This window comes from Molossus molossus, unplaced genomic scaffold, assembly GCF_014108415.1.
Source record: "Molossus molossus isolate mMolMol1 unplaced genomic scaffold, mMolMol1.p scaffold_m16_p_5, whole genome shotgun sequence".
NCBI lineage: Eukaryota > Metazoa > Chordata > Mammalia > Chiroptera > Molossidae > Molossus > Molossus molossus.
Window position 1 is genome coordinate 42,123,454 of NW_023425388.1, and position 144,179 is coordinate 42,267,632.

Consider the following 144,179-nt stretch of genomic DNA (forward strand, 5'->3'; position numbering starts at 1 on the left):
TAACTTATCTTTATTGTTGAATACATTACAAATGTTTCTCCTTTTCCCCCTATTGACCTCCTCTTCCCCACTCCCGTGCCTCCTGCCTTTCCCCACACTATTGTCTGAGTCTATTGGTTATGCGTATGTACATATAAGTTTTTTTATTTATTTCATCCCACCGCCACCCCCATTTCCCTTTGAGGTTTGTCAGTCTAACAACCAATTTGTACTTCTTAATCCCTTCATCTTTTTCACCCATTCCCCCAAACCCCTCCTATTTGGCAACGAACAAAATGTTCTCTGTATCTGTGAGTCTGTTTCTATTCTGCTGGTTCATTTTGTTTGTAGATTCAATTGTTGATAGATATGTATTTATTGCCATTTTATTGTTCATATTTTTGATCTTCTTTTTCTTCAAGAAGACCCTTCAACATTTCATATAATACCGGTTTGGTGGTGATGAACTCCTTTAGCTTTTTCTTGTCCGGGAAACTCTTTATATGTCCATCGATTCTAAATGACAGCTTTGCAGGATAGAGTAATCTTGGTTGTAGGTTCTTGCTTTTCATCTTTTTGAATATTTTTTGCCACACCCTTCTGACCTGCAAAGTTTTTTTTGAGAAATCAGCTGATAGTCTTATGGGAACTCCTTTGTAAGTAACTAACTGCTTTTTTCTTGCTGCTTTTAAGATTCTCTCTTTGTCTTGAACCTTTTGCATTTTGATGATGATGTGTCTTGGTGTGGGCCTCGTGGGGTTCATCTTGTTTGGGACTCTCTGTGCTTCCAGGACTTGTATGTTTGTTTCCTTCACCAAGTTAGGGAAGATTTCTGTCATTATTGTTTCAAATAGGTTTTAAATTTTTTGTTCTCTCTCTCTTCTCCTTCTGGCACCCCCATTATGGCACCCCTTACCCTATCCTCATTGTTTTGGATTTTATTTTTTCGTTTTTTGCTGTTCTGATTGGGTGTTTTTTCCTTCCTTATATTCCAAATTGATGGTTTTCTTCTTGGCTTTGCCTACTCTACTATTGAATCTCTGTAAATTATTCTTTATTTCAGTTAGTGCATCCTTCATTTCTGACTGTGTATCTTTCATTTTTGACTGGTCCTTTTTTATGCTCTTGAGGCCCTCACTTAGTTCATTGAGCATCCTTATAAGCAGTGTTTTGAACTCTGCATCTGTTAGATTGCTTATCTCCACTTTATTTAGTTCTTTTCCTGGAGTTTTACTCTTCTTTTATTTGGGACATGTTTCTTTGTCTCCTCATTTTGGCTGCCTCCCTGTATTTGTTTCTATGTATTAGGTAGAGTTGCTATGTCTCCTAGGCTTCCTAGGGTGGCCTATTACAGTGGGTATCCTGTAGTGTCTAGTGGCACAGCTTCCCTGGTCACCCCAGCTGGGCCCTCAAGGGACACCCCTTGTGTGGACTGTCCACCCTTCTGTTATAATTGAATCTTGATTGCTGTTGGCACATCAATGGGAAAGATTTACTCAGGCTGATCAGCTGCAAGGATTGGTTGTGCCTACTGACCACTGACTTCTGACTACTTTGGATGATCAGCTGTGCAGAGCTCACCACACAGAGCAGTCTTACTTCAGCAGGGCCCTGGTACCCACTGACCCCACTCCTTCAGTGTGTGGCTTGTGGAAGTGGTTGGGTGGTGGTGCTTCACTATGGTCTGACGCTGTCCACCAAGTGTCCTGGCTCTGGGGCAAGGTCAGCCTCTGCCTGTGCTCTACCTGGCGCCACCAGGTATAAGCTACAAAGAAGTCTGCAGATGGCTGCTTCTTGTGCTGGGCTTGGAGGTGAACAGGCAAAGCCAAGTTGTGAACCAAGGCTGGTTGCTTCTAGTGCCAGGTCTGGGGCCACTTCATGGAGGTTTGGGGCTCACTGAGACCAGGTGCTGCTTGTTTGAGAAATTTTAGACAAATCTGAAACAGGAGCCAAGACAGGCCATTCCTATGGTAAAGCCACTGGTAACAGCTCGGGTGGCCCTGAAAGTTAGGTGGGGCGTGGCCTCAGGGAATCACCAGGGTGGGGCAAATAGAATAAGCCAGGTTGCTGGAGTCCCAGATATGGTGTCCCTCTGCCAGCCTCATGGAGGAAGGGTTCACAAAAGGAACAACAGCCTCTGTCAGCACATCTGTCCAGGAGAATGCTCCATCTCCAGCCACTGCCCTGAGACCAAACAACTCAGTTCTTCCCAGTATGTCTCTGGTGCCTTTCAAGCTGCCTCCCTGACACTGGAGCCTGGAGGGAGTAAGTCTGTGCATGGGCCCTTTAAGAGGAGCTGTCTGGGACTCCAAGCTTCAGCCTCCTTCAGCCTCAGTTCCAACTTGTTTTTACAACCAAAAGTCATGGGGACTTCTCTTACTGGCACTGAACCCCTTACTGGGAGCCTGGTGTGGAATGGGGACCACACACTGCTCAGGGAGGACACTCCGAGCCAAGGTATCCTCCTGATTTTTATCCGCCACACGTGGGTGTGGGACCAGCACCTCCGCTAGTCCGCCTCCGCCCCTCCTACCAGTCTCGATGTGGCTTCTTATTTAATTTTGTTGTAGGACTTCCATTCAGCTTCATTGCAGGTGGTTTTGAATGAAGGTTGTTCTGTAGTTTAGTTGTAATTTTGATGTGGTTGTGGGAGGAGGCAAGCACAGTGTTTACCTACCGACACCTTTAATCTTTACTACAGAGCTTGTATCTAAAGAAATAATGAATAAAACTCCCTGATGGTTTCATTTCATTCAACATTTCAGAATGGATTCTGTTGGCTTTAAAGCTAACTTTTCATTTATAGAATGTAAGAAATGGGAACAACTTTAAACATCTTCAAATCTAACCCTCTCATTTTACAGAATTAGGCCCAGAAATTTTACCCAGGGTAAAATAAACACTAAGACACAGAAATTTTAGTTTACATATCCAAGGACACACATTATCAGAGAAGGATGATAGTAACCCAGGTCTTATGAAGACAGTTCAGGGTTCTTGCCGCTCCAGCATGCTGCTGTTCATATCATGATAACGAGAAAGAGAACCACCCCTAACATCTGGAGTGGGCCTGGCACTCACGGCCTTGTGATTTGTTGAACATAAACACATTCACAGAACATCAACATCAGACAAGGCTACTTTGTGAGGTCAATGAATTAGGACAAAAACAAAAATATTCCACCATCATGGCTGAACACAGACAGTATAACCATTACCTAAGCCTTAAAAGAGACCAAACAGCTCAATCCTGAATAACATGACTAGCTGCTGCTTTTTTACCAATTGCATCTTTAGCCCCAATTTATTCCTCCTGCCTGATGGATGGTATTTATTAGAGACTCGATCACAGAATTTTCCCCACTTCCTGACAACATCCACTCCAGAACAAAGCCCTGCCTCCTAAACCTGCACAAAGCCGCCTAACACAGTCTAAATCTTATACCTCTTTCTAGCAGCCTCTTACTGAGACACTTTCCGACAGTGTGTTTTCTTCCTTCTCTTCAGAAGCAAGTAAATCACTCAATTACAAGTGTGTTCCCAATGGTCTTTCAGTAAAGGACAGTAAACACAACCATTTATTTTTAAAGAATGATCTATGTTGGAATATATCTTATAGGTACTTCAATTATTGGATTAAAATTGCACATATTAAAACAATGTACTTATATGACATCATCACTGCTAATCTCTGAGTAAGTTTTTCTTACATTTCATTAAACCTAGCAAAGATTACTAACATAAAAACATGCTCTCATCTCTCTAAAGTAATATTTTCCCCCGAGTTTCATATGGACTCTTTTAGTAGAGAAAAATACATTAATTCTTGTCATTCTACTTCCAGACAAGATCAAATAACAGGAACCAAACTTCATGAATGAATTAGTCCCCTCATTTTAAACAACTGAAAGAGAGAGAGAGAGAGAGAGTAAAGAAATAACATACATAAAATAATGGCTCTCAGATTATTGAACATCAGGCAACAAAGGACAATGATCCCTGAAAGATGGACATATTGAAGTGGTCCCTATGATTGTCCCAGATTTCTGTCTGGAGAAAGAGTATTAGCCACAGTGCTGAGAGGGTGAACCAAGCATCTCATAGCCTTCCTGAGTTGAGTAGCCAGAGATGGGAGTTCAGGGAAGCCACTAGGATTTACATGACGAAGTCCCATAGAGAAGACAGCTGTAGGGAGAGTGAACTCCAGAGACCTGCAGAGGGTCCCCTCCAGTGTTCATCTGAGTACTGATTATCACATGTCTGAGAGCCAGCTACCTGAGACCAGAGAAAGAATACCACTAGGCTAGATAATGCCTGTTCCCAACAGAGTAGACACTTCATAACTCATGAGGTATCCCTTAGAGTAATAAAAGGGATACTTTTTCTTAAAGGGCCAGGCTTCGGGACCACATGGTCTTTGGTATATCTACTACTCTTTGCCATTATAGCACAAAAACAGCTAGACAAAATAGATAAATAAATGGTTGCATCTCAATAAATTTTATTTACAAAAACAGGCCCTAGAAGAGTCTGCCTTTAGTATTAGGGGAAAAAAATAAGTCTGGCCTAGATTCTCTGGTGCCACATATAATGCATAGAGTCAAGACCTGAAAGGAACAAAATTAATTTTAATGAGCTAAACTGAATACCAGAAAAAAGCTCAAGAATATTTTTAGGAATAGAGAAATATCTAGCACACAATAAAATTCACAGTGTCATTCACAAAATCTAAAATAAGAAAGCATGCAAAGATATAAGAAAGTATGGCTCATAATGGAAAAAAAAACTTAATTAACTGAAACTCAGAAATTATACAGATGACAAAAAAGATGGGGGTGTGTAATGAACAGAATACCAGTAAGCTGTAGGACAACTGATATAATAGAATATACAATGTAATTAAAGTCCCCGAAGGAGAAGAAAAACAGAAAATAGATCTGCAAATATAATGACTAAAATTTTCCAAGATTTGTTAAAAACTATAAACCTACAGATCAAAGAAATACAATTAAACTCAAATACAGAAAACATGAAGAAAATTACACCAAGGCGTATAAGAATCAGATAGCTTTAAACTGGTTATCAAGAGAATAATTTAAAAGCAGCCAGAAAGGAGAGGGCACATTACACAAAGAACAACATAAGGATGGTACGAGATATCTTCTCACAATGACGCAACTTACAGGACAGCAACATCCTTTAAGTACAAAAAGAATCAACTCTTGCCCCGCAAACAGGAAAAACAACAAACTTCTTAACATGGAATTCTTTGCCCAGCAAAACAAAATATGTTAAAAAACAAGGGCAAAATAGAGGACGTTCAGACATTCAGACCCTGAAAAATCAATCGCCAGCAGACGTACACTATAAAAAATTATAAAGACAGTCCTTTAAGCAGAAGGAAAATAATACCATATGGGAACCTGAATCTGAACAAAAATATGGAGAGTATTAAAAGCAATACTTTCATGGATATATATATAACTATAGTGTTATTTATACATCTTTAAGTATAGTAAACTAAAGTAAAAGCAGAAACAGTGTGTTTGGGGGTTCATCAGATATGGAGAAGCAAAATGTATGGCTATGGTACAAAGGCTGCAAAGGAGATAAATGGAAGTATATTGTTGCAATGTTCTTCTGTTTCACGTGCAATAGTGTGTCTGTTGAATAGCTGGCTACTTTTGAAGGTAGACTTGGGTAGGTTGAAGATGCACACTGTAAACTAGCCATCACTTGTGGTGAGGGTATGGAAAACCTGGATCCCCTAAACAGTGGTGGTGGGAAGGTAAATTGGTGCAGCCTCTCTGGACACAGTTTGGCAGTTTTTAATGTGTAAAAAGCTGAACAGACTGAAAAATCAACAACTCTTCTTGGATCCATAAGAGAAGACAGAGACACAGAGCAAAGTGCTGCCCTCAGCTGGGAGAGACAACAGGGAGGGAGTGGTGGCTTACCCGCAGGAGACTCAGGGGAACCGGCCCGGGAGCCAGGGCCAGAGGAAAACCCGAAGGAAAGGTGATTGACGCATTGCTGGAGGCTCAGTGAGACAAGTGGAGAGAACTAAGATGCTCTCACGATACTGTGACATTTATCTCTGGGACCTGCCCTGGGTTCCCCCAGTAAATCATAAGAGAAAGCTCCCAAGCTCCCGGCAGAGAGAGAAGAAAAGGAACCATTCGGAAATGTGCCGGACACTTCTCAACAAGCCTGCCCTCGGGGAAACTAACCAATCGGAGCCCAAGCTGCTGGGGCTCTTCTCCTCAGAGCCTAAACTGCCTGGGGAAGGGAAAACCAGTCTCTGGGATCTCTAGATGTCCTGAGCTATGTAAGGGGGGAAAAAAGCTGAGAAATACTTTTGAGGTTCACGGCCCAGATGCACAGCTCCCTAAAGGACTGAAACCTCATCAAGGGCAACAAGAACGTGTTCCCTCCCCAAACAACCACTGCCAGGTTACTGGAAGCTATTTACAGACGTTTATTTGACCAAGTGCATCTTATTCAGCTACCAAAAAAAAAAAAATTACAAAATGAAACTAAGGGGGTGGGGTGGGGAGAAAGACAGCACGTATCTAAACCAGAGGTGGCAGGAATGTTGGAATGACCAGATCAGGAATTTAAAACACCTTTCATTAATATGCTAAAGGCTCTAATGAATAAAGTAGGTGGTATGTAAGAATAAATGGGCAATGTCAGCAGAGAGATAGAAATCCTAAAACACAAACAAAACTAAATAACAACAAAAAACTAAAATTGATAGAGATCTAAAAACTAACAAATACTTTTTTTTTAATCCTCACCCGAGGACATTATTCCATTTTTTTGTTCAGATAGAGTGAGGGAGAGAGAGAGAGAGAGAGAGAGACATCGACGTGAAAGGGACACATCAAGTGGCTGCCACCCGCACGACCAACCAGAGCCGAAGACAAGTTGCAACCGAGGCACATGCCCTTAGCGGGATCCGAACCCGGGTTTCCCTGGTCCAAAGGCCGACGCTCCAACCGCTGAGCCAGGGCCATAAATACATTTTTAATGGCCTTATTCGTAGATTGGATACAGCTGAGAAAGGAATCTTTGAGCTTGAGGATATATCAATAGAAATTTCAAAAACTGAAAAGCAATGAGAACAAAAGCTGGAAAAGATAGAACAGAATATCCAAGTACTATGAAAAAAAAGTTAAAAGGTGTAACATACATGTAATGGGAATACCAGAAGAAGAAAGAAAGGAACAGGAAATATTTGAAACATCAGTGACTGAGAATTTCCTCAAATTAAAGTCAGACACCATACTACAGGTCCAGTAAGTTCAGAGGACACCAAACAGTACAATTGCAAGGAAAAAAAAAAGAAAAAAATTTATACTTAGGCATATCATCTTTAAACTACAGAAAATCAAATATTAAAAAAAAAATTCGGAAAGAAAACAGTAAAAAAAAAACCAAAAAACCGTTAACTATAGAGGAACAAAAATAAGACTTGTATTTGAATTTTCCTCACAAACCATGCAAACAAGAGAGTAAGATGAAACAATTATAATGGTTAGAGAAAAATACACAACAACCTAGCCCACTACACCTCGCAAAATAACCATTTAAAAGTGAAGGAGAAATGAGGACTTTCTTAGACAAACAAAAATAGAGGAATTTGTTGCCTGCCTTGCAAAAAATGTTAAAGAAACTTTCTTAGAGACAAGGAAAATGATATAGATAAAAAAGTCAGATTTACATAAAGAAACAATAACCATCAAAGAAATAAGTAAAGATAAAATAAAAACTTTATTTTTCTTATCCTTAATCCATTGAACTTATAACAGTTGTTCAAATAATAATAGCAATAATATATTTGACTATGTATGTATATGTGTATATATGCTTATGTATGCTTATGTGTAAGTAATATAAATAATAACAACAATACAAGAGACAGAAGGGATAAATTGAAATTACTTTATACTTAAAAGTACTTGCACTATCCCAAATGTAACAAATATAGAATATATTGATTCAATGATATCAATAATTATTTTGTAGATCAGTGATCTAAATGCACCAATTAAAAAGCAGATATTAAAGTAGATCAAAAACAAGGGCTAATTAGATATTGTCTGCAGAAAAACCCCCAAAAAACCTCACTCTAAATATAAAGACATATAAATTAAAAATAAAAGAATGAAGAAAAATATCCCATGCTAACACTAATAAAGAGAAATTTTAGATAAGGCAGAATTAAGGCAAAGTGAAGTTATCAGGGATAAAGAAAGACATTACATAATGATAAAGAAGACAATTCTATAAACAACATGATAATCCTTAACATAAGCGCACCTAACAACAAAGTGTCAAACTACATGAGGCAAACAGTGCCAGAACTGGAAGGTTAAATAGATGAAATTACTATTATAGTTGGAGACTTCAACACACCTATCTAAGACCTAAGAAATGGACAGATTCAGCAGGCAGGAAATCAGTGGACACAGCTGAACTCAGTAACACCATCAATCAAATGGTATATTGGACATCTACAAACTACTTTATTTTCCCAAGATAGACCACATTCTGGGTCATAAAACATACCTGAACAAATTTATAAGAATAGAAATTATACAATATCTGCTCTCAGATCACAATAAAATTAAACTAGAAATCAATAACAGAAAGATTACTGAAAAACCCAAAATTAAATGAATATTAAAGCCCGATCAGTGTGGCTCAGTGGTTGAGTGTCGACCCATGCAACAAGAGGTTTCCAGTTCAATTCCTGGTCAAGGCACATGCCCAGGTTGTGGGCCAAATCCCCAGTGGGGGGCGTGCAGGAGGCAGCCAATTGATGTTCTCTCTCATCAATGTTTCTCTCTCTCTCTCCCTCTCCTTTCCTCGCTCTCTAAAAATCAATAAAAAAATTAAAATAAACAATTAATTAAAATGGAGATTAAACAATATGTTTCTAATAATATGTGGTTCAAAGAAAAAAACCTCAAAAGAAATTAAACAATTTTAAACTAAATAAGAATGAAAACACAACTTATCAAAATTTGTGGGATGCAGTGAAAGCAGTACTTAGAGAGAAATTTATAGCATTGAACACAAATATTAGAAATGAAGAAATATCTAAAATAAATAATCTAAGTCTCTACCTAAGGCAACTATAAAAATAAGCAGAAGAAATAAAACAAAAAGAATTAATGCAAAATCAATAACATTCAAAACAGGAAATCAATAGAGAAAAATCAATGAAACTATAAGCTGGTTCTTTGAAAAGGTGAATAAAATTGATAAGCCTCTAGACAAGCTAACTGCAAAAAACAGAGGTCATACAAATTACTAATATTGGAAATAAAAGAGGTCACATCACTAAAGATGTTATGAACATTAAAAAGGATAATAAGAGAATACTATGAACAACTCTATGCCAACAAACTAGATAACATAATTTAAATGGACCAAGTCCTCAAAAGATACAAGTTTCCAAAACTCAGAAAAGAGATAGACATTCTGAATAAGCTTGTGTTTATTAAATAAATTTAATTAAAAATCAATAACTTTCCAAAACAGTAAACACAAAGCCCATATGAGTTCACTGTGAATTCTAAAAACCATTTAAGGAAGTATAGCAATTCTCTACAATATTTTTCACAGACTTGAAGCAAAGGGAATTTTTCCTAACCCATTCTATAAAGCCAGGATTACCCTACTGTCAAAACCATACAAAAACATTATGAGAAAAGAAAGCTCAGACCAATATCTCTAATGAACATAGCAAATATCCTCAACAAAATATTAGCAAATCAAATCCATAAGAAGTATAAAAAGAATAATACACCAAAAACAAGTGGGATTTATCCCAAGTACATGAGGCTGGTTCAACATTCAAAAATCAAGTGAAGTAGTCCATTACATCAACAGGCTAAAAAATAAAAATCACATGATCATATCCAGAGATGGAGAAAAAGTATCTGACAAATTTAAACATCTGTTCATAATAAAAACCCCAAGTAAATTAGAAATTAAAGGGAACTTTTTTTTATCCTCACCCGAGGACATTTTTCCATTTTTTGTTTAGATAGAGTGGGAAGGAGAGAGAGAGAAAAAGAGAGAGAAACATCGACGTGAAAAGGACACATCGAGTGACTGCCACCTGCACGACTAACCAGGGCCGGGGACAAACTGCAACCGAGGTAAGCGCCCTTAGCAGAAACCGAACCCGGGTCTCTCTGAACCACAAGCCAATGCTCTAACCACTGAGCCAAACCAGCCAGGGTTAGGGAACTTCTTTAACTTGATAAAGACTGTCTACCAAAAACAAACAAACAAACAAAAAACACAACTAACATCATACGTAATGTAAAAAACTCAAAGCTTTCCCACCAGAATCAGGAACAAGGCAAGAATTCCCTTCTCAGGACTCTTTTCAACACACAGCATGGGGCAAAAGTAGATTTATAGTTGTGAGTACTAAAATACAGATTTTATTTTTGTAGTATTATTATTTGTTAATTATTGTATTATTGTCCATACAAACCACTGTATACCTACCTTTGCTCCACCCTGTAGTACTGAAGGAACCAGCTAATACAGTACAAAAAGAAAAGGAAATGAAAAAGATGCATATTGAGAAGAAAGATATAAAACTGTCTCTGTTCACAGATCACATAATCATATATGTAAAAAATCTTAAACAGTTGACAAAAGAAAAAAAAAAAAACCTCCTGGAACTAATAAGCATTTATAGTAAGGTTATAAGATGAATGTTAATATACAAAAGTCAGCCTGGCCGGTGTGGCTCAGTGGTTGAGCATTGACCCATGCACCAAGAGGTCACCAGTTAGATTCTTGGTCAGGGCACATGCCCAGGTTGTGGGCCAAATCCCCAGTGGGGGGCATGCAGGAGGCAGCCAACCTATGTTCTCTCTCATTGATGTTTCTCTCTCTCTCCCTCTCCCTTTCTGTCTCTCTAAAATCAATTAAGAATCTATATATGTATATATACACATACACATATATGTGTATGTGTATATATATCTATATACACACACACACATATTTGTATATACATATACAAAAGCCAATTTCTTTTCTACTTACCAACATAAACAAATGGAATTTGAAATTAAAAATGCAATAGCATTTGCATTAGCACAGCCAAAAATGAAATACTTATGTATAAATCTAATTTAATAATCGAACAAAATATGTAAATGATCTATTTGATTAAACACACACACACAAAAAACTCTGAGGATCAAAATCAAAGAACTAAATAAATGGAGAGAGAGTCCATGTTCATGAACTGTAAGACACAATATTGTCAAGACGTCAGTTTTTCGCAATTTGATCTATAGACTCAATGGAATCTCAATTAAAATCTCAGCAAGTTATTTTTATGTGTCTTGCCAAAGTGATTCTAAAATTTATGTGGATAGGCAAAAGACCCAGAATAGCCAACACAATATTGAAATGGTAGGTCACAAATCTGCCGGACTGGCAGTACCAGACTTCAAGACTATAAAGACTTCAAAACAGTATGGACTTGGTGAAAGACTAGACAAATAGGTCAATAGAACAGAACAGAGTCCCATAAACATAATGGACAGATCTTTGATGAAGGAGGAAAGGCAATGCAATGGAGCAGAGATAATCTCGTAAACAAATGGCTATCCACAGACAAAAAAATATATTATTTAGACACAAACCTTACATCCTGCACAAAAAATTATCTCAATTTACATCATAGGCCCCAATATAAAATGCAAAACTTTGAAACTCCTAGAAGATACAGAAGGCAAAACCTAGATGAACTTGAATGGGTAAATCCTTTTTACATATAACACTAGAGACATAATCCAGGGAGGAAAAAACTGATAAGCTGGATGTTACTACATTTTTTTTTTAATTTTACTCTTTAAAAGACAATATTAAGAGAATGATCAAACAAACCACAGACTGGAATAGTTTGGAAAGGATGTATCTGCCAAAGGACTATTATCCAAATTAAACTCTTAAAATTTAACAATAAAAAAACAAACAACTTTCTTACTTCAAAAATTTAAAAGCTGATTTTGAAATTTATATAGAAATGCAAATGATCTAGATTACCAAAACAATTTGAAAAGAAAGGTGAAATATGGTAGGATTTATACTACCTGACTTCAAAGTCTTAAAGTTCTTGTTAGCATTGAAGTGTGATATTGGTGTAAACACTGACATTTTATTAATAGAAATAATAAAATCTAGAAATAAATGTGCACATTCATGGTCAATTGGCTCTAAGTAAAGAAGCCAAGTAAACTAATGAAGAGCTGATAATCAATATAAGATATCTAGCACCATGTGGTCGGTACTGTTTTGTAATGCTCATAATAATTAATGTAGTATTTCGTGGTTATACTCTAGAGCTGCTACCTGTGTTTCAATTGGGATCTACTGCCCACCGGTTACGTGACCTGGATAATTTAACTTCTGCTAGTCTCAGTATTCTCATATGCTATGTAAGTGTAATTGTAATAGCAAATACTTCACACTGTGTGTATAATATTGAATAAGTTACTGCATATAAAGAGTTTAGAAAAATTCAATATTCATAGTAAGCATTGAATATATATTAGCCATTATTAGTAGTATTAGTTGTTTGATAGAAATCCATGCCTGATACATGTTTATATGTTGGCCAAAGGAAAAGAGAACATATTTGTAATAGATTAGGCAAAATACATACACACAAAATATGAGATTCAGTTACACATTAAATGACTTTATAATAGAATTAGTGATTTTTAACAAGCAAATATTTATGAGCATTGACACAATAGCAACACCGTTTTCAAAAATAAATTACGAATTCAAAACATGAAATTCAGTTCAGACTCTTTTTAGCCCTACCTAGGAAGACCTCACTGTACTAATTGAAGTACATCTTGATTTTTTTTTTCTTTTAACTAAGCTATTCACAATTCATCTATAACCCAGAGTAATTGAAACAGAATATTTACATAAATGAAATTGTGCCTCTCAACTTTACAAGCCACCAATTAATTAATGCTAGAGGCAAGATTACTGCTCCTGCTGTTCAGAAGAACTGAACATTATTTATGCCTGTTTAAAAATCATATTATGAACAAGAGGTGAGGTAGACAGATAGCATTGCCTATCAATTATAATAAACATGGAATTAAAACACGTTTGAATTTTGTTAAAGTAAACCATTTTGTTTTTAGTTAAGACATAGCTAGTGGCTTTGATTTGTGTCTAAAATGATATCAAAGATCTTAAATCACAAAATATTTAATTATACTTCTTGAGTTAACATGTAAATTTGGGTTCATTTTTCTCCTTAATTTCTACAGTTTGTACATGATATTATTAATTCACACAGATCTTTACTTCATTTATTATTTCCTTCTTACCTGGTAATAATTTCTTTCCTGTTCTCCTTTTGGTAATTTATTTTCAACCTTTTAAATCCCCCCCCTTTTTTTTGACCCTTTATATAATATGATTTATCCCATTATAATTAAGAAAGGCAAACTCCCTCTTTGAACAAGGACTTCTTGAGCAGGTGGAATATCCGATAGACATCATAATAAAGATTTTAGAATATTTATCTATCCATAATAAAGATTTTGAAATCAATAGGCATTGAATAAAGCTAAATTCTTAATTACATATTAATTTATACTTCTATTAATTAAATATATATTAATATTAATAGAATTAATAAGTCTATATTTGTTGCTTACTCTGCCCGGAACTTTTAGTGGTGCTGGTAAAAGAGCAGTGACCAGACAATCAGAAATCCTTCCTCTCGTGGAGCATCTTTCTCATTGGAGAGACAGACAATTGAAAAATAAAAAGTATAATAAACATTAGAATTTGTTAGTAATAAGTGCTAAAGAGAAAATATAAAGCAGAGAAAAAGACTAAGAATTTTTATGGAAGTATAGCATTAAATTCTCCTATGTTACCTTAAAAACTTATGTACTTTCATTGGATTTTACTTTTTCTAGCCAAAAACAATGGCAATATAATCATTATATTGATTACTTTTGAAAATTAAATAACAATATGTTAAAATAAATCCCAGCCCTAGCCGGTTTGGCTCAGTGGTTAGAGCATCAGCCTGTGGTCCCAAGAGACCCAGGTTCGGTTCCCACTAAGGGCATGTACCTCAGTTGCAGTTTGTCCCCAATCCTGGTTGGTTGTGCGGATGGCAGCCACTCGATGTGTCCCTTTCATGTCAATGTTTCTCTCTCTCTCTTCCTTTAAAAAAAATAAATAAAAAATAAATTCCAAATGGTACTTGCTCAATAAGTTAAATATAATACTATTATTCTATTACCATTGTGGATACTTTATAATTTATTCTAGTTTAGATATAATTAATTTTATATTTATGAAAGATCTGTAACCTCCCTCATAGTGTGATTTCAAAAAATTATTTGAGTTCAGGTACTTACTTAATATTTAATATTATCCAGGTCATCTCATTTGCAGAGATAATCTGCATTTGATAGGTCAATAATAGCCCATCAGCAACAGTCAGGGTCTCTTGGAAAGTTATAATAAAAAATAGTAAGGCACAACATACTTCCCCAGATCTCACCTGTCTGCTGGTACAAGTCAGAAAACGTTAACTATAATTAATGTGATATTATTTGTCCCTAATTACATGCATATCATAATACTCTAATGCCACAAACACTCTCCCCATTTTGAAACAAAAATATCCCCTCAAAGCATTTCACATGAGCCTAACATCAGTTTCTATTGTGTTCTGCCACGAACTGCCCTAATTGGTGGGCTGCTATAGTAATTTGAGTCTCCCACGAGAGTAGCAGTGGGCCACCCCCATGACAATAGGTATCCCTGAGCAAAACTGGTTACACCCGCTTTCTTGTGATTAATATTACTTGAATTTATTTTCCCTAACTTTCACCCTTTACTGTTATCAGTCTTTAGGAGCATTCTACTGAAAAACAACTAGTTGAACTTTTTTAACTCAATGTCTAAATATGCAAATTGATATTTTTATATTTATGTCTACCACCCTACTCTTGCTGCCTATTCAAGATTTTCCTGTTTCATTTTTTTCAGTACTTCATATTTTATTTTGTGTTAATATAAAAATTTCCTCTAATTGGATTTTTAACTTTTTTTTTTTCTTATCCTCGCCTGAGGACACTTTTCCATTTTTGGTCAGGTAGAGTGAGAGAGAGAGAGAGGAAGAGAGAGAGAGAGAGAAACATCAACGTGAAAGGGACACATGGAGTGGCTGCCTCCTGGACGACCCAACCAGGGCCGGGGACAAACTGCAACTGAGGTACATGCCCTTAGCGGGAACGAACCCAGGTTTCTCTGGACCGCAGGCAGACACTCTAACCACTGAGCCAAACTGGCCAGGGATAACTTCTTAAAATAATTTTTACAAATTATTAGATTCCAATAGGTGGTGGAGTGAATGGAAGCTAAACACACCATTGCCGGGACCAAAATGGAATAACAACTAAAATAAAGACAAATCATCAGGAAAAAGCAACAGAAAATCAGCTTTCAAGGACCATATAACCAGGGACACTGAATCAATTCTGGTAATATTGTGGCAGCGTGAGAGTGGGGCTGGGAGCCCATGGACAGCAGGGGTCTTAGCTGTGAGCAGCCACCTCAGGGTTAAAATCACAAGCCCGCTCCATAGCACAGAGGGCTGGGACAGAGCGCTAAAATAGCCACAGCCACTCACCTTGGGCTCCAACAAAGGGAGGGTGGACTGGACTGGAACTGTGTGGGTTCACTCAGGATTTGGAGGGCGCTCACAGCTTTTGATGACTTATGGCCACGAAGAATGGTGGCCATCTTACTCCTTCCCAGGGCTCTGGGGAGAGGCAGCGGCCCCTCCCTCGAAGATTCAACCCCACACAGGTGGGGCATTGAAATGCAAATTGAGGCTCATTAAAAGCCAATATCTACCCCACTCTCAGGGAATCCTCTTATGCTGAACACCTGAGGGAGTTTTTTATTCAAAGGCTGTTCAAGTAACCTCGACTAGTAGCCTCCAGGCAAAATGCTAAAGGATAACTGAACAATTCCTGGGCTTCCAAATCTACCCAGGAAAAGAAGACTTGACAGTGGTGTTTAATGTGGGACATCCCATGATCATCCAAACCCAGTACAGTGAGCCACAAGCAGCAGAACACCAATACCCATAGGGAAAATTTGGCAGGCTCCAAAACCACTGAGAGAGCTAAAATAGTGAAACAAAGAAACAAATCCCAAATAAAAGAACAAGAGACCTCTACCGAAGAAGAGATAAGTGAAATGCAGTTAAACAAGTTATCAGGGATAGAATTCAGAGCCATGACCATGAGGAAGCTCAACAGCATAAGTAAGGACATCAACACCATGAGTAAAGACATAGATACAGTGAAAATCAACCAAATGGAAATAAAAAATCACCAAGAAGAAATGAAGAATGACATATCAGAAATAAAGAACACATTAGAAGGACTAACCAGCAGAGTTGAGGAAGCTGAGGACCAGATCACTGAATTAAAAAACAGGGTAGAAAAAAATCAACCAATCAGAAAATCAACAGGAAAAAACAATTAAAAAAAACAGGAAGACAGCTTAAGAAAACTGTGGAACAACTGCAAACATAATAATATTCGCATCATAGAGTCCCCAAAGAAGAGGAACATGAGCAAGGGTTAGAGAATATATTTGAAGAAATAGTGACAGAAAAATTCCCTAATTTGGTGAAGGAAGAAGGCATTCAAGTATAAGAAGCCCAGAGAGCCCCAAGTAAGAAGACTCCAAACAGGCCCACACCAAAACACATAGTAATTAAATTGCCAAAAATTACAGACAAAGAGAGAATCTTAAAGACAGCAAAAGATAAGAAACAAGTTGCCTACAAAGGAACCCCCATAAGGCTCTCAGCTGACTTCTCACAAGAAATACTACAGACCAGAAGGGAATGGCATGAAGCAATCAAGGTCATGAAAAACAAGTATCTGAATCCAAGACTATTCTATCCAAAAATGCTATCATTCAAAATAGAAGGTCAAATAAAGAGCTTCCCAGACAAAAAAAGACTAAGGGAATACATTAGCACCAAACCAGCACTGCAAGAAATGTTAAAAGGACTGCTGTAAATAGCAGTAGAAATGGGAAGAAAAATAGAACCACACTAAACAAAAATGGCAATAAATAAGTACATATCAATAATCATCTTAAATGTAAATGGATTGAATGCTCCCATAAAAAGACACAGAGTAGCTGATTGGATAAGAAAGCATGACTCATCTATATGTTGTTTACAAGAGACCCACCTCACAACAAAAGACTCACATAGGTTGAAAGTGAAGGGATGGGAAAAAAATCTTCCAAGCAAACGGAAAGGAAAAAAACTGGGGTAGCAATACTCATATCTGATAAAATAGATTTCAAAATGAAGGCCATAACTAGAGACAAAGAAGGCCACTACATAATATTAAAAGGATCTATCCCACAGAAAGATATAACCTTGGTAAATATTTATGCACCCAATATAGGATCACCAAAATATATTAAAAATCTCTGGAGGACTTCAAAGAAGAAATTGACAGAAATGCAATAATAGCAGGGGACGTCAACACCCTGCTAACATCACTGGATAGATCCTCCAGACAAAAAATTAACAAGGAAACAGAGACTCTAAATGAAGCACTAGACCAAATAGATTTAATAGATATCTACAGAGAATTACATCCCAAAACTACAGAATTCACATTCTGCTCAAGTGCACATGGGACATTCTCAAAGATAAACCACATGTTAGGACACAAACTAAGTTTCCACAAGCTCAAGAAGATTGAAATGATATCAAGCATCTTCTCAGATCACAATGGCCTGAAACTAGAAATCAATTGCAACAAGAACATGCAAAGACATTTCAACACATGGAGGCTAAATAGCATGTTATTAAACAATGAATGGGTTACTGGGGAGATCGAGGAAGAAATAAAAATTTCCTGGAAACCAATGAAAATGAACACACAACAACACAAAATCTATGGGATGCAGCGAAAGCAGTTTTGAGAAGGAAGTTCATAGCACTACAGACCTACCTCAAGAAACAAACAAACAAAAAAATCTCTAATAGACTAACTTCACACTTAAAGAACTAGAAAGCAAACAAAAAGAAAACCCCAGAGCAAGTAGAAGGAAGGAAATACTAAAGATCAGAGCAGAAATAAATGACATAGAGTCCAAAAAAACAATTCAAAGGATCAATGAAACAAAGAGCTAGTTCTTTGAAAAGATAAACAAGATTGATGGACCCTTAGCTAGATTCACGAAGAAACAAAGAAAGAGAACCCAAATACACAAAATTAGAAATGAAAGAGGAGAAGTAACAACTGGTATCACAAAAATACAAAGGATCATTAACAAATACTATGAACAATTATATGGCAACAAATTCGACAATCTAAGCAAAACAGACACATTTCTAGAAACACAGTCTCCCAAAACTGGACTGGGAAGAGATAGAAATTTTAAACAGACCAATAACAACTAAGTAAATTGAAGATGTAATCAAGACTCTTCCAGCAAACAAAAGCGCAGGCCCAGATGGCTTCACAGAGGAATTTTACCAAACATTCAAAGAAGAACTAAAACCCATTCTCCTCAAACTATTTCAAAAAATTCAAAAAGAAAGAGGACTTTCAAACTTGTTTTATGAGGCCAGCATAATTCTATTTCCAAAACCAGAAAAAGACACTACAAAGAAAGAAAACTACAGGCCAATATCCCTGATGAACATAGATGCCAAAATCCTTAACAAAATACTAGCAAATCGTATCCAGCAATACATCAAAAAAAATTATTCACTATGGCCAAGTGGGATTCATCCTAGGGATGCAAGGCTGGTACAATATTCGCAAATCAATAAATTTAATACACCACATAAACAAAATGAAAGATAAAAAGTTTATGATCATATCAATAGATGCTGAAAAAGCATTCAACATAATTCAGCACCCATTTCTGTTAAAAATGCTCAGCAATGTGGGAATAGAGGGATCATATCTTGACATAATAAAGGCCATATATGAAAGACCTACAGCCAACATCATACTCAATGGGCAAAAACTAAAAGCATTTCCCTTAAGAACAGGAATAAGACAGGGTTGCCCATTTTTGCCACTCTTATTTAACATAGTACTGGAAGTCTATGAAGCAATCAGACATAAAAAAAGGGGGGGGGTCCAAATTGGAAAGGAGAAAGTGAAACTGTCATTATTCACAGATGACATAATATATGTAGAAAACCCTAAAGACTCCATCAAAAATCTACTAAACCCATTAAATAAATTTGGCAAAGTAGCAGGATACAAAATTAACGTCAAGAAATTGATGGCATTCTTATATACCAATGATGAACTCTCAGAAAGAGAAACTAAAAATACAACCCCATTTACCATTGCAGCAAAAAAATTAAGATACCTAGGAATAAACTGAAACAAAGAAGTAAAGGACCTATTTGCAAAAAAACTACAGAACATTGAGAAAAGAAATACAGGAAGATATAAAAAAGTGGAAGCAAATACTTTGTTCATGGATTGGAAGAATTTACATCATTAAAATGTCATATTACCCAAAGCAATCTATAGATTCAATGCAATCCCCATCAAAATACCAATGACATATTTTACCGAACTAGAACAAATACTTCAAAAGTTCATATGGAACCAAAAAAGACCCCAAATAGCCACAGCAATCTTGAAAAAGGACAAAGTAGGTGGGATCACAATACCAGATATCAGGTTATACTACAAAGCTACTGCAATCAAAACAGCCTGGTACTGGCATAAGAACATGCATATAGACCAGTGGAATAGAACAGAGAGCCTGGAAATTGACCCAAGACATTATGCTCAATTAATATTTGATAAATTTGGCATGAGCATACAATGGAGTAAAGACAGTCTCTTTAATAAATGGTGTTGGGAAAATTGGACAGCTACATGCAAAAAAATGAAACATCAACTTACACCATACACAAGAATAAACTCAAAACAAATAAAAGACTTAAATATGACTCATGAATCTATAAAAATCCTAGAAGAAAATGAAGGCAACAAAATTTCAAACATCATACACAGCAGAATTTTCACTGATACATCACCTAAGGCAACAGAAACAAAGGAAAAAATAAACACATGAGACTACATCAAACTAAAAAGCTTCTGCACAGTGAATAAACAACCATCAAAATGGAAAGGGAACCCACTGTACGGGAGAGCATAATTGCCAATGATACAACAGATAAGGGGTTAATTTCCAAAATATATAGAGTGTTCATATTAGTTAACAAAAGGAAGATAAAGAACCCAATTAAAAAATGGGCAGAGGAACTAAATAGACACCTCTCCAAACAGGACATACAAATGGCTAAAAGACATATGAAGAAATGCTCATCATCACTAATCATCAGAGAAATGCAAATTAAAACAACAATGAGGTATCACCTCACACCTGTCAGAATGGTCGCCATCAACAAATCATCAAACACCAAGTGTTGGCGAGGGTGTGGAGAAAAGGGGACTCTAGTGCACTGCTGGTAGGAATGCAGACTGGTGCAGCCACTATGGTGTTACCTCAAAAAATTAAAAATTGAACTGCCATTTGACTCAGTGATCCCACTTCTAGGAATATACCATAAGAAGCCTGAAACACCAATCAGAAAGAATATATGTACCCCCATGTTCATTGCTGCTCTATTTACAATAGCTAAGATCTGGAAACAACCCAAGTGTCCATCAGTAGACGAATGGATAAAAAAGCAGTGGTACATATACACCATGGAGTACTATGCAGCTGTAAGAAAGAAAGATCTCTTATCCTTTGAGACAACATGGAGGGACCTGGAAACTATTATCCTAAGCGAAACAAGCCAAGCAGAGAAAGACAAATATCACATGATCTCACTTATTTGTGGAATATAATGAACATAACAGTCTGAGGAACAGGGTAGACCCAAAGACGTGGAAGTAGGGTACAGACTGACAACCCTCAGAAGAGGGGTGGGAAGGAAAGAGATAAACCACAGAACTTATATGCATGTATGTATAACCGATGGACATGGACAACAAAGCTGGGAGCAGGGTGGGGGGTATGGGGAGGAGAATGTCAATGGGGAAAAAAAGAGAAACATCTGTAACAAAAATAAATAAGTAAAATAAAATAAAATTTAAAAAAATAAAAATTATGAGAAAAATAATCCTATTTGTATATGTGTTTATTGTTAGCCTTGACATTTTAACAAGCATGTCTAAGTTAAGGATTACATGTAATCAGGTTTTCGATCCTCTTTCTAAACAACCTAAGGATGCTAACATGCTTCAGTGTCTCCCCGCTTACATGCTATTACTATCCTGCTTTTTAATTGTCTCTACAACTTATATGTTATTCAGATGATTATTTTGCCTATATAGTTAACATTTTATTAAATTTGCTCATATTTATGATTTACTCATCATATTTTTCTTTCATTTCATACCTCCCTTTGGGATTTGAGGATACTTTATCAGAAGGTTTACCTTTGCTTAGCCAGATGGAGAAGGAAATTACAGATGTCATTACCTTTAGAGTGTGGGAATAGATTTTCAGACAATGCATGTAGTATAACTTAGATCCAAAGACACACAAACATTTTTAGTTATTGCATTTCCATCCCCAGCGGAGCCAAGACTCAGGAGAACAGTATTACCTGGCTGTGGGCTCTGAGGGTTTGTGCCCGCTCACCCTTTTCTTGGTCCAGCTTCAGGTGGAATGGTTGCTCCACAGGCTGGTTCCTGTATACATCTGACTCGGTCGTCAGTCTCCTGTCCTCTCTTAACTGTGCTCACACTCCTGGAGCGTGCATAGCCTCTGATGTGGTCCCACACTCATTACACAATATTTCGTGTATTTTCTCTGGGATTTTGTACGTTTGTGATCAGAGAATATGACACAATTTAATCTCCACCTTGCAAAATCTGCGACATGTTTAATTGCTTATCCCCTTTCTAAGCTTCACTGGATTTCAGCTGTTGTTTCCGAAGTCCCTTCCCTCAGCTCCAAGGGGCCCTGTTCTCAAGGGGGCATTGCCACAAAGGAATGAGGACAATTTCTCTGCCTTCACGTTTAAACTAATAATAAAACAAGGCAGAAAGATGATTTCCTGGGGTAGTTCTCCCTCTGCCCTTATGATTAAAGATTTTCCACTGGGGAAAGAAACTTAAAATGAAAGAACGTTTGTTACATGGTGGTTGGATATAGGATAAGAGTTATATTCAGCCTTCCCTATTAACTTCAACGGGGAGGGAATGATGATAGGATCCCCTAAGAAAGGTTCGAAACGCACAATGAATTTTATGCATTAGGTACTAAATAAATGCAATTGTTCTCTTCTCTTGTTTCTCTTATGTCTGTGTCCCAATTATTCCTGAGAAATGGTTTGCTTATGAATACATCAGTTTTTAGAGGACAAAATTGAGAGCTTCACATATTTTTCAGTCAATTCACTGACAGGAAGGTACCTGAGTTAATTACAAATTTTTGTTATGGCCCATAACCACCTCTGGTCCACACAGGTTCTTTTCTGTTTTACCTATTTTTCTCTCTCTCTCTCTCTCTCTCTCTCTCTCTCTCTCTCTCAATCCCCCCCCCCTTTCATCTGTGTTCCTTCTGCATTCTCACTCCCATACTCACACTCTCAGCCTAGGCAACATGCTAAAGCGTTTATTGTGTATTGCTTTGATCCATACCTTTCTAAAGCTTGTGTATTATTATTTTGAATGGATGCTTTTTAATTAATTTACATGATGTTTTGTTACATGTGTAAATCTCACTTCCCCTTTTCTTCAGCTGTGTATAATTAACATTCGGGCATGCTGCCATGTGTACATCATTGTCACTTCCAAACACTAAATAGTCCCCATTTGTTTGTTTTTAAACTACCACATTGTGCTTATCTACTTTCTGTAAATAATCACTTATATTACTAGAGCAAATGGTAAAGCAGAAAATGTTCTACTTAAATACCTAGTTATATTCATAAAATAAAATGTATCCTTTAAGGAGGTCTCAAACAATTGTGTTTATTATAAGTTTTCTCTTTAACTGAGTTTAGTTTGAGATACTTTTCAACCACCTCCAACATCTGGTCTTCTATCTTAAATGAAAAGGTGAGTAATTTGTTTCTCATATTGACAAGGAACATTCTCATATTCAGGTGTCTGTGTGTACAAGCACTTAAATCTCTATTCAAAAGGACAAAAGGATCCAGAGAGGCTCTCTCCTGTTGTGAAGGACAAAAACTCAGGAGAGTGTGCTCTGACACACGTGCATTGCTTGGCCAGTCTCTAAAATGTCACTTCGTGGGTAGCCTGCTGGGCTCGGCTCAGAGCCGTGGTGTCAAGACTGCTAATAAAAAAGAATAAAGGTTAATGAAGGCATTGGGCTATTTACTATCTTGAATAAAAATAGTCTAGGTTTTATCTGGATGGTTTATTCAAGGCATAAGGTCTTGCCTTTGATTTTTAATATTATATTATTCTTTCCTGCAGGCTATGAATTTTAATGCTTTTGCTCAGATACATTCTTATCATGTATATTAGATATGCAATTACATTATAAAAATGAATAGAGAGATCATAGATGTTGAAATATGATGGCTGACACACATGAAAAATGAAATAAATCCTTCAGAGAACTCACATTGCAATTCAGTAAATGAGAATCTCGAACATTAAACACATCTTTTGTTGCTCATGAGCAATTTAGTTAAAAAAAAAAAAATCCAAAGATGTAACTGTGGCATTATGACATAGGAAAACTGACCTCTGATAAGGAATACATCATGCTTCAGTTTCAGACTTCAGATTTAGGTTTAAGTACTGCAGTTTCATTAAACAAGGAACACACTCTGCCCTAGAACCAACCTTCTGTCAGATGGCAGAATGTAAAAGACCAGATGTATACCAAGCTCCGGAGCCAGGGCCCCATCTTTAGGATTTCAGGTTATCTGAGTGAGTATACACGTGATTCAACCCTCAACTGTGATTACAGTATACAAAATGGTTTAGCCCTGGCTTTAATCTAGAATAGGACTTGTCCAAGTTAAAAATGTACTGGGTTTGAAACATTCTCTTTGCTGTGATAAAGTCTGTAGCTGTGGATAATCAGCTCTAACATCTTAGATTTATTCTCAAATAAGCACTAAAAATGAGGCCATCTTTAAAATAAATACTAGCCATCCCTATATCCCCTGTTCCACCCTGTCAGAGGAAAGTCTAAACAAATCCTTATGAAAAATTTACCTATTTTCCATTTTTATTACTTTTTCTGCTTGTACTATTCTTCTGGTTTCCTAGGTCAATTAATATTGTAATGAGCCCTGGTCGGTTTGGCTCAGCGATTAGAGGGCCAGCCTGTGGACCAGAGAGTCCCAGGTTCGGTTCCCGCTAAGGGCATGTGCCTCGGTTGCAGTTTGTCCCCGGCTCCGTGGGGTGTGTGGTGGCAGCCAGTCGATGTGTCTCTCTCACATCGAGTTTTTTTCTCTCTCTTCCTCCCTCTCTCCTTCTAGCTCTATCTGAAGATAAATGCAAAAATAAATAAATAAATAAATATTGTGATGAGACTCACAATCTATGGTATCATTTGTTTCTGGCTAAAACAGGAAGTATTTAATTATCTTCTGAAATCATCCAACTCACTAGAATCACTCAGACCACTCAATCAACAATTATTTTTTGGGTGGCTAGTATGTTCCAGTCACTATTCTAAATATTAAAGTCGTAGCCATTTAAATTTTTTTTTCCTTGAGCTTTTGTTTGAAGCTCCTTGAGGAAAATACCAAAGATCATTAGAAAAACTATAAAAAAATACACAGTGTACAAAAAAATCATGTGTTTTATTGGTAAAACCTAATGATCAAAAACATTTTTTTTTTCTTTTAGGTAAGATAAACTCAATTTAAAATATTCGGTGAAGAAAATTGTTTATTAAATTCCTCTTGGAGATGATCAGAAAATATGGAGATCACAAGGCCTGTTAAAATATTCTAATAGTTTTCTGAGTAGAATTGCACTTGCAATGCCCTTGCAGTAGGGAGTGGCCACGCTCTTTCCTGGGGCTAATGAAATGCGAATGGAAGTAACACATGAAGGCTTCGGAGCTTTCTCTGTATTCACTTGTCTCTCTGCAATGTTTGAGGGGGTGGCATCTCCCCCCATGCAGGGTCCAGAGCAAGGTCTACCTGGGCTAAATCTCCCAGCTTACCCACTATAGACATCTGTCCTGAGTGAGATATAAAACTTTGTACTTAATTTTAGCTGAGTGAGCTATAGCGAATATACAGTAAAATTCACTCTTTCAAGTCTCAGTCTCCAAATCCTAATGTGGACGGTGTACTGAAAATAGAATCCCAGCTTTTCCACATCTAGTGTTGTGCCCTTGATCAAACTAATAACATCTCTAAGCTTTCACTGCCGCACTTAAAAAAAAAAACACGTTATTTGAATATTACTGACAGAAGTAGTAGTAGTACTAGTAGTACGAGTAGTAATGAAGGGAGTACCTATCTGACAGGGTTCAATTAAATAAAATGGCATAGTATCTTGTAGATCGTATATGCTCAATAAAAGTTAGGTGCTTTTCTGAAAAAGAATGAGATGAAAAGTTTTTCATTATTGCATTGTTTGGGTTAACAATTTTGATTGACTGAGAGTCTCCTAAGAGAAGAGTCTATTTCTTTCACAAAGAAAAAGTGCATTCCATGACCTGATAGTGCAATGTGTGGTGTTTCAGTATTGAGTTTTAAGAAAGAGTTGGGCAGAGAAAAGGTCAGAGTTGTTTGTCAGATTAGGTATTTACCACCTTCCCATAAAAATAATATCAACCTAGATAACAGCTTTTATCTTAAATTACAATTCAACTTTACAGTTTGTTCTATATTTTATTTCATCCTGTATTTTACACAAACATTTTTCTACTTATTTTGAAAGGTGATGTTCTCACATTTAGAGTTCTTTATTGATGTTTCTAAAACCAATAATCAAAAAAAGTAATTGGCCCACCCATCAGTGGTTGAGTGTCCACCCATGCACCAAGAGGTCACCAGTTTGATTCCTGGTCAGGGCACATGCCCAGGTTGTGGGCCCAATCCCCAGTAAGGGGCATGCAGGATGCTGTCAATCAATGTTCTCTCTCATTGGTGATTTTATCTCTCTCTCCCTCTCCCTTCCTGTCTCTCTAAAAATCAATAAAGAAAAATAATTTTTTCTTTAAGTAAGTAATTGAAATGCTTTTGCTGGTAAAGAATGCAGTGTAATACAGAATTCGGTACTGAATTTCATCAAGTGCCTGAAAATCAGTACCACACGCCCATCACAATGTTAAATTAGTTTCATTATTTGCAGCTAGAAGAGCAATAATTTGCCTGTTTTAACAATAATGTATATGCTGCATTATATCATTTGTTAATATGGGAAAAGTACAACACGTAGTATGTACATTCTTGAATCTTAAAAAAATTAACAAAATACTCTTATTTTTCATACAACAGGTAGAAATGAAAGCCAAAAAGAGAAGTCATCTACGAATTCTATGACAGCTAAGAAGTCATCATAAAACCCTATGACAAAACATGTTCTAATCAGGACCGTTGTGCCTGGTTGACGCATTCATTCATCCAATATTTATGAAGCACCTACATGCTACATTTTATAGGCTCCAGAAATACCATTTGTAGTTTTGTATATTATTTCTGTTCCCATGAAGCTTAAAAAGTTTTTTGGGGCTGGGGGTGTTTGCAAGACTCTCCGAAAAAGAAAATAAGCACAGAAAATTTCAAATATTATAAGTACTCTAAGGACAATTAAAGAAAATTAAAATTGTACACATTTCTGCATGCAAAGTGAGAAGAGGTACCAACCGGCTATTTCACACCACCTTTTCAAGGGTGTTTGTATAGCCAACAACATTAGAAGATCAAGATTATATCTCTCTGTAAGTATTACTGACACCAATCTTGAAGATGTTGAAAATGAGATTGTGAGGTAAGAGGTCATAAAAATATAAATTAATATAAAGATAATGTTCCATAATTTTGTATGCTTATCAAAATATACAACAAAATATTCTCATGATGATGAAGCAACCAGGTCTCTCCTACATTATCAAGTGGGAATATAAAATGATACACCCATGCAACAATAAATGGGACAAATGTCGTGCAACAACATGGATGCATCTCAGGAATATTATGCTGAGCAAAAGAAACCAAATACAAAGTAGGGATATTGTTTCATTTATATGAAGTGCTAGAATATGAAGACTAATCCATACTGTAAAAAATCAGAACATCAGTTGTCTCTGCCACTCTAGAACTCACCATCAAGTTTTCAATTAAGGTGTAAAAGAGGCAAAATGAGAAGCTGAATGCTTTGTCTCACTTTCTGAAAACAACAACAAAATATATTGGGTAGGTGAGAACACCACACTATTTTCTAGTATCAGTGTCTTAGGAGAAACAGTCTTTGAATGAGACATAATGAACAATAAAATTGATATTTTCAACAATATATACCTAAGTGCATAGTTGATATTTATGTGGCCATTTTATATTTTTAAAATGTCTAGTACATAATTTTAAATTATAATTAATGTGTGAAGACCTTCACATGACCACCTCTCCTTTTCTAGAATAATCTTTTATAAAAGCACTAAGTGACCCTGCCAACTCAATTCTCTAAACCTAGCCAGCTTGTTTAGATATGTTGAAATCTTCATTTCTTTTTCTTTTCTTTCTTTTTGTTTTTTTATCCTCACCTGAGGACATTTTTGCATTTCTCTTCAGCTAGACCAGGAGGGAGGGAGGGAGGAAGAGAGAGAGAAACATCGACATGAGAGAGACACATCGAGTGGCTGCCACCCACACGACCTCAACCGGGGCCGGGGACAAACCGCAACCAAGGTACATGCCCTTAGCGGGAACCGAACCCGGGTGTCTCAGGACTGCAGGCCGATGCTCTAACCGCTGAGCCAAACCGGCCAGGGCAAAATCTTCATTTTTTATACCATTACTTTCTTCCATCCACAATATCTATGTTTCCTTTTTCCCCTAATTAATTATTTCTCTTCTATCTTCTCTTACTCACATAGGTTGTCATTAAAAATAACCACTGTGCGAACAACCCAAACAGAGAAAGACAAGTATCATATGATCTCACTTATTTGTGGAATATAAGGAACATAACAGTCTGAGGAATGGGGTAGTCCCAGAGATGTGGAAGTGGGGTACAGACTGACAATCTCAGAAGAGGGGTTGGGTGGCAGAGATAAACCACAGAACTTATATGCATGTGTGCATGAACAATGGACATGGACAACAAAGCTGGGGACAGGGTGGGGAGGGAGCAGGGAGGGTGTCAATGGGTGAAAAAGGAAAAACATCTGTAACCAAAATAAATAAAATTATAAAAATAAATAAATAACCACTGTAGTTCTAAATCATATTGTTATTATCTTTGTTGGAGTCATATATAACTATATAAAACCTCTGTGTATGGCATTTCTGAAGAGTGGCACTACATTCTTTTCTTTGGAAAATAAATTATTTGACTTTTTTCGATAATAACTTTTTCTACTTTAGTCTTCTATTTATATTTTTTATCATAGCAGAAATATATTAGCAGAGGACTCAAATAGAATTACTTCATAATGCCACAACAAATGCTGTATTTTACTATGAGGCATTGATTACACAAGTTAACCAATTCAATATTGCAGAATTACAAAGTAGCCTTTTTCTTTAATGGCTTAAAAACCTAGAAATTCAGAGCTGAAAGGATGTTATGTTTCACCTAGAAAAGCCTCCTCATTTCAAAGAACAAGAATGAGAGGCACAGAAAAACTGACAACTTAAATTCTGTGACTAACAAGAGAAGGGGTTATCTCTAAAATTAGTACATTTGCAACTGAAGTCAAGTCCACTTCTCTAGTAAGGAGAGAAGAATACTGGCAAGAAAATTATCTCTATTTCACTCAAAACACTGATGAGAGCATGATGTGCTTCTCTAAAGCTACGGTTGTCAACCCTGGATACACTTTAGTCATGGGTGCGGACTTCGCCAAATATCAATGCTTAAGCCCAAATTCCCAGGGATTTTCATTAATTGGACTCTGGAGGCACCCACCCGTGTAGTAGTATTACAATGTGCAGTAAGGGTGGACAGATAATGCAATACTCAATTTTTTCCCTAGTCATAAATATTGTCTTAACTTGTTATTAATTTATGCTTCTGAATATTCATTTTTAGGTGGCAATTAGACACTATAATGACCATTTAATTAAAAGCATATAGATTTTTGACAAAGGTGGCAAGAGCATAAAGTGGAGTAAAGACAGGCTCTTCAATAAATGGTGTTGGGAAAATTGGACAGCTACGTGCAAAAAAAATGAAGCTAGGCCACCAACTTACACCATACACAAGAACAAAATCAAAAGGAATAAAAGACTTACATGTGACCCATGAATCCATAAAAATCCTAGAAGACAATGCAGGCAACAAAATTTCAAACATCACATGCAGCAGAATTTTCACTGATACAATGCCTAAGGCAATGGAAACAAAAAAAAAATGAACACATGGGACTACATCAAACTAAAAAGTTTCTGCACAGCAAAAGAAACAACCATCGAAATGGAAAGTGAACCCACTATATGGGTGAGCATAATTGCCAATGATAGATCAGATAAGGGGTTAATTTCCAATATATAGAGAGTGCTCATACAACTCAACAATGGGAAGACAAAGAACCCAATTAAAAAATGAGGAGAAGACCTATAAAGACACTTCTCCAAACAGGACATACAAATGGCCAAGAGACATACGAAAAAAAGAAAATAAGAAAGAAAGATCTCTTATCCTTGGAGACGACTTGGAGGGACCTGGAGAGTATTATCCTAAGTGAAACTAGCCAATCAGAGAAAGACAAATATTACATGATCTCACTTTTTTTGTGAAATGATAATGAACAAAACAAGCTGAGGAACAAAATAGACCTAGAGACATGGAAGTGGGGTACAGACTGACAAACCTCAAAAGAGGTGGACGTGGGGAGAGGGAAGAGATAAACCACAGAACTTATATGCATGTGTACATAAACAAGGACATAGATAGTAATGTCTCGGTTGTCAAACAAAGTTTTGGTTCTTGAACCAATGACCCTTTCATGCTGATACCTGTGCAATCAGTCACTTATCTCTCAGGTAACAAACCAAAGAGAGTCAGTTATGATTCAAGTATGAGTCAGTTTACCACTAAACCTTGAGTTGTTCACATCTCAGGAAATTGTGCTGTGAATATTTTTGTGTATTTTTTCTTTTGTTGATGCTTATTATTATTAAATACATACAGTAAGTCACATGTGTCTTAAGAAGGTTAGTGATAGCAGCAAAATTAAAATGAAAGTTGTGAAAATAATGATAGAGCTTAAAAAAGGAATTCTTGCATAGTATGATAGAGATGTTGGTATGTCTGATCTGCCTACCGAGTATGGCACAGTGAAATCGACGATTAGCATAATTTTAAAGCATAAAGAGACCATCAAGAGTGCTGATGTTGCTAAGGTTGTGAAAGTGCTCACGAAACAACAATCACAGGAATTCAGAAAGGTTAAAACAGGGAATCATTTGGGAGTCTGGAATGATTAATTCAATTTACATTATTTCTAATGGGAAAAATGATTCAGTTTTTTTTAATAAATGGTTCTCAAGCAAATGGTCTTCTAGAACAAATAAAGTTTGAGAACCAAGTTTCCACTGTAATTTTTTATACCCTCTTTTATTAAGCTTATTGCAAAATTAGAACATAACATGAATATTTCTGTTTCAATAGTGATTGGAAATATCATCCTGTATTTAAATTCCAGAAGTAAGTTTTTTATAGTAACAGGCTATTGTTGGTCTAACACTCTGAATTATAACTAAACGATTCAATAACAGCACTAAAGAAGGTTGATTCAAGCTTTTAAAACTTGCATTTCTTGACATATATGTTCTTTATTAACAGAATACATAAATAAATTTAGACTGCTAATAAAAGCCCCACCATGCTCACAAATATGGAACTATTAATGGTATATGCTAACCTTTAAGATAAACACAGGGCAGTTACCTCATTCCAGTTTAAAGAAAGAGACAATCTGTCAGTGGAAAGATGGAGTTCTCAATGTCACAGGGATGACCAGCATTAAAGAAAATGAATTTTTGAATTATTTCCTAGAAAATAACAATTCTAGGAAAATGTTATCTTGACAATAATATCATAATGATTCATTCCTTTGGTGGTGACATTTAAGGATTAGTTTCTAAAAATTCTATAATGGATCAATATCCTTTCTTACTGGCCTACTTGCAACCATGGGAATAGTGGCAATATTGTGACAATGGCCTCTCAAAAGAGCACAAGTAGACTTTGAGACAACAACAACAAAAAATGCATTTATTTGACTGTTCAACTTCTAAATATTGCTCTTTCCAAATGCTTTGCATAGAAATGGACATATGACTTTTCACATTGTTTTCAGCCAAGAGCAAATACTAGCATATAAAAATAAATGCTTGCCCGGACGGTATGGCTCAGTGGTTGAGTGTCGACTCATGCACCAAGAGGTCGCCAGTTCGATTCCCTGTCAGGTCACATGCCTAGCCTGTGGGCCTGATCCCCATCTCATTGATGTTTCTATCTCTCTCACTTTCTCCCTTCTTCTCTCTCTAAAAAATCAGTAAAGAAAAAATATTAATAAATAAATAAATGCTAAAAAGCACCCCGTCTTTTTCTGTCCAAAGAGATTTAATCAAATGTAGGTTCACTGACTGTGACAAATGCACACTCTAATGTGGGCTGTGATAGTGGAGGAGGTTGTGCGTGTGTGGGCACCAGGGATATACCGACGCTGTACTTTCCACTTAATGTTCCCATGATCCTAAAATTGTTCTAAAAAATAAAGTGTATTCATTAAAGAGAGAGTGATTTAATTTAACCATAAAACATGCATAATGACTTCTGGATTTATTATAGTGGTGCCAAGTTGGCCCTTTGGATCTTCTTAGAAACCTTCCAAAATCAAGGACTAACTTTTTCTTACAAACCCATCTTTCTTTAAATATTTATTTGAAACTCAAATTACATAATACATAATAATAGTTTGGCAACTAAAAGCTTCCCTGTATGCAGCTTATTTGCAAACAGAAGAAGAAGTGAGACTGAGCTCACTCAGTGTTCTGTCCAAGAAGTGAGGAGGAAGAAGGCTGCAGACTGCGGTCTGAGCGGCCCTTCACCTGACTATCCAGTGATTCGCAGCCTTCACTGTGCTTCGGAAGTAACTGGGAAAGGTTTGAAAATAACATATGCTAGTGTCCTAAACCAATGATGGTTCAGATGCAATTGTTCTAGGATATGCAGAAGACACTGTTGATGTTTTTTTAACACTTCCTGGGTTACTCTATACATAGCCATTCTGTATGACTTTTCTCCATAAAGGCTAAAAGAAATCACTTGTATTCAGTGTCGTATAATAGAGAATAGTCTTGTGGTCTAAATCATCTTGGTCTTTTTGACACACCAAAGTCCAAAAACATGCTCATGAATGAAGATGAATAATCCAAATATTCTCATTGAATTCTCATTGAATTGATTTATAGAGAGTACAGAGAACAAAAAAAGAAAAAGAAAAGCAAGTGCGAGAAGATGGCCATTCAAAAGTAAATTATTACCAAAAATGATGAAATTTCTGAGTTGCTATAATATGATACAAGTTTTAGAAAATTCAGTGAGGACATTTTACAGAAGCTTAGGGAAGACATGGCAAGGTCATAGAAACAAAGAAATAACAACCACCACCCTTACCTGCACAATTATGCCATCCAAATTCCTTTTCTGATCTCAAATTCCCTTTATATCCAATTTCTTCCCAATTTCAAAATGACTCCTTTTTGGTTTTAGTGTCCTTCTGAGCTTCTTACTACATTTCTAGTGAGTTAACAGTGAGTGTTGTGGTTTACATTTGAGAAACCCATTCTGAGATTTGCTATTCAACAATAGCATTTTGAACATTTTGAGTTTTCTCAAGTGGGAACAATTCCAAATTAATGACCCTTTCTTCCTCAAATTGAAAACAACTTTAAATAATATAGCAATGTTCACACAACACCATAACTACAAAAACTCTCACCAGCTCAACTCAAATCACATAAAAAAATCAATTTTAACTGAAACCAATCTGAATATTTTGAAGAGATTCTACACAAGCACACTAAAATAAATTATCTATTTGAAGAACTGTTCAATTTCCAATTGCTTATAAGGCACAGTGTTGACATTTGTGAGGAAAAATGAATATCTGAAAGACTGATGTTCTCTATTAATCAAAAAACAGATAGACCTAAGAATATGCATGCATAACCCATGAACACAGACAACGGTCTGGGGAAGGCCTGAGGTGAGGCAGGTGTTGGGGAGAGGGGAGCAAAAAGGGATAAAAAGAGAGATGTCTGTAGTACTGTCAACAACCAAAAAAATTAAAAACAAACAAAACCAGACAGACCTGGCCAGGAGAGGCAGAGACAACTAAACATTCTCTTACCTTGACCCTCTTCAAACCAATACCAGAGGAGTCATTTCTAGAAGGAATGAAGAAAATATTCAATCAAGGCAAAATGTTATAGTTACAGTCACTGCCTGGACTTTATTTGTTCTTCTGTTCTTACGTTTGCATGCCTGTTCCTTCTTTGTATTCAATTGCTTAGCTAAAATATAAACATAATCTCAATGTAAATATGACAATTCATACCCATAATACCAGACACTAATACACTTTCAATTCTTGATTCAGTCTTAATCATAATAGTTATTTCAAGGTGCTTAATAGTCTCATGAAGACTTTTATTGATGAAATGCTTTTCTTTATATATAACATGCATGGAATGAGTAAAATAAATTATTTGAATTTGTTCAAAATTATGGATAGTCTTGTAAGTAAAGCCTGACAATGGCAGATTTTTTTCTCTGGGAAGAAGTGATATAAAGCAGTGACATTTTGATAGACACCATCTTAAGTTGATATCATAGTAGCAACCAACATAACACAGATAATCTTTTCTCTTTTCAAAGATTTAATGAAATTTTTTTTATCCTCGCCTGAGGACATTTTTGCATTTACCTTTAGATAGAGTGGGAGGGAGCGAGGGAGGAAGAGAGAGAGAGAAACATCAATGTGAGAGAGACACATCGACTGGTTGCCACCCACACGACCCCAAGTGGGCTGAGGACAAACTTCAACAGAGCGGGGACCCAACTCGGGTCTCTCCGGTCCGTGGGCCGTTGTTCTAACTGCTGAACCAAACTGGCCAGGGCAAAGATTAAATGAATTTAAATAAAGTATTATTGGGAAGAATTTGGTTTTATTTATAATGACCTCTTATTTAAACATGTATGATTCAACCAACTATTGTAAAATACTAGTAATTTTATTACTTGATGCTAGACAGACTATCTTATTAATATTCATTGTTATGAAGACCATATATTTTGATGATTACCTCAATTAATAATACCTGACATTTTTATCATACCTTACAGCATTTAGATGCATCTATGTAAAAAAGTCTAATTCCTTTTAAGATGTTTCCTCTGGAGTTCTCTCATTTGTATCTCCACTGCTACTCTAGTTATCTCTTTACTTACCATTTAGCCATGGGGGGCGGAAAGAGAACACTGTGATTGGCTGGACGATTGCAAAGAATTTTACTTTAAAACATGGGGAAAATCATTCTTTTTAGAAAGTGTGATCCAATCAAAACATATGAAATTCACTTCCAGGTATTTAGTTCCACCTGTTTTCCCCAGGGACTTTATGAACAGAGGCTGCGGAAGCAAAACCCGGTACTTTCATTAAGTGAGACAGAGGATTACAGTTCATTGTGTTTGTTAGGGTTTGACAAACTCCTCTCCTTTCCAACCACAGATGTGTTCAGCTCATGCAATGCCCAAATCCTAACTTTTAAAAAAATGGTAAAAGCAGAAATTCAATTTCAATATTAAAATTCAGCTGTTAATTCTTGCTTACGGAAGTACATTGAATTCGTTTTTGAGGGAGACAATTTTGTTTTATGGAAAACCATCATAGTATTTTCGTTTTGAATGCATTATTCCAGATGTATAAATATGGAGCAAATCAAAAGATAGCTTTTCGGACAAGGAAAAAGTCTTTTTGTATTATACTTTAGGTATATTTTTTTGTAAAAAACAAATACAAACAGCCTTTGCTGCTTCTCTGGGAAGAATGTTTTTGAATTCTATATAAACTTGAAAATGGGAGCACCCCAGATCATTGCATGTTATTGCAGAGACTGTTGTGTTTGCCACAACTGGATTCCCCAGTAACAGATTCTGCGATGGAGGTTAGTGTTTAGGTGTCTTTGGGATCAACACCTGCAGAAGGAACAGGAAAGAGCATTGTGAAGAACAAGAAGTGAAGTTGAACAATAGCCTCGGCTTAAATCACAGTGAGGCCTGAAACTAACATGACCCTTCAGAGTTGCCCCACGTTGGGCTGCTATAGTCAAGCCTCATGCTCTTCAATCACTGGATGTGGGAAGCCCTGGGAAAAGAAGTGATCGTGGGCAAGGTGCCTCTCTTCAGCTAAGTCTAATCCCTGTGGGAGCTGACAGCAGCTGGGGAAATACATTTATCATCAAAGGAACATCTAGGTGACACAACAGAGTTGCCACCACATTTCACGTGTGCATAACATAGATTCACCTCTGCATATGTATCCTGGGGGACCTTCTTCCTAAGGGAACCTTAGCCAAAGATCAGTGAGAAAAAACAGCCCCTGCCACTGCCAACAAATTCTCATTGTTTCTCCTCTCCGCCACCCATTCTAGAGTCCCCTTAATATCACCTAGCACCTCTATTCATGGCTAACCTGGTCACATGATCATGTGGCTATGGGACCCTAGTCCCCAGGGCCTTCTCAAGTTAGGGCTACTGGCACTTGTCCATTTACCATTCAAACTGAGCAAGAGAGTCTCGAAAGGTATCTAAGTGGATTACCCTAACAACAAATATATTTCTTCTTGCTCCCAATTATGTAGCCATAGCATGGACCTCATTTCATTTCCACCAATTGGTTCAATATGGATACACTCACTGTATTAAAAATTCAACCAATATTATCTAAGCACATACGTTTGAATTACACTATTTTAAGTATGGATTCTGCTCCCGTTATTTACTAACTCTAGGAAGTTACTTAAATTCTCATGCCTTAGTATCATCTCTGTAAAGTACCAATAATGCCTACCCTGCAGTCCTGTGGAAGGATTAGAGATAATATAAAATGGCTTGAAAAATACCTTGACACCTAGTAATGCACAAGAAATAGTTACTGTTCTCACAAAAGCTAATGTTTCTATATGGTTTTTTGTTTGCATGCCTGATAGACAAGAAAAATAAAAAAGGTCCAAGTTACAAAGTTAAAAACTACAAACAAATTGGCAATTTATACAAAGAAACACTTAAGCTATGTAATGTCATTTGAACAGTTCAGATAGATCCTTTTGATTATTGCTATTTACCTATTTGCTCTTCTTTTTTCTTTTCTCATTAAACTTTGTTTTAATGGGTCTCAAAATTCTGTGACAGATTTTTAGTCAAGTTGTTTTCATTAAAAAGTACTGATTTTAAAAACTAATAACTTAGGCCCTGGCCGGTTTGGCTCAGCGGTTAGAGCGTCGGCCTGCGGTCTGGAGAGAGCCGGGTTCGGTTCCCGCTAAGGGCACGTACCTCGGTTGCAGTTTGTCCCCGGCCCTGGTTGGTTGTGCGGGTGGCAGCCACTCGATGTGTCCCTTTCACATCGATGTTTCTCTCTCTCTCTGTTCCTCTCTCTCTCCCTCCCACTCTACCTGAACAAAAAATGGAAAAATGTCCTCGGGTGAGGATAAAAAAAAAAAAAAAAAACTAATAACTTAGAAACTGTCACACACACACACACACACACACACACACACACAAAAACAAATGGTCCACAAAACATTCTCCTTTCCTTCTGAAGGTTTTACGGTGCATTATAATCATTAACCAGTCTTTTACTATTAAACTTAAATGGCCAATTGAGACAAACAGTTCTGAGACTGTTCTTCCACCACTGATTAGGAATGGGGTGGCAGGTACTGGGGATAATATTCATTTAGCCTTCTGAGCTCTCTGAGCAGACTTGGTGACTTTGCCAGCTCCAGCTGCCTTCTTGTCCACTGCTTTGATGACACCCACAGCAACTGTCTGTCTCATGTCACGAACAGCAAAGTGGCCCAGAGGGGGATAGTCAGAGAAGCTCTCAACACACATGGGCTTGCCAGGAACCATATCGACGATGGCAGCATCACCAGATTTCAGAAACTTAGGGCCGTTTTCCAGCTTTTTCCCAGAACGACAGTCAATCTTCTCCTTCAGCTCAGCAAATTTATAAGCAATAGGAGCCGTGTGACAGTCCAGCACAGGTGCATAGCCAGCACTGATTTGGCCTGGATGGTTCAGGATAATCACCTGAGCTGTGAAGCCAGCTGCTTCCATTGGTGGGTCGTTTTTGCTGTCACCAGCCACCTTGCCATGACAAACATCTTTGACAGACACGTTCTTGACATTGAAGCCCACATTGTCCCCAGGAAAAGCTTCACTCAGAGCTTCATGGTGCATTTCAACAGACTTTACTTCAGTTGTTACATTGACTGGAGCAAAGGTGACCACCATGCCGGGTTTGAGAACACCAGTCTCCACTCTGCCCACAGGAACAGCACCAATGCCACCAATTTTGTAGACATCCTGGAGGGGCAGATGCAGGGGCTTGTCAACTGAACGAGCTGGTGGTAGGATGCAATCCAGAGCTTCAAGCAGTGTGGTTCCACTGGCATTGGCATCTTTACGGGTGACTTTCCATCCCTTGAACCAAGGCATGTTAGCACTTGGCTCCAGCATGTTGTCACCATTCCAACCAGAAACTGGCACAAATGCTACTGTGTCAGGGTTGTAGCCAATTTTCTTAATATAGGTGCTGACTTCTTTAACAATGTCCTCGTATCTCTTCTGGCGGTAGGGCGGCTCAGTGGGATTCATTTTGTTAACAACAACACTCAGCTGTTTAACACCCAGTGTGTCAGCCAGAAAGGCATGCTCATGGGTCTGCCCATTCTTGGAGATGCCTGCTTCAAATTCACCAACACCAGCAGCAACTATCAGGACAGCACAGTCAGCCTGAGATGTGCCTGTGATCATGTTTTTGATGAAGTCTCTGTGTCCTGGGGCATCAGTGACGGTCACATAATACTTGCTGGTCTCAAATTTCCACAGGGAGATATCAGTGGTGCTACCGTGCTCATGTTCAGCTTTCAGTTTATCCAAGACCCGGGCATACTTGGAGCCCTTCCCCACCTCAGCAGCCTCCTTCTCAAATTTTTCGATAGTTCTTTTGTTGATCCCACCACATTTGTAGATCAGATGGCCAGTAGTGGTAGACTTGCTGGAATCTACATGTCCAATGACAACGATGTTGATATGAATCTTTTTTTTTCCCACTTTGGGTTTGGTTTAGTGGTGGTTTTCATGACACCTGTGTTCTGGCGGCAAAACCATTGCGAAAAAAAACCTATTTGTTCTTCTTGCCAATCCCTGTTTACCTATAGGATAGTTCTCTAAAGATTTGTATTTAGTTATATTGCAAACAGATTGATATATGAAAACACTTAGTGAGTAGCTTAGAAGATGAGTTTCCCCTTTAGACACACCCTAATTACTAATAAGTGGAATTAAGTTCAATGATCACTCATTCAGCTCACTTTTATAAAAAACAATGACATTTTTCTATTTGTTAAATATTATATTAAACAGATATATTGTATACCAGATTATATTAAAAGATATATTAAAGCCTTGTATTTACTTGTATAGTTATTTAGAATAAACACTTAGCTAATAAATGATAGATGAGTAAGTAGGTGTATCTATAAAAAGATCTGTACATACATTTTTCACCATTATCAATAGTACGATAGATTATAGCAACGGTCCCACTTCTTCCCCTCTCTGTGTTGATTCCATTTGTATAGTAACTTTCCCAAGTGGGGCTTCTTTCCCACCGCTGGACGTGACTTGGCCACACAGCTTACTCTGTCAATGGCATTTCAGCCGACATGATGCAAGAAGAAGCTTGTCAAGTGTCCCCCCTTTCTTACGCTTCTGCTGTTGCCAAGAGAAGGACGTGCCCCAGCTGGTGCCTGGTTCAGGAGGAGAGTGAGAGACAGGTAGAACTCGTCAAACCCAGCTATGCCGGTCTAGATCCATTAACCTTCAGTTGCCCTAATGTATGGGAGGGAGCTAAGCTGAAACGCAAAACCACCGAATGGAACCCAGCCTAGATCAGCCGATCAGACCGGCAGCTGACCTGCGTGCTTGGGGAAAATAAGCCGTTCTGTTTCAAGCCACTGAATTTGGGTGGTTTGTTCCATAGCAAATGTTCTTGAAATTTGTTAATTTTCCAGAAGAGTGAAATTTATTTCGGTTTTCCTCAGGTGTGTCATCTGCCCATAAAATATTGATTTAACACTTGACATTAGAAGTTTTAAGCATGATACAAATCTGCACAACAATAAGAATAACTCATTTTCACTCAGGGAAAACTTTGTTAAAATGAGGATGGCATAAATCAAGTTATACAGTAGACGGAAATTTATGTGCTTAGAATTGAAAATTCTATCAGATAAAAGAGAGCATATTGCAGCTCTAAGTGCAGAAGATGCTGGGTGGTTCGGAGAGTACTTCAGCCGTCTGCCTCACTACGGATGCGGCAGTGGTTCGAAAAACGGTCCTTCTCTTCATGTTCCACATGCCTGTTCCATAACTTTATGACTCCCCGAATGCGGTTTCTTGCATCATTTCACAATTTCACATAAATATTATTTTTGTTAAGGAGTAAAAGAGGAAAACAAATCTCAAAAGCTTGAAGGATTTGTGATCTCGTAAGTTTTGATCAGGAAACTTGAACAATCAGTTGATGGAGATATGAAACAGTAATATCCATGAAGGGGGGAATTTCACTCCCATTCTTCCAACGGGTCGATAATCCTAGGGTTGCTCTTGAGGTAGACAATGCGACCGTTCACATAGTCCTTAGGGAGGACAAACAGGACTGTCGTTTCAGGCTGATGCTAGTGGTGTCACATCAAGTGAGCCAGGTGGAGCATTAAGTTCAGTGAAAGTCTTCAGTCCATTACCAAAGAGGCATTGACATTGGGAACAAAATTTTAACCTGGGAGTTAAGCTGAGGTATAAACAGTTACTGTTTCGAGTCAACTTTTGGAAAATTGGAAAAGCAGCCAAGCAAAAGGAGCAAAAAATTGCTGAGGTCCCTGTCCATGGCCATCTGGTATTGCCCTGCAGCATCCAAGAAGCAGAAAGGGAGCGCCTGACCCTTGGCATCTTCTACAGAGAAGATTCGTTGTACACACAACAAACACTGCAGCTGATGTGCGCTGACAAGCAGCACTGGCAAGAGGGCCTGAGTCAAAGCACTATGAATTATTGAGGAAGAAAACAAAGCAGCCAAATTAGTGACTTCTCCAAAAGCTTATGTATTTATTGTAACATAGAGATTTGAAGATGGTGGTAGTGGGAAAAATGTTTAGTAAAGAAAAACCTTAATATTCTCTTCCTTAAACAATTACTCCAGCTTACATGGTTTTGGTTATTAACACAGCACTCACATATGGAGTTGAAAAGATTTATACACACCCCGGAGGAATTGTGTAAGTTGTTCTCTGTTTCTCCAATACAGTTGCAAACCCTGCAGCAGCTCAGTGCACTGCATGTTAATGGGCTTCGGATATTCTTCAGGAAATTATCAAAAAAGGGCTGGCGATGAGCTCTGATTACTGTAATCTGAGAATCTCCAGTGGAAAGCATAACAATATCGACTTTGGGAAGTTAACAAATCTCTCCAGACTGAGGGAAACTTGATAGTCTAACACAGGAAAATAATAACAATATGTTTTGTGATTTATTTTCTCTCTGTTATGCTTTTGGGGGTTAGATATTTCATAGAGGATTTTTTAAAGATGAAAATTGAAAATCAGACAGTTTTTTAAAAATAGACAAGCTTTTACAATGTTATGTGAAAATAGAAATGGTATTAAATAAGTACATAAATTTTGCTAAAATATAACATAGTTTATTATTAAGTATCAAAATTAAATGAGTCATACTGCAAATAGAATAAATGTTAAAACCTGATTTAGTACTATAATTCACATATAAGATTTGAACTCAATTCCACTATGATTGTAACTTTTTACTCTACCTACTATAAGTTATTTTAGCCATATTTTAACACTTTATCTTTGTGTTAAGGTAAACTATATCAGAGAGCTGTGTACTTACAGTTGAAAAACTATAACAGTAAAGGATTTTAGCTGATATCTGTCATCTTACCTGCAACCCAAAGTCTGAAGTCCATTCCTTTTACCACTGAAGTCATAGAATTCCGTTATTTGTCTTGCCCCTGGTGAGACAGGGAAAAGGCCTGACACTTCCCCTAGGGGAAAGCTGTGCTCTGTCCTGAAATTTCTAATCTAGTAGGAGTGATGAGAAAACACAGGGAGAGCTGAGCAGAGCCAGTGGCAAAGGTTCAGCAAAGGTAGCATGCTTCCCACTCAAACCCTTCTCATGCTAGACTCTGTTCTTGGTGCGTGGCACTGCCTGATTCCCACCTCTGCTCTGAACTTGGTTCTTTTCCCAAAAATGTCCGCTACATTCTATGAGATACTCAATGTCCTTACCATTTGCAAGTCTTTTTTCAAAACATCTTCTCAATGAGGTCTAGCGTCACTCCTACCTGCTTCTCCCCAAACACCCTTTCAGCATTAGAGGAGTGGATTGAGAGAGGATGAGAACAGAAATAGATGAGGCACCTTTCTTATACACTACTCTTCTCTGGTCCCATTTCATTGGCCCAGGGGCACACAGCTGGCCAGAAAGAAGAATTTTCCTGGGATTTCTCAAATGTGACTTTGGTAGGAAATGTAGTCCTTCTCTAACGGCGGTGCCATGAGATGCAAGAGTGGCAGTGTCAAATATCACTAGCAGAAGATACATTCTAGAAATATCCCAATCCTTGTTTTAATTGGTTTAATTCCCTAAAGCCTAGCTGAAATCCTCCTATAACCTATAGTTTTTTAAATGACAAATTATCCCTTTTTTTCCATTAAATTAAAGTATAATTTCTATCCCTTTAAACCAGAGCTCCCCCTACACCCCTCAAATATATGTGTGTGTGTGTGTGTGTGTGTGTACACACACACACACACACACACACGACTTTCTTTAAAACCCAGATGGTGGCTCAAGGAGTCCTGTCTATTTGGCCATACCTGTGCATGCTCAGATTTCTGAGGCACTTTGAAAAATGATACTCCCTACACCTCCACTAAAAATTTTTTAAAACTTTGCCCCAGCAAGGGTGTTACGAGAATGTAAAGGTCTTGTTAGTAATTATTTATCACCACCACCCACCCATTCATCTTTATTGTCCCCTTTTTATTTCCTTCCTTAACCTCATCTTCCTCTGATTTGTTTTGTTCTTTGTTCGACAGTCAATTCTTCTCCCTTCCTAAAGCTATCCCTCCACAAGCCAAACTCCTCCCAGTAAATGCCATTCGGTTTTTATTTCATCATCGTTTCCATTAATCCCTGACCCCATCAACAAGAAGAAGTCTCTCTCTCCTTAGACCTCTCCTAGCACTTATCCACTGCTCTTTCTTTGCACTTATCAATTCCAGCCAGTACTATTTTTATGTAAATACTGCCTAGATTAGCCCATGAATATTTTAAGTAAAGCAATGCAAAAATAAATTGAACCTACTGACCACAGTACACGTTGCACCTAATATGTATTCTATTTACATTTGACTAGTAAAATATTCATAGACGATTGTACAAGGAATATAAAATTAAGTTATTTTAGCCATATTTTAACACTTTATCTTTGTGTTAAGGTAAACTATATCAGAGAGCTGTGTACTTATATGCGACACACAGAAATTTTTTTATTTTTTTAGTTTTTTGCTGTGTAGCTTGGAAAGGTATCATGTTGTTCAAATAATACAACGGTACAGCCAGAGGAACTCTCCCAAGTAAGAGAGGGGAGAAAGTGATCAACTTTAAGAGAAGGGAAAAAATGTCTATTTTCTATATATTTCTGTTTTGTTTGTTCCCATTTAAAAAAAAAAAAAATTTTTTTTCTAAAAACTAAGAAACAGCCCTGACCAGTTTGGCTCAGCGGTTAGAGCATCAGCCTGTGGTCCAGAGAGGCCCGGGTTCGGTTCCCACTAAGGGCACGTACCTCGTTTGCAATTTGTCCCTGGCTCTGGTTGGTCATGTGGGTGGCAGCCACTCGATGTATCCCTTTCATGTCGATGTTTCTCTCTCTCTCTCTCTTCCTCTCTCTCCCTCCCACTCTATCTGAACAAAAAATGAAAAAAATTACCTCGGGTGAGGATAAATAAATAAATAAATAAAAACTAAGAAACAGTTCTGGGAAACTCATTTCATTTACTGCAAGAATGTTAGCATATGCTGTCCTTTCATAATGGCCTATATGTGAAGTTTCTCTCTGCTATAAGTTCCCAGAAGATTAAACATCAGTTTTTCTTCTCCTAAGAAATAGATTTTTTTTTCTTTTGGAAACTGAATTACACACTGGCAACTATATATTAGTGTCTTTGATTTTTTTTCACACAGTCTATCAACTACTTTAAAAGATATTCTTCAAGTTCCTACATCTCTACAACAGGGGTATTAATTTCATATTTGAGTAAGGGAAAGATTAAATAGAATTATGTAAATAATGCCAATATGTATCTTTCACAGTAAATCATTCACGGTAAGGGCTTAAAAGTTAGAAGCCTTTGTCATTTTATGTTTCATTGTAAATTAATGAGGATGATGACTTTATACATTAAAATATTGGGCAAAATTGTGTTATGTTGTGTTTTTTTCCCCCAATGTTTTCTTTTTCTTTTTTAAATCCATACCCAAGAATATGTTTTCTTGATTTTTTAGAGAGAGGAGAATTTATTTCAGTCTGGCCAGTGTGGGTTAATGGTTGAGTGTCGATCCATACATCAAAAGGTCACCGGTTCGATTCCCGGTCGATCTCTCTCTCCCTCTCACTTCCTCTCTCTCTAAAATCAATAAATGAAAAAACAACCTAGTTCAGTTATTTTTTTAATATTATAAAAGTTGTGCATAGATTTACTTTCCAAAGGGTACAGAAGGCCAAAAAATGATAACACTCTCAAATATTGTTTTTCAGTCAATTATTGTTAATAGGTTTTGAGTTTGTTTATTTTAATGATTACCATTAGAACAACATTTAACATATTTATAGTCCTAATTTTTAATTATACAATCTAGTCTGTTTCTTGTCCTCTTTCTATTAAATGTTGCATGTGATGTTCTGTTGGAATCTGCCTCAGCTGGTTGGATATACATGAGAAGAAACGGTGGATGACTGTGCGAAGACATGAAGGCAATTGGGTGTGATTGGAAAGTATGGGGAGTGAGGACAGAGCAGCGTGGTTTGTCTTATATAGATTCCTACTGAGAAAATATTATTTTGAGACCTACTCAATGACTTCTCACTTTGTCTATGACTATCTTTGGGTGAGAACAAAGTAATATTTCAAGAAGGTCCAGGTTTGACAAACTTACTTTAAGTTTTTAAAGTTAATGGAGATTGTGGTAGTTGAAGCCATCCTGAAGTTTGATTTTCTTTTTGAGTCTTTACGAATACACTGTAGTCTCCTCTTCATATGTAAGCTCTATGAGGGCATTGTCTGGTTCACAGTCATGCCCTCAGCACCTAGAACAGTGTCCCAATGATTGTCTGTAAAATCAATGTTTTTTTTTTTAGTATTGACTGACATATTTCCTGCCAAGTTGTAATGTGTTCAGCATCTCATGACTTTCATTTGCTATATTACCTGATCCATGACTTTCTCCACCTGTGTTTCCCATCATTGAGATTTCTTCACATCTATCATTTGAACACATTTTCTTACTGCTCTTATATATGTTACTAAATAAGTAAATAAGAAATACATATATAGCCCTTGTAGGTTTACTCAGTGTTGAGAGCATCAACCCACAGACCGGAAAGTCCCAGGTTCATTTCCAGCTAAGGGCACGCACCTCTGTTGTAGTTTGTTCCCAGCCCCGGTGGGGGTTGTGCGAGTGGCAACCAGTCAATGTGTCTCTCTCACATCTATGTTTCTCTCTATCTCTTTCTCCCTTTCTCCCTCCTGCTCTATCTGAAGATAAATGCAAAAATGTCCTTTTTGTTTTAATTTAGAATAAGTAAAGCAATAGGATTTATGCATTCATGTAATTATTAAAGAGAATACTGTACTTATAGCTTTTATTAAATATGCTGGCTTCAATTTTCAGGTAAAAAAGATCTGACAAATTTCTAAACACACAAAGGATCCCCAAACAGCTGATTCTCCAACAGAAAATAGCATCATTTGAGAGAGTAATACAATAAATAGAGTTGCTTGAAGTATTTGGAAAATAGTTGCAATAAAATAATACTTTGTTAGTCAATCTCCATTTAAAATCACTGAGGGGCCCGGCCGGTGTGGCTCAGTGGCTGAGCATTGACCCATGTACAAAGAAGTTGCAAGTTCAATTCCCGGTCAGGGCACATGCCCAGGTCATGGGGCAAATCCCCATTGGGGGCCATGCAAGAGGCAGCCAATTGATGTTCTCTCTCGTTGATGTTTCTGTCTCTCCTTCTCCCTTTCCCCCTCTTTCTAAAATCAATAAAGAAAAAAAAATCACCGAGGGAATTAACTATATATAGAGTTTGGAGATGACTACTTGCTGTTATATTACTAATAATTTCTTAACATATCATGCATATTATCATTCAACATACACATATCTGTGTGTATATATGTATAATCTAAATATTAAGCATCTGTGTATAGAATTTGTATAAAAATCGTAAAAATTTCTTGAGAAAGAATGAATGACAATGGCAGCATAGTAAAATTGTCACAGTGGTTTTACAAACATGTGTCACTGATTTATTGTTAGATTCATTACAGAAGAATGACTCCAGGTAATTTTATAGATTAGAGATTCTTGGATTTTACTGACAAATGTTGTGATAGGATAGATCTAGGGTGAGGCACATTAATATCTTTTTCTTAAATTATTCTTTTGAAATTCCCCAGGTGATTACTTTGAGCACTCTCATTTATGAAGCATAGAGAAGCATTATTGGAGTTGGACAGAACTACCTCAATGGTTAGTCACATTTCAGATTTATTCTCCACCCTGAAGGCTCGGGGAGCTATTTTGTTAGGTGCAAAGTGGTCAGGACCTAAAAGATTGATTCTTGTTGTATAAAAAAAATCAGAAAATCAATATGTTAATTGTCAGTAAGAAGTATGAATATCATTGGTATGTTAATATTTGTCATAGGAAGATATATGAGAAGCCAATAAACATCTGAAAGTTTGGGGTAAATATGAAATTAGGACAACAAAGAGATAAATTGAATTTTAATGTTTACAAGACTGTTAGATACAAGTATCTCACATTTAGGATAGTTTTGCTAATGGGACTGGAAACATTCAAAGTTTGTTTACAAATGTCTCCCTCTCTCAAGGTGGGGATTATTTGGTCATTGGTAACATTTGCTTTATAATTTTCTCTTCATTCTTTGCATCTGTAGATTATGAACCAATCTTCAAGTTGACACAAGATTTTTTCAGATTTTCTAATGTATTCACTTAGGACACATTCAAGCTACAAGGGCTGGGAGTTAGTGTGTTTCTTTCACGAGAACTCAATTATCTAAGCTCTAGTTCATTACATCTTGAGTTTATAATTTAACTTTTAGGAGGAAATATTATGTTTCCAAGTCTTTTATCCAAACTTCAAAATTGCATTCAAATAATGACATAAAGGCCTATAGAAACATAAGGTAGTTCCTATATTCCATCAAGTGTGTGTGTATATGGACAAGAATTCAGAGTAATGTAAGGCAGATACATTTAAGGAAAGAAGGTTCTGCCCTCAGAATCAGTGGAACTAATTAGTCCACGTAGTTAGACATAAATATATGGACTTGTAGAATGAAAAATGAGACCAAGTTTCAAGAGATGAATCGGTTGCCAAACTATTTCTCCATCTCTGAGGGATAAAAACTAATTAAAATGAGATGACAATGAGGAATAATGAAGGATATATGGACCAAAAGGGAAGTGCTAGAGAAAGATGCAGAGATGTCAAAGGGGTGAAAGGCAGGAAACTGTATTGGTAGAAAGGCCATATTTCCCACCAGTTATTACATGTTAGAGGGACCGCCACTGGTTACGAGCTACCTTCAGATGCAAAGGCACAAAGGTAGAAATAGAGTAAAAGCAGTTCTGGTTAAGTTGTTTCTCACTTGTTACAAGAGATCAAACGCAGGATGATTGACAAAATGTCATTCTCACCAGATTTCATTTAGTTCTAGTGATCTGGGGCTTTGCCATAGCAAAATTCTTAGACCAACGTCAAAGGGCATGATCCACTTTAAATTTTAACAAAACATATATTTCACTCATGAGATTTTTACAACCTCAAGTTTGCCAACATACATCTTTGTCTTTTACTTCCAGTGATTCTAAATCTCTATATTCACCATCAGAGGGTAACATAAGTCCATTCATTATGAGTGATGGTTGCTACATGAGGGTTCACCTGCCATTCTCTCACGACCTCCCTGACTAGTATATGAAACACACACACACACAAATGTCTGATTTATGATACATATTAACTAAATGATTACAGCATAAATTTTTCAAATAACTAATTCTCTCCCCTATCCTTATTAAATAAGCTTCAAATAAAATAATTTAATTATTTTATTTTTATGTTTATTTTAATTACCTCCAAGATTCAATTGCCCAAAGTAACAGTATCCAGGAACTCTGAAGAATCTCCCCAACTTCTTGAAATATATCAGACTTTGTGGAAACTTAGCCCAACAGGAACATTTTACTGTCAAATACCAAATCAAAAGAATGGGTGTGAGATATATCAGGATGATCACTTAATAAGTTATATAATGTCTAATCACTGGGTGTATGCCTAAAACTAATATAATATTGTATTCAACTTTAATTGAAAAATAAAAAATGATTAAAAATTTAAAAAATATATAAAACATTAAAAAATAAATCTATCAGGTTTTCATTGACCCCCTTTAATATATTTAAATTTGTAGGTCACTAGGGTTAATATATTTGAGGAAAAAGAGCAACTTTCACCTTCTTGGTAGAAGTATAAATTGTGGACTGAGAAAATGGCGGCGAAGTGAATGGAGGGACCCAGACCGTCTCCCAAGACCAAACTGGATTTACAACGAAAACAAAGGCAAATCGTCAGGAAAGGGCAGCTGAAGGACACCTTGGAGGACCACTTAACCAGAAACACCCACTCAGTCCTGGTAGGCTTGCGAGGACCGGAGAGGGGACCAAGAGCCCAGGGTCCGCAGCGGCCTGGGCAGGGGCCAGGGAACTAGAGGGGAAGTTAACTCTACCGTCTTTCTTCCCACCGAGCACGGCCCTGGGAACTCTGTAGCCGGCTAGGCTAGACTCTCCACTGAAGCCGCACAGACTCCTGGCCCCCAGGGAACTGGGCGGGACCAGGGAACTCGGAGGGACCGGGGATCTAGGCGGAAAGTTAATTCTACTGCCTCCCCTCCCGCTGTGCAAGGCCCTGTAGCCGCTGAAGCCGCACAGACTCCTGGCCCCCAGGGAACTCGGTGGGACCGGGAAACGCGGAGGAAAATTAATTCTACCGCCTCCCTCCCCGCCGTGCACGGCCTGGAAACCCTGTAGCCGCTGAAGCCCACAGACTCGCAGACCCCAGGGAACTCGGTGGGACCGGGGAACGTGGCGGAAAATTAATTCTACCGCCTCCCTCCCCACCGTGTACGGCCCTGGAAACTCTGTAGCCGCTGAAGCCACAGACTCGCAGACCCCAGGGAACTCGGCGGGACCGGGGAACATGGCAGAAAGTTTATTCTACCGCCTCCCTCCCCGCCTTGCAGGGCCCTGGAAACTCTGTAGCCGCTGAAGCCACACAGACTCCTGGCCCCCAGGGAACTGGGCGGGACCAGGGAACTCGGCAGGAAATTATTCCCACCGCCTCCCTTGCCACCCTGCATGGGCCCTCCTAACGCTATAGCCTGCTAAACTCTCCGCTGGAGCCACACAGACTCCTGGAGAACAGGGGACTTGGCGGGATTAAAGTGGGTCCTCCCTGGTGCATCCAAACCCAGGAGAGGGAGCCACAAACAGCAAAACACCAACACCCACTGGGAAAACTTGGCAGACTCCAAAGCCCACTGTGATAACAAAAATGGTGAGAAACAGAAACAAAAGCCAAACGAAAGATCAAGAGACCTCTACAGAAGATGAAATAAATGAGGTGCAGTTAAGCAAGTTAACAGAACTAGAATTTAGAGCCATGATGTTGCGGAAGCTCAACAGCATGTGTAAGGACATGAGCAACATTAGTAAAGACATAGAAAGGTTGAAAATAAACCATCTGGAAATGAAAAACCAACAGGAAGAAATGAAGAATGACATATCAGAAATGAAAAACACACTGGAAGGTCTAAAAAGCAGAGTAGGGGAAGCTGAGTACCGGATCAGTGAATTAGAAGACAGGCTAGAAGAAATCAACCAATCAGAAAACCAAAAGGAAAAAAAGATTAAAAAACAAGAAGAGAGCTTAAGAGAATTGTGGGACAACTGGAAACGTAATAATATTCGTATCATAGGAGTCCCTGAAGAAGAAGAAAGTAAGCGAGGGCTAGAGAATATATTCAAAGAAATAGTGACAGAAAACTTCACTAATTTGGTGAAGGAAGAAGGCATTCAAGTTCAAGAAGCTCAGAGAGCCCTAAGTAAGAAGAACCCAAACAGGCCCACACCAAGACACATAGTAATCAAACTGCCAAAAATTCAAGACAAAGAGAGAATCCTAAAAGCAGCAAGAGATAAGCAACAGGTTACCTACAAAGGAACCCCCATAAGGCTCTCAGCTGACTTCTCACAAGAAACATTACAGGCTCGAAGGGAATGGCATGAAGTAATCAAGGTCATGAAAAACAAGGATCTGAATCCAAGACTACTCTACCCAGCAAGGCTATCGTTCAAAATAGAAGGTCAAATAAAGAGCTTCCCAGACAAAATAAGGCTAAGGGAGTACATTAGCACCAAACCAGCACAGCAAGAAATGTTAAAAGGACTGCTGTAATTACCAGGAGAAATGGGAAGAAAAATAGAACCACACTAAACAAAAATGGCAATAAATAAGTACATATCAATAACCACATTAAATGTAAATGGACTGAATGCTCCCATAAAAAGACACAGAGTAGCTGATTGGATAAGAAAGCAAGACTCATCTATATGCTGTTTACAAGAGACCCACCTCACAGCAAAAGACTCACATAGATTGAAAGTGAAGGGATGGAAAAAAATCTTTCAAGCAAATGGAAAAGAAAAAAAAGCTGGGGTAGCAATACTGATATCTGATAAAATAGACTTCAGATTGAAGGCCATAACTAGAGACAAAGAAGCCCACTACATAATATTGAAAGGATCTATCCAACAGGAAGATATAACCTTGATAAACATATATGCACCCAATATAGGAGCACCAAAATATATTAAAAATCTTCTGGAGGACTTCAAAGGAGAAATCGATAGCAATACAATCATAACGGGACTTCAACACCCCGCTCACATCACTGGATAGATCCTCTAGACAAAAAATTAGCAAGGAAACAGAGACTCTAAATGAAGCACTAGACCAAATGGATTTAATAGATATCTACAGAGAACTACACCCCAAAACTACAGAATTCACATTCTTCTCAAGTGCACATGGAACAGTCTCAAAGATAGACCACATGTTAGGGCACAAACTAAGTCTCTACAAGTTCAAGAAGATTGAAATTATAACAAGCATCTTCTCAGACCACAATGGTATGAAACTAGAAATCAATTGCAAGAAGAACATACAAAGACATTTTAACACATGGAAGCTAAATAGAATGTTATTAAACAATGAATGGGTCACCGAGGAAATCAAGGAAGAAATCAAAAACTTCCTGGAAACCAATGAAAATGAGGACACAACAATACAAAATCTATGGGATGCAGCAAAAGCAGTTCTGAGAGGGAAGTTTATAGCACTACAGGCCTACCTCAAAAAAGAAGAAAAATCTCTAATAGACTACCTAACCTCACAACTTAAAGAACTAGAGAGTAAACAAAAAGAAAACCCCAGAGCAAGTAGAAGAAAAGAAATAGTAAGGATCAGAGCAGAAATAAACGACATAGAGACCAAAAAAACAATCCAGAGGATCAATAAAACAAAGAGCTGGTTTTTCGAAAAGATAAACAAGATTGATGGACCCTTAGCTAGACTCACCAAGAAACAAAGAGAGAGAACCCAAATACATAAAATCAGAAATGAAACAGGAGAGATAACAACTGACCCTACAGAAATACAAAAGATCGTTAACAACTACTATGAAAAATTATACGGCAACAAATTCGAAAATCTAAGCGAAATGGACAAATTTTTAGAAACACATAGCCTCCCAAAATTGGATCAGATAGAGATTGAAAACTTGAACAGACCAATAACAACAGAAGAAATTGAAGATGTAATCAAGACTCTTCCAGCAAACAAAAGCCCAGGCCCAGATGGCTTCACAGGGGAGTTTTACCGAACATTCAAAGAAGAACTAATACCCATTCTCCTCAAACTATTTCAAAAAATTCAAGAAGAAGGAAGACTGCCAAACTCGTTTTATGAAGCCAGCATAACTCTAATTCCAAAACCAGAAAAAGACACAACAAAGAAAGAAAACTACAGGCCAATATCCCTGATGAACATAGATGCCAAAATCCTGAACAAAATACTAACAAATCGAATCCAGCAATACACCAGAAAAATTATCCACCATGACCAGGTGGGATTCATCCCAGGGATGCAAGGCTGGTACAATATTCGCAAATCCATAAATGTGATACACCACATAAATAAATTGAAGAATAAAAACCACATGATCATATCAATAGATGCTGAAAAAGCCTTTGACAAAATCCAGCATCCATTTCTGATAAAAACGCTCAGCAGTGTGGGAATTGAGGGATCATACCTAGACATAATAAAGGCCATATATGAAAGACCTACAGCCAACATCATACTCAATGGGCAAAAACTAAAAGCATTTTAAGAACAGGAACAAGGCAAGGATGCCCACTTTCGCCACTCCTATTTAACATAGTACTGGAAGTCTTAGCCACAGCAATCAGACAGGAAGAAAAAAATAAAAGGGATCCAAATTGGAAAGGAGGAAGTGAAATTGTCATTATTTGCAGATGACATGATACTGTACATAGAAAATCCCAAAGACTCCACCAAAAGCTTACTAGACTTAATAAATGAATTTGGCAAAGTAGCAGGATACAAAATTAACGTCAAGAAATCGATGGCATTCTTATACACCAATGATGAACTCACAGAAAGAGAAACTAGGCAAACAATCCCATTTACCATTGCGGCAAAAAAATTAAGATACCTAGGAATAAACTTAACCAAAGAGATAAAGGATCTATTCGCAGAAAACTACAGGTCTTTGAAAAATGAAATAGAGCAAGATGTAAAAAAGTGGAAGAACATACCCTGTTCATGGATTGGGAGAATTAACATCATTAAAATGTCCATATTACCCAAAGCAATCTATAGATTCAATGCAATCCCCATCAAAATACCAACGGCATACTTCAAAGAATTAGAACAATTACTTCAAAAGTTCATATGGAACCAAAAAAGGCCTCGAATAGCCACAGCAATCTTGAAAAGGAAGAACAAAGTTGGAGGGATCACAATACCAGATTTCAGGTTATACTACAAAGCCACCATAATCAAAACAGCCTGGTACTGGCACAAGAACAGGTATATAGACCAGTGGAACAGAATAGAGAACCCAGAAATGGACCCTAGGCAATACGCTCAATTAATATTTGACAAAGGTGGCAAGAGCATACAGTGGAGTAAGGACAGCCTCTTTAATAAATGGTGCTGGGAAAATTGGACAGCTACTTGCCGAAAAATGAAACTAGACCATCAACTTACACCCTACACCAAAATAAACTCAAAATGGATAAAAGACTTAAATGTAACTCATGAATCCATAAAAATCCTAGAGGAGACTGTGGGCAACAAAATCTCAGACATCATACGCAGCAGAATTTTTACTGACACATCACCTAAGGCAATAGAACAAAGGAGAAAATGAACACATAGGACTACATCAAACTCAAAAGCTTCTGCACAGCGAAAGATACAATCATCAAAACGGAAAGGCTACCCACTGTATGGGAGAGCATAATTGCCAATGATATATCAGATAAGGGGTTAATTTCCAATACATATAGAGTGCTCATACAACTCCACAAAAGGAAGACAAAGAATCCAATTAAAAAATGGGCAGAGGAACTAAATAGACACCTCTCCAAACAGGACATACAAATGGCTAAGAGACATATGAAGAAATGTTCATCATCACTAATCATCAGAGAGATGCAAATCAAAACAACAATGAGGTATCACCTCACACCGGTCAGAATGGCCGCCATCAACAAATCATCAAACAACAAGTGTTGGCGAGGGTGTGGAGAAAAGGGGACTCTAGTACACTGTTGGTGGGAATGCAGACTGGTGCAGCCACTATGGAAAACACTATGGTGTTACCTCAAAAAATTAAAAATTGAACTCCCATTTGACCCAGTGATCCCACTTCTAGGAATATACCCTAAAAAGCCTGAAACACCAATCAGAAAGAATATATGTACCCCCATCTTTGTAGCAGCACTATTTACAATCGCTAAGATCTGGAAACAGCCCAAGTGCCCATCAGCAGACGAATGGATTAAAAAGCTGTGGTACATATACACAATGGAGTACTACGCAGCGGTAAGAAAGAAAGATCTCTTATCCTTTGAGACTACATGGAGGGACCTGGAAAGTATCATCCTAAGTGAAACAAGCCAAGCAGAGAAAGACAAATTTCATATGATCTCACTGATTTCTGGAATATAATGAACATAACAGTTTGAGGACAATCCCCTAAGGAGTGGGGAGCTGAGAGAGGGATGAACAACAGAATTTATATGCATGTAGGCATGAACACTGGACATGGACAATAATCGGGGGAAGGGGCAGGGAGGGAAGGGGGAGGGGGGAGTCACTGGGGGAAAAAAGGAGAATCATTTGTAACAAAAATTAATCAATAAAAAAAAAAAGAAAAAAAAAAAGTATAAATTGTGATATTTTACAACTATAAAAGTAAAAAAATATATAAATTTTGTCTCAGATATTCTGATCCTAGGAATTTAGTATACAAATATATGCTCATTTACATACACATACATACATGCATACATTGGTGTGTGTGTGTGTGAACATATATACATATATATGATATACATATATGTATATTTCTTACTGTGTTGTTCACAATAGAAAAGTAAGTAAAACCAATATCAAACTAGAATGAACACATTTTTGCCCTTCTTAAAATGGTTAAATTACAGTACTTTGAGACAATATTTAATGCAGTTATTTAAAAAGTAAAATAGATCTTGCTTTATAGATTAATAGCTGATAAATGAAAAAAGCAAAAAAAAAAAACATGTATAACAATCATACTTTTACTATAGTACTTATTAATAGAAGCATAGACAATTTCTGAAAAAATACACAAATGTCTCAAGAGTTACCTCTGAAAAGTATGAGTAGAACTATAGATGAGTAAAAGAAAAGGAAACTTTAACATTTTAAACTATTAAAATAAAAACCAATGTCTTTTACATAAAATGTTATTAAATTAATTTTTTAAAAGAAGAAAATATAGGCTAGGGAAAAGAATACTTATAAAGCAACTGAGAAAAAAGATCAGTATTTACCTGAAACCAATGAGCAATTTTACTTTCAAACACACACACACAAAACCTAGAACATAATTCAACTTGGGCTCTAACCGCCAGTCCCTAGGTAATATGGAGAACAGAGCAGTAAAGGGAGAGGCTACGCAATGAGCCAGATCCACAGCGTGCAGTTTTCTATTGCGAGGGTGACCTGAGTTTTTCAACAAGTAAATAGAATGAAAAATAAAATAAAATTTTAAAAAAGTAATAGAGGACTGCAAAGTAAAGGAATTCTGAGAGTATGAGACCCTAGTATAATATATATTTTTTGTTTGGATCCTATATAAACAAGGAACTATAATAAGATATATTTATAAAATGTACTGAGCACATAATATAATGAAAAGAAAAATGGGGGGAACTCTTCTGTAATAATGGGGGGGTTTATGCAAGATTAAAGAAACTAAAGAGATTTAGGACCAAAACGGAATGCAGAAGAATTTATTCGACTTGGTCAAAAAAATGAAAAGCTACAAGGCATTCTTGCATTTTTGGGAAAATTTGAAAATGAAGACTATGTTATTTATTATGGAGTTATTGTTAATTTTCTCTGTTGTGATAATGGTATTATAGTTATAAAAGAGAAATTTATTTTTTCTAGCAATGATTTGTTGTTTTCTTTTTACTTTCAAATTGTTACAAAATATATCCAACATTTTTAGGTGGAGAATTTGAACATGGACTTGATATAAAGATAATATTAAGCAATTATTGTCCATTTTATTAGATGTGATGACATTGCAGATAAACAGCACCCCATATTCACAGAAGACTAGAGTGCTAATAAAATAATAAAAGAGATTGATCCATTATCAGACTTAATAAACTATCAGCAGCTACTGAAAATATAACCAAATAAAATACGGCAAGTTCTCAATTTAGATACAATACAACATGCCAATTTGAAAGTTAAGAAAAGCAGTGATGAGAAGATGTGGCACACTGAAGAAAGGAAAATAGATCATAATGGTACATTCTCTCTGTATATTAAGAAACAAACAAACAAGAAACAAGGGTTACTCTTGTTACATTTCATTCAACTTCCTTAATATAAGAAAACAAGACATAGTTTTCAATGAAACTGACAAATCATCCCCAGTTCTTTCCCTCCTCATTTGTTAAAACTTCGTATCAGTCTAGAAAGATGCTTGGCCTTCTTTCCATGACCAGGTTTCTTATCCATTATTCAAGAATGTCAGGGGATTCATTCAGAACTGCTTGATCTGGCTGAATGGAAGTCCTACAACTAGAAATTTAAAGAAGAAGCTACATTGAGACTGATAAGAGGGACAGAGATGCAGAACGGGCTGGTCCCACGCCCTCACATGGCAAATAAAAATCAGGAGGGATACCTCAGCTGTGGAGCTCCCCCTTAGGAGTGAGGGGTCTTAGCCCCACCAGGCCTCCAGCCCAGCGTTCCAGAGCCAAGAAGAGAAGTCCCCCTAGCTTCTGGCTGTAAAAATCAGTGGGGATTCTGGCTGAGTGAGAGGCAGAGCTGCTGGAGTTCCAAGCAGCTCCTCTTAAAAAGATTCACTCCCTCTGAGCTCTGGCACTGAGGCAGAGCTTGAAAGGATCCAGGGACATACTAGAGAAACTAAATTGTCTGGCATTAGGGCAAGAGCTGGGAGCGCAGCTTTCTGCCAGACAAAAGTGCTGGCAGAGGCCGCTGTTTCTTTTCTGCGACGCCCTCCGCAGAGCCCACAGGCGGGCACCATATCTGAGGCTCCAGCCACCTGGCTCACACTGTTTGCCCCACCATGGAGATTCCCTGTGACCCTGCCTCACCCAACTTTTGGGCCCACCCAAACCATTTTCAGCGGTTTTTTCATACAAGCGGCCTTTCTCGCCTCTTGCTTCAGACTTTCCTACAATACCTCTAACAAGCAGCACCTAGCCTTTGCATACCTCATACCCCTTGTTAAGTGGCCCCGGCCTGGCACTAGCGGGAGCCAGACTTGGTTCACAGCTTGAAGTTTCCTGGGAATCTCCAAGCCCAGTGCAGGAAACCGCTATCTGCAGATCGCTCTGTAGCTCATGCCCGGTGGCGCCTGGCAGGGCACAGGCAGTGGCTGACCTAGCAGCTCCCAGGAAGCTCCAGAACCAGTGAACCTGGTAGACAGCTTCAGACCACTCGAGACTGAAAACCTTACCACCTCTACAAGCAACACACCCAAGGGGCAGACTTGGTGAGCACCAAAGTCGCACAGAAGCAAGTCCTGTTCCATAGGGTCTACTCCTGCACAATAGCTCTCCCACTGTAGTCGCAGCCTGTCCTCTCGACTGATCCGCCTGTGGGGTTAACCCCTCCCAGTGACACCAACAGCAATCAAGCAAGGCTCAACTACAACAAGACAGTGCATACAGTCCACACAGGGGCACATCTGGAGTGCCCAGCTGTTCCATTGTGCCCTATAGGATACCTACTACACACGGCCATGTCCAGGAGATATAACAGCTCTACCCAATACATAGAAACAAATTTAGTGAAACAGCCAAAATGCGGAGACAAAAACAAGGGTCCCAAATGAAAGAACAGGAGAAATCTCCAGAAAAAGAACTAAATGAAATAGAGACAAGCAAACAACCAGATACAGAGTTCAAAACATTGATTATAAGGATGCTCATGGAACTTAGTGAGAACTTCAAGGAGCTTAGTGAGAAATTCAAGAGAACTTTAACATCATGAAAAAGAAATAGAATCATAAAAAAATAATAACCAGTAAGAAATGAATGATACACTAACAAATGAAGGATAATAGTAGAGTAGATGAAGCTGAGAATCAGTGATTTGGAATATAAGGAAGCAAAACAAACAAACACTCAATTAGAAAAGAAAAAAAAAAAGAGAGAGAGAGAAGAATACAAAAAAGACATGAAGATAGTGTAAGGATCCTCTGGCACAACTTCAAGCATATCAATATTCATATCATGGGGTTGCTGGAAAGAGAAGAGAGAGAACAAGAAATTGAAAGCCTATGTGAAAAGAAAAAACAACAGAAAACTTCCCTACCCTGGTGAAGGAAATAGACATACAAGTCCAAGAAGCACAAAGAGTCCCAAATAAGATGAACTCAAAGAGGCCCACACCAAGGGAGCTCCCATAGGACTGTTAGCTGATTTCTCAGCAGAAACTCTGCAGGCAAGAAGAGAGTGGTAAAAAATATTCAAAGTGATGAAAAGCAAGGACCTACAACCAAGATTACTCTACCCAGCAAATCTATTATCTAGAAAAGTAGGACAAGTAAAGAGCTTCCCAGACAAGGAACAGCTAAAGGAGTTCATCACCACCAGTATTACATGAAATGTTAAAAGGTCTTATTTAAGAAGAAGAAGGAAAAAAAAAAGAAATATGAACATCAAAATGACAATACATATTTATCAACAATTATTTCTTTAAAAAAAAACACACAAAATAAATGAACAAGCAGAACAGAAACAGACTTGTAAGTACACAGAACATTTTGACAGTTGCCAGATGGGATGGGAGTTGGGGGGATGGGTAAAAAGTTGAAGGGATGGGGGAGTAAAACTTGGTTGTTACAGAGGAGTCACAGAGCTGTAAACTACAGTATAGATAATATAGTCAATAATATCGTAGTAACTATGTATGGTGCCAGGTGGGTATGAGATTTATCGGGATGATCACTTAGTAAGTTATATAATGTTTCATCACTGGGGTGTACACCTGAAACTAATTTAATATTGTATGTCAATTGCAATTGTAAAAAATAAAAAAAAAATGATTAAGAGTTTCAAGGCATTTAGAATAAGAATCAAATATAAAACTAATTTCAGGAAATTAGTTTTATTTTATTATCATATTAGCTCATTTACAAATATACAAATTATCTTTTTAAATTTCTGCCTATTTAGTAAATTGTGTTTTTAAACTCATTTTATCTAGATTTTCAAGCTTATTGACAAAGAATTTAACAAAGTCTTTCATGATATTTTGCCAATTTCCCTTTTGTGATGGTGATAGTTTACTTAATATTTCTTATATGTATTTGTGTTTTCTCCCACTTACAGACTCATGGATTTAAATCTTTCCATTTGCTCTACACACGGCCAACTTCCCCTCCCCACTTGATCTCTATTCCACTGTACTGGGAATTAGCAAATAACCTAAAAAATTAGTACAGAGAGATATATTCTTTTATCTCATTGTGTTGCCCTTTTATCTGGGATCGTTGATCCTGTCAAGTAGTCATTGTTGCTATGGTAGTTGTTGCTGTTTACTGTTCTATTAAACTTTTATTATTGTTCTTGGCAGGAGGATTATTTTTATTTAAACCACAACATTTGCACTCTTGTTGTTTTTTAATCTATTATCAATAACAACGAGAGCAATTTTTTTTCAAAATGGAAATCAGAGCATATGTTGTCTACTTTTAACTTCCAAAAGGCTTCTCTTTGCACTTATAATAAAATCCCAGTTTCTAAAAGACTTTCGATAAGCTGGAGCCTGATAACCATTCTAATACATTTTTATTCCTCTTTCCCACGCTCATTCATAATTCACTTTTATATACCCAAGCTTATTTATTCTCTAAAGCTTCTATTCTTTCTATTCTCTCTCCTAAAATCGTTTGGTGCAATATCTTTTCAGTGTTAGGTCTTCTCATTTTACAGATCTTGAGTCAGAGGCCCTAGCTGACCACCCTCTAAGTCACTCTCCAATAGGTTGTCATGTTTTACTTTCTTTGTAACATTTATAACATGGAAATTACTTGTATCTGTTGGCCATTTCATTATTTGTCTGTGAGAGCAGGAAACTTGACTACTCTTTTCTTTAATGTATTTTTAGCTCTAGCAAGTATCTGACAAGTAACAGATATTCAAGAAATGTTTGCAAAGTAAATGAATAAATGATATCACTATTTTACATATAAATAAGAGTGACAGGTGTAAACTTTTAAGTCTTTCAAACAGAGCATAGCAAGAAATAAATATTAAGGAATAAATATTTAAATAAAATAAAGTTTAAAGAAAGATAACTTTAGCATAACATGTAGGATCTGATTAGCTCTCTATAATTTGTGTGACTTTGGCCAAGTGTTTTAATCTTTTCTGAGCTCACGTTTTCAGATATGAAATAGAGAAAAAATGTTATAACACCTAAAATTTCCCTTCCAACTTAAAAGTCATGATTTATTTTGTGATTTATCACATTATTCTTTTATAGTGTAATATAGTTCATTTAAAAAATCAGTACATTTTTTTCTTTAGGGATTTTATTGACTATTAATTTTTACAAGAAATGCATTCCCTTTTCATCTCAGTTATCTTTATTTATCACCTTTTTATAGCTGTTATGAATAATGTTTTAGATGAAGATCACAATCAAAATATAAATCCCAATATGCATATGTCACAGAAAAAATATGAGTAATATTAAAATTTCTCAGGTAGCTTCTACTCTGCATATTGAACTTGTATTTTATACGAATAATAAAATATATTTAAATTGATGGCACAGTCCTTTTCTTAGAACAGTTATGAGGTGAAAAGACAAAATCTACAGTAAAAGTTATTAAAAAACCAACACATCTCTAACAACAAAAAGATGAAGTTTGTCTCTCCGTTTCCATATGTCACTAGTATTTTAAATATTAAATCATATTTTTAAATTCATTCATAGTTTTGTTTGATGGCCCATTTTTATAAGCTCTAGAGATGCTACTATAAGTATAAAAATATTTATGAATTAATTTTCATATCTAAATTACAAGTCTTCTGGTACAGCTCACAGTTAAACTGAATGAATCTTTAGCATCTGAGACACCTACAATGTTTTAGAACATAGATTAATGTGAACTATCTTCGTCTCTGGGAAAGTACAATACATCTATCATAGAAATTGGTCTTTTGGATATATTATAAAAAAATAAAATAGTCTCTCCTTTTAGCCATTCAAAAAGTGATAAAATTAAGCTTCTTTCTTTAAATCTTACCACTTGTTTGCATAATATAGATTTTTTACGAGTAATATAATTTAATACATTGAAAATATTACATATATAGTATCATTAAATTCTATTTAAGTGTTATATATTTACAAAAGAATATTAATTTTTTATAAGTCTCAAGTGGTTCAATAACCATTAGAAATTTAGGCAAATTTCAAATACAAATAACTTGTTGATAGTTTAGTAGCAAATCACTATTTTGCAATGATTCTTTCAAACACAGTAGGAACACATTGCCATATTTTATGATCAGCAGAACTTAGTTTTTAAAAATGTATTTTTAGGGTTTTCTATGGTTGCAAAAAGCTTGTTTAAAAACAAGTTAGAATAAATCAGATATAAATCAGAAAATGAAAATCTTTTATATTCCTAATCTGTAGGGGAAAAAAAAACAAAACTCCTTTCAACATTTGGAATATGTCCTTTTAGAACTCCTGTGTATGTTTGGGGGGATTGTTCCCTGCCAGTAAGCAATTCTTTGGCATAAACTGGGCATCCTACAGTTCTCCTCAATTCTGACACCAACTCCCTGAAGATAACTTCAGAGCCCACAGGTTATGGGTTCAGTACTCCAAGGCTGCACCCAACGGCAAGTTCAGGTGCCAACCCCAGGCCCAGATTATGACCTATGCTTCTGACAGAACAGCTGTAGATTGGAGGTTCCAATGACTCCTTCCTTGGATGTGTTTAATTTGGTAGAGTAACTCACAGAACTTAGAGAAACATTTCGCTTATTAGGTCACAGGTTTATTATGAAAGGTTATAATGCAGGAACAGCTAGATAGAGAATTCACTGGGCAAGCTCTGGGGAAAGGGGCACAGAGCCTCCATGCCCTCGGCAGGCACGTCACTCTCACGGAGTCTCCACGTGTTCACCAACCCAAAAACTCTTCAAAATCTGTCCTTTTGGGTTTTATGGAGGTTTCATTACATGGACATGATTGATTGAATCATTGGCCACTGGTGATTGAACTCAAACTCTAGCTTTTTTTTTTTTCTCTCCAGAGGTCAGGGAAATGAGACTGAAGGTTCTAACCCCCTAACCACATGGTTGGGTTTCCTGGCAACCAGCCTCCAACCTTAGTTGAGGTCCAAAAGCCACCTCATTAATGTAACAAATGACAGCTTTGTTGTTTTCATCTTTTAGGAAATCCAAAGGTTTTAGGAGCTTTGCACCAGAGACAATAGATAAAGAACAAATATATACATTTTACTGCAAATCATCACCACTGGTGCATTTTTTTTAAATCTTTTAAAAAATGGGCATATAAAAAAGTGTGTAAGTTTCATCAAGTTCTTTACTTTCAAAAGCCAACTGAAAATTATTTTTTTCAGCTGCAAATTTTAACAAAGGCTTTAAAAATAAAAATAGCCAGGGATATAAAAAATTAACACATAAGCTGACAAAGAGATTGTAAATAGTTAACAACTTGTCTAGCTTTTATGTAGCTTATTTATTGCTAGTGAATTCATACAAATAAAAAAACATGCTCATCCTTTCGAAAGCATCACATTGTACAATTATTGTGACTTTTGCCCAAAACACAAAAATAAAATAGAAGAATTGATAGCACTATAGGATTACTTTTCATAAGTAAAATTGGCCACCTGTGGATATAGGCACAAATGATAATTTACTAATGATCATGGGAAAGGAACTGAAGCACTGAATATTTAAATCACTATAGTTTGTTGATCATAATTTGTATTAGCTTTCATTCTTTGATCCTGGGGTGACTTTTTCCTGTATAATAATGAGATAATATTAATTGTTTCAACTTCCTTTGGAGAACTGAATACATTAGACTAAATGGATTTTTCGCCAACATGGTAATCAATCTTTAAGAATGATCTTAAATGTTCAATATGCAAGAGCTGTTGGTATTGTCAGGAGTGAACATAAAATGTACAGAGAATTATTTTAATAGTTTGATCATCCATACTATATAATTATTATATGCCATTTTTATTGTTTATGTGCACTGAATTTTCTTTGCAAAAATTTTTTTCCACATCTTATTTTATTATACTATAATTTTTGGATATTTTTTAAGCTTGAGTGTCAATCTTTTTAACGTAGAAAAATTATGCATATATGAACACAGTCAAATAATTAACAGTGCATTTCATATTCTTATAAATGTTACTATATTTTGAGAGAAATACAGTGTTGTCATAGCTTAATTTGATAAGTAAAGTGCAGTTGCCTTATAACATCATGTTAGATAATATTGCTTAAGATTCTAAATATGTGACATTAGAAAAGTAACTGGTAGACAGTATAAGTAAATGATTATATAAATATGCATAAATCTTATTAACAACAAAAAATAAATATATGTGAAAATCATTTATACTCTGAACTTAATTCTCCCATCAAAATATACATCATTCCAAGATCCAGAGCTCTGAGTTTTCATGAAGTTCTCAATGACAAAATGATGTCTAAGCCAACAAAAATTGTTTTTTAGAGGGTGGAGTTTGGTATTATTTCAAAAGTTTTTTTTTCCCTTAAGTTACTAAGGACAAGAAATATTTCCACTAACTAATGGGATATAAAAACATCACTCACAATACGTTATCGTAAAAAAAAAAAATACTAGAGTAGAAATTGGGCACAGAACTGGAGTGAATTCACTGAGATAAAATATGTTCTCTTCAGTTCTGTTTTATGCTCTACTAGTAAACTCAAATTATCTGCTGGATTAACAAATAAATGCTGAGTCAATTCTGGTTTTGTTTCTCGTGTTTTATTTTTTGATAGATTTGGGTCAGTCCTGAAGACATTGTCTCATTCTATCTAATTCCACTCAAGAGTAAAAAAATATCATTTAAACAAAAAATTTTCTAAAGATTTTCCTAGTTGCCCAGCCAGTGTGGCTCAGTGGTTGAGAGTTGACTCATGCACCAAGAGGTCGCCAGTTCAATTCCCGGTCAAGGCACATGCCCAGGTTGTGGACCCAATCCCCAGTCGGGGGCATGCAGGAGGTGGCTAATCAATTTACTCTCTCATCGATGTTTCTTTCTGTCTCTCTCTCCTTCGCCCTTCCTTTCCCTTTAAAATCAATAAAGGAAAAAAAAAAAAGATTTTCCTAGTTAGTGTATCTTTTAGAATTGAATGTGGAGGAGTGAGGGTCAGAATTAACTAGAACCACGAAACTAATTGGTGTAACCATATATGTTGCTTTAATGTAAAAGTGCATTAAAGAATAAAATATTGGGGAACTATTTCTACTTCTAGTATAAATCAATCAATATTATAAAGTGGACACTAATAGTATTATAATGTGGAAAGGAAGAGTTATGGAACATGAAAGAAAAACATGCAAACTAGGGCCTTCTACAATGAATATACCACCTCTGTGTTTCTGTTTTCCAAACCTGCATTTTGGTTATCAGCTTGCAGTTAGGAACATCTGTTTTCCTTTTGAAGGGTAAAATTGCTCCTATTGGCTATGTTAACTGTTGTTAATTTTAAGAATAAAGGTTACAATACATTTTGTTAATGAAATATAATTGAACCATAAATTATACTTGCACAAAACACATATAATCAATAGTTTTTCATGACCCAGTAGTTGAATTGCAACACTAAGTCATTCTGAAATAGAACTAGTATATAATAGTTTCATACCAGTATCTATATGACAAAACAAAATTATTAATGCATAAATTTACTGGTACCAACTGCTTTGGGAAACTTAATCTAAAACCATTTTATGAACACCAATTTTTGGGTTGGTAAACTGCACTGATTAACCAGCAATTTGCCACATTTTTTTGATGTTATGATGACTCTCTATTTTATATACTCTTCACTAATTTTCACTGAAATATTATTACCTCAAAAACCATTACTTAGAACATCAGCATTAGAGACAAAGTTGTAACAATATTAAGCTTCTTTCCCACACTTCTAAAGAATAGAGATTAATACAGAGTTATGTATACATATTCAAAAACATTCATATTTGTAACTCTTAATTAGAATTCATAGACATTTAGAGCTAGGAAAAAATTTAGAGATTCACTAATTCAAATATTCCATTTGAAAACAGAGAAAAATAATTTATCAAGAAATTAATTACTTGCCCAAGGATCGAAAGCACAAAAAGCTTAAACAAAGTGTTTTGATGGCTGTCTCACATGTCTTCCTACCTAACTGCATACTTTTTCCTATTTTAAATGCAAATAATATGGTTAAAGAATAGTTAACAACAACACCCACAAAACCATGTTCAAGGGAATTGAGAATGTTTATTCAAATACCATTCTGGCCCTGGCCAGTTTGGCTCAGCGGTTAGAGCATCGGCCTGCGGTCCGGAGAGACCCGGGTTCGGTTCCCGCTAAGGGCACGTACTTCGGTTGCAGTTTGTCCCCGGCCCTGGTTGGTCGTGCGGGTGGCAGCCACTCGATGTGTCCCTTCACATCGATGTTTCTCTCTCTCCCTTCCTCTCTCTCCCTCCCACTCTATCTGTACAAAAAATGGAAAAATATCCTCGGGTGAGGACAAATACCATTCTGGATAAGAAAACTTGTCCAAAGAAGTCAAATGTTTTATCTCTATCTTGCTATTAATATCTCTTTCTCAGTAGGACGACAACTGGGAAATCCAAATTGCTGTATCTAATATAAAGAGAGAGAGCTGCCTGGGTATGAGGGAGATGCCATTGGTTATCATTATCAGGTTTCCTTTTTCTTTATATTAGATTAGCCAATGGCATGCAGTTGGTTGCTTCCTAGAGAAGCTTTACTTGCAGAAAAAGACCTCTATTTGGGGGAAAAGGTAGATTATATAGGGAGAAAAACTGTCCTTATTTATCTCTAAATAAATTGGCGTTTTGGTACAGAACCATAAGAATTATTTTGACAAGGTCTCAGTATTGTTGTAGAGGTGATTTTATCCAATACATTGACTTTGTTCAGAATTTCACTATGCTCCTGTAAATGTAGTGCAGTGAAAACTGGAAAGAGATATTGTGTATAAAAAAAAAACTCTTTCTAGTTAAAAGTAGAGAGAAATGATTTTCTTAAAATACTTTTTTCCTAGTATCTGTTGTTTAATATTAGAGAATATTATTTTTAAGTTGTAATTAGAACAATATGAAAATAAATTTCAATAATGTAATTGTCTGATAAAAATGTGCACTACCTGAAGAATTGAACTTAATTTACACTGAATGATTATCTTTTCGTGGCAGGCAGATGTTGGGGTTATGGCATTAGTCAACTTTGGGTTATTTTCATTCACAGATCAGGATCTGCCTTTTAATAAATTGAGAAGCTAATGTCTAACCCTTTCAGGAGCAGATTGGCTTTCTAATTATCTTAGTATTAGCTCTAAATTATTATTCAATGTAGGTCTGTGTCCTACTGTTAGTGGGTCATGATATCCCTCAGGATTCATAAGTTTTTCTTCTTTTTGTAAATGACCTGTTATCTTCAAATAATTCAAGTTCATTGTCTAATTTTTAATGATAATATTGATATAGTCAGGAAGATATTGATGCATTTGAAAGGGTCTGAAAATGACCTATGACATGGAGTAGCTGATTCCTCCTCTGTAAGATTTATTCTCCCTACTCTCTGAAAAAATAATATGAGTGATTTCATATCATAACACATTACATTGTTTTCTAAAATGTCTCTTTCACTGTGAAATATACACTATTTTTACTGGATGAATTTTTATTTCTTAAAATAATAAAACAACATGAAATTTTCTTACTAACAATGCACTAAATTATAGAGGGTGACTCAGTGAAATATGCTTTTGTGTCACCTCTGAGAGGGACTAGATTGATTTTCAGGATTACCTACCCTCTTCAGTTTAGTCATCTTTGAATGGAAGTAAAAATATTTTATGTTTTTTACATATCAAGAGCCTTCAAGAGGTTACCATTTTGGCCTGGTAATTCCAATTTCTGAGACTACCTTAAGGAAGCATGAGTGATTTTTTTTTTTTTTTAGAAAGGTATATAAACAGGCTTACTAGAGAAAAAATTAAAATAAGAAAAATATCTCAATTTTTGTGAAAATAACAACTGTTATATAAATAATGATGCCACTGCATAAGTGATTACTATGAGACCGTAAAAAGTCATATTTTAAAGTATTTAATAAGATGGGAAACACCATAATATGATGAATAATGTGTTAAGACATATTAGAGAATCTAAAACTCTTACACTAGTATATTTTATAGTATCATAGAAGATTCAATTATTTAAAAAATATATTACATAAATATACACATCCATGTATCTGCAGCTGTATATTATAAAAACTTTAAGAATAACATAAAATGCCTTTTCTCAACCCCTCTCCCCCCCAAAAAAAATATAATCAAATGTGGTAATAACAGATTTCTACTTCAAAATGGGATGGAGTACCTTATAGCAGACCAGTGTTTTTATAAAGGATACCTAAGAAGCAATAATTATGTTAAAATATTTTGACCTAGGATATATCAGAAAAGGAGATATCAATTATATACATAAAAAGCTTTAAAACAGCCTGGCTGGTTTAGCTCAGCAGTTAGAGCCTCAGCCGGTGGACCAGAGAGACCCGGGTTCAGTTCCTGCTAAGGGTACATGCCTCGGTTGCAGTTTGTCTCTGGCCTCATGGGGTTGTGTGAGTGGCAGCCAGTCGATGTGTCTCTCTCACATCAATGTTTTTCTCTCTCTTCCTCCCTCTTTCCTTCCCGCTCTATCTGAAGATAAATGCAAAATTGTCCTCGAGTGAGGATTTTTAAAAAAGCCTTAAAACAAACAGTATATCAAACAATTAAACATAAAAAATATAAGAAAGGAAATCAGAAATATATAGTAGAAATCAAGTATAAAGAAAACAACTGGAAAGAAGAAAAAAAAATCCCTCTAAGCGTTGGTTCTTAGAAAATAACAGTAAATTGATATACCACTATCACTCTGAAGAAGAAATGAGAGGACATACAAGTAAACACGTTTGAAAATGTAAACAATTAATACAGATTACATATTAAATAAATATATTTTATCAATAAAAACTTCATCCTATACATTAGAAAATTTAGATGAAATCAACAAAGTTTTTGAAAAATAACTAATCAAAATTAACACAAGAAGTAGAAACCATTAAATTTAAAAAACACATGCCCTGGCCAGTGTGGCTCAGTGATTTAAGCATCATCCCATGTTCTGAGAAGTCCCAGTTTGATTCCCAGTCAGGGCACATGCCCATGTTGCGGGCTCAATATCCAGTAGGGGCGTGCAGGAGGCAGCCAATCAATGTTTCCCTCTCACACCGATGTTTCTCTCTCTCTCTCTCTCTCTCTCTCCTTCTTTCTTTCTTTCTCTCTAAAAAATCAATGAAACATATTTTTAAAAATAATAAATAAATAAATAAAATTTATGAAGATAGATAAATACAAGCCCTGATAGTATCACTCATAATTTTAAAAAATCTTACACATAATAAATACACAAAATCTTACAGAAACTCTTACAGAGAAAAGACAGAATAAATTAGTAATCTCCCATTCAAACTTATTTCATGAAGTCAGCATCAGATCATGTTAGCCTTACATTTAATGAGGACATTACAAAAAATGTAAATTTCTCTCATTAAAATATTATTAGCAAATTGAATATTAACAAGTAAAATCCAGCAATGTTTGGGAAAGATAGTAACTGATGATTAGTGGGTTTTTTCAGAGACACAGGGAAGTTTAACATTTGCCACTTAATGTAATTTACCAGATTATTTTTAAGAAAAGGAGAAGGCCTGGGATGGGGCAGGGGCTGGGTGGAGTAGGGCAAAATGGGGAAAAATCAGGGACATCTGTAATACTGTCAATAATAATATAAAACAATTAAAAAAAGAAAAGGAGAAAAATAAAATGATTATCTCAGCTATCAAGAAAAGGTTTTAAAAAATATAATACACATTCAATCAGGAACATAAAGAAACTTCACCAATCTCATAAAACAATCAAGAATATACAGTGAATATCATACTTAGAAGTCAAGTACTGAGAATATTACCACTAAGATTAGTGATGAAATAAAGGTGATCCTTATCACCACTTCCTTTCAACATGGATGCAGTGTGCAGATAATGTGTCATAGAATTGTATTGTTGAAACCTGTATGGTTTTATTAACTAATGTCACCCCAATAAATTCAATGAATAAAAAAAGTGTTAGTGAAAACAATGTCCAGAAACTAAAAGACAATTATTTCATATTACTCTTAAAATTTCACTTCTACTTATATTTAAGGTATACATAAATGAAATTGATTTTTACTTATTGACCTTATATCCATGACTAGTATATGTTTAATACTAATTTCAATAGTCACTCTGTTTAATCTTTTGGGATTTGAACCTTAATAATAAGTAGAAAATAAAATTTTAAAATAGTAACTTTTAAATCAGTATCAGAAACATAGGAATCATTGTAATAAAGATCTCTATCTGCACAAAATCTCTAACTCTGATAACATTATAAATTATAGAGGATAATTTAAAAAGACCAAAATAAATAAAGGGATATATCATGTTTTTAGATTGGAAGACTCAATAGATTTAGGGCATCAATTTTTCACAAACCGATCCATAGATTAAACATCAGAATAATAAAAATCTCAAAATATCCATAGGAAAATAGCAAGCTAATTTTAAAATGGAAATAGAAATGCAAGTTTCCAAGCTAATATTATAGAAAAAGAAACAAAGTAAGACTTTCACAATTAGACATTATGACCTACTAAAACTAGACAAGTTAGACAATATGGTACTGATACAAAGAAAAGAGGTCAGTGGAATAGACTTGCACATCTAGAAACAGTTCACACATCAATGTTTAGATGAGTTATGACAAAGGTCATAATGCAGTACATTTGAAAATAATAGTCTTTCAATAAATGATACTACGTCAGTTGGATCATCATATAGAAAAAAATGAAAGTGCCTTGTCCAGTTTGGCTCAGGGTTAGAGCATCAGCCCATGGACCAAAGAGTTTTGGGTTTGATTCCAGTCAAGGGCACATACCTCGGTTGTGGTTCCTTTGCTGATCCTGGTTGGGGTCGTGCGGGAGGCAACCTGCCGATGTGTCCCTCTCATATTGATGTTTCTCTCTCCCTCCCTCCCACTCTATATGAAGACAAAGGGAAAAATTTATCATCAGGTGAAGATTTGAAAAAAATTTAAAAAGAAAAAAATGAAAGTTAAATCCAACCTCACAACAGAAAAGCAATTCCAGATCTCTTGTTGTTCTGAATGTGATAGGTAAAGAAAAACTTTTAGAAAACAATGATAAATTATTAACTATGGAGAAAGACAGAAGTTTCTTAAACAGAATGTAAAAAGCACTGTCTAAAGGGAGAAAGTGTGATAAATAGACTACATTGAAATTAAGAATTTATTTATTAAAGGACATAATTCAAAGAGAGAAAGAGCACAGCATAGACCATGTGCATACCTGACAAAGAATCTACTCTTCCATGTACAGAATTCCTAAAATTCAGTAACAATGTGATAGTCGATATAGTTTTTAAAAAAAGATTTCAACAGTCACTTCAAAAAAAAAGGTATAAAAATAGCTAATATACATCTGAATAGTTGTAAATCTCATTAATCATAAGAGAAATTCAAATGAAAAACAAAGTGAGACAGCACTATGAACCAACGAATAGTAAAAATAAGAAGATTGACAGGTATGTTTGTGAGTATGGCGCAGCTAGAATCGCTACATAGAGCTGGTGTTAATATATTTTGATATAGTCACTATGGAAACCTTTTTCATAGGATCTCCTAAGTCTATACATGTATTTCCTAGACTGGGTAAGTCCACTTACAAATAAAAACTCAACAGAAATGTATCCATATGTTCACTAAAATACATCCAGAAATAGTCCACAGAAACTCAGTTCATAATGGACAAAACTGGAAACAATCAACTGTCCATTGAAAACAAAAGACTTCAGATATCATGGAATACTATCTAATTGAAAGAAGGAAGCTACATTGCTACATGGAAGAAAATAAATTAATTTGAAAGGAAAGTTTAAGTCACAAAAGAGTATAAACATTATTACTTTACTTATATAAAATTTATAACCAGACGAAACTAACCTGTGACGTCAAAAGTCAGAGAAGGAAAATGACTAAGGAAAGACGTGGCTTCCATATGGTTGTCAATGTTACTGTTCTTCTTCTAAGACAGTTAGTTATATGATGTTTGATGTTGTGAAAATCCATTGTGCTCTACACTTTCAATATGTACACTTTATATCTTACATCAATAAAATGTTTATTTTTAATGATAAGGAAATATGCCTATTTTACAGTTCTTTAGAAGGACTAAACGAGGCCCAGGATGAAAGGCATTTTGTAAAGCTCTGCAACATTGTTATTGTCGCATGGAAAATGTGACGGTGCAGCTATGAGAGTGGGTCATAGTATGAATTCTGAGCCAATAAAATTTCACCTTGGACACCCCTGACCTCTTTTCAAATCTTCTTTCTTGGCTGTATTTAGACAACAGCTTGATTCCCACTGAAATTCTGTTTCCAGCTTTGTGAATGACAACAAAGACATTTTAGTATGTTGTCCCTAGATTCACTTTCAGAGGAAAGTAGTTCTGCTTCCCCAACATAAAGTTTCAGGAGGGAAAATGGGGTAAGTATTGCATTAATCTTTAGGATCACTACCTATGTTTAATTCCTCCACTCTCTCGGGACAAATAAAATACTGAGACAAATAATAGCAAAAGGATTGCCTGCAAGTATTGAGAAAATTACAATCAGCAAGACAATCCAAAGATTTGCCCTTAGACTCTTTCTTTAGAAAGAACTATAATAACTTCAAATAACTAAAAATAAATTTTGGGATCTGAATGCAGAGGGTAAAATTCTAGCTTCAACAGTTATCAGATATATACAATTAAACTGATTTTGTTTTTTAACTTTCTGAGACTGCTCTTAAATATGATGAAGATAATAACCTAACTAATAAGTTTGTGAGATGATTAAGTAAATTAATACATGTAGAATGCACAGAAAAGTGTTTGGAATATAGCGTGCATTCAATGTTCAAGATTATTACCTAACAAATTTTTACAAACAAAACCTAAAATTTAGTCTCTTGATTGAAATTGGTGCTTCTGATTGACATTCAATACTCCTCCTCAATCACAATTTTTCTTGTGATTGAGCCGTTGTAAACTGTTTGTTTATGATATTACTATGCTTATATGGCTTAAGCTTGTATAAAGGAAAAGAGCACAAAGAATTTCATGTGGGAAGCTGGGAAGTGATTTGTATCACTTTAATCACATTCCTTTCTCTTAAACCGAAGCCTGTCAACTCAGCCAAATAAAAGGGAAGTTTGGAAATGTGTCCAGGAAAGGATTAATAGAATTGAAAAACACCTAGTTAGCTTACTGCCTTAGTTACTCATTTGTTCCACTGATCCTCTCTTGCAGATAATTATAGTTCTTTAGTAGCTCAGCTGTGAAAAGTTTATGCAGTCAAAGGTAAGCACTATATATTTAATTAAGCAAAATTATGTTCCAATTACATTAGATTACATTAGAGGTTACAATTACATTGAGAGTAAAATGGCAAAAGAAAATGTGTGCATTGAAGTGTTGTGGGAGTTAGGGCAATTAAGAGCCAATTTCTTATCTTTTGCACTTGATAGTCAATAACAAATACCTAAAACCAAAAAATTCAAGAAATATTTGCAAAAATATGTGACTTTGAGTAAAAGTGAAAAGCAGGAGGAATAGCTAGAATAAACTGAAAGCAATGGTCGCAGAGTAGTAAGAATCCAGAGTAGAGAAGGGAGAGTCGTTACATTACACATTACAAAGTTGTAATCTAATTTCACTTTTTAGCCTTTTTGAGCATGTTGATATGCTATTTTGATTAAATATAAATAAAATATATATAAACAATAAAATTGAGACCATAAAAGGTCATCATCCCTGGCTGGTGTGGCTCAGATGGTTCAGCATAATCCCATGCACTGAAAGGTCTCAGGTTTGTTCCTGTGTGGGCATATACCCAAGTTTTGGGGATCAATACCCTTTTGTGGTGCATACAGGAGGCAGCAGATCAATGTTTCTCTCTCATATTGATGTTTCTCTCTCTCTTTCTCTCCCTCTCCCTTCCTCTCTCTCTAAAACCAATGAAAACATTAAAAAAAGAGAAGTAATCAAATTAACATATGTCAACCAGCATGAAAGTTAGAGGTACATAAGTCATAAAGATCTAAATTCTTGTGGCTATAACAGAGAGGGAAAAAAGGAAGTAGAATGTGAGTGGTATTCAAATAGAAAATAATGACTGATATATAGAGAAGTTTTTGTTCCTTTAGGAGATGACCTGATCATGGAAGATGGAGAACTTCTGGGGGATGGTCATGACTGTTATTTCTCCCAGTGACACAGTTACATGGAATAAATGAATAGTTTTAGAATCCAAATTGTCTCAATTATCTGACCACTGAAATTCTGTACTGGAATACTATGGTGTTAGTCTTCTGATGACTGTTGTGAATTGGGTTAGGTTATGGAATTTGTAGCTGCCTTTACTGTGCTTCTTAACCCTGATTGCTTTTGGAATATTGAATCCACCAATGAAAAAATAGATAAGGTCAACATTTTCTAAACTTACTAATTTTATAATTGGGGGAAAACATACATTACTCGAACACTTACTTGGAACAGTTTTAAGTATGTTCAATATAGACATCAAGAGTAATAGGATAATATTGAAAATGACTTAAGAAAAGCATATTTGGTACTAAAAGAAGCTGAACAATTTTGCCAAGGTCATGGTTCTCAGACTTTTAATGAAGTTAGACATGGAAACAACTACAGAGGGTCACACAATTAAAAGACTGGTGAGATGCCGCAGAGCATGCTAACATTAGCCTTTAATAAAGACCAGGGATTCAATACAGCAAGAGAAAAAAAAAAAGCATCAGGCAGGTCTGAGGTATCCAAGCATTCCTTCCAGACTCCTCCCAGTTACACAGGATAAACTTCATCTCCACATCACACATCACCAAGGTAAGTGCAAAAGGTCTCAGCCTCAGGGAACCCAAGCATCTGTTTATTGAGAGGTCATCAATATCGCACTTACTGTTGCTGAAGGAAGACGGGGAGGGGCTGGGTCCGCCCTGACACAGTCTGGGCTCTTCTGTGGTATCACAGGTAAAGAATTTTAAGGGACACTCACCTTGGAGTAGTTTTAAGTGATTGTGGCAAGATTTATTAGAGCAAAAAGCAATAGTACACTCCAGGTAGAGAGCAGGCGGGCTATGGGGCAGCGGCTGCGCGGACCCAGAAGAGGGAGTTACAGGGGAAATGGAGAGGCCTCTGCTTGCGGCTTCCCTGGCTGAAAGTCTCATCCGGACCCTTCGAGGTTAGGAGAAGAGAAGGCAAAAGTATGTGTCTGAGAGGCAAAAAGGGCATGAGCATGCTCCAGGGAGGGCGCCCACTGGGTTCTTCGTCTTCCATATATTTCTTTAGGTTTGGGGAAAGAGCAGGCTTTCTCTCCAACTACCCAGTCTTTTTCATGGCCTTCTCCGGGCCTGTGCTGGTGTCCTCCCGTAGCCAATCTCTCTCCCCGATTCGCCAGGTCTCGTGCCCTTCCCCAATCCGAGTCCTTTCCCAGATTTTCCCAGGCTGGTGCCCTCCCTGCTTTACAGTTGCCATCTTGGCTCCTACCATGCATGCCTCACAGTTCCACTTCGTCACTCGGCTTCCACTGCCCATGCCCTAGGAAAAGGAATTCCCCCTCACTGGCTCCCCCCATCTCAATCTGGCGGAAGGTTCTAGTTACCCCCACCCCACCCACCCCAGGTGGCTGTAAAGCCGTCTGTCCTGCCTAGTCCACCAGGCAGCATGCTGTCCGGAACTCTGCTGATTACTCCCCAGGGTGACCATGAAACTGCTGTGTGGCAACTTGATCAGACTTAACCAGAATCCCCTTCTCTTTCATTAATAACTGATGACTATCCACCCTGACATTGCCACTAAGACCAGGCTTTCTAATCAGATAAACCAAGTTTAGATCAGTAAGCCATGCATTTTCAATAAGCAATTTAGACAGACTGGTACAGGACACCTCCAGGAGAGTTGTGGTCTTAGCACATTATAAATCGTTAGCTTGAATATTTCATCAGTATCTCGTCCACGGGTCAGTAGTATGGTTCCAGACATCCCTAGGGATAAGTATAGTGCTATCACAGATGATGGGTAAATTAAATCTCTACCTACAAAGCCATGAGTTAGGCCTTTGCTACTTTTACAAAAAGAAGGTTGTACTAGAGGTACAATGGAAAACATCTTTGGGATTTGTGGACTTTACATCCACAAATCTGAAGCTTCAGTTTAATGGGTTATTTTGTCATTGTTGTTGTTTTGCTGTTGTTTTGTTTTTAAAACTTTCTCCATGAATTTAGAACATTGTAATACTATATTAAAGGAGGAAGAAAAGTTGTAAAATGGACTCATAGATGGACATTAAGAGAGAAAAGAGGTCATATAATAATAAAAAGATTTCTTTTTATCTTGAAGAGTATAATATTCTATATCAGTTTTAAAAAATCTTATATTCTATGCATGTAAAAATATGATACAAAAAAGTAACCACGAAACAGTTGCTGAGAGCAAAACTATAGCCAGTATCTCTAGAAAATTACAGCAGCAACTCTAACATGCCCCAGTGAAAAGGAAGTTGACCAAACATATTTCAGATCATATTATCTCTACCTGAAGAAAAAAAGCAATCTTAGGAATTTGAAGAACAGAATAATTGCTGTAAGTTTCACCAATAAAGTTTCAAATAAGGAGTATTCCAGAAGGTTCATCTCTTCTTAATTCATAGTGAATGATTATTTAATAATTGCAAAGATTGGCCATCTGATGTGACTCAGTGGATTGTGCATTGTCCCATGGACTGAGAGGTCCCAGTTCGACTACCAGTCAGGGCACATGCCTGGGTTGCAGGGTCTATCCCCAGTAGAGGGCATGCAGGAGGCAGCCCATCAATGCTTCTCTCTCACATTGACGTTTCTATCTCTCCTTTTCTTTCTCTCTAAAAAAATCAATAAAATATATATTTTTAAAAAATAATAATCACAAAGATTAAATATGAAATGATACTTAAAAAGCTTTCAACTAGTTTGAAAACTTAAATTCCAGCATGAGACATTTGCTGGAATTTGTCAACTTCAAAGTCAATTGCTAAAGATGGATAGAAAGTACTGGCTTTACTACATTAATTGTAATAAAGAATATTTAGGATAATAAACATTAAATGTTTATTGGGTTTTGTTACATTTGTTTTAATTATATATGTTTCTGTTACAGATAAATTGTAGTTGTTTTCTATGACAACATTTTATATCATTTAAATATTTTAATCCATTTGAGTACATATTTATTTAGAAAGATACATAATGTGTCACCTAATTCAAGGCAAATAACTCATGTTGAATCCTTTGTCTATAATCCAATGACCCAGAGGAGTACTCCAATCCTTTGAATGGCAAAGGACGTGCAACTATTTCTTTTAAATGAAAAATAAATAAATAAGATTTTTATCTGATCAAAAAAGAGTCAACAATGAAAATGTTTAAAGCAAACTATTAGTTTTCCATTGTTGCTATCAGAAACTACTACAAACTTGGCTTAAAGCAACACAAATGTATTACCTTACAATTCTGTACATCAGAAGTCTGACATGAGTCTCATGGACTAAATTCAAGGTGTCAGTAGGGTTGCGTTCCTCTCTGGAGTCTCAGGACAGACTCTGTTTCCTTACTTTTGTAAGCGTCTAGTGACTGCCTGTATTTCTTGGTTCGTGTTGTCTTCCTTCATCTTCAAAGCCAGCAACTGTGGGTGGAGTCCTCACACTGCATCATCTGACCTCCTTTTCTGCCTCCCTGTTACACTCATAAGGATCCTTGTGATTAGATTGAATCCACCAAAAAATCCCAAATAACCTCCCTTTTTAAAAGTCAGCTGATTAGTGACCTTAACCACATCTGCAACCTTAATCCCCCTTTGTCCCATGAGGTAACATATTCACAAGTTCCAGATTTTGGACGTGGATATCTTTGTGGGACCATCATTCTGCTTTCCACAGTCACTATTATCATAGCTCTGTATGCTTTTAGTGTAAAAGTCTGCAGGCATTTAAAATATTTTTCTCTTGTTCTTCTTGTTCTTCTTATTACTTTTTACTAATTTATACCCATTCTACTTCAACACAATGATACATGAAGTTACATTTGATAATAGAGGATTATATTTAACGATTCCTCAAATATTTATTGGATGTTTGGTATTAAGCAAAGTGTTCTCAGATACAGCAGGAAAAAAATATGTCTCTACTATAGAGCTTACCTTCTAATGAGAGAGACAAACAATAACAACAGGAGTACATAAAATATATAATATGTTAAGTAAATTAAGGAAGGCATATAGGAAGTATTTCCTGTGACTGGGTAATGAGAATGAGAAACAGGAAGGAAGTTTCATGGGGTTTTAGGTTGAAGAGCCCCAGAACTCTGATAGGGCTACCTGGACACTTGACAGTGGTACAGATCTCACTTTTGTTAACATGACAACAGGATAAAATAACCCTGAACTGGGCACCTCAACACTACAGCAAAAGCAGGCGGAAAGTTATAACTTAAAGAGAGGAGATCTGCAATGCAGCAGAAACCAGTGTCAGCCAGCCAGCCAGCCTTCACATGGTGCCTAACCTTGAAGCCTGGCCAGCACCAGCAGTCAGTCGCACTGAAAGACGAGCCTCTTCAAGGTGAGAGAGTCCTTTGTGGCTCTAAAATGCCTATCCGCATGTCATTGAAAAAGATGGATGAATGAATGAGCGAATGAATGAATGAGTGAATAAGTGAATGAATGAGTGAGTGAATGGATGAATGAATGAGCGAATGAATGAGTGAGTGAGTGAGTGAGTGAGTGAATGGATGGATGAATGAATGAATGAATGAATGAATGAATGAATGAATGAGTAAATGAATGAAACCACACCTATCTCATTTCCACTGCCCAGGTTTTGTCACCCACACTGGACTCCTTTTCTTAGGAGGAAGTAGAAAACTTCCATTCAGTGTTTACAGTTTAACAATAAAGAGGCCAATGAGGTGACATTTTAGATTCACACTTAATCCTGACAGAAAAACAGGATTCCAAGTGATCTGAGGTTGTTGCTTTAAACAACCTGGAAGAAAAGAGATTCCATATTGGTTTAGAAAGATTTTAAGAAGAGCAGATTTGAGGAGAATTTCAAGAGTTCGCGTTGGCTTAGAGTTTAGTAGCTGCCAGAGAAAAGGAGACATGATAAAATATATGACTTGGCATTTAAACAAAATCTCTTTAGAAAAGTGAGATCTTTTTGTTGGAAACCATGGTAATTTCTCTGAGGAAGTATTTTTCTTAAGCAGACACGTGGTCTCTCTACAAAACTTTTCTGACCCTTTTGAAGCAGGTAGAATGACATATTTCATTATTTTTTTGGGGGAAAAAACCAGGTATGCTTGGCTCTGCTCTGTTTCCTTGGGCAAATGTGGAAATACCATTTGGAAATCTTCTGCTTTTTAAAGAAAAGCCAAATTCTAGATTATTTTATGTGAAATCTTCCTGTCTTTAAATAGAATAGCTAATTAATTTTTTTAAAATACTGTATAGGCTTAAAATAAAATGACTGCATTCTAAATTAAGCCCATTTGCTGTCCAGTGTTTGCGACTTTTATCCTGCACCTCAGCTAGACATCACAGAACAAATTGCTTACACAGCAGATGCTCTCCTAAGCCAAACGAATTTAGCTTCTCCATATGTCAGCAGTATTTTTTGGCTTTTACTCATTAGGTGAAAAAAAATACTTGCAGCATTTTATAAAATATTACTTATTTTGACTCAATAACAGGCCAGTTAAATCTCTGCAGATTTCTGGTAATTAAAAAAAATTGTAGGAAAACTATATTGAATCTCTAGAGACAGGAAATATGTAACTGTTTATATACTGTACTCAACTAATCCATTCAAATAAAATATAATAGCTACAAGTAGATATTTATTTCCTGTGAAATTTGTTTTTCATATTTAAAAAAATTTTTTTTCTTTATTGGTTTTAGAGAGAGGAAGGGAAAGGGAGAGACAGAAACATCAGTGAGAGAGAACATCGATTGGCCGCCTCCTGCATGCCCCCTACTGGGGATGGGGCCCACAACCTGGGCGTGTGCCCTGACCAGGAATCGAACAGGCAGCCTCGTGGTGCATGGGTTGATGCTCAACCACTGAGCCATACCAGCCGGGCTGTTTTTCATATTTATGTTCATGTTTTGTAAAAATGCTTGTCTTATTCCCTTTTAAATTATTTATTTCCAGTATACTATTGTTTAATAAAATAAATTTTTTAAAAAAAAACAAAACTATAATCTCTGTATTCTAACAGCAATTTGTCAGCTTTCATTTCTAATATAAAATTAGCATGTAAATTATACCATATAAACCTGAAGAAACAGTAAGTGGCAAATAATTTTTAATTGTTGATATGCTAATAAACATCTCATTATCATTCATTATTAGGAATTTTCACATATTAAGATGTAGATTTCTTCATTTTAAACTCAAAAGCATTGCAGTGTAATCTGTCTGCAAATGTGCTGATAATGATGCGTACATAGGGTAGGCAAACCTAAACTTAATTTGATGGACCAATTTATACCATGATGTATATGCAAAAGCAAATCTCAAGGTATTTCGCATTTTACCCTTTCACTGATACATTGTCTAATAGACTGACCTCTTCAAATGGATAGTAAATCTTTATTGATTCCACAGTTAAATAGTATTCTCATAAGTTATTTTACTATCCTCAAAAAAATATCTTAAAAAGAAAATATCAGGGACTTTTCACTTTTAAATGAAATTCAAAGCTAACACAACCACCCACTTGACTCCCCAAGGCATATTCAATCATCTTTCATCACTTCAGTTTAAGAGAGCATCACCTTTCGCGAAATTCCAGGATTGACTTTTTCCCAACCCAAATAGTCTTTGACTTATTACTATTTTGCCCCACTCTAGCAATTAAATATAAGTTATTACGAGAAACATGGAAAACAGTGCAAGGTAATGTCTAGTGCCTCGTCACTTCAGAGGTAAAGTAGTCAATCTAACAAACGTTATTATGTTCAGCATGCAAGAAAATATATTTAGGCAGAATTAAATCTTTCAACAAACAATCACTGTTACTATTTACTTGCATGCTAATTATTTCCTTGATTGACTTAAATATTGAGTTGTTATCAAATTTAAATATAGAAGATTACCATTAATGGAGCCAAATGCACAGCAGGGTGAATATTCTAGGATCTTCATATATTCTCTAGATTATTTTACAGTGAAACAATGTTATTTTAATTTTTATTGAAAAAATATACGTACAAATAAACTCACATATCATAATAGTACAATAAGCTATGTTTTTGCAAACTTAGCATCTGTAAACTACTCACTCACACATCAAGGTTTAACACCATCTTCTCACAGCCTAGATTTGTTTTGTTTTTTTGTTTTTGTTCGGATGTAAATGGATTCATACACTCTTTGTGTCTGGCATCTTTCATTTACCATTATGTTAGTGAGATTTATGTGTATTGTGTGTAGTTGTAAATTGTTAATTTTTATTACCGTGTGCCTATAGTACATTTTATTTTTTCATATTGGAATAATAGATGGAAATTTGAGTCGTTTTCAGTTTGGGCTATTTTGAATAATATAGCCATGTACATTCTACTCCACATCTTTGGGTGAATATATGTATCCATTTCTGTTGGGTATTTACACGAGGAAAAAAATGATGGCTCACAGAGTCTGTATGTGTTCGGCTTTAGTATATGCTGGGAACGGTTTTATAAAGGCATCTTACCATCAGCAGTGTGTCATTGTTCTAATTGGTCTATGTCCATGCTAACCCTAGGTATTTTTCTGTTTGTTTTATTTTGTTTGCAGTTCAGTCATTCTTGTAACTACATAGTGGTATCTCATTGTGGCTTAATTTATGACTAATGAAGTTGAGTATCTCTTCAAGTATGTATTGGCTACATGATATCATTATTATAAAAGTGTTCACATTTCAACTATTTTTTTTCTACCAGGTTGTCCTTTTTTAGTGATTGGTAGGAGCTCTTAACATATTCTGAACAAGTCATATATTGGGAAGCTGCATTGCTAATATTTCTCCCACTTGGATTGCTTTTTTTTTTTTTTTTATCCTCACCCGAGGATATTTTTCCATTTTTTGTACAGATAGAGTGGGAGGGAGAGAGAGGAAGAGAGAGAGTGAGAGAAACATCGACGTGAAGGGACACATCGAGTGGCTGCCATCCGCACGACCAACCAGGGCCGGGGACAAACTGCAACCGAGGTACGTGCCCTTAGCGGGAACCAAACCCAGGTCTCTCCAGACTGCAGGCCAATGCTCTAACCGCTGAGCCAAACCGGCCAGGGCTTGTTCTTTTTTTAGGTAGATTGGCCAGGCAACCGGGAGTAAGAATGCAATGGGCTTCTGATTCTTCCCTGTATCTCAGGTATTTTCTTCCCGTGATTTGATAAGAGTCTGGCTATCTCAAACTCCTTAGACAGAACGTTCATGAGCGATTTAATCTTCCCTTTAGAGGTTTTGAGTTTTGTTCTTTGTTTCACATACTGTTTAAAAGTTTGACAAATATTTTACAGAGGTGACTAGCCATGTGTTTGAGGCAGGCACATTGGTGAAGTGGGACTTCACTCCTACATCATGGGAGACCCTGGAAAGCTTCAAGACCCCCTTCTGGAAGCCCACACATTCTGCATGGTCCAGACTTCACAAACTGTACAGTAGGGAATTTTTGGCCTTTGGGGTCCTTTAGAGATCCAAAAACTTCTATCCTATGCTCAGCAAACAGAATCATTGCTAGTTTCTTTACCCCTTGTAATATCCTTCTGAAGGGGCAAGCCCAGTTAGAATCTAGGCATGATCATAGACAAAGAAGTGCCTGGAATTGTTGTTCATTTAATCCACACTAAATTCAAAAACCTCTACTGTTTTTAAAAACATTATTTTGCAATCAACCTGGCTCTTATGCTGTTTTCATGGTGACATGGTCAGCAGCAACTTCTATTGCTTTCTTAGCGCTGGAAGTTTCTTCCATAAAATTTCATGTCACTGTTCAGTTTTCCAAGAAATATTTTAACATAATCTTCTAAATTCAAGTTTCATTAAGCTATTAAATATATAAACTGAGAAACATTCTGAAATTTAAAAACATGTGAAATATTTAATATGAAAATTAATTGATGTTAATGATCATCCACCTTTGTCATTTGATTTATTGTCTTATATACGTCTACAAGCAGCCACTATGTTATTTTTCTATAATACAGGTTGAATCACAACACTCTCCATTGGAAAGCCTTTAATTGTCTCTTTGTTTTAAAGAAAAAATTTCAGTTCGTTTGATGGTGTTCAATACTTTATATAATTTTATGTTAATTACTTCTCTAGTGGCTATCTTCCACTGCATCTACCCACTCGTCTGAATTAATGACGGTTCACATTTAACTTTTTTGCCAGATAAATCATGTACTCACACACCTTTCAACTCTGTTGTTTCTAAGTAGAACACAGCACTGGGTCTCTCTGCCTATCAAACATCTTACTGTTCTTTCGTATGTTAACCTCCATTGAGGTTTTCCCTAATGAAATTGTACTCATCTTTCTTTAAATTCCATCTGCTTGTGTCTCTTCTTAGTACTTAGTTTTTTCTGTCTTTTTCTTTTCTTTTCTTTTCTTTTTAATACTCATGGTTTTTAGATCTTTCCCATGTTAATATAAAACTATTGATGGGGAGCCATACCTCAGACATGTGTATTTCTCACATACCATTCGTGGAGTTCACACTAAAATACTTTTGAGTGAATATGCCCTTTATATGGTTCATTGATAAGAAAGAGCTCAAATATTTCATAGTTAGGGTCCGTTACTTTAAAATAGATATTTCACCTAGTCAGTTATCCTAGCCAATTATCTGATTTTAAAATATCTAAATATATACATTTTTAATTCCTAAAACATACCTATCTTACTTTTAAAAGAAACACTTAATTTCATCCTTACTAAATTTTTTCCTGCTGCATCTCTTGAAGAGTAACTTTTTGCACAAAGTCCAGGTCAACCCAAGGATAATTTGAATGATAACTGCATTTCAATATACTGACATATGAATTTCAGATGAAAATGCATTAAGTATATATAAGCATTCTTCAAATTACAATATATTTTCATTTTAATTTTATAAGTGCTACTTTGCAAACTTTATTCAGACTACTTAGATGTAGAGCATGCATTGTTCAATATTGTTCTCTAAGGGGAAAAATACCAGCAGTTTTGACTGCAAGAAAATTATAGTCTTTCCAATATTGTAAATATCAAAGACATTATAAAGCAGGGAGAGAGTTGTAAAATGTCTGTCTTTCAGGAGCTGGACAATAAAAAGAAAAATGAATGTCATCATGGGTCTTAATATGCACAGAAAAGAAATGTTCAGTAAAAATTATTAATTACATCTAATTCCTCACTTTCTTATTTATGTAGGTAATATAGTTCAACCGATTTTTTTTGTGTACCTTTAGAGATGAAAATATAAAGAAAGAGTCATAAAGTAAATCAAGATGTTTTAGCCTGGTTGTTCACACTAGGACGATTCAAGTAACCTCAACATTTTCTTGATTTCTTGAAGTTTAATAAATCATGTTCTCAGCTAATACATGTTATTGGGAATCAGTAATACCAAATGACTGAGGGGTTTGAAGAAAATTACGAACTTCTATTTAAGATACAAAATCGAGGATGTGAGAAGAAATAAATCTCTAGATATTTTTAAAAGGTAGCACCTTATATAATAACATTATGAACTTATGTTCCTAAAAGAGTGCTTAGGGGCTGATTAATACTAACCTGCATTTGAAGAATGAGAAAGCAGAGGTCCCGAAAATAAAGTGACTTGTTCACAGTTATAAAACCTATTGTATCAGGGTAAGGATTAGAAACTGTTTCTAAAACAAAAATTGCCAACATTTCTACCCAGCAATTTGTTGTTTTTTTTGTATTTTCATCTTATGAGATCAATTGGAAATTATTTGTCTATAAACATTTTCAAAAGTAACAATAATCAAAAGGAGATGATTTCATTTAAATATCCTAAATGATTTTATTTATTCTTTCTCATACTCAAAGTTCATAGAGAATGTTTAATTTAAAATTTCAAATGTTTGTGTTTTTTTCAATATTTCTGATTTATGGAGGACTAACTTAACTTTGAAAGTTTAGTTGTTTACAAGTAGAATAAGACTGACCTTGCCTGCCTCATTGGTTGGCATTCCTGATCTGAATGGCTATATTCTATAAATGATTTCTGGAATTTGGTTTAGATGCTTAGTTCAGCTGGTTTTAGCAGCTACATATTTTTCTCTTAATTGCCTGCTGGCCAGAGCATCTCTGCAAGCAGCTACCTATAGAGACAAAACCTATGCCTCAAGTGGAATTGTGATAAATTATCACAAAACCCTCTCTGGTTCCCTAACCACCACTGAGTCCTCCACTTCAGGCATGTTCCAGAACAAGCCTGATTCTTATCATTTTCATTCTCATGCCTTTCCCATCTCTGTGCCCAACCAGCTAATGGAGATAAGCTGCCCCATTGTAGTGTGCAAAGGAGGAAATATTTCTAGTCTAAACTACTCTTACCATTTCTCTTTAAGAACAATAGCTATTGGCAACAGTTAGGGTTGTGATCAATAATAAGCATGTCATTTCATTCACAGGGAAGAACTGTTTACACAAGATTTCCTGCTGCTGCTGCTATCACCAGCAGAGATACTTCATGTAAAAAATCTTACACATTCTGACTTCAGGGGAAGTTTGGTAACAATATTCCTGGTAAAAATGCATTAGGCAACACGACGACTTATGGCAGCCATTCCCCACTCTTTATAGACACAGTACCCCTTTGTGTGGTGCAGGAATGTCCACTTAACTGTGGGACTTTATGATAGATCACTATCACTTGTTTCCTGGCCTCTGAGAATTTTAATGGGAATCAGTGTTATATATATATATAAAAATATATATATATATATTTCCCCCTTGGGGAATAAGGTTTGGAAGATATAGTAGAAGTAAAACAGGGCAGAAGTAATTCAGGTTGAGCATATTTAGCCACTCATAATAAACTTAGTCAATTTTAATAGAGGTATAATTGCCAGATCAATTCAAATAATTACCCCTCCTTAGTCTGCACCAGAAACTCCACATTTACAGATAGGCCAGCAAAACTGGAGTTGGAATGAGATCAGATTTATCACATTTCCAATCCCAGGTCTATGGTTTATATTTAACTCCTAAAGATAATAGCTACCTTCATAATTAATAACACATGGTTTTAACCACTACCTTATGATTATTATTGAAAGTTGAATTACTATATATATGTCATATATTAAGCTGTATATATATATACACATCTCTTATCTAACGTTAAATTATTATATATCATATATATGTATGCATGTTGTGTGTGTGTGTGTGTATATATATATATATATATATATATAGAGAGAGAGAGAGAGAGAGAGAGAGAGAGAGAGAGAGATGGGAAATACCGAAAAGTTTAGGACATCCATTTAATCTGGATGTCCTAAACTTTACCATTGATCTAAAAAAAAAAGAAAGAAAGAAAAAGAAAGCTCTGGGTATTCCAGAACAAAAATTCTTGGTTTCCAAAGAATTGACTTTACTGATTAAGTCTTTGGAGTAAGAACATTGACTATATCATAAGACACTAAAATGAAAATCCTATAACATTTATCATATTTTTTATGAAATTGTTTGATGAAATGTAACATATTCGCTCAGTACTCTTTCTAAAGACACAGTAGAAATTCTTTATTCTTAGTAGCAAGTTTAGCTATATTTTTAGATATGACTTTTATCTTATTGGCTTTATGAACTTAACTCTCAATAACTGGCCTAATACCTGGTTTTATTATCTTGTTAATTACTAAGAATAGCTATACCATATCTGTGGCTATCTATAAAAAGTACATTTTTAAAAAATTTTACTAGCCTTATTCTTGACTTAATTTCATGTTCTCAGTTTTGATTATTTTCTTCTTGTTCTTATTTTTTACATTTAAGTTATATGGCTGATTTGTGGACCCTAAATAAAGGTCTGAAATACTTTCTGAATCAAGTTTGGAAATAAGCAAATAGATACATGGCTGTTCAACTGACTATTCATGAGTGATCTTGAGCAATTTAATTTCTTTAAATACATTTTTTATATATAAAAATGGGAATTCTAACTACCTCATATATTGTTTTGAAAATTAAAATGGTATAACATGTGAAATACCAAGTGCAGTCTCTGCTAATTATTAAATGCTTAATAACATTAATTATATCTGAATTTATATTTAGACCTGAGTGCAACATTCCAAGATATTTACTGACTAATTAGAGTATAACCAAAAATGACCCATGACTGGATGTTTTCATGGGAAAAAAAAATGACAGAGTAATATAATTACAAGTTCTCTTTTCTCTTTGAGATAGAACAAAACTCCCAGGGCATGCTGTGTATGTACGTTTGAGTATGTTTAAATAAGCAGAGATGACATTATAGAAGAATCCAACTCAATTGTCAACCATAGTTACCTTTTAAAAGTGAGATTAGGGAAAAACTAAAATGTCACATTTTCATTAGGGAATGAAAATGTCACATTTTCATTAAAAATTTTATTTTTAAATAGAAAAAATGAAGAAAGTACAAAAACCATTGGAAATTTCTACATTCTTTTCTTCATTTTCTAACTTTTGTAAGTTAATTAAATTAATCACTGAAAAAAGAACATTGTAGAAAGATGAGGGGCCTGAAAATCATTCTATGATAGGAAAAATACTGAGGATGTTCAGCTTAAAACTGAGATAGAAGAGACATAATGGTTCTGTTAAAATATTTGAAGGACTCTCAAGTAAAGGGTAATTTAAATTCACTCTAGAATGCTCCAAATAATGGAAAATAGTCTGGGTAAATACTAAACTGAACAGAATAGAGTAAGTTTTTTGTTTGTTGGTTGATTTATTTTTAATTGATTCTGGAGAGAGGAAGGAAGGAAAAAGAGAGAGAGAGAGAAAAAACAAAAACAAAACTTCAACCAAGGATCAAACCTGCAACCCAGGTCTGCCCTTCTCAGAATCGAACCACCACCTTCTGGTGTATAGGAGGATACTCCAACCAACTGAGCCACACTGGCCAGGGTGAGTGAAGTTTTGAATGAGATACTACTCAATGTTAGTGTTAAGAAGAGGTCATATGTTCCTATTTCAGGGATGTTGTTTGCAAGTAAAAATTACAAAGGTAGATCTAATTAGATTCTGAAATAGCATTCTCACTGCTATCACATTTTGTATGTGATAAATTGCATTTATATATTTTGGTATACTGAAATTTGCTAAGTGAGCCAAAAAGCATATATTGACTAAACAGTACATTCCATGTAATATATTCTACATTGAGAATAAACAGGTAAATAAGGTATTTCCAACCCTTCAAAGAGCTCATTGTCAAATTAAACAGCCAATATGGAAAACAAAAATTAAGAATAGAGTTGCCATATGACCCAACAACCCCTCTTCTGGAAATCTACTTAAAAACTTTGAAAACATTTATTCATAAAGATATATGCACCCGTATGTTCATTACAGCATTATTCACAGTGGCCAAGATAAGGAGACAACCAAAGTGTCCTTTGAGAGATGACTGGATAAAGAAGATGTACACATATACAATAGAATACTACTCAGCCATTAGAAAAGATGAAAAACTGCCATTTGTGACAGTATGGATGGATCTTGAGAATATCATATTAAGCAAAATAGGTCAGACAGAAAAAGTCAAGAACTATGTAATCACACTCACATGTGTGATATAAAACTGAAAGCAACAAATGAAAAAACAAACAAACAAAAACTCATAGATGCAGACAACAGTGTGGTGGTTAGCAGAGGGAAGGGGGAGGAGGAATAGCAAAGGATAAAGAGTGTCAAATATATGGTGATGGAAGAAGATTTGACGTTGGCTTGTAAACACACAATGCAGTATACAGATGATGCTTTATAGAATTGTATCCTTGAAACCTATATAATTTTATTAACTAATGTCGCCCCAATAAATTTAATAAAAAATGAAAGACATTCACAAATAATAAAAATTTTAAATATAATAATTTTAGGGCAGAAATACATACAAGGCATTGTAGAAACATAACAATGAGAATCACAGACAATTAAATAATGATTTCCTATTAGGTATTGATAATATTTATTTTGAAATAGCCAATTTTTTAAACATAAATCAGTATATAAGTAATATTTTCAAACAGTTTGACTTTAACTTTGAAGGTAATCTGAATATAATTTAATTCTAACCTATCATATAGTTGAATACATTGCTATAACATCCCAAAGCATTCAATAAGCTCATTAGAAGTGAAGAAATGCTTAAGAATCAAGAAAAGTTTAAGACCTTTCAATGAGGTGAAAGTCTTGACTACAGGGTAATTGCAAGGGAGGCAATGACGCAATTCCAATTTGGAAAGATAAATTATACAAGTGATTTTAACAGCAGGGGGTGGGGTGTATTTTTCCTGATGTGAAGAAGTTGCAAAGTTCATGAATCTCAAATCTGTAAATTAAGAACAAAGGATTTATAGCATAGTCAGAAGCAAATGAAAGACAGGTTGTGCCAACAGAGGGCAACGCTGTGGCTCACTCTTAACCTCTAGAGACGTTCTTTCAGAGCTACTCATTCCCTGGCTCCACCACCAAAGAGGAAAAGGACGGATGAATCAGGTCCAAGGGCATATGTGACAGAGGTGACAGGGGTCTGAATATTTGGAGATTTTTAAAAATAAGTAGGCAATCTCACATCTGATTGTTGCAATGTTTTGATACTCCCAATTGGATTCCTAATTCTGGTCATTTTCTTTTTGGTTTGCTTCCTTTTTTCCCCCAGGTAGCTAGTGAAGTAAGAGTCCAGGACAGGTAAACCTAATTAATCCTGATAGCAGGTCAAACCATAGCTCTGCAAGAAACTCAGGTGTATTTACCTGTTTATTCCCAATGTGTTTTCCATAACATTGTCCATTATCATTTTTAAATTTTTAATTCATTCACAGTGCCAAAAAAACTAAGTAACTAATTTTGTCTTATTTTCAATAGAACTAAAAATAGCAGGCAGAATAACAACACTCCCTGTATCGACCTGGTTTCTTCCAATTACTACACTATCAATTTTACCATTGAGTCAGCTATTTCAGGTTGTCAAAGAAAAAGGCATTGACACAAAAGAAGGTCAATCCAATATTCCTGTAGCTGTCACCTATATTTGACATGGTATGGCTCTCGATATGTTTGCATTTTCTATCATATCAGATTACAGCAGACTCCCAGTACACCGTAGCCAAGTAGTTAGAACAAGAATATTTATGAAGGGAATTGCATTAGGAGAGCTGTGTCTTATACATTTACCATGTGGGCAGGTTCAGTACCAAAGCCAGATCACTGAAATGACTGGAATTTGATGCAAATGAATGCCTGATCAATAGGCTTAAAAAAAAAAAATGTGTGTTTGTTGATGGTTTTAAAAGTATTTTTTACATTCAATATTATTTTGTATTAGTTTCAGGTGTACAGCATAGTGGTTAGACAATCCTATACTTAACGAAGTATTCTCCCTGATATTTCCAGTATTCACCTAGCACCATACATGGCTTTACAATATTATTGACTATATTCCCTGTGCTGTATTTTACATCCCCATGACTATTTTGTAGCTTCCAATCTGTTCTTCTTAATCCCTTCACTCAACAGGCTTTTAAATCACAGAAAAGCTAGAAAATAGCAAATGAAATTGAAGTTGTTTTTGTTTGAATTAATTGCCTTTGTCATTTTAAAATTTTCCTTAGTTAAAACCCTTTTGAAAATCACTTCACTAAAGTGGCTCTTTTTGAGGAGGAAGAAAATGCAAATATATAAATATGCATTTTTAACACATCACATTCTTAAATTTTATTTATTTTTTTTCAAATGTGTGGTTCTGAAATCCTATGTTGTTGTGTTGTGTTATTAGTTTGGCTTTACCAGATGTCTTTTGAAAAGCTGTTATCACAAAAGGAAATGCAGTTATCATGCGCATTATGCCCATAATTACTCAATCATTCATTACAATTAGTGTTTCCCCTGTAAGATGTCATTTACCGTGGCCATGTCATTTGTTTCATCATCACTACAATACTTGTTATCAGTACATTGCATTAAAACAACTTCACCTCTTATTTCCCTTCTTGTAAATACTGAGAATAAAAAATGTTTCCAAAGGACCAAATACTCATAGCATGAATTTATCATTATTGGGGAAATTCATGCTTCCAAATTTCAATGTAATATTTTTTGTTTTGTTTTTTTAATTGAATTTATTGGTGTGACATTAGTTACTAAAATTATATAGGTTTCAGGTATATTATTCTATAATACATCACCTGTATATTGTATTGTCCATTCACCAGCCCGAGTCAAGTCTCCTTCCATCACCATCTACCTCCCATATCTCCTCTACCTCCCATATCTCCTCTACCTCCCATATCTCCTCTACCTCCCATATCTCCTCTACCTCCCATATCTCCTCTACCTCCCATATCTCCTCTACCTCCCATATCTCCTCTACCTCCCATATCTCCTCTAGCTCCCATATCTCCTCTACCTCCCATATCTCCTCTACCTCCCATATCTCCTCTACCTCCCATATCTCCTCTAGCTCCCATATCTCCTCTACCTCCCATGTCTCCTCTACCTCCCATGTCTCCTCTACCTCCCATATCTCCTCTAGCTCCCATATCTCCTCTACCTCCCATATCTCCTCTACTTCCCATATCTCCTCTACCTCCCATATCTCCTCTACCTCCCATATCTCCTCTAGCTCCCCTCACTGCTCTTTCCCTCTGGTAATCACCCGACTGTCATCTGTGTCTATGCATTGTTTTTGGTTTTCTGTTTGTTTGGTTTTTTTGCCAAATATGTTCACCTTTTTCACCCAGATGCCCCATCCCCCTCTTCTCTGACAGCTGCCATTCTGTTCTTTGTATCTAGAAGTCTGTTTTTATTTTGTTTTGTTTTTTGTTTATTTTGTTCATTAAATTCCACAAATAAGTGAGATTATGTTGGATTTGTCTTTCTCTGACTGGCTTATTTCACTTTGCATAATACTCTCCAGGTTCATCCAAGCTGTTGCAAAAGTTAAGATTTTCTTCTTTTTACTACTGAGTAGCATTGCATTTTGTAAATATACCATGGCTTTTTTTATCTACTCATCTACTGATGGGCACTTGGGCTGCTTCTATCTCTTGGCTACTGTAAATAACAATACAATGAACATAGGAGTGCATATATTCTTTCTTATTAGCGTTTCAGTTTTATGCCTGATGAACCAGCATTTCCACTGCTGGGAATATATCTGAAGAAACCTGAACCAATATAATATGTATAATCATAACAGTCATAATAGCCAAAACTACTATCAATGGCTTAAGCTGAATAAAAGACAGAGCAAGGACATACAAAGCCATCTTTCAAAGTCTATCGATCTCAGTGAAAATTCGCTAAGGTTCCCATCACTTTGACGTAGTAATTTGACCTCCCGCATTTTCTGTCATGACCCATCATCTTCTCTTGAACATCTTCTTCATTTTATTGGTGTTGTCTCTTCTCTCTCTTTATTTGTAGACAGAAAATTCAAATCTCTTTAAGAAAACTTAAAAAAATCTATCTTTAAATCTTTGACACATATAAAAGTTGAGAATGACTGGGCTATATGTTGAATCTTTATAGGCTGATGTCTTAGAAACTACCATCTTAATACATAAATTTACTGGTATGCTTCATGATGCTGCCAAAATTGAGGAATTTTCCTTTTTGTTTGTTAGACTTTATTGATTTTTATAATGCAGTTAACCAGAAGTGTCAGAATACAAAGAGACAGAGATCTGTCGAAAGTTTTTTTTCTGTTCCTTTTTCCTTCCAAACAAAGTATCATTAAGCAACTGAGACATATGGTCAATGCTAATTTTCTGTTTGTGCTTCAAAGACTTTTTTTTCTTAGAATTTGAAACTCGTCATGTTGAAAGAACAGACCAAAAAATGTCCCACACATGAAGCCAAACATAATGGGCATGGCTGGGTAATTGTTTCATAAGTGAATTCTCTGTAGTGATGGTATCTAATCACAAACTTCCTTTTATTATGTTGTAACAATCAAATGAAAACACATTTAGAAAAGCAACAGTTTCTAACTTTTATATTTTCTCACTCTCAAGACATTTGACAAGAAGGTATGTTATAACTTCATGTAATTTGATGCAATTTAAGGAGACCATATTTTTATCAAAAGGTGGTAGCCAAAAGTACAAATACAGTATTCATTCACCTTAGATCTGACTTGTTGAAAATAAGTCCCCGATTCATAAATTCAGTAAAAGATCTTCACCTTTGAATAGATATTATCCAAAGTTTCAACCTTGCTCCTCAGTCAGACTAAAGGTACAGGGTCAGATCATGAAAATATACTGTAGTTCGTACCCCCAAAATAAATTCTCTGTTTGAAATATAAAATCTTATGTACATTCGACATCCTGCTGAACATTGCTGGTTTACAAAGAAAACTGTATCAAATATTATCTCTGAGCCTCGGCTTCCACATCTGTGATAATAACACTTGACATAATTATTTAAAGAGAAATTGAGAATACAGGTAAATGTTTATTTATACATGCTATATCTTTTGTTCACATTTATTTGGCATCTGATAAGAGCCAGGTACATGAATTGGGAAAAATAAAGGGTATGAAGAAGTCTATATCCTTAAATTCTGTACCCTAGTTGAAAGACACAGGTGTATAAATATCAATGCAATATGGCTATACTATTGTTGGGGAAAACTCTAAATACTGTTAGGCCTCCAGGTAGAGACAGACCATCTCTGACTTTGGATGTCAGAGAAGACTTCACATAGGAGACGATATTTGAGCTGAAAAGACTAGTCAGAGACATCAACTAATACCCACTGTAGAAATTCAGATGTGGGGCGATGAGGTCAGGGATAAAGGACAGCATTTGGAATTAGAAGATGTGTTTGGTTTGTGGCATGTTTGATTTCAATGATTATATTAGCTTTGTTGAGGAGAGAGCAATTGGGGAAATAATCACTTGCTCCATTGCAACTTACTTCACAGTAATTTTTTAAACACTTAATGTCTTCCTTTTGCTATAAAAAAAAATAAAACTGCATAAATGACCCTCCATGACCTCTAATTCTGCAGAACCATCTCCAATTGATATCTAGGTTTTAACAATCTAGCAATAATTCCCAAAGGGATGATGCTCTCTTTAGTCTCTATTTCTTTGCATACTCTGCTTCCTACACATAGAGCCGGTGCCTCCTTCATATACTCATTAAGATTACTGTGATAATGTGAACTCTATTTGACTAGATTCTACATTTGTTTTCCTTCTTCTGGTACCTGATAGGCACACAAGAAAAGTTTAGTGAATAAACAAAATACAAAGCATTATGTTGGAGCGACTTTTCATGATGAAGGTCTGTCTTGTGCCAAATGTTTCTTCCAAGAATCCTGTTAGGGTAACAGCCTTCTGAGGGTAGTCAGTGTATAGACCCCACTCGTCTACATTGTGGGTGTCTTTTTCTAAGAATAATGGCAATAGAGTGATCCAAATTTTATAATGATAAGCTTGGTTAAAAATTTTAAACTCAAATGCTTTATTAAAAGACTACTAATATTTTATATTATTTTTTTACATGTTATGCAGCTTCCATGCTTTGATGGACAGGTACTTATTCTTTATCAAATGCAATAAAAAGGAAACCAAATCTATTTTTTGACAATGTGAAAGATAAAGACTTTGAGTTAAGCTTTCCTTGGCATCCCTGCCTTCATCACCTGCTCTGTGTTGCACAGGGGAGCATTGTTTGAGAATGATCAAGAAAATGACACAGAAATACCAAAGTTAATACCCGTACTGTATAGTAAAAGAATTATTTCACCATCAAATGATTTTTTAATTTCTCTTTCTGATCACCTAAATGAATAAAACAGGATAATGACATTCTCATTATTTTAGGAACACATTTGCATCCGTAATGGAAAAGTCCCTAAAGGGCACAGACACCATAGAGGCAACTGTCTGAATTAATTAAAATTGTTTGCTTGATTCGATTTTTTTTTTAAAAGCAGGTATTAACTGTATATCATGGAAAGTTTCTCTCTTTTCATCAAAACATAAGAGTAAACTATTTTTAACACTTTTTAACACAAAGCCTTACAGGATTATCTTTAGAAAACAAAATATGCTTGCATATATTTTTCTATTTTTTTAATAAAACTGACTCTAGTGGCCAATAAACAATAATAATAAGAAGAAATAATAATTTCTCATTATTTTTTCAGATGAATACATGTTTATCAACATAAAGAATCATTTGCTCCTATGTAAAGCTTCCTTCTCAAAGGCAGAAAGCAATCAAAAACTTCTTTTTCATTTAAAAATATGATTTCAAGTGTGCAAATCAATTTAAATGAGCTATTCACATAGTGTTTAACAGAGCCATTATGATGTGAATTACCTTGAAATGATTGTATTTTCTTTCTGACGTGTTCCTAAAGTTACTATTGTCCTCAGCAATACAAACTCTGACTTAAATTCAAAAAAGAAAAGAAAAACACATGGAATTTGTCTTTCTAAGATAATTCCACAAGAATATGCTCACCTTTCTTTTGATATTTGATTATTATGAGAAATTAGCTTAAAATGAGTAAGAAAAATGCTGATGTATATGCAAACTCACAGATATGTAAAGTTATATGTTGTAAAGATACTGCTTAGTAAGGGTAGAAGACAGAGTCACTATTTATTTCAGTGGCTTAACTTAAAAAGTTTACTTGAGTGGCCTATTTATACTAGATAATGTTACACTATCAGACATAAGTACTGGTTAGCTTAAATTCATATAGGAAAACCACATATCTGGTAAGTTTAGTCTTCTAAAATCCAATAAAATGACTTTATAAGATTGAAATGACTTGTCAAAAATGACATTTTTGTTTGTTTGTTTGTTTTGTATAGAAGCAAACAATTAGTTGGCTGAGTTTTTTCCATTCTAAATTACTTTTTAGTGCCATGTGACATGGTCTACTGTCCGTAAACAACACTGAATAGTTTTACTACAGGGGGCTTCAATGGTAGACATGTGTTAGAAGGGATATAATGAACATTGAAAGATAAGTTGTAAAAGGACAATTGTCTAGAGTGAAGGGCACTTGTGCAAAGAATAAATAAACATGAAACAAAAAGCACCCTTTCAAATTTAAAAAAGTGTTAAATGTGTTCATGCAGAGGAGGGAAAATGTACTTCCAATACACATCCAAGAGAGTCTTATTGGGGTGATGATGTTTGGTGTAGGTAATATCAGACATGAAGTGATGAATTTCAGGTGAAGAAACCTCATCTAACAGCAGTGCAGGCTGGCCATTCTCATAGGGCCTACTGCTTCAGCAGATGCCAGCATCAGATGCAGACAAGGTAATAGAAGAAAAGTAAAGTTGGAGAGAGAACTATAGAGGAGGACAATAAATGCTACTCTAAAAGTTGGCACATATCCTATAGGAAATTAAAGGTAGTTACTAGCATGATGATACCAATAGAACTATGCTTCAAAGACTATAAAGTGTACCGGCAAATTCTAAGTTGGAAGGGTTGACATTAGGGATGGACATAAGTTTAGCAAGTTGCCCTAAAAGTCTGTGCCACCCTGGTCGGTTTGGCTCAGCGGTTAGAGCATCGGCCTGTGGACCAGGGAGACCCAGGTCCTGTTCCCGCTAAGGGCACGTGACTTGGTTGCAGTTTGTCCCCGGCCCTGGTTGGGGTCCTGTAGGTGGCAACCACTTCATGTGTCTCTCTCACGTAGATGTTTCTGTCTGTCTCTTTCTCCCTCTATCCCTCCACTCTCTCTGAAGATAAATGCAGGCGTGTCCTCAGGTGAGGATAAATAAAAAAAATAAATAAATTTTAGAAAAATAAAAAAAGTCTGTGCCATTTCTAGTTGACTACAGAGCAGAATAAGGAGCAAGAAAGGTATCATATAAAATCTTAACATTGTACTACACCAATATTAACATAGTAACTAACACTTATTGAAACTTGATTATGTGTCAGGCCCAGAATTAAGCACTATACATGGGTTATTTTATTTAATTATCACTAAACTGTAATCATAAATAGTGATATTATTTAGGGATATTCTGAAAGGTTAAATAATTTTCCCAAATTCTCATATCTAGTGATAAATGGAGGTAAGATATAAATCCAAGACATCTGACTACAAACTCATGTTATGAACAACTACAATTTAGATACTTGATTATTCTGGGGAAGAAAGGATAAAAAAGCAAAGCTGACTGAGCTGGAAAAAGAGCTGTCATTAGTAGAAACTGAAGCTTTAATTAAATGATTCATTCCAGTAAGTCTTGGCCTGTGCACACTTGATTCCAGGCCACCTAATTTGCTCTGTGTCTAAGGGATGTACGAAGGCAATGGGCTTGCTGAGAGCATTGAAAGGCAGAGAGAAAGGACCTCACGCTGACTGACCATCTTATGCCAGCACTCAGAAATATGATGTATTTCATTTTCATGCCTGCCCAGAAAGAAGTGGTATCATTTGAATTTCAGATGAAGAAAGGAACTTACATTGGTTAGGCAACTTACCCTAAGTTGTCTATCCGGCTAACAAGTGGTAAAGACAAATTTTTATTTTGTATCACCCTCTTATTACAGTCTAATTCCTTTTCAGAATACTCAGGCTCGGATAATTTTATAAATCTTTTAATTGAATCTTCAATCACACTTGAGTTCCAAAAGAATCTCAGTGGTTAGTCCTGCAAAAGTAGCTCATCGACTCTACAACTGTTTTTCATAGACATAACCTCCACACCTATACGTTACTAAATGTACAGAAGTCCATAATGACCTAGTAGATTCTGAGATCCTCTTTGACTACTTTATTGACTGCACGCTCTTCTTGTTTCATAACACTGCTTTCTATTTCTCATACACCTCCTTATTCTTTCTTCTCTGTGTTCTCCACTCCTACTTTTTGTCCTGACTGCTCATTAGTATAATCCTTTCCCTGAAACACTCTTCTTTTCTCTTACTCTCCTCTTTTATGCTGAGACAGCTTATTTAGTTCAATAGATTTTTTTCCCCAAGAAATAAATCCAAAAATCTTATCTACTGACTAATCTTTTATTCTATATTTAAAGATATGATTTCATGTGTGTTTTTCTATAAACTGTTTCCTCCTCCTGAGTCTTACTTTAATTAATAATACCATCTTCCACCTGCTTCTGTGGTCTAGAAATTTTAAAGCCAACTTCTCTGTGCCTTTCTTCATGACTCTCTCCTTCTAATGATTTGCCAAGTCCTTACAATACAGCCCAACACATTCCTTTATGTTTTGTCCATGTACAGTGGCAGAACTGAGTACTTGTGACAGAGAGTGTATGGCCACAAAGCCTAAAGTATGTCATCTGGCCCTCTTCAAGAAACGGTAACCTTCCTTTATGTAGACCATTCAAGCAGCTGCTTTACTGGTCTCCTGGCCTCTGCCTTTGAACACAATCATTCATTCTCTACGTGGCCAACAAATTAATCTTTAAAATATAACTCAGGTCATTTTGCTTCTCCGTTTAAAATCCTTCAGTGACTTTCTACTGACCTTAGATTAAATTTACTATTACTTGTCATGACTTAGACCGAAGTCTAGCCCCATGGATCGTCTACCTATTTCTAGCACAGGGCAAAATGTCAGACTCTCTCCACAGTGCCTTTGTCCACTCTTCCCTCTGACTGGAAAGTACGTACTCAAGACCACTGATCAAGAGATGTCTTTGTATAATTCAGTTCACAGCATAAATGTGACCCTGTCCCATTAATCTAAATTCCGCCACTCTTCCCACCTCTATCATAGTATGCTATTTTATTGTACATTTAGCATTTATTATACTGTTCTCTCCCAAGACAAAGTATTTTATTTGTGAATTTTAATACTTCAACTTATTAGGAAATTTGTATCTATTTTAATTGGAAGATTATTGCCCTGAAAATTATGCCTTTTGATTCTAGCTCTTTCTTCTAAGGCTACACAGATTAACTGACATCTCTTCCACATGAGAGGGTAGAAAAGATCTAATGACATCTATTTTCATTCCATTCTTCTGTATTTCCAGGATAAACATACTCAGGCTACAAGCTTTCATTTGAAACCTGGTGACTAGAATATCTATCAGCCTGATAGACCACTCCAGTTTGATCTTTTTCTTTTAATGTTCTCCTTATCGCTGAACATTAAATGCCCCCTTGTCTTAAATTCAGTATCAGCAAGGCTATATAACTCTAGCTTCTCACTTACCTTTGATACAGAGGTAATGAGATCCTTCAAACAACAAGATTAAAAACTAACTAATTTTTGTCACTATCTATAAAATTTAGCTTAATCTGAATCAAGGACCAGAGGCACAGAGTATTGAGGGGTTAATTATCAAGAGTCTTTCTTCACTTTTCTAAGTCATCTCCGTAGCAGCATTAAAGTACAGCTGCAATTACTTACAACAAAGGCCAAATTACTATAACCACAGCCTCAAGTCAAAATACTACCAGTGACATTCATAGAGCAGGTTCAAACCATAAATCTCATCTCTGCCAAGAGAAGAGTCAGAGATTACTTACCCTGTTGGATAAAGCATTGTTTCATTCAAATGAATCAAACATGAGAGGCATCAAAGCTCTTTTTATCTCCTTCACGCCTTCCTTTTTTTATTGCATACTTTATGGTTGGGGCTACTGCTTTCTTTTTTTTATTTTTTATTGCTTTGGACATGAAAATATGCTTTCTATTTTTTATTGCTTTGGATATAAAAATATTATCATATTTTATATGAAAATACCACAAAATATAAATGGGCTCATCTTTACAAACTTTATTCTATCTAGAAGCAGTATTTGAAAATCAAAACTCAGAGATGAACTAGTAGAGCTGTTTTTCTGAATGACTGTTTAGAGAGAGTCGTACTGAGCACTGCATGATTGTCACCCCGGAAGGAAGGACACCGAGCAAGCTCCTACACTTGTGCTCTCTGGCTCCACTGTTGCCCTAACACTCCTCACCACCAGGAACTATGACTTTCCCTAAGAATCATTGCCTTTGCGGTTCACCTCCAGGAACACATACAGGGAGTGGTAAACATGTAGACACTATCATAGACTCGTACTTGGACAAATGGCATCTAATAACACAGAAACCACAGTAAAGCATATACAAGTTCTGGTTTTCTTCTTAATAAAACCACTTAGAGTGTTCAGTTTGAAGAAAATAGAATCTTTTCATTGTGAGAGTTCCAAATCAATCAGGATCCAATAGAAAACCAGAACCACTCTAGGGATTTGAAAGAAAAGTCTTACATAGGATATCAGTTCCATACATGGAAGAAGGGACAGTGAGAGATGCCAGATGTTAGAAACAGCAAAAACCACTACAGTGTCTGGGATAGAAAGGATGCAAGAAAGATAGAGCTATCACAGCATGCTGGAAAAATTTGAATCGCACCTCTGTACAGACTACCTGCCAAGAGTCAGAATATCAAAGAAGGGGTTATAGAGCAGGGGTACACTGGTTAAAATGACTGATTAGTCTTCCATTGCAGCTTTATCATGGCTCAACCAATGTGATCAGGTCCTGTTTTTATCACTTGCAATTCTCAACTTTTCTTTCTGAGTTTTGCTGTGATTCCTGGCCAGCTCTACCCAGATGGTCCTGAAATAGTGGACAGAAGCTGTATGCTGTCATGTTTTTAACCAACGGAAAAAAGAGTGCTGCTTTTTTTGTTGTTGTTGTTGTTAGTATGTTTTTATTGATTTTTTTAGAGAGAGTGAAAGGGAGAGAGATAGAAACATCGATGTGGGAGAGAAACATCCTTCAGCTGCGTCTTCCATGTCCCCCACCATGGATCCAGCCCGCAACCGGGGATCTCTCAATCCATAGACAATGCTCAATCCACTGAAGCATACTGGCCAAGCGAGAGTACCTCTTATTCATTTAATTATTAAAATAATGTGGTCCTCATTGATATAAGGACAGCTAATGGCTGGTACCCATTGACCCAATCACTGTAGCAAAATATATGAGATTAAAATGAGTGGTGTGGACCAATCTAGGCCTACCCCTAGGGTTTGAGGGAGGTTAATTCCACCCAAAAGTCCTGCCTACCTTTCAGTAGAGTATGGGATAGCAATAAATGAATCCTATATTATAACTTCTTTCTGAATTCAACTCTAAACCTCTTGACAAAATTAATTATCCCTTATAATAACATGATTCACTATTTACTGGGAACCTACTATGTGTTAACTATCATAGTTACTCCTGCATTAACACATTCAATCTTTACAACAAGGGAATGAAGTAATTATTTAATTATCTACATTTTATAGATGGTATAATTGAGCTCCAGAGAGGCTCAATAGCCAGTCCAATATTATTCAGCCTGAAGGTGAAAAAGAGTTGGAGTCAAGCATAAATATTTTAACAACACACGAACTTGGTATCTATACTAAACTGTCTGTTACATAACCTAGAGAAAAAAAATATAGGTCAAAGTTTAGATTATACTATATTCTTGAAAAAAAAAAAATTGTCTGACATGATATTACATTTATCCTATGTTGTGGCCAAACTGTCACCATTCCCATTTTTAGTCAAATATTTGAAATAACTTTTTGCATGATTGGAAATGTTCTCCACATTTATTGTGTTGTATAGCTTCTCATCTAAAATGTCATATTACAATTCAGTATTTAGTGTCAATAATAAAAAGAAAAAATAACCAATTCAGTGTTTCTCATTTTCCCACAGAATAAAGTGTAAATTTACTACCCAAGCATTCTAAATGTCTGTAATCTGGTCCCAAACTTCCTTTTCAACTTTAACTCTCCTTTCTCCCAATTACATACTCTGTATTTCAGCAGCACCTTAAAATAAATAGACCCTGTTCCATGCTATTTTATATATCTTTCAGCCAAATTCACACTCCTTCACAAAACTTCCTTAATTCCCTCGGCTAAAAATAATATGCTCAAAAAAAAAGTTCTGAAAACATTCACTCATAACTCTTGTAGCACTTTTTACAAGACATATTTTTAAAATTTCTTTTTAAATTGTAGTTGATACACAATATTGTATTAGTTTCAGGTGTACAACAAACAGTGATTAGACATTTACATACTTTCTGAAGTGATCATCCCCATAAGTCTGGTACACACCTGGCACTATACATAATTATTGCAACATTAGTGACTATATTTCCTATGCTGTACTTTAATCCCTGTAACTATGTTCATAACTGGTGATGTATACTTCTAATCCCTTCACCTCTTTATAATTATTGACTATTCATGGCATTTCCTGAATTTCAACAGGTTCTCAGGAGGCAAAGATCAACCTTATTCAGTTGTGTATATACCACTAGCTGTCAACACAGAGCTTATTAATCTGCCTAATAATTGTGTTAATGGAATTAAGAACATCAGAAATAGAAATGCTATTAAAAAATATTTTATTGAACTCTTTTAAATATCTACCTCAAGTCAAATAAGGAGGTATAAAAACTTATAAGAAATATGGTCATCAGTACCACTTTTGTGAGAGTAATTCATACATAATAGGTAAAAAAAATCCAGGGTACATAATATATTAATAAAAAGTTCTGTGTTTTATACTTTTCATGAGTCAATTACCATTATCAACATTTTAAACATTTGATTTATATCATTATTGTTTTTCATTTTCACAAATTCAGAAACATGATGTTTCTAAAAAATTCTGCTTTTTCATCTGTTATTATCTGATTAATTTATTATATTAAATTATATATTCTGATTGTATTTTTATCATTTTGGTAAATATGATTCATGACTTTCTCAGATTCTTGTACATTTTTGTATTCTAATAATATTGAAAATTAACTTGTGTTAACCTGACAGTTTTGTATTACCTATAAGTAATTTTCTACAATAAAATTAGTATTTAATTAGCATTTAACTTCTGTATACCAGGGATGTACCAAAGATCTCCAGAGAGGTTAAATAATTAATATCTAAGCACAAATATTTCATTAGATAATATGTAAAACAGAGAAATAGGGTATCAAGAGGCCAAGATAGAGGCGGGCTGAATTTTGATTAGAGATGGAAGAGAATAGGGACATTTCTAGATTAGTGCTTTACAAAGAGATTTTTGTGGATTGGAAATCCCTGTACCTGCTATGTTCAATATGGAAGACACTTGCCACATATGGCTATTGAACACATACAGCATGGTTCGTGTTAATGGCGAAACTTATTTTTAATGTTATTTAATGTTGACTAATTTAAATTTAAGTGGCCACATGTGGCAAATGGTTTCCATATTGGACAGAGCCGGTCTACCGCATAACATGTCCAGAATAGGTCCTGATGGGAAAGTGGTACTGTGCAGCCATGTGGCGGCTCACACTATTGGAAAAATGCAGAACAGATGCTTAAACAGAAAATAGGAGGGTGCCAAACACATATTTTCACACATGCATTATGATTGTCTTAAATGTCCTTCCTTCATCTGCAGAGATTATTTCTGTATGGAGGAATAGATGCAAGAGTGCCAAGGTTGCTTTGTTTTCTCTCATTCATTCTGTACTTGGCAAATACTTGTTGAAAGAATGTACATAGATAAATAAATTAAATTATTAATGTAAATACCTAAAAGAAATTACCCATAGTAAACAAATTATCAACACAAGTGACAGTAGAGAAATTTTCAGTTCCACATATCAGTCTGGTTTAACAAGGAGAAGACACATAATTGAAATAGGGTACAACCAACATGAAAAATGCTTTCATGTTTCAGTAGACAGCCATAGCATAGCCACCTGTGCACACTATTCTGGTAAGTTGGCATAAATGTTTCTAGATATATTCTGCATTCTTCTTTTGTTTTTGTAGCTATAATTCAAAATATTAATTTAATAACTTGTATATAATATTTTTTAGTATTAGTTACCAAAGTCATAGTCAACAAAGTAATTTCAACATCAGGGATAAATGTTACTGTCATGTATTTTATTTCTCTGTTCTATTAAGACCGAGTATCTTAGGATGTGGTAAATGTCAATTACTCATTACTATAGTATTCCCACTAGTTCAATGCTATAATAAGAATGCCACCTATTATCATTTTGCTGATACCCTTCATAATGAGAACCTTTTAAGCTAATGATGAGACAGGTGTTCATCATTTAAGGGACTCTTGAGAAGACTGCTCATTTAGCCATTAATAACATTTCTGAGACATTTTCTGTCTATGAATTCCATAAAAGCCTGGTTTCACCAGCATCTGGATCATTAATGAGAAGAATCAACAAAAAAGATTAATTAAATTAATGTTGGGGTTTTGTAAAATAAATTTTAAAAGAAACCCAATTAGATCAGGATGATTAGAGCCTTTTGCGTGTTATTTTAATACATATTTTTAAATTATAATAAAAAAGTAAAAGTATTTGAGATTTACAAAAGGACGTTGACAAATTCTCAGCAACTACCAACTTGATTAAAATTAAATTTACTGAGTATGTAGCAGTTGTAGGGCACCATCCACGTGGGGTAAGTAGAAATAAAGTAAGTGTGTAAGTATGCTAGGGCTCTTGAAATAAAATACCACCGACTGGATGGCTGAAACAACAGAAAAAATTTTTTTCATACTTCTAAAGGTTAGAAGTCTAAGATCGAGGTGTCAACAGAGTAGGTTCCTTCTCAAGCTTCTTTCTCTGCCTGTGCCTTACTTCTGCTTGTCTATGTCCTAATCTCCTCTTCTTATAAGTACACTAGTCATAGTGGATTAGGTCACATCCTAATTAATGACCTTATTTTAACTTAATTACCTCTTGAATGTCCCTATCTCCAAATACAGATTATTAAATTATTTTTAACTTTAATTTTATTGTTAAAAAAACACTTAACATGAGATTTACCCTCTTAAAAAAATTTAAGTGCACAGTAACCGATTGTTAATTATAAGATATACTGTACAGGATATATCTAGAATTTACTTGTCTTGAGTAGTTGAGACTTTATTTCCCTTGATCAGCAACCCCCAATTTCTCATCCTCCCAGTCTGGCAACCACCATTTTATTTTCTGATTCTGTGAATTTGACTACTTTACATAATTCATAAGTGGATGAAAGCAGCATAAGTTCTTCAATGACTGGTTTACTTTACTTACATAATATATTTCAGGTTCATCCATGCTGTCACATATTGCAAGGTTTTGTTTTAAGGCTTAATGATATTCCATTTGCATGTGTATACTGCTTTTCTTTATCCGTTCATCCACCAATGGACACTTAGGTTGTTCCCACATCTTGGCTATTGTGAACAATGCTGCATTGAACCTTGGGATGCTAATATCTCTTTGAGATCTCAGTTTCAATTATTTTGGATAAATTCTTAGAAGTGGGATTGCTGGATCATATGGTAGTTCCATTTTTATTTTTTGAGAATACTCTATACTGTTTTCCATTGTCTCTATACCATTTTGCATTCCTACCAATAGTGTACAAAGGTTCCAATTTCTTCACATCATTGACAACACGTGTCTTTTGTTATTTTCAATAACAGGCATCCTAACAGGTATGAAGTGACATCTCACTGTTCTTTTGGTTTGCATTTTCCTGATGACTAGAGATGTTAATTTTTTTTTTATTTGCCTGTTGGCTGTCTTCTCTGTATGACCTTTTTGGAAAAAATGCCTACTCAAATTTTAGGCCATTTTTTAAAATATGTTTTCATTGATTTTTAGAAAGAGAGGAAGGAAGAGAGACATAGAAACATTGATGAGAGCAACACATCTATTGGCTGCCTCCTACACTCCCCCCACCCCCCACCAATGGGGATTATGCCTGCAACCTAGGCCTGTGCCCTGACCGAGAATCAAACTGGCAACCGCTTGATACATGGGTCAGTGCTCAACCACTGAGCCACACCGGCTGGGCTTTAGGCTGTTTTTAATCATATTATTAGTTTTTAATATTGAGCTATAGAAATTCTTTACATATTTTGAAAATCAATTCTTTATCTTTTTTAAAAATTAGTTTAATTGGCAGTTCTATTGCTTTATTTCATCCTAAGTTAATGAGAGAAAATATTTTTTCATTAAACTATTTAAATGAATGAGTTTCAAGATATGAATATAATCACCCAAAAAAAATGACATTAAAAAAATAATGTCATTAACCTAGCCGGCTCAGTGGTTGAGTGTTGACCCATGCACTGAGAGGTCGCCAGTTTGATTCCCAGTCAGGGCACATGCCTGGGTTGTGGGCCCAATCCCCAGTAGGGGGCATGCAGGAGGCGGCCAATCAATGTTCTCTCTCATCAGTGTTTCTATCTCTCTCTCTCCCTTTTTTTGCTCTCTAAAAATCAATAAAGAAAAAATATTTTTAAAAAAATACCTTTAAAAATAATCATGCTGAAAATGATTTATTTATAATTACTACTCATTAACTATTTATTATTTTTTCATGCCTTTTTTTACCAACTTTATTGAGATATAATTGATATATAATGTTGTGAAAGTTTAAGGTATACAATGTGTTAATTTGATAGATATATATATTGCAATATGATTACCACTATAGTATTAGCTAACACCTCTATCACATCACATAATTACTATTTCTTTTCTGTGATAAGAACATTCAAGATCTCCTCTCTTATCAACTTTAAAGTATATAATTTTTTAAATTATAATCATTATGCTATAAATTAGATCCCCAGAGCTTATTTATAATATAACTGGAGATTTGTACTCTTTGATCAACATTTCCCCATTTATCCTAACCCCCAGGCCCTAGTCACCACTATTGTACACTCTGTTTCTACAAATTAGGATTTTTTTAAAGATTCCACACATAAATAATATCATACAGTATTTGTTTCTTTTCTGTCTGATTTATTTCACTTAACATAACGTCCTCAGGTACCACCCACGTTTTCAAAAACGGCAGAAATGTCTTCTTTCTTATGAATAAATAATATTCCATTATATATATATATGAAAATATATATTTTTTCATTCATCCATTGATGAACACTTAAAAGTTGTATCTATATCTTGGCTATTTTGAATGATGCTACAATGAACATGGAAATGCAGGCATCACTTTTCATTTCCTTTGGATGTGTACTCAGAAGTGGAACTGCTGGATCATATGGTAGTTCTATTTTTAACTTTTTGAGGAGCCTCCATACTGGTTTTCATCGTGTCTGCAACAATTTATATTCCCACTAGTAGTTCAAAATAAAGCCCAGGACCAGAGGGTTCATTGGTGAATTTAAAAAAAACATTTAAAGAACTTATACCAGTGCTTTTCAAATTCTTCGCAAAAATTGCTGAGAAGGGAAAACTCTGAAATTTATTTTATATAAAACATGTTTATCTTTAATACATTTTGCAAATAATTTTTCTGTACTAGAGGTTGTCTTTGTCTCTGTCGATTGTTTCCTTTGCTCTGCAGAACCTTTTCAGCTGGCTGTGTTCCCACTTACCTCTTTCCGTTGGGGGTGCTGCCTCTCTTTTGATATCATATCAATGAAACCATTGCTAAGTTAAGTCATGAAGCTCTTCCCCTACGTTTGTTCTCGGCGATTTTCAGTTTCATATTAATGTTTATGTTCTTAATTCCATTTTGAGTTACTTTTTGTGTGGTATAAGATCAGGGTCCAGTTTCATATTTCTGCATGCAGATAACCACTTTCCCAGCCCCCTTGTTGAAGAGACTATACTATCCCCTTCGTGTGTTGTCACCCTGCTAAAAAAATCAGTTGACCATATTTGTATGGATTTATTTCTGTGCTCTACTCTGTTCCGTTGGTCTGTATGTCTATTTTATTGCTAGTACATACTATTTTAATTATTGTGACTTTGTAGTTCATTGTGAAATCAGAAAGTGGGATGCCTCCAGCTTTGTTCACCTTCCTCAAGATCACTTTGCCTATTTTGAGTCTTTTGTGGTTTAGTATGAATTTTAGTACTGCTTTTTCTGTTTCTATTAAAAAAAAAATCTATTGAGATTTTTTTATGGATTGCATTGAATCTGTAGATCACTTTGGGTAGTATAGACATTATAACAATCTTCAATCCTCCAATCCACGAGCAGAAAATATCTTTCAGTTTGCGTATTCTTGCATTTCTTTCAGCAGTGTTTTGCATTTTAAGCACACAAGCCTTTCTCTTAGTTAAGTTGACTCTGAAGTATTTTATTCTTTTTGGTGGTGTTATAAATGAATGGGATTGTTTTTCCTAATTTTCTTTTCAAATAATTTACTGTTAAGTGCATAAAAACAGAACTTATATTTTATATGTCAAATTGCGGCCGTATGCTGTGTCTCCTGGGTATGAGTCAACCGGGAGGGATGCTTTGCCAAAAGAAGGTGCTTCCCACGGCCCCATTATCCACTATTCACCCAGTGACAAGCTTGCTCTTACCCCTGCCCTATAAGAAGAGAAAAATAGCAGAAATCATGAATAGGCAATTAAGAAAAAAATATAAACAGCCAGTAAACATAAAAAAAGAGAAAGCAACACTCATCACAGTTAAATAAATACAAATGAAAGCAATCCTGATGTGAGTCTTTGGCCTTTCATTTGGGCAAAAATATTGGCAAGGGCCAGAGTAAAATGGAAATTGCAGTGGGATCCTATTATGTTTTCTTAATGCTGTGTGGTGGCACACTACTGAAGATTTACAATGTTCATCTACTTTAGCCCTCACCACCACCCTCTGAGTAAGGTAGTACAACATTTCCATTTCATAAATAAGAAAACCAAGGCTTAGGGACCTTGTAGATTGCGCGATCTCAAATACCTAGCAAGTGCTGAGCTCATACCTGAATGCAAGTTTATTAGAGTCCACAACCCCTGCTCTTTCTACAAGCTACAGAGTACTTCTGCAGTGCACGGCAAAGACTATTAGAGAGAGGTGCTTGTTTAGAAAGCACAAAGGTGATATCAATGATTGGGAAAACTAATTGGACAATATTAAGTAGCAAATGTATGTATATAACATTTTAAAAATAGCTATCAAAAAAATTGCATGGCATGCTTTTGTATGTTGGTCCTCACATTTGTAATCTTGCTAAACCTGGAGCATAAAGGTTACACTTTGCGGTGGTGTCAATATTTAGACCCGTGTCTGCGTGCCACATTTTCCAGCAGCAGTACTATTCTCTACAGTAACCACATCCCTTTCCATTTCACTGTGTATCCTGTAAACAAGAAACTTGTAGTGATAGCAGCTAAGAAATCAGTTTGAGCCAAATACAGTATGGATTTAAATTTTCAATTTTATGGAAGCAAAACTGTCCCTTCTCCTAGTGCCCAAAGCAAGGATTTAGGTCACCCATCAAAAGCCAAGACCGAGGTGAAATTTCAGCAAGCAGGGAACTACTAAAATCTGCAATGAACAAGTCCCATGAACCCTGGATGACGGTATAGGCAAGTGTGTTTCCTTCAAATAGTTTAAACCGTGGAAACATCTGGCTTCACATTACAAAAAGACACAACTGGTTTTGTTTGTTTGTCTCTGTATTTGCTTTTCAATTACAAAGGTAATTCCAAATTGAGACAGCAAAAAGTTCCTGGAGAGTTTTGGAAATACATGATTGTAGTGCATGACTTTCGTGGCTCTCAGACAATTAAGCTAAGTTTGAAATTGTAAGGGTTGTGTTTAGGCTCAAAATTGTATTTTATCTTTTGACATCATAAAAGATGGTATAGAATTTTAAATGCTGTGTAACATTAAAAACAAATCAATATGTTATTCATGCATGGTATACAAGAAAATTATTTTAATTCCTACCTTTTCAGATCATTAATCTTAATCATTATATTACATAGGCTTTATACCACCCTCAAAATGATGATTATAGCAATCTTTATACTTCTGAAAACTGGAACACATTCCAGAGTGACTCAAGAAGGCAATTCTCAGGAGACCAATGCAGCTCTAATTTAGCCTTGTAGGTTCTTGATAATAACCACAACTAAAAGAGCAAAAGATCAATAAACTTATCTAGAGTTTATTTTGGAGATGTCTTATATACTTTTTATATTGTATTATATTTCAGACATTGAATCCCCATTTATCTGCTTATTAGTACCAACTAACAAACTGGATTTAAATTTACTTTTGTAAAATTTCACATCTTTTGAGCTCTTCATCAATATATGTCCCTGTGGTATCAGGTACAGTTGAATATTGCTATGCAACAAGTTTGGATGTCCACACAGGGAGAAGGCTGCCCAGTGGTGTCTCCTCTCTTTCTCTGTATTAGTGGGGACTGTGTAGACAGATGCAGTTTAAATAATGTATGTATTAGCACATACATGTCTGTATAACCTAGTTAGAGCTTTATCACTCCATTATCATATATATATATATATATATATATATATATATATATATATGCACATGTCAAGTTTTTGGCCTTATCTTTACACCTATATATAAGGAAATCTTTCTACTTGTAAAATGATGGCAAATCATTTAACCTGCTTGGTAATTTTTTTTTTTTTTTCAGAGTAAATGTAACATGCAGATTGCAATAGTTATTTTGTCTAAAACATAAAGCCCTGCCCAGCCCTGGTGTGGCTCAGTGGATCGAGCATCATCCCATGGACTGAGAGGTCCTGGTTTGATTCCTGGTCAGGGCACATGCCTGGGTATCGGGCTCGGTCCCCAGTGGGGGATGCGCAGGAGGCAGCTGATGTTTCTCTCTCGCATGATGTTTCTTTCTATCTCTCCCTTCCTTTCTCTCTCAAAAAAATTTAATAAAAACATATTTTAAAAAATTAAAATATGAAGCCCTATTGTGACTTTGGTCTTAGTAGCCTTTCTGATTTCATGTTGAGAGAAGATCCTCAGTCATGTTCTGTTTCTGAACAATATTGCCTCTTCAGCTAAAAGCATGCTGAGTCTTTATGGAACTGCTAAGGAAACCTCAAAATCAATGTCTCAATAGAATGGAGCCATTTGATTTCTGCTTTAGGATGCTTCATTTCCTGGCTCTTGAAAACACAGACATATTGCACGAAGTTTGGTTGGGGGATCTTAGTGCCAGTTATTTGTAGTTTGTGGCACTGACCACTCAAGTTCAGTGTGATCCATCTTTATTAAAAAAAACAATTAACAAATGATTAATAAGCACTTCTTCAAAGGGAGAAATACATGTTAGGTGGCAGATAAGGAAATGCAATGACCACCTTGTCTTGAGAATTTGAAGTCTAGTAAGAATTTAATATATTTTATCCCAAATCTAATCAATCATGCACACCCACACTCAACATGATACCAGAAGACAAAGGAAAATAGGCAGATGCATATTTATTTTTAGTTAGATTTTCATAAAGAAGCCACGGCGTTTGTCAGGAAACTACAACTGCAGAGATCAAACCTGGCTTATTCATCTAAACCACTTCCTTAAGAATGGGAAGAGGGTCTAATATTATTAAACTTGACTAATTTCATTAGGAGTTAAAGGAGGGAATATAATGTTCTTATGTCTTTGATGTGAAGCCAATTGTTTTTCTCACCGTATAGTACTTTGGGGGCAAACACCAGGAGAAATTTATTCCTAAATTTAGTATTAGAAGAGCTGATGAAAATTTGAAGGGATTGTTCCCTCTTCAAGATCTTTAACTACATAGCAAAGTGACAAAAAAGTATCTAATTTAAACAGCATTCTAACTGAATCATTATATAAATATACTGAGAAATTATGCATACTAAGGCAACCAGGAACATTTATAACTAATGAGAAAGAGTCCTATTCATTAACATTTCAATCTTACAGAGAAGGTCACTTAATTACATGGTAATATTCATGACCTATATGAAAGGAAAGAAATTAGTATCAGTTATCTGTATTGGCTGATAATTAATATAATTTTAAAACTCAAAAATAAAAAATATAGGTGCTTATAAGTATTTATTACATTTAAACGACTAATGATTGGTTTATATACATCATTACTATACTTGCAATAGAAATGATGTTATTTAAATCGACATCTCTTGTTTAGTAACATCTACACTTTATCTAGGCTATTTTTACTCCATATTCACCACAAGGCATTTTATAGCAGTAATATATATTATGTGCATTTCAACTATAAAGTATTATAATAGCTGACATTGCACACTGCAGACAAATCCTTTAATGAGTTTCAAAATTTTCTACAAACTCATCTTATTCCTCTAGCAGAAGTGATCCCCAGTGTAGCTTTTTCTAGCAATGCCATTCCATCAGAAAAATCTAATTCCCTGGACAAAGGAATAAAGAACATTTGCTATACTATACTATAGACTTATTTTAGTATAATATCAGACTTCTCTAGTACTTCAGAGAAATCCATTTTTCCTCTCCTGAAGTCTATAGAACATATCTCTGTATAATATTCTCATTTAATCCACCTGATAATTAATATGCATTTATATATGATTATGTTCATGTTAATGTACTTACCACTGTTATTATTATCATCATCATTTATAGGAAATAGGTCACAGGAAGATAAAGAGTAATGAGAGAATAAAGGTCAGCAGAAAGAAAGCAGTACTAGCTTTTTTCCTCCACATTTCCTTAGCACATTTTTTGGTCAGCCCCTTTCCTTTACCATTTATATGCCATATACTTCACAACTATTCAAAATAATCTTTATTATGGAAGGTACCAATAATTTTGGCCTACATCAGTAGTTTTGGCCTTTACAACTGTGTATGAGATCACTGAACAATGAGTAGCCAATGCAAAGCTCTATGGTCTTAACAATTTAAAAGTACTGCATGTGAGTTACATGAATACTTTATACATTTTGGAAATTAACCTCTTATCTGATGTGTCATTGGCACATATGTTCTCCCATACAATAGGTTCCCTTTTCATTTTGATGCTAGTTTTGTGGTGTTGTTGTTGTTGTTATGCAGAAGCTTTTTAGTTTGATGTGGTTCCACTTGTTTATTTTTTCCTTTGTTTCTCTTGCCCTAGGTGATGTCTGAGGTTTTGCTGCCTACATTTTCTTCTAGCATTTTTATGGTTTCACAAGTTACATTTAAGTCTTTTATCTATTTTGAGTTTATTCTTGTGTATGATGTAAGTTGATGATCTAGATTCATTTATTTGCATGTTTCTGTCCAATTTTTCCAACACCATTTATTGAAGAGATGGTCTTTAGTCCATTGTATGCTCTTACAATACAATAAAAATTGTACAGAGGACCTGAATAGACACTTCTCCAAAGAGGACATACAAATGGCCAAGGGACATATGAGAAAATACTCAGTGTCACTAATCATCAGAGAGATGCAAATTAAAATGACAATGAAATGTCACCTAGCAGAATGACTAGCATCAACAAATCAATAAACAACAAGTGCTGATGAGGGTGTGGAGAAAAGGGGACCCTAGTACACTGCTGCTGGGAATGCAGACTGGTGCAGCCTCCATGGAAAACAGTATGGAGTTTCCTCAAAAAGTTAAAAATGAAACTGTCATTTGACCCAGTGATCCCACTTTTAGGAATATACCCTAAGAAGCCTGAAACACCACTCAGAAAGAATATATGTACCCCCATGTTCATAGCAGCACTATTTACAATACCTAAGATTTGTAGGTGAGTGGATAAAAAAGCTGTGGTACATTAACACAGTGGAGTACTATGCAGTGGTAAGAAAGAAGGATCTCTTACCCTTTGAGACAGCATGAAGGGATCTGGAGAGGATTATGCTAAGTGAAATAATCCAGTCAGAGAAAGACAAGTATCACATGACCTCACATATATGTGGAATCTAATGAACAACATAAACTGACAAACAAAATAGATCCAGAGACATGGAAACAGGGAACAGACTGACAAACCTCAGAGGGAAGGGGGGAACAGGGGTGGGAAGAGATAAACCAAAGAACTTATATGCATATATGCATAATTAATGAACACAGACAATAGTGTGGTGAAGGCAGAGACTCGGTGGGAGTGGGGAGAAGGGGGTCAATGGGGGATAGAAGGGGGAGACATCTGTAATACTTTCAATAATAGAGATACCTTTTTTTAAAGTATCACATGTGAACTGCAAGGTCAATCCAGCCATCATACCGACATACTCAAAAGCCACACCTGCAACCACCAATGACATGGGCACTCTGGCTCTTTAATCAGCTGGATATCATAGCCTTGGAGTTACTGTACGCTCGACTAATTTGTGCATGAAAACAACTGAAAGCATCAGATCATCTTTTCTAAAATATAGCCATTTTAATTGCACAGGTAAGAGACTGGCACATGGAGAAGTTTTACTCAAATTTATTTTCTAATTATCAATATAATATTTAAAAACAAGTAGTTTGATATTCAAACTCAGCAGTTCATGAGGTTTTCACAAGTATAGGCTCTTTAGTGAAGAAACACCATTATTCAGAGAGTCAAGAAGAATTAAATCAATTGGAAAGGTTCACGTACAAAAATATTTTCAGAGATTTACGAGCTCCCGTGAGACCTCGGTCTCTTCTCCGGCCGGCGCTCACCGAGGGGAAGGCCGCGTTCAGCTCGAGCACCAAGATCCTGAAGCCCGCGCGCAGCCAGACGGGTTCGAGCCCGGCATCTCCCAGGCTCCGCGAGCTGGCGACGAACCCGGCTGCGGGAGCTGATCATCACAGCGGCCGGGGAAATGGAAGTTGGTGGGGGTCGAAAGGCGGTTGCAATCTTCGTCCCAGTTCCTCAGCTGAAGCCCTTCCAGAAAATCCAAGTCCAGCTGGTTCGCGAGTGGGAGAAAAAGTTCAGTGGGAAGCACGGCGTGTTCATCGCTCAGAGGAGAATTCTGCCCAGGCCAACGCGAAAAGCCTTAGGAAGGACAAGCAGAAGCGTCCGAGGAGCCGCACGACGACCACCGCACGATGCCATCCTGGGGCACTTGGTTTTCCCGGGTGAAGTTGTGGCAAGAGGATCCCCTGAAGCTGGGCGGCAGCCGGCTCATCGCGGTGCAGCTGGACGAAGCGCAGCGGAACAGGAGGAGCACAAGGTTGAAACTTTTTCTGGTGTCTGTAAGAAGCTCACCGGCCAGGACGTTAATTCCCAGAGTTCCAGTTGTAAACAAAAATGACTAAATAAAAGATCCTTCTCAAAAAAAATAATAAATGAATATATATATATATTTACTGTTAGTTTTATTTCGAATATCCTTCAAAGTAGACTTGACCTCATCACAAGCTTTCCTTATATTGTGTTTTCTACTAAAGCTGTGACTATCATATGGTGAACTTGGGGACAGAAGGAGGAATTAAACTAATTCTATCCCTGGTATATAAAAAAAAAATGTATTATCATATAAAAGCCAAACGACTGTGAGTACCAGTGAATAGATAGATAGATGATAGATAGATACTTCATAATAGTCATCCCTACTGAATATTATCATGTACACAGTGATATTTTCTATAAGAAACAACATCTAATCACTGGACATCATTTCCTGCTACTGATCTAGATGAGACCTTGTAATATAGTTTTCAAAATGCTGTCTTGACCCAGTTTTGAGGTGAGAGGCGGGTCAGTGCCCCTTCTTAATCAGCTGATGAAGTATACCCACCCTCTTCGTTATCAGGCCCTCAAGCTCTAGGCTGTGGGGCACTTAAGCACCTTAATCACACCAAGGCCTCATATCAAACGACTAGAGACAGCCCTATGCCCAAGAGCCCATAAAATTATTCAAATAAGCCCACATAATGGAAGCCTAGGAAACTAGCTAACCCACCCTACTGGCCATACATGAGCTGTCCCCTTACCAACACTGCTGTTACCCTGTCCAGGGCACAGCTCCTGTGTGGACCCGCCTAACAGCATTCTCTTGTTCCAAGCCACAAGTAACAAAGGATTCTGCCTTTCATCTATCTAAACAGCAGTGTGCTTTTCCTGCCATCCAAAAACCTTTAAATCTTACAAAACAGTCCTGAGGGACTAGAATCCTAGTGATTAATTGTCATTAATGACAAAACATCTGTTATTTGTGAAATTAATTCATCCAATTATCATGCTTATGCACAGGTGAACATATACCCTGTGTGTGGAAAGAATGATTATTGTCAATGTTTTACTAAAATACTTATGTACCAATATCAAGTGTTACAAAACATTAATTTTTGTAAACAATCTTCCCTCCTTTCTCATGTCTACTGAAGTAGAAAGTTTAGAAAAGATAGAAACCCCTGATGACTTTTGGTCAATCAAGTTCCAGTATTGTGTTTATGTGACATAGTGAGCATAATATATATAGAATTTTTAATCCATTAAATTCTTTGTTCTTTCTACTATATAACATATTACTGTCTTTGTTTGGAAGGTATAAATATATTAGAATTGTAGGATTTAATCAATCTAAATCATATCTTCTTTTCTAAGTTAAAGAGTACCTAGGAAGAAATTTTAGATAAATTGGATATTAAGCTGTTATAAGAAGCGGCAGAACCTGAGAATGAATTGCAGAAACCAATACTAGAAAACAAAACAGATGTGTAGAGAATCCTCTAGTGCAAATCTTTTAAAGTAACAAAGTGATAGGGGGAAAACAGGTAGATCTATTAACCTAAAACTTTTACAAATAAGAAAATTACTATTTCATTTCCATACATGTATTTAATTACTAAAAAAGAGAAAGGGAAAAAAAAACACCTAACATTTTTATATCCTCTAGTTTGTTCTGGGCACTGACTCAATATTTTCAGAAAGTTTTTTTATACTACACAAGGTACAAGGTCATGATGTTGTTAATATTATTTCCATTTTGCACATGAAAAAAACAGGCTTAGAAAGACTAATGTTCTCCTCAAGTTCACACAACTAATAAAGGTTATGAGCAAGAATTTTACCCTCAATCAGTTTTAGTCCATATTATTCTTTCCTAAAAGAAAAAAGAAAAAGGAAAGAAAATTAAACCACAAATCTGTTCATTTAAATAACAAGGACGAAAAGACAAATTGTTAACAAATGAGACTAAACAAGCAGGAACGGTTCTTCCCTTCTGTGGTCATTGTACAGGTGCCAGCAGTCAAAATGAAGTTCAATCCCTTTGTGATTTCTGACCGGAGCAAGAACTGTAAAAGACATTTCAATGCACCTTCCCACATTCACAGCAAGATTATGTGTCCTCTTTCCAAAGAGCTGAGACAGAAGAACAGAGTTCGATCCGTGCCCATCCAAAAGGATGATGAAGTTCAGGTTGCTTGAGGACATTACAAAGGGCAGCAAATTGGAATAGTAGCCCAGGTTTACAGGAAGAAATATGTCATCCACACTGAATGAGTGCAAAGGGAGAAAGCTAATGGCACAACTGTTCATGTGGGCATTCACCCCAGTAAGGAGGTCACTACTAGACTAAAACTGTCACCTACAGGGGAAAATATCCAAATTGTAGCAAATTTCTCACTGAAAACAATTGAGACCAGACAAATGTGATATATAGTGTTGTAACTACTGGAAAAAAAAAAAAAAGAATTGTCAACCCAGTATCCTACATCCAGTGAAAATATCCTTCAGGAATAGAACAAACATTAAGACACTTTCAATTAAAGGAACACTAATAGAATGTGTTACCAGTATACCTACCCTTATAAATTGCTATAGGGAGAACTATAAAAGAAGGAATTGTAGAACAAAGAAGGAAAGAAAATACATATAAAGCAAAAATGTAAGCAATCTCATCTTGATTGTTCTTAACAGTGACAGTTGAAGCAAAATTATAACACTGTTTGATGTGATTCTAGATGTAGACAATTATAAATAGGGAGAATACAAAGATGAAAAGGTAGATAAGGTTTTCACACTTTGCTCTATTTGGTAAAATAACAATAGCAGACTTTAATAAGTTTTATAATAAGCTTTATATAGTAAAACTTACACCAGCCAGTAAAACACTATTAAAACAGATACATTCAGAAAGACTAAAGATAAATAAAAGTGGAATACTAAAAATATTGTTCAGATAACCCACAGGAGGATAGGGAAAAGAAAATAAAAACATGGTGAACAAACAAAACAAAAAAAGAAAGAGAAGAAAAAGATCATGGCAGACTACAGGCCTGATATAGCAATAGTTATATTAAATGCAAACTAAATATAGCAAATAAAAGATAAAAAATAATACAGTAAATTAATAAACATGAATTAGCTACATGTTCTCTATAAGAAACTCACTTCAAATATAATAATACAGGCAAGTCAAAGGTACAGGATGGGAATAGATATATCATGTCAACATTAATCAAAGATAGCAGGAATAACTATATTAATGTCTAATAATGTAGACTTCAGAACAAAGAAAACATCTAGAGATGAAGAGGGACATTATGTAATGATGAAATGGTCAAGCCACCAAGAAGACACGGCAATCCTAAATGTGTGGGCCCCAAACAAGAGAACCCCCAAAATGTGAAGCACCAAACAGGAGAGATGCAAAACTTATGCAAATGTATAGACCTGAAAGAAAAAATAGACAAATACACAATTGTTATTAAAGACTTCAACACCCTTTCCCAACAATTTACTTGAACAACTAAACATAAAATTGGCAAGGGTACACAATACCTTAAAAGCACCATCAAGCAACAGTATCTAATCGATTCTTAAAGAACAGCTCACCCAACAAACAGAACACATTCTATTCAAGTGCCCACAGAGCATATATCAAAAAAGACTAAATCCAGGGATATAAAGCAAACCTCAAAAAGCTTAAGAGAACTGAGATCATACAGAATGTGTTCCTCAACCACAATGTGGTCAAAATAGAAATCGATAACAGAAACAAAATAGGAAAATTTCTCAACTCTTAGAAACTAGATAACAAATTTCTAAAACTTCATCATTCAAAGAGCAATTATCAACATAAATTGGAAAAAATTCATTGAACTGAATTAATATTGAAGACAAATCAAAATTTGGGAGACAGCAAAAGCAGGGCTGAGAGAAAATTTTAGAGCACTAAATAAATACATTTAAAAGAGGATAAGTCTCAAATCAATCATCTAAATCCTATTTTAGAACCTAGAAAAAAAAAGCAAGTGGAAGGAAGGAACTAAGAGTAAAAGTCCATAAAGTTGAAAACAAAAAAACAATAAAGGCATTAATAGAACACTTGGTAATGGCAGAATTATAGAAATGGAGACCAGATTAGTGGTTGCCAGGGTGTTGGGGGTGGGGTAGTGGTTGTGAGAGTGAAGTGGATATAGTGATAAAGAGCAACAGGAAGGATCCTGGTGCTGATGGAAGTGTTCTGTGTCTTGACTCTATTGATGCCAATATCTTGATTACAATAAAAGCTACTACAGTTTTACAAGATGTTACCATTGGGAAAACTAGGTAAAGAGTACATAGAAACTCTTTGTAATATTTTTTACAACTGCATCTGAATATACATTAAAAATAAAAACTATAAAAATAAAGCGATAATTTTATAGACTGTTTTCTTGTTTGGTAGGTTTCCAATATGAAAGCAGATAGTTGGTCATGTGTTTGAAAGCTGACATGCCGTTTGGACTTACCCAAGTAAACTTTTTAAAGTTGTCTTCTATCCTAATTGGGTATTAAATTGTGTCAACTGACTTTTTATGCATAGATTTATAAGATCATACAATTTTTCTTCTTCAGTATATGGATTTAGCAGTTCACATTGATGGATTTTTGAATATTGAACCAACTTTGCATCCTTGGAATAAACTCCACTTGATAAGAGTGTATGATTTCTTTTGCACATTGATTAATTCTAATTACTAATATTTTGTTAAGAAATTTTTCACCTATCCTCCAACTATTGAGGTATTAAACTTCCCTCCTTTCTGTTTCTGAAAATGATTATGTAAAGTAGTAATAGTTCTTTAAATATTGGTAGAATTCTCCAGTGAAAACTTCTGAACATGGAGATATCTTTTTTTTCTATGAGTTTTAACTTATGAATTCACTTTCCTTAACTGTTAAAGTTATTTTAATTACCTATTTAATATTGGGTATGTTATGGTAGTTCATGTTTGGAGAAATTGGTCCATTATACCGAAATTGTCAAATTTATTTGTATTGAGTTGTTCATAGTATTCTGTTATTTTCTTTGTCCTCCTGTTATTATGCTATAAGGTAGTTGCACTAAGTATTATTTTTCTTCATAGGAAAACAATAAGGACTTGCATTTCATTTAATGGTTTTCAATACGATTGCTTAAGATTTATTTTAAAATTATGTACTGAGCACCTGACATGCACCAGGAACTATTATTCTAGGTAGAGAGAAACATTGATGAGCAAAACTGATAAGCTAACAGGCTGGCCAGTGTGGCTCAGTGGATTGAGCATCATCCCATGGACTGAGGGGTCTCAGTTAAATTTCTGGTCAGGGTACATGCCTGGGTTGCTGGCTCAATCCCCAGTGGGAGGCATGCAGGAGGCAGCCAGTCATATCTCTCTCACATCATTGTTTCTATCTCTTTCTCCCTTACTCTCTAAAATAATAATAATAATAATAAATACATATTTTAAAAAATGATAAGAAAATAGAATGTGACCATAATATATAATATTACTAGCATAAAATAAGGAAATTTAAATTTGCTAGAATTCAAAGTGTCTGACAATACCACCATTATTTTTAAATTTCTGATTTACAAATGAAGTATATTTTATCACAAGTTTTGTTGCTATCCATCTATATACACATCATTTTTTCCCCAAAATTAATAACTTAGCAGAACTACATATGTATATGTGTGTGTGTATTAAAAGTTTTGTTTGTACCAAAAACACAGCATAAGCCAATGACTTCCAAGAAGAAAACATATATAAAATCAGTTTGCATATGATGAAGAGCCAGTTTTAGGTTCCATTATTATGAAATCAATTTTTTGGATTTCTGCCTTTTAAGCAAATGAAATACAGTAAATACCAGAATGAAGTATATGAGTTATTTTTCATTTAACAAATAGTAGCATCTACAGTCACTAAAAGGAGCACAGGTCTGAGGGAAAATTGCTAAATATTTTTCTAGACTGTCAATATAAGTACCTCTAAATGAAATGTTCATCTTATTAAAGTCATTCATTCTTCACAAGGTTTTGCAATGAAAGGGCAAACATTTGCTTAAAGAAATAAAACATAGTATGCAGCTCCATAAGTTAAAATACCTATAAAATGAAAAGGCAAAGAGAAAACACAATAGCTATTTCATGGATAGCTGGGATTTATGCAATTCTTAAGCAGGAAAAAAATGTTCATGGAAAAAATTGCCTTGCATTCCCAGGTCACACAATAATCTGTCCTTGAATTGCATAATATCATATTTTTTATAGCATTTGTTCAGATGAATAGACTTTAAAGTGCAGGAAAGCACAGTTCTTCTCTCATTTAATATTTTGGTGGCAAAAATATATTCTTACTTTGTATGGTTCTTCCAATACTCCCTATGATGTCATAGAGAATGCCTGTTGTTATTCAAGTTACATCTATTTTCCTACAAATAATCTTTCAAAATATGACATAATAAATTTTAAAATATTTTATGATAAGAAGCTACTCTTAGTTGTTATATTGAAAAACTACTTCTTCCTTTCTTAATCCTCACCTGAGGAAAATTATTTCATTGATTTTTAGAGAAAGTGGAAGGGAGGGAGAGGGTGAGAGAAAGGGGAAGAGAGAGAGAGAGAGAGAGAGAGAGAGAGAGAGAGAGAGAGAAGCATAGATGTGAAAGACACATGAATTGATCATCTCCCACACATGCCCCAACCAGAGCTGGGGACTGAACCGGCAACCCAGGTATGTGCCTTTGATCAAGAATCAAACCTGTGACTCTGGTCCTCAGGCTGACACTCTAACCACTGAGCACACTGGCCAGGGCAAAAATCTACTTTTTTTCCCCTGGAACTAAAAGGCAGCAGTAACTCAATTAATTGCTACACAAAGCAATAGAGATTTAAAAATCCATCATCTATTATTGAACTCTGCCAAAAAAACAAACCAATGTAAGATTTGGATTAAGGATGTCAAGGTCAGATCACATTTAAGAAACATGAAAAAAATATCTTAAATATATATATTTTTTATTTTTAGAAATCTCAATATTTATGCAATCTCTGTCATCTAGCCAGAGACAAGGTTTCATAAGACAAGCATTTTTTATTGTTTTACATTATTTTTCCCATATGTTGACAAAGTGCATAGAAAGTTGAAGACATGGAATAAATAATTTATAGCAAATTATTATCTTTGGGCTCAGAAAATGTATTTCTCCATTTTACACCTTTGGATTCATAAAAAAAAAAATTAAATGAGCCATAATAGCATATTATTTGCTAGCTTAAATATTAATTTCAAGTTCACCACATATAATCTTTTATAATAAACGTTCTTAATTAATACAATTATCTTCTCAGGCTTCTGAAAGGGAAAGCAAGAATCAGAAAATGTAAAGAGAATTGCATCACAAAGTTGGGTGAAATTATTATTTAACCTGAGTCAGATAGCATAGTCTAATATGTGAAAAGTGTTGCCCTGGCCAGGTTGGCTCAATGATTAGAGCATTGGCCCATTGAGCAAAGGGTCTTAGGTTCAATTCCTGGTCAAGGGCACATACCTGGGTTGCAGTTTGATTCTAAACCAGTCAGGGTCATACAGGTGGCAACCAATCGATGCGTCACTCTCACATTGATGTTTCTCTTTCTCTCTTTCTCCCTCCTTCTCTTCCACCTCTATGGAAAAATATCTTTGGGTGAGAATTAACAAAACAAAATATAAATAAATAAATAAAAATAAAATGTGAAAAGTGTTTACTAGTTTTTTGTTGTTATGGGTTATTTCTTTCCCATAGTTAATATTATAAGAACTCACTTTTTAAACAAAGAATCCCCCATACACACATTTTTATTTATTCATTTTCAATATTATTTAGCATTGACTAGGCACAAAGTATTTAAATAGACATAAATAAAAACAAAATTTATAAAACACACAATTTGCACCTGAGGAATTCATAATTTTATAATAATAGCTAAGAAAAATAATAGCATTTATTGAGCACCCTATATACCAGGCACACATGTTTTTATATGTATTAATTCATTTAAACTCATAGCATTACTATGAGAAAAGTACTGATATTGTCCACATTTTCAGATAATAAAAATGAAGTATAGGGAACTTGAGTAACTTACAAAAGTTCAAACATTTAGTAATATTTTGGAATGTATAGCAATTGGTAGATGTAGATTTCAAAGTTACAGTTAGAAATTTATTCACTCTTTCCTAAAACCATCATATATGTTTGCACGTCTTTTTGTAGAGTCTGCAAAAATGTCTTTCTAATCATCACTATGACTATTTGCTGCAAAAGAATTGCCTTAGAATTCAAACAGAAGCACTATATAGAATTGTCCTCTTTAATTTCACTGTCCCTCCTACTACTCTCTAAGTAGGTTTGTCTATCCAAACAGTATACATATCCTAGGGTTTCTGATGCTTAGATATGGTCATGGTAGTGAAGCCTTTGATTTAATTTACTTAAATACCATGCAAACTATTCTAGATAATAGAAAACAATGGAAAGAATTTGAAACATTTTATAAACCCAAGAATGATATAAGAAAGGAAAATTATAGACCTATAACTATATTACAAGGCTATAGTAATCAAAACAGCATGGCACTGGCATAAAAACAAACATATAGATCAATGAAACAGACTAGAGAGCCCAGAAAGAAACCAATACCTATTTGGTCAATTAATATATGCAAAAAAGCAAGAAAAAACAATGGGGTTAAGACAGCTCATTCAATAAATGGTGTTGGAAAAATTGGACAGATACATGCAAAGAAATAAAGCTAGCCCACATTCTTATACCATACACAACAATAAAGTAAAAATGGATTAAAGACTTAAATGTAAGACTTGAAACCTTAAAATTCCTAGAAGAAAACAGGAGTAAAAATTTTTTTTTAGTATACTTTCGTTGATTTTTTTTTTTTAGAGAGAGAGGAAGGGAGAGATAGAAACATCAATGTAAGAGAGAAACATCGATTGGCTGCCTCCTGCATGCTCCCTCCTGGGGATCGAGCCCACAACCTGGGCAAGTGCCCTGACTGGGAATTAAACTGGGACCTCTCAGTCCATGGGACAATGCTCAGTTCACTGAGCCACACTGGCTGGGCAGGAGCAAAACTTCTGACATTGCTCTTAGCAGTATTTTTTTCTAATATATCTTCTCAAGTAAGGAAAACAAAAGAAAAAAAAATAAACAATTGGAACTACATCAAACTAAAAAGTTTTGCACAGCAGAGAAAACCATCAACAAAATGAAAAAATAAAAAAGCTACTGAATTGAAAGTATTCATCAATGATACATTGACAAATGTAAATAACCAAAATTTCTATAGAATTTATGCAATTCAACACAAAATAAACAGACAATCCAATTAAAACTGGGGAGAAGACCAGAATAGATACTTCTCTGAACAGGACATAAAGATGGCCAATAGACATATGAAAAGATACTTAGTCACTAATCATCAGTGAGATGCAAATTAAAACCACAATGAGATATCATCTCACACCTGTCAGAATGGCTATAATCAATAAATCAACAAACTAGTGCTGGCAAAGATGTGGAGAAAAGGGAACCTTTGTGCACTGTTGGTGGGAATGCGGATTGGTGCAGCCACTATGGAAAACAGTATGAGATTCCTCAAAAAATTAAAAATAATAGCCTTATGTCCCAGCAATTCCATTTTTGGATCTATATTCAAAGAAAATCAAAATGCTAATTTGAAGAACTATATGCACCCCTATATTCATTGCTAAGTTATTTATAATAGCCAATACATGGGTGCAACCCAATTGCTCATCAATAGGCGAGTGGCTAAAAAAGTGATGGTACACATATACAATGGGATACTGGTCATAAAATAGAATAAAATATCTTACCATTTACAACAGCATGGATGAACCTGAAGGGTATTATTCTAAGTGAACTGTCAGACAGAAAAAGGCAAATATTATATGATTTTACTTATATGTTGAATCTAAGGAACAAAATAAACAAAGAAAATAGAAACAGACTCATAGATACAGACATCAGCCTAACGGTTGCCAGAGGGGAGTCAGGGAGTTAGGTGAAAAAGGTAAAAGGATTAAGAAATACAAATTTGTAGCTACAAAATAGTCACAGGGATGTAAGGTACAGCATAGAGAATATAGTCAATAATATTGTAACAATTATGTATGGGCCAGGTGCGTACTTAAAGTATCAGGGGGACCACTTCATAAAGTATATGATTGTATACCTGAAACGAATATAACATTGTAGTAAACTGTAATTTAAAAATAAAATTTAAAAATAAATAAAAGTATTATGTCCGCTAAAATTTTTTTTAATAAAATAAAAAAGTAAATTGAGATAATTTAGAGAGTAGAAATGTAAATCACAAGATAGTTGAAAACATTTGTTATAGAAAAGACTTTTATCAATAATACACAAGGAAAAATATACAAATTTTTTTGGTACAAATGAGAAATGGCACATACTCATGTAGACACTTCACAGAAGGGGATATCTAAATGGTCAGTAAACATATGAAAAGGTGTTCACTTTCATTAGTCATCAGGTAAATGCAAATTTCGACCTTAGCAACCACCATGCAAATGCAAAAATGGCTAAAATTTTTAAAAGGACAAAAACTTCTCAAATTCTCTTAAAATGCTGTGAACCAACTACAATCACAAAATATTTACAGAATGTATGAACTGGTACACTACATATTACTGGTAAAATACCTTAAGAGAAACATTTGGAAGTATCTACTAAAGTTGAACATATGAGCAAGCTTTGACAAAACAATTCTACTCACAGGTATGTATCTAACAGAAAGGCATACATATGTTTGCTTAAAGACGGGAACTAGAAGTCTTATAACAGCACAAGTTAAAGAGTGCTATTTTTTTTTTTTTTTGGTACATGCCCCTAGCGGGAACCGAACCCAGGACTCTCTGGTCCGCAAGCCAACGCTTCAACCGCTGAGCCAAAATGGCCAGGGCAACAGCACAAGTTAAAATGGCCCCAACTCGAAACTGTTAAAATAGCCATAAATAGTAGAATGGATAAAATAAATTATATACTCAATGGAAAGTATTGTATATTTACTCATTACTTGAAAATAATGAGAATGAGTGATCTACAAGTACATGCAATAAAAAGAAAGGCTCTCAAACACATAATATTGATATAAAGAGACAAGGCACAAAAAAGTATATATTATATCATTTTGTTTATATAAAACATAAAAATAAGCAATACTAATCCAGGCTGTTAGGAGCCAAGGTGGGGCTTGTGTTTGGGGAAATCAGACAGGAGTGGAAGCAACACGGAGAACAGGGACAGTTGTTCTGGGGTGACAGCAAAGTTCTGTTTTTCATCTGGGCCCTGGTCACACAGGTGTGTGCAGTTTGTGAAAACCCTGGCCTGCCATAAAGAGTTTGGTCTTGCCCTGACTGGTTGGTCTCAGCAGTTAGAGCATCAGCCTGGGGACTGAAGAGTCTTGGTTCGATTCCCAGTCAAGGGCATGCGCCTGGGTTGCAGGTTCGATCCTCAACCCCTGTTGGTGTAGTGTGGGAGGCAACCAGTCAATGTTTGTCTCTCTCTCTCCCCACCTCCGTCCCTTCCACTCTGTCTAAAAATCAATGAAAAAAAAATCCTTAGGTGAGAATTAACAAAAAAAAAAAAAAAATTTAGTCTGTGTACTTTTACATAATATTTTATAATAAAAATATTCTAAAAATAATTTTTAAAAAGCCACCACCTACATGATGCTTAAAATTACTGACTGAAATAATTAAAAATTACAAGTTTGAATCCACAAGTTAAAGTTACTGAAAGAAAATTAAAATCTTTTCACTTAAAACATAACTCTTATCAACCAAATTTTACTTCTATATCTTAATAGAAATAATGTTTTTATTTAAAAATCATTTTTAATTAAAATTTTGCACATTTGTTCAATTCCCTCGATGAATTTGCAAGCAGGTTGCAACAGATATGTGCTATCTGGCAATGACTTTGTAGAAGTAGGAAAATATACAACAAAACCAACCAACAATTATGGGGTATTTTTTACCACCAAGAAAAAAATCTAAAATTGCCATTCTAGCTATTGTGTGTCTCTATGGAAAATTTAAAACCCAAATGCCTAAATTAAATAAATTTATTCAATACTTTAATTTAAAAAACGTATTTTTGGTCACTGTGAGAGCCTTTTTTATCCCGTGTCTTAGTACCTTTGGGTCCATTTATGCCACCCTCCCATCTCTACTCTCATCGCTATCCTAAGCATTATAGCTAACTGCCTCTTTTTTCTTTGAAAACATTTAGTGAAATCCAGTGTTAATCCAAGAACAAACTGTGACCACAGTGAAATGGAGCTTCGGTGCCCCCGGGCCCCCATTTTTGCCACACTTTCTTGGTGCCACCACAGACACACAAGCATGCACACCCACACACATCCGCATCCACTATCAGATATCCCGTCTTCCAGACCCACGCCCACGAGGAATCAGCCTAATTCGTCTCTAGGAGCCAAGCTCTATGTCCAGCTCCTCCTGCCCTTACTGTCAATGAAAGTCATCTTCTTTTTATTTATTCCATTCTCTAGGACAAGTCTACTTGCCAAAGAAGCAGCTAAAATTAATCTGACCTATGATCATATATATGACAGAATTGCTTCTGTTCCCAGGAAAATATATCTGCAACAATAGCCCTCTTGAGAGTTGGCTTTAACTTTAAAGCAGGATGATAATGTTGGACTCATTAGACTTCAAGAAACAGCTGCAAGAGAGATTTCTTTAGGCAGAAAAAGACCCTAATGCCCTTCTAAGAAGTCTTTTCTTGTATCTGCTCCATGATAGATCTTGTACAACCCACTGTCATAATACATTAGCATTTACCATGCTCTTTTAAAAGACAGTCAAATTAGATGCCAAAATATTTGTTTATAAACAGCCCAACCAGTGTGGCTCAGTGGATTGAATAACATCCCATGGACTGAGAGGTTCTGTTTTGATTCCCAGTCAGGGCCCATGGCCAGGTTGCAGGCTCGATCCCCATTAGGGGACATGCAGTAGGCAGCCAATCAATGTATCACTCTCACATCAATGTTTCTCTCTCTCTCTCTAAAAAATCAATAAGAACATAAAAAAAATTAAAAGTAAATAAGCAATTTCCAATATGCTCATTAGTCAGGACGTCAAATAGACAGTGAAATGTTAGTCACTTTGATTTAATTTCCTATAGCACAAAAATGTACCTAGATCCTTTATAGTTATAGATTCTATCTTTTGAGAAACTGATTATTTAAAAATGTATTCCACTGGGTTCTATTTTTCAAGTTTTATTTTTCTAAAATAGTCTAGAAATGCCATGCTTATTGGAATGTTCTGACCTTTAAAATTAATAACTCAGTTTTAAATAATTGATCAGTGGCCTAAAAATGTCTGATATAAATTTATTAAAAATATTTGAGATAGCAAAATACAATAATATTTTACCTTTCTTACTTAAATACATGATCAAAACTACATGCAAAGGTCTATTTTAAGATATTCCTGTAGAAAGGCAAAACTGTTCATTTCAGCTGAAAAAAAATCTTTTTATTCTTGTTATGACTTTTTTCAGCACCCAACTGAATATTATACAAATGAAAAGTGGTTCCTCTGAAAATTTCATCTGTTTTATAAAGTTACTTAAGAAGATTTTTATGGGACTGTTCAGCTGGATTTAATCAAAAGGAGAAAAATGGTACAGATATGACTCAGCAGTCATTTTAGTGTGTGAAGTTCTTGACATTTATTCCCTTAGAAAGGTATTCACTCTCTCGTTATATATTTATAATGTCAAAGAAGAAGGTACATCATGTGCCCTGCAAAATATTTTGTAAGATTGGAAAAGGCATGGACAATCTATTGGTGGGGTAATGGAGGCAGGATAGAAATCAAAGTTCCTGAGAGTAAGACTATGGCCAAGTCAGGTCCTGAGATAGGAACTCAATTTGGAAATATACAGCATCTTTGGGACAAATCCCACTTGGTTACAGTATACATAATTTTACATTGTTGAATTCTATCTGCTCCTATTTTAAGAAATTTTACATCTATTTCATGAGGAATATTGATTGGTAGTATTGCTTTCTTGTATTGTCTTTGTGTCTGCTTTTGCTATTAGGAAAATAAGAACTTCATAAAATGAACTGGAAAGAGTTTCCTCCTCTTCTGTTTTCTAGAAGAGAGTGTGTAGAACTGGTGTTAATTCTTTTAAAGCTTGATAGATTTCCCCAGTGAAACCATCTGGTTATTAAGAGTTTGGTTGGTTTGTTTTTTAAGTTTTTAAATTATAATGTTAATTTTTAAAATAATCATAGAGCTGTTCAAATTATCTATTTTATATCAGAAGAATTGTAATGTTTTTTGAGGAAAGGGTCCATTTCAACTAACTTGTCAAATATTTGGTGTTGAATTTTTCATAGTATTTTCTTATTAACTTTTTGTTGTCTGCAGGGTCTGTAGTATATCTTTTTTTTTTTTTATTTCTGCAAGCATTTCTTTCAGAGTACAAACTCTGTTTTACATTGCTTTTCTCTATTTTGTTTTGGTAGATAGATATATGATAGATATTTCTTCCCTTTTACTTTTAAACTGATTGTATTGTTATATTTGAAGTAATTTTTTAAAAAACAAAAAAATCTCACCCAAGGATATGTTGCTTTATTTTCATTGATTTGAGGGAGAGAGAGAGAGATTGATGTGAGAGAGAAACATTGATCGGTTGCCTCTCATACATGCCTTGACTGGAGATCGAACCCACAATATAGGTATGTGCCCTGACTGGAACGGAATCCACAGCCTTCTGGTGTATAGGACAATGTTTCAACCAATGGAGCCACCTGGCCAGAGCTGAAGTTATTTTCTTGTAGCGTATAGTTGGTTCAAGTCTGCCAAGTTATTTATTTTCTATGTGTTTGGTATGTTTTTGTTTCTCTGTTTTGTTTTTCCTACCTTCCCATGGTTTATTTGAACATATTCTTAAATTTCATTCTGATGTATCTTGAGTGTTTTTGAGTATATCTTTTTGCATACCATGTTTAGAAGTTACTTTAAGTATTACACTATTGTACATAATTATCACAGTCTACAGTCATTACACTTTTACTTGTTTGGCCACGTGTACAAATCTTATCTCCCTTTACATTTACTTGCTCTCTCATCTACTTGAAATATAATTGTTTTAAATATTTATTCTAGATACATCTATAATCATTTAGCTATTACCACTACAACCCATTCAGAAATTATAGTAAACATAGATTACCACGCCTTCCTGGTTCACAGCAATTCCCCAACAGAGAAGTAAGTCTATGCTATTCTCCCTTTCTCAGGGGAACTCCCTCACTCACACATTAATTATTGGCTGTAATACGGTCTTCCAATGACGATATTTTGAATTACTCACACCCTAGAGAGGAGCGCATGCCTTAGCTTGGACTAACATAGTTTCTCTACTCTAATCCTGTGCCTGTAAAAATTGGACTAAGAAACATGGGATATGTAGCCATCCAATCAGAATCCTTTCTCTGATACTTTTCCAAGTGTGGCTGAGGGTAAATGCCTCTTCTCTCTGGTAATAAAGAGGCAAAAAAACTGAACTTACAGCTTTGTGGTCCATTCATAGTCATATGCTGAATAGTGGTCAGTGGCAGGAGAGTATTAAAGTAACACACAGAGAGACCAAAACTGGGAGGAAGAGAAAAATAATAGCCTTAGTAATGTGAGGATTCTGTTTCTAGTCATTTCCATTTATACTTTTGCAATTCCTGATTACATAAGCCAATATGTCCCTTAGTTTACCTCAGAAGTTTCAGCTGGTCCTTTTGTTTGTTCGTTCATTTGTTTGTCTGTTTTTGTCACAGGCAACGAGAACAGATCTGACTACCATAATCACAGTTTGCTGCCACCCTCATCTGACAGGTCAGCTTTATACTCATATTTCTTTCCACCTACCTTCATGCTCATTTGAATTATAAATACATGAAATTTATCTGAAATACTATATCCGGTTTTTAAACATTCATAATCAGAACAATTTCCCTAATACTCAAAAGAAAGGCACCAAATGGTCTGATATTCTATCTGTAAACTGAAAACAGTTGGCCTGTTTGTGGAATTATCATGCTAGGAGGTTATTTTCTTGGTTTGTTGGGTTCCCAGTAGCATTATAATGATGTAAATTAATATGACTTGATTTTCCTAAAGGTTTTCATCTCTGTTACTCATGCATTCTAAACTGAGGGGAAAAAAAAAAAAAAAAACAGAGAAAAAGAAATGTAATTCTTCATTGTGACTTTCTAAAATTTGCTTAGCATCCTAATTTTTTACATTAGCCTTTTCTCTTTAGTTCCACTTATGGTATTCCTAAACTGCTGAGAAATTATCCCCTCAAAGAAAATAAGTTCATATTCTTAATAGCTGTGCTCAGATACTAATCTGTGCCTTACAGAATCATTCTAAAGAAAAAATGAGCTGTCTCTCTAATTACCCTGCAAAGCCCCTTGAGAATAACAATCCTGTCTTCCACCTCTTTTCCCTTTCTACTGTACCAGCAGAGTATTGTCTTCTCCTAAAAGCCCACAAAATTTTCATTGACCACTTAAAAGTATGGTATACCTGTCTTCCTGTTCTGATTGTTTTAATCCTAAATTTATTTGATAGATAACACAAGGTAGAGTCTATAGCAGGAAAGAGAGCAGCTATCTCAATGGTCCAGAACAGGGTGTCCGAGTCTGAGTGAGGACCTGTCCCTGCACAAGGAACAGCATGACTTGAGTAGTCAGAATGCAATCAACATCAGAGTCCAAGTATGGTGAGGGGTGCTCCCATGGTACTGGGGATCTAACACCCAGGAATGGAGAATAAGAGTCTGAGCAGGGAGACTGTAACACCCACACAGGGGAGGGAGGAAAAGCAGTGGTGGGAGACTGGATACACACAAGGGATCAATTAAATGAGAGAATCAGAGCTCCTTGGACAAATGCTTATTCTAGGTTTGGGGCAGGGAAAGGACAAGATGATCCTGGGATACCTTTTTGTTTTTCTTTCAGCAAGTAAGGAAGTGCTCAAAGAACATCAGGAACATGTCAAAAGGACAGAATAGCCAGTTTGAAGGAGCTCAACTTGGCCCAATCCAGGAACCAAATGACCATCAAAATAAATAAAAATGGCACTGGATGACAATCCATTGAACAAAAAATTAAAACAAGAATTCATGTTATGAAAAAATAAATGAATAAATTAAAGGTTTGAAAAGAAGAGATATTTTCACAGATTCAGAGTAACCTCCAAATAATACTTTCTGATTTTGATGGTTATATTACAGCTATTTAGGAGAATTTCTTTGTTTTTTGGAACAAAAATACTGTTTACAACTTCTAAATACTAAGTGCTTTTAAATGCTGTCCTTTTTTGTTGGACTGAAGTATTGGAGGGTTGTTAGAGGGCATCAGGCTGCCACATTAATCTCAAGTGGGTCAGGAAAAAACAAATGACTTTGGCCTGTACATTCAACTTTCCTATACGTTAATTTGTTATAAAACTAATTAAAAATTCTGTTTACTAACACTATAGAACATTAAAATACCCTATTATTAAAAACCTTTACACATGCACATACTAAAAACCATAATAAAATTCTATTTACTTCATGTGCTGTTTATCTACCCAGTTAAACATTATGCTTCTAGATAGACATTAAACATTATCTCTTTAAATGGAAAGCAAACCAACCACTATAAAATAGAAACACAGAAACAGCCTATTTATGTCAAGTAATTGCGTGATATTGCTCTCTAATAGGAATAAGTGATTTGGTTCCAATTTTTACTTTCCCTCTTTCACTCTGCCGTTAGTTAAGTGGCCCTGTGAGGCAAAGATGGTTATTTAAATTCTCTGTACTCACCATATCGTAATGGGGAGTTTTCCACCTTCCGCCACATGCAAGCCCCTCCAGGACAGGACCCTGTCTCATTCAGCTTTGTACTTCTTCCAGACTACCATAATCATTATTTAACATGCAGTTTTCTTGGTTTGGGGGGCTGGGCAGTCTGATGAATCTGGGGATGACCATTATCACTTAAAATGAATAAGCTGTTCTCACAGAAGATGCCCACAGGGCACATCAGCACACCTGGGGCAGGTATGAAGGCGAGAGTGGATGAAGGAATCTAGATATTGACACAAAGGCCAAAACAAAAACTGTAAAGTGCCATGTCATGCATTTTTAATCTATACACAATATATGTTTACTTTCTTCTTCTCCTCTTCCATGAGAACTGCCTTTGCCCCAGGAGTGGGACCCTGAGATCTTCTAAGGGACTCTCCATGGTCATAGTTTATTGGGCAGGGAGTGAACACCTGACCAAGAGAGAGTATCTCCAGGGGCTATACTGGGCCAATTAAAATGTGTCTCCCAAGAATTCAAAAATAGAACAAGCAAAGTATAGACAATGGAGTAGTGACTGTAAGCACAGAAGCCAGAAAACTGATCTGAGGAAAGAGGTAAAAAAAGGGGGTGGGTGCAGAAAGACCAATCAATCCCATAAAGAAACTGGACGTGCCCTGGCCGGTTTGGCTCAGCGGTTAGAGCGTCGGCCTGCGGTCCAGAGAGACCCGGGTTCGGTTCCCGCTAAGGGCACGTACCTCGGTTGCAGTTTGTCCCCGGCCCTGGTCGGTTGTGCAGGTGGCAGCCACTCGATGTGTCCCTTTCACATAGATGTTTCTCTCTCTCTCTCTCTGTTCCTCTCTCTCCCTCCCACTCTACCTGAACAAAAACTGGAAAAATGTCCTCGGGTGAGGATAAAAAAAAAAAAAAAGAAAGAAAGAAACTGGACGTGCTATTCTGTTCCAAGTTTCCCGGCTGGTTCTGTTCTCAAACTCACTTCTTGTCCTTGGCTTCTATGTGATATCTTGATGGAGGAAAATACTTTGAGGAACCTCAACAAGGAAGTTTGTCTGGGGCGCTCTGGAAATTGGATATTGGCAAGAAGTCAAAGAAGTGACCACACACTGGTTTATGTAGGATTTTGTGGGCCCTGGTAAAAATTTTGGACTAGCCTAAACTAAAGTGAAAAGCTCCCGGAGTTTGGGTGTTTTTTTGTTTTTAAATTGGAATGCACAAAAAGTTAATTATAAGAAAAGTTAATTATAATTAAAGAAAATTATACCTGTAACTTGATAAATTTTACGAACAGCTTGTAACACACACATGCACACGCACATGCACAAAAACATACATAAACAACATTGTCAAGTATGCAACAATTCTAGCAATCCAAAAGGTTCTCTTTCCAGTTAACATTCCTTCTTCCCTCAGAGGTAACTACTATTTTGAAGTCTACTAAGCAGACTAGATTTTTTTCTGTTCTTGATCTTCATAGGGTAGATGCTACAAGTAAATTTTGTTTCTATGTTATTTGACTGCATAACATCTTTGAGATTTTCCATCTTTTGAATAATTTTAAAACATTCATATGATGAATTTTTTAGATGCCAAGAACTATTCCGTTATATAATTATATCACCATATACCCATTCTTCAGTTGTGCATTCAGGTGACTTCTAGTTTTAGACTATTGTGAATAAAACTGTCAGCAATACTCTTGTGCATATCTTCTTTGATACATGTGCACTCGTTTGTATTAGGTATATAACTAGCAGTGAAATTGCTTGCTCGTAGGTTAAGTATATTTGGATTTGGTAAAAACGGCTGAAGAATTTTCCAAAGTGATTTTATCAATTTACATTCCAACTAGAATTGATCAGGTCTGATGTATGATGTATAATATATATTGTCCTTGCTAACACTTGATATTATCAGGCTTTGCTACGTGGGCCGTTATTTTCAGTGCGCACTAGTATTGCATGATGGTTTTCGTTTGCATCTTTAGATAACTAAGAAGGTTGAACACCTTTTCCTGTGTTAAATGTCATTGAATGTCCTGTGTTTTGATGTGTCTATGCATGTATTTTTTGCTCACTTTTGTTTATGTTTTTTTTCCTTCTTAAATTGATTTGTAGAATCTATTTATATACTCTGTATATAAAACCGTTTTGAGGTTCATATTAACAATATTCTCTCTCAGCATGTGCTTTGCCTTTTTGCATTCTTACTGGTGTCTTTTAATAAACAGAAATTTCTACATTTAATAAAGTCCAGTTTATCTCTTCTTTTTCTCTTATGGTTCATGCACTCTGTGTCCTGTTTAAGAACATTCCGCCTCCTCTGGAGCTCCCCAGAGAGTCTCCTTTAGAGGTTTATTATTGACTTTACATCTTCACCTGCGCAATCCACTTGTGATTGAGTTTTGTTGTGGATTTGGCAGAAGTTAGGATCCACTCATTTCCATATGGATATTCAATTGATCCAGTATTATTTATTGAAAAAAAATTCTCTCCCACCGAACAGCAGTGGCACTTTCTTGTGTATCAATTGGACATGTGTGTGGAATTTCTGCTCTGTTTCATTCTTTGCTCATCCTGGCACCAGTATCACATCACCTTGCTTTCATTCTTCTATGAGGTCTCAAAAATTCACCAATATAAATTATTTGACTTGTTCTTAGATTGTTTGAGTATTCTATGTCCTTTGAGTTTCTAAATAAATTTTAACATCTACATGTCAAATTTTTTGACATTTCTTTTTATTTATTTATTTATTTATTTTTTAATTAATTTATTTTTGTTCCAAATAAAAAGGAGCCCTGGCTAGTTTGGCTCAGCAGTTGGAGCATCAGCCTGCGGACCAGAGAGTCCCAGGTTTGGTTCCCACTAGGGGCACACACACCCCCCAAAAAAAGGGAGATACTTGTCAGTTTTTATACACATATATATTAGCACAAAATAGCTCAAAAAAGAAAACCCACTGGAATTTTTACTGGTATTTTATGAAGTCTGTACTTAGTTTGGGAAGCACTTATACCTGTATAACATAGAGTCATTGAAGTAAATCTCTACATTTATTTAAGGAGTCATTAATTTCTCTCAACAATATTTTGTAGTTTTCAATGTATAAGTCTTGCATATCTTTAATAAGATGGTTTTGATGTTATGGTAAATAGCATATTTTAATTTCATTTTATAATTTGTTGCTCGTATACTAAAATATTATTTACTTTTGTCCAAAAGTAGAGTTTCTATCCTTTGCATATTAATCTTGTATATTTGTGCATAAAGACCTTGTATCTTTTATATTGACCTTGATGAACCTTGCTGATTTACTTAATAATTCAAAGAAATTTTTGTAAAGTTTTTTAGATTTTCTTTTAAACAACATGTGATTTGCAGGTAAACACAGTTTTATTTCTCTTTCAACATTTTATTTCATATGTTTTCTTGCCTTATTGTCCTGGCTAGGATTTACAGATAAGTCCAAACTAGCAAAGTCAAAGGATAAATTATTATTACTACTATGAATAAATAGTACACATTTAACATATAACATTATTGTTATAAGGGATAAAAATAGAGGAAGGTCACCCATTAGTTTCCTATTTCTTTAGTTCAGGCTACTGATGATTGCGGCTTTTACTAGGGAAGTTGCTATACAGGTGTTAAGCAATAAATACATTCCACATATACTTAGAATTTAAAGTCAACAGGAGTTTTGTTTTGTTTTTATCTTTACCTGAGGACATTTTTTTGTTTTTGTTCAGATAGAGTGGGAAGGAGAGAGAGGAAGAGACAGAGAGAGAAACATCGACGTGAAAGGGACACATCGAGTGGTTGACACCCACACGATCCAATAGGGCCAGGGACAAACTGCAACCAAGGTACGTGCCCTTAGCGGGAACCAAACCTGGGTCTCTCCAGACCGCAGGCCAATGCTCTAACCGCTGAGCAAAACCTGCCAGGGCAACAGGAATTTTTGATATGTGGTATGAACATAAGAGGAATCTTGAAGGACTTCAGCTTGTGTTGTTGTTTGAGCTACAATATACTGAGATGAGACTGTGAAAATCATGTTGTAGGGTTAAGATCAGAAACTCCATATTCATTTTTGAACATATAAATTTGGAGTTACCTAGTAGGTTTCTTATTAAATAGCTATTGTTTGGAATTAGATATAACATCCTGAAGTTTGGGAAAGAGGTTTCTTTTAGTTCTCTCCATATATATTTGGAAGTCATCAGCCTACAAATGACTTTTAAAACTATACATTTTTAAAATAAATGTAGTTAAAGAGGATGGAAAAGAAAAGACTTAACTGTGAGGCATTGTAATATTTATAAAATAGAGAGATTAAAGGAATACAACAAAGCATAATAAAAGGGAACAGCCATTCAGCTAAGAGAAAAACTATGGAACTAGGTTTCTCCAGGCAGCCAACAGAGCAAAGTGTTTCAGATGCAAAAGGATCAATCAACAATGTCAAATGCTGCTGCTCAGTTTTTCTAAAGTGTGGACTGATAACTATTACATTTAACTACTGGAAGGTCGTTAAATAGTGAGAATTGTAATTCAGATAGGCAAATCTCTCACAAAAGGTGATTCTTTTTAATGACAGAAACAACAAGTAGAGCATAAAATTTAGTATCAATGAACTCAGAGTCATCTGTCAACATTAATAGTTTTTATTTAGGTTATAAAAAATTATAAGTGGTTAAATTAGTAAAAGATTCAAAATGATAGCTATATTATCTTTTTATCATTGTATTTAAGTTTGGACAAGATTCGTCTTAATTTCCCAGTCTTTTTTTTCCCCTGTATTTTTTTCCATCTTTAAGTTCTTCTCCACCCAAAGCAACAAACACTTTAATGATCAAATGGAGTTGCGTTATGCCTATTCACTCTGAAATGTATAGAGCATTTACATCTTAAAAGAAAATTATTGGTTTAAAATAATTTTAATGCATAGGAGTTTACCATTGAAGGTGGAATTTCAATTATTACCTTTGTTGATTTTTATAGCATGCCACTTGGCAATCAATGGTTGAAATAAAGGCATAAAAATTTCAGGAAGAACTGAGTCACAAACAGCCACTATTTTAATACTATTATATATCATTTAGAATTAATAAAGAGAATTCTTACTTCAAAAAGTTCCCAATCCTATGCCCGGCCTGTTTTGCTCAGTGGTTAGAGAGTTGGCCTGTGGACCAGAGAGTCCCAGGTTCAGTTCCCACTAAGGGCATGTACCTCATTTGCAGTTTGTCCCCAGCCCCAGTTGGGGTCATGTAGGTTGCAACCAGTCGATGTGTCTCTCTCGCATCAGTGTTTCTCTCTCTTTCTTCCTCTCTCCTTCCTGCTCTATCTGAAGATAAATACAAAAAGGTCTTTGGGTGAGGATAAAAAAATAAAATAAATTAAAAAATAAAAAGTTCCCAAGCCTATATCTAATTCCCACAAAGAAAAAGTAGTCTTTATATATCCTACAATAAAAGTTCTGTGAGTTTATTTTTATTCCTGATTTCTTGTATCCTTCTTATATAGATTTCTGATTACAAGACTACATATGCCATTGGAATTATTATTTAGGTCTCTTATTAGAATTATTACCTTAGTTTAAGACATGCCTATTTTTAAATGGCCATGTGTACCATGTTTGTGAATATATTCAAAATACTTCTCAGCAGCATTGCCACTCATTTTTGTTAATGATTCATATAGCATGTGCACGTTAACCTCAAATGTTTTCTTTTATAAAATTGTTAATGCAAAAGTGAAGGTCAGTACAATTCTTCTTTGGCTAAGTCGTCCCTTTTAACCCACTGCCGAAGACTTCCATAGTTAATTTTAATACAAATAAAGTAATTCAATAAAAATAATGTAGAGTTTGATCAAAGAGGCAGTTTTAGATGTATGATGGAGAAAACTGACCTAAAATATTTGAAGACAAAATTTATCTGTTTAAGATAATATGATGAATTTCATTCCCTATCTCAGAGTTGGTTATTGATTAAGTGTTTTTACTGCTGGACCCCTGGTCAGAGCTTTAGAGATGAGACATTCAGAGTGCCCTTTAAGAAGCCTAATTTTTCAACACATTTTACAAAGACCCAATCGATTACCTACTAATTAAGACCCCTGAGTAGTATGTTTACTTTTTTGAAGGATAACATTCAATAAGAAATCAAGCAAAATTTACTATAAATTAGCTAGAGCTGACTTATATAAACACCTCCAAGTTAGTTCATGAAATACTTTCAAATCTTTATTCAGATTCCTTGAAAGTGTGTTTTCATTAACACAAACTGGGTTACAGTATAAAGAAGGATGCTTTTAAAATGCAGATTTGTCTCAGCTATAAATGTAGGAGTCTTTGAATATTTTTTAAAGAAAATGATATAAAGCAAATAAAAAGGAGAAGTTCTACTAGAGGTAGAGAAGGTATTCAGTTTACTTGTCACCCAAAATAAGACCTATTTTTAAGTTATTAGATTCAGGGATTGTGTACTCTTCTAAAATACTATTTTAAAGTTTATTATAGAGGTATTTGCAAATAGATTCAGATAAGGTTGTTCGGACTCAACTTTTTTCAAAATAATTTAATTGACTTTCCACAGAGAGGAAATAGACAACCTTTAATGGGAAGTCAATTGTAACTTATTTTCCCCAAATTCCTTTGGATAGAAACTACCAGGAAATTGCTGTTATAGTTCAAACTCAGAAATTCACTTCCTAACATTATAATTTTAAATAGTTTAACAATTTCATTGGAAATTGTTCAGCAAATCAATATAAAATATTTTGTGAATGCATTTTGATTCACATCAATTAAATCAAACTTTTAGGCATTTGTAATTAATTACAAACCTGGAGGAGGTAACAGTAGAGTTTAATTACAGTCCTCAGAGAGTGAGGTGAAAAGGAATAGGACTGTAAAGGGAGAAGTCACTTAAATGTTTTATCCAAGAATCTTCAAATCTGCATAGAAAAAGAAAAAGCAGTTTTTTGCAGTGTGAGGTGGATGCTGGGGTGGGGCACTTACCTGTTTCCTCCTTTGCTGTGGGCAGAAAGTAAAGAGAAAATGTCTCTCCTGTGAATTTCTAACTACCACTCATCAGCTTTGTACCTTCTTTCCTGCTACCTGTGTGATTCACAAAACCTCAAGACAGGGATTTAATTTAAAGCAGTCCTGACTGGGCGCCAATCATGTGGTTAGAAGCAATGTTAGAATCTCTTTGGAGAAATACACTTTTAAACAAGCCTCAGAAATGCCCATGGAATCAAGTTTTAGGGCCCATGAGCTCACAATCACAAAACATGCAAGGAAACAGCCACTAAGGAAGAGAATAACTAAATCAGACATCCAAAATCAGACTTGCAAACATTTCACGTGTTTTATCAGCTGCTTTGGCTCAGCAGTTAGAGGTGGGCCTGCAGATGGGAGGGTCGCAGATTTCACTCTGGCCAGGGGCACAGGCCTGGGTTTCAGGTTTGATCCCCAGCCCTGATCAGGGTCATGCGGGAGGCAACCAGTCACATCTATCTCGCATCTCTCACATCTCTCTCTCTCCCTCCCTCCCTTCCACTCTATCTAAAAATCAATGGGAAAATATCCTCAGGTGAGGATGAACAAAAAACTAAAAATAAAAAAGATATAAGATCAATGTGCTTAAACAAATAAAATGACTCCTGGGCAAGAGACTATAAAATTGGCCAAGTGTGTTAGAAAAATCATAAAATGAAAAGCATAGAAATGGAAATATACTAATTTAAGTTGAAATTCAACAAACATTTTTTCACAACACATTTGAAGAGCCCAAGAAAACATCATGAAAGGGAATACGGTAATATACTGCAAACACAATGCCAACCGCACACAATCCAACTTGGTATATTTCCCTCCGTCTCTCTATAAAATAAGCATGCTCTTCAGACTTGTCTAATCCAAACTGCACTCTCTCTTTTTTTTTTAATTAATTTGTTTTTGTTACAGATGTTTCTCCTTGCATTCTCCTTTTGATTAATGACTATATCACATGGGACAGTGTCACAGTTCTGATGAAAAGGTTCTTATCTTACTCTATCCTATATAGCCAGAAAATAACTACATAATTAAATAAATGAACAGTCTTTATATACAATATTTTTCCTACTGTCAAAGTCATGTTCTTTCTACCAGCTTCTCCTTTCTTAGAAGTGCATGTACTAACTCTACTGCATGCTTGTTGTTTCGTTATTTTTCCAAGTATTTAAGGTTAAACTTGCACATCAATGAGTTTGCATTGCCAACCTAGAGAAAAGTCTTTTGATTGTGCCTTTTCAATTCAAAGAACAAATTCACTGAATAACCCGAGTCAAATCACCTGTATTTTGCAACAAAATTTACATTACAAATACAAGTAAAATAATCACAAATATATTGCTACACATGGCAATGTGACAATGTCACTTTTTTTATTCCTGTGAAAAAGGATGAATCACACACCAAAATAGAATTGTTAAAATACTTCTTTTCTGAATCGTCATCAGGCTCAATGCAGGTGCAATTGGTCTCTTGTGTTCTCAGAAAAAAAGAAGCAAATGGCCAATTACAGTGGGAATGAGCCCACTGAACGGTCAGTTTTTGGCAGGCACTAAGTTGCAGATGTAAGAAATTGGCTCTAACCTACTCAGAAAATTGTAACGTGCCCAGAGAAGTAAACAGGAGAGGACACCTTGATATTGGTTTAGTCTCTTATAACTGCCCACAGAGGAAATAAAATCAGCCGGTTTCTCACTTAGAAATATGTGTATATCTTCATGGCTTTCAGAATAGTTTTATTTTCTTTAATGTTATTAAGAAGTGTGACCACCTCTTCTGACTATATATAGTTTACTAATAAAATCACAAAACAGACAAAAACAGAGATATAAACTAATACTGGATACAAGTTCAATCCTTGCTTTTTTAGCAATGATAATATTCAAATATCTTTCTTGCTTTCAGCAATATTCAATTATATTCAATTCCACATAATTGAATATGGAATATGCATCCTGGTAAAAGCGTGTGTGTGTGTGTGTGTGTGTGTGTGTGTGTGTGTGTGAGATGAATGTGGGTAGGGCAGATATCCAAAGAGCCATATTGACCTCCATAATAAAGAGCCATATTGACCTCCATAATAAAACTAGACAAAACAAGACATCTTACTTCTTGGTGTATTTTAAAAACTATCCTCATTTTTAACAATACATGAAGCCAGGAAACGATAACATGGTTTGATTCAATGCTATAAATTGAGAACTGGAGGTCCTGTAGAACATTGCTCGGAGCGTCCAAGAACTGAGGACAAACTGAGTACAAAGAAGGGGAAAGATCCAAGCAACCATCAGAGCAGGAAACAAACGCGGAGGTCAAATATCTCCAGCTCAGAGATATTTATCCCGTGTGATGCAAGAATTTGTAAACCATGCAATACCTGACTATTTAGTCAGGGGCACTGGCCTCTTTTCCTTTCAATTGTCAAATAATAAAATAACAATGGCCAGCACAATAGCCATTCTATGTAATTGAATCAAAATTATACCTTTTTATTTGTCAGATTGGCAAAAAAATATATTGTTTAGTGTGTCACAGAATTCCAGTAACTAGTGTATGTGTGCGATGAGATGAAAAAGGTTGAAAAGTGTTGCTCTAGCTCATAGGTGTGCAAGCTTACACACACACACACACACACACACACTCACCAAATGAGTCTAGACACCTCTTTTTTTGTGTGAAGCAATTTGTATAGTTGCTGGTAACAGTCCAGCTCAGAGCTTACATCCTTGTCAATTCTTGCAGCAGAAATAAATAACTGGGAATTAGAATCCTACCCCTCAACTCCAGCCCTCCCATGGATTCTATGAACTTGGGCTAATCACTTCACTTCTATAAGTCTGTTTCCAAATTGGTAAAATTAATAGGTTGGCCTCCATGATTTCAAAAGTTCCATTAACCTGTCACATTGAATGATTCTACACTTAGCACAAAGGGGCAAATATGTCTTCTATATTCCTATACTATTCTACTGGTTTATTTCATTTGCAGCAAATAAACTAAAGAATCCAAGAAAACCAGAAGATATTCTTTAGTTAAAAGAAACCCTGACCCAAAGTTTGATCAAATCACCACATAAATATTGACTAAAGCAATATTTTATTGAATTAAAAAAAAAACAACACATTCATTCCAACTTCTCATTCAATACTCAGTGTCATTGTAGAGCACCCTGTAATTGAATGCAAATAGCACTTACATACTTCCATTGATCTGGAATACATACCCTACAAAGGCAGTCTGTTCCTTGCTCAGACAATTTGGACTCGATATTTTCCTTCTCTTGAGCTGAAACTTAACTTCCTATGGCTTCTATTCATTTTCCTAGTGCTAATCTTTTGGAGAGCTATACATAATGAGTTTAATCTCTCTTCTCCTTGACAACTCTGAAAATATTTGAAGATAGCAATCATATATTCTCTTATCTAACTCAGTTCTCTCAACTACTCCTAATATATGATTTTCATATTCCCTTACCATTATCCTCTCAAAGTGTTTATATCCCACTTAACATGTGAGTCCAAACACAAAATGTAGTAAGTTTGATAAGTGTCAAGAAAAGCAATTTTTTAAACCATTACTGTGGACCAAATATTAGTAAAAGATAAAGAATAACTATATCACAATATTTACTCATATGGCGTTTTTACAATAAACTAAGCTAAAATGTTCTTAAATATATCCCTGAGAAGCCAAATTTATTTCTTCTCATATTTATAAAGTTGGTAAAAAAAAAAAAAAAAATAGGAGAAAAAGATGCATAAAGCAGAAAAAAGGAGGTCTCTAACATTGGAACTCTGTTCTCAGATTCATTTTGAGTGATATCTGGGGAGAATTAAAGATGAAAATGTTTTACTTTTATCTTGACTGTGTGGCCTTCTGTTTGAGGTCCCCTCTCCTTTTGTTTTTTAAACTGCAAAACTCAGAATTTTTCAGTGCACGCTTTTAACATATACCACTTTCTCTTTCAGCTCTGTGCACACGTGTTATAAGAGACTAAGCAGAGTAGACGCACACATCACATTTTCGCCAGATGTCACACAGAGCCAAAGCTTTCATGGGTGATGATGGCACATTACACAATAACACCTATAAAAGGTTTTGATGCTTCAGTCACTGGGAATAAAGCACAATAGTCTTGTCTCTTTGAGATGCATAAAATCATGACAGTCTTAGTTAATGAAACATGAATACATTTTTTCCACCCAGAAACACATTCAGAAAGCTGGAGGGCTCATTATAAGACCTATGACGGTACAATTCCTGGGCCTGCTGATGTGGTAGAGTGGTTAGACTTCCATGACATGGAAGAAAGGATGCATTACTTTGTCAACACAATTTATCACAACTGTTTACCACAATATAAAAAGTATATAAATAAATACTACCAACTAAGTGGTGTGGATCTAATCATCTTGTAGGGTCATGAATGCAAAACAATCAATGTGTTTTTAAACTCTTTCTTTAAAAGACTTAATATTTATCTTAAAAGAAAGTGACATAACTTTTGAATCAGACATTTAGGACACACAAGCCTAAACTTTTGAACAATATAAGAGCA

At 35.6% G+C, this 144,179-nt stretch overlaps 1 protein-coding gene and 1 pseudogene across 1 annotated transcript; one reads left to right on the forward strand and one right to left on the reverse strand.

Moving 5' to 3' along the window:
* Positions 1-37,240: 37,240 nt before the first annotated feature.
* On the reverse strand, positions 37,241-39,092 carry LOC118616924 (elongation factor 1-alpha 1-like). The gene is made up of 2 exons (XM_036242490.1): positions 39,077-39,092; positions 37,241-38,632 (listed from the first exon to the last, which is right to left on the reverse strand). The coding sequence occupies exons 1-2, from the start codon at positions 39,090-39,092 to the stop codon at positions 37,248-37,250; spliced, it is 1,401 nt and encodes a 466-aa protein (XP_036098383.1). The 3' UTR covers positions 37,241-37,247.
* A 155-nt stretch (positions 39,093-39,247) lies between these two features.
* On the forward strand, positions 39,248-114,637 carry LOC118616925 (annotated as a pseudogene).
* Positions 114,638-144,179: the final 29,542 nt, after the last annotated feature.